We start from the raw sequence: 143,849 nt of genomic DNA, 5'->3' as shown, positions 1-143,849 counted from the left end.
GGGGCAGAGGGGGTGGGTGGAAGGGGGAAGGGCAGCAGTGAGTACTTTCAAGTGGAGAGAGACTTTTATGGAGCCAAGTGAATACAATCTGGTCATGCACGTTACCTTACCTGGAAAGGCTGTTCATCTCATCTTTATTTATACAGATTTTACTGGGCCTAACACAAGCTCAGCTCTGGGCTTGCTTCATTCAAGAAGACTCCAGTCAACATTGACACTCCCTTCTCTGGGCTCCTGTGTTCCTTACAGTCAGCATTATACACTAACACTTATTTCTTTACTAGTTATTTTGGGAATGTTCATTGTGCTCCCCACACTTGAAGATAAGCTACTTAAGATAAAATACTTTTTCCCGTATCCCCCACAGCATGGAACATAATGATAGGCACAAAAATTAAATGAAAAACAATTGGGGCAAAATGTTGATAATTGTCCAAGCAGCATGATGGTTATATGTGGGTTTGTTCTATTCATTTTACTTCTGTGTGTTTGAGAATTCCCTTGATAGCCGTGTTGGCAGATTTAGCAAATAAAAATGCAGGACGCTCAGTTAAATTTGCATTTCAGATGAACACTGAATAATTTCTTATTCATAATTTATATTTTATCATAATATCCTATATTATTCCACACCATTTAATTTAATCATATAACCTATTATTCATATATACTATTTATTATAACATTATATTGATATTACATTTTTATATTATTTTATATGTTATCATGACACATATTTACATTAAGAAGTTATTCCTTATCTGAAATGCAAATTTAACCAGGTGTCCTATATTGTACCTGGCAATCTGACTTACTAGAAACTTAAAAATGTAATTGGTGATTAATCAATGGGCTGAAAGGGAGTGGATGGTAGAAGCAGTACAGTGTCTCTTAAAGTGTGATCTAGTGTCACTTGCACTGGAATCCCAATGAAGCCCATTAAAAAGGCAGCTCCCCACGGTCCCCTACCCTCACCCTAGAGATGCCAAATCAGCATTTCTGCTGGTAGGATTCTGCATTTACAATGAGAAGAACCCCAGGTGATTCTAGTACTATCACTAGCTGACATGATGTCAAGACGTCTAGGATGTTTGTAGTTTTTCTGATACGATCTTTTATTTCTTCAGAGTGGCCTTATTTGAGCAACTTCTATTCTGTTTTTCTATCAGGGACCTAACATAACAGAGGTTAATATTCCTGTTCCATGACTTGCCCCCTGAAGATTATAAGTCAAATACTATCACAAATACTCTAGCACCCTTTTATAGTTAAGCTACCCTTTGAATATTCATCCAATGGCCCAGCATCTTAACTACTGATGTCTATTCTACAGATACACATTTATTGTTATAGAGAAAACTGTAGTGGGTAAATTTGCAACTCCTATTAGTATTTTAAGGCCAGGGCTTGTAGGGCAACCAAATGTCCTAGCTTGCTTGGGACTGGTCCAGTTTTGGCACTGCTAGTCCCTTGTTCTGGGCTCTCTCTTACTCCTGGTTGACCCTGGTCATCTTATCTGTAGTAGATGTCATGGCGCACCCCCAGATCTCTATTTCAGAACCAAGACACTCATTTCACCAGCTGTTGGTAGCATCGGCTCACCCTTGAGACCCTACTCAGGAAGCTGCCTCACTCAAAATATGCCCTGTCCTCAGGAGCAATAACTCACTGACACAGCCTCAATCCTCAATTCAGGACATCTCCGCTTGGCCATCCCAGCTCCAGAGCTCCCTGTGGCCCAGAGGCCCAGAGGCCTCTGCTCCAACTGCCCTGAAACTCAACTTCTCCATCTACCCAGTCCTGCTTCCTTCACTCCCTCAGAGAAGCAGGTCCTGAAAGCACTCCCTAATACACCCTTACAAGCAAATCTCAGAGTCTGAGAGTGGATAAGACCCTGACTTCCAATAGGTGGTATGGAAGTGGGGTGGTCCTAGGAAGCAGATTCTTTTTTAAAAAATTTTATTGTTATGTTAATCACCATACATTACATCATTAGTTTTTGATGTACTGTTCCATGATTCATTGTTTGAGTATAACACCCAGTGCTCCACGCAGAACGTACCCTCCTTAATACCCATCACCTGGATAAACCATCCCCCCACCCTCTCCCCTCAGAAACAAACCCTCAGTTTGTTTCTCAGAGTCCATAGTCTCTCATGGTTCGTCTCCCCCTCCAATTCCCCCCTTATTTTTTTCCTTCCTGCTATCTTCTTCTTCTTCTTCTTCTTTTTTTTTAACATATAATGGATTATTTGTTTCAGAGGTACAGGTCTGTGATTCAACAGTCTTGCACCATTCACAGCGCTCACCGTAGCACATACCCTCCCCAATGTCTATCACCCAGCCACCCCATCCCTCCCACTATCCACTACTCCAGCAACCCTCAGTTTGTTTCCTGAGATTAAGAATTCCTCGTATCAGTGAGGTCATATGATACATGTCTTTCTCTGATTGACTTATTTCGCTCAGCATAATACCATCCAGTTCCATCCACGTCGTTGCAAATGGCAAGATCTCATTCCTTTTGATGGCTGCATAATATTCCATTGTGCATATATACCACATCTTCTTTATCCATTCATCTGTTGATGGACATCTTGGCCCTTTCCACAGTTTGGCTATTGTGGACATTGGTGCTATAAACATTGGGGTGCACGTACCCCTTTGGATCACTATATTTGAATCTTTGGGGCAAATAGCCAGTAGTGCAATTGCTCTATTGCATATGGTAGCTGTATTTTCAACTGTTTGAGGAACCTCCATACTGTTTTCCAGAGGGGTTGCACCAGCTTGCATTCCCACCAACAGTGTAGGAGTGTTCCCCTTTCTCCGCATCCCCGCCAACATCTGTCATTTCCTGACTTATTAATTTTAGCCATTCTGACTGGTGTGAGGTGGTATCTCATTGAGGTTTTGATTTGGATTTCCCTGATGCGGAGTGATGTTGAGCACTTTTTCATGTGTCTGTTGACCATTTGGATGTTTTCTTTGGAAAAATGTCTGTTCATGTCTTCTGCCCATTCCTTGATTGGATTATTTGTTCTTTGGGTGTTGAGTTTGATAAGTTCTTTATAGATTTTGGATACTAGCCCTTTGTCTGGTATGTCATTTGCAAATATCTTCTCCCATTCTGTCAGTTGTCTTTTGGTTTTGTGGACTGTTTCTTTTGCTGTGCAAAAGCTTTTTATTTTGATGAAGTCCCAATAGTTCTTTTTTGCTCTTGCTTCCCTTGCCTTTGGCGATGTTTCTAGAAGAAGTTGCTGCGGCTGAGGTGGAAGAAGTTGCTGCCTGCGTTCTCCTCTAGGATTTTGATGGATTCCTGTCTCACATTTAGTTAGGTCTTTCATCCATTTTGAGTCTATTTTTGTGTGTGGTGTAAGGAAATGGTCCAGTTTCATTCTTCTGCATGTGGCTGTCCAATTTTCCCAACACCATTTGTTGAAGAGACTGTCTTTTTTTCCATTGGAAGCAGATTCCAAAATAAGATTTTGGAGTTGGGTCACCTACAGACTGGAGGGTAGTAAGAGGCCCTCACTGGTGGCAGGCGGGGTCCCTGATAAGGTAGAGGTACCACTGTAAAACTTTCAGCAGTGGTGAGCTGAGCTGGAATGCCAGCAGAAGGCAATGCCCTGGAGGGTGCTGCATCTGAGGCATCTGGAGGTTCAGGGAAGGTAATGATTGAAGGACAGTGGGATGGGGTGGCTGTTACTGGCCACTATCAATACATCGAAGGAAGACAAGGAAGGCTGGGAGGGATTAATCACCAACTGAAGAGGCCAGACCTTGTGAGGCTGAGGCCCAGAACTTAATGTATAAGGTAGCTGAGCTGCCGTGAAGACAGAATTCTCAATCCTAGCAAGTCAGCTATGCCAAAGTCATTGCCTTAATTAAGAAGGAATGAGATCCTGAGATATGGGATAAAGACATATGGGTCAATGTTTTTGCCAATCTTGACCCCCCCATATTTCCTCCAAATCCTCTGGGCTACAGAAGGGACCCACTCTCCAGGTTAAAAGTCAGCGCTCCTCACTTTTGAAGTTGGTACAGAGATTTTTGCCTTATGGGAAAACACCATTTTCCCTCAGAGGATCTTAACCTGCTGCACAACCCCTGTCCCACACCCCCAAACTGATAACAAGGGTTCAGTCACAACATTAAACAATGGGCCTGCTAAAGGAGAAACAAGACAATGCCTCAAACGAGCAAAAGTGGAAGAGTGTGTGTAGATCCTAAGTGTGCACGGTTAAGGAGGGGTCGGAGGAGGTGAAGTTGAATAAGGAAGATCTCTTTTTTTTTTTTAAGATTTTATTTATTCATTTTGAGAGAGAGAGAGAGACAGAGAGAGCACAAGCAGAGGGAGAGGGAGAAGCAGACTCTCCGCTGAGCAGGGAGCCCGACGCAGGGCTCGATCTCAGGACCCTGAGATCAACTACCTGAGCCGAAGACAGACGCTTAACCATCTGAGCCACCCAGGTGCCCCGAAAAAGGAAGATTTCATTGGGAAGAGCATTCTCCTATGATACAGGAGTTCACCCTGGCAAGGACCCCAGGAGATGGTGTCACCACACTACTGGCATGACTCTTAGAAGCTTGAAGCAAACATCCCTTCAAATTGGTCTGCTCTACCAATAATACCATGTTAATGCCCCTAGGTGAGCCAGAAGAGTCTGTAAGTTGAAGGCCTTCGGTAAGATACTTGAGCTTCAGGGGGTGGAGATCCAGGGCTCTGCTACATCCGTGAAATGTTTAGGGGCCTAGAGGCTGGCCTGTACTGAGACGTTCCCCCAGAGTAAAGGACAAATTGTTGCATTTCTTCCCTTCCATTACTGAGAAAGAAGCACAGAGACTGGTAAGCAGTTAGGGTTCTGCGGGCAGCATTTTCCACACTCACAAACACTGCTTCAGCCCCTTTGCTGCTGAGACGATTTCTAGCTCAGAAGCAAGTCCAGGATGTGGTGACAGCAGCCCCGCCACTTGGGCCTTTCTAACCAGCAGATCCGTGCATCTGAAGTTGTTTGCGTTACCATGGAACCACCCCCCCCCATCACTTCTCTGAAGACTTAAGTGAAGACGTGGCAGGGTTTCATGTCCAGGTTCCTGCGCAACAAAATAGAGTTCTAATTATGGAAGTGTAAAGCTCCAGGCCATGGAGAACCTAAATACCCTGAAAACTTTCAGAAAACCAGGGAAATGGAGGCAAAGATGATATGAGCAGGGAGGCCCCAGCTGACGCCTGGGCTGCACATCTAATTCATCATTATACAAGTTGAGAAGGTGGAAAGGGGTTGTTGAAAATGAGCCAAATGAGTTATAAAAGGCACCAAAATATTAATGCTTTTCACTGTTGTCCTCGAACAATGTGCCTAGAAAATGTAAAGGTGCTGCTGAAGCTTTAACCCGCGTTTCCTGGCTCACCCAGAAAGAGGTAAAGTTGGGATCCCCCTCTGAAATCCCATTTCTCTGGCTCTTCCCCCAGATACCAGGTGGTGCCACCATTTCCCTCCTCTGGCTCAGGTCCAGCTCCCTGGGATTCCTGTCGATGTCTCAGGCAGCCAATGCCCGGGCCAAAAGGGCCCAATTTATCCTGCAGGTGCCCTTGCTGCCCCAAAGGCAGGGAAGAAGCCACTGTGGAGGCCACCCCTGCAGCTGCTGCCCTGTGGGCTCTTAGCACCCCGGCCAAACCGCCTTCACGGACTTGACCTCCCTCCCTCACAGACTTTCCCCAGGACAGGAGCTGGGCTGGGGGACAACCTGAGGACTCACACTCACTTGATCCCAGCAGTAGCATATCTAGTGATGTCTAGTGGGTATGAACCCAGAGGGGATAATTTCTAAATATCCTTCTGTATGACAAAATTATTTTCAATAATAATCATGAAACAAAATGAAAAGTGACAATGGCCAGAAGTGAAAATTTTCTTTTTTTCAAATTTTTTTTGAAATTTTTCTTTCGAACTTTTATAATCATGCGGTAAATAAATAAGGGGAAAAGGACAGATTACAGTACGAAAAGAAAAAAATTAATAATATTGCTTTTAATTACATAAGCCTATTTCCCCCAATATTTTGTAATGAATTTTTTCAAACATACAGCAAAGTTAGTGAATACTTATATGTGCAGCACCTAGATCTTATCAATAATATTTTACTATATTTGCCTTGTCACGCAATTACTGATCTATCCATTCCTCTAGCCATCAACCAATCTTATTTTTTATATTTAAATAAACTCTTAATTTGAAAACAGTGTTAGATTTACAGAAAAGTTGCAAAGATAGTACATAGTGTTCCCACATCCACTGCACCCAGTTTCCTCTATTATTAACATCTTAGGTTAGCAATTAAATACAAATAGATTAGTAATCTATTAACATTAGATTAGTAATTAAATATAAATTTAAAATCCCTAAAGAGTATAAAATACTCATCCTAGCTACAGGGGGAAAAAAGGACAAGTGACACTGAGCACAGCAATATGAAAGGTGGCCAATATCCTGATGGAAAGATCATTCTAATTGGTTTATCTTTGGACTCTGCTCTCTTCAAGGGCAAGAATAAAATAGGAGTTCAATAAGTATTTCTTAAATGAATCTCAATGCAGTATCTGGAATTGACTCTTGAAAGAAGAGGTTCTTAGAGCCAGTTCTGGCCAATTCACAATGTGTTAGCTCTGCAACCTGGACAGATGGTTCCATCTTTCTTCATTTTCCTCCTTTGAAAAAATTCAAAAAATGTAAACATGAAGAATATGAAGAATAATACAATTAACATCTATCTACCACCAAGTTTCATGAAATTTTAATATTTTGTGAAATGTGACAGAGAGAATGCCATGTGTTTATCAAATCCTATTGCGTTTTCCTCTTCTCAGGCACGCAAAGGACTGCACCTCCCAGCCTCCTTTGCAGTCAGATGGGTACCGTGAGACTAGATCTACCAATGGGCTATAAGCAGATGTGATGTGTTTTACTTCCAAAGTAAGCAAAGAAGAGGAATGACAATTTTTTGTGCTGTCTTCCCCAGCTGCAGGGGCCATGGAAGCCATGTTTTAAAATGGCAGTATCAGGAGACTGGAGTTTCCATCAACTAACACCCCCCCCCCCCCCCCCGTTATGCTATGGATCAGTGTTTGAGGATCTCCCTTGCTCTACATCCTAGTTAACACTGAGTCTGCTAGTCTGATGGTGTGGAATCACTGTTTTAGTTTGTATTGTGCTGCTGATGAGTGATATTGAGCATCTTTTTCATCTTTTCAAATGCTTGTTTGTCATTGGTTTCTTCTTTTGTGAGTCCCGGTTCTTACCCTTTGCCCATGGTGGTAGAGGGACTTGTTATCCTAGTGTTTCATAGAAATACTTTATACATTTTGGAAACTAATCAGTTACACTCCCTGCAATACTTTTCCCAGACCTGTAGCTTATCGCTTTTCTTTGTTTAAATTACCTTTGTTATAATGGAAGTTTAAATGGATGAGTTTTGTTCTGCTTTGTGTAAGAATTCTTTCCTACCTCAAGGTCATAATGACATTTTTTCTATATTTCATTTTGAAAGTTTCAAAGACTTGTTTTTTATTTTTTTAAGTGTTTACTCCACCTGTAATAATGTGTGTGTGTGATGTAATGTAAGAACATTTTTTTTTTCCATAAAAATAGCTGATTCCCCAACACCATTTATTGAGTGGTTCATCTTTTCTGTTCTATTCATGGTGATACAACTTTGCCATGTATCAAGTATCCGTTTACGCAGGGATCTGTTTAATAGGCTCTTTAGTTTATTTCCTTGGTTTATTTGTCTGTCTCTGGCCATGCTGTGTTAATTACTATAATGTTACAAGCCTTGATATCTGATTGTGTGAGTATCCCTCCATGTTGATCTTCATTATTATCTTATCTAGTGTTGTCCCTTTGTATTTCAATATGAACTTTAGGTTGATCTTGTCAAATTCCACAAATAACATAACTGGGATTCTGGTTGAAATTGCATTTGCATACTTTTGTTATTGTGGTTGACAATGAGTTTTTTTATTATTACATTTTCTGGTTAGTATCAATGATGCAGAGAAATAGTATTGATTTTCCTTTTTTTTTAAAAGATTATTTATTTATTTGTCAGAGAGAGAGAGAGCACAAGCAGGGGGAACGGCAGGCAGAGGGAGAAGCAGGCTCCCCACTGAGCAAGGAGCCTGATGCGGGGCTCGATCCCAGGACCCTGGGATCATGACCTGAGCCGAAGGCGGACACTTAACCGACTGACCCACCCAGGCACCCTAGGCATATGACAGTATTATGAAAGAGAAATTCAGGAATCGAAGGTTTCTCATTTCCAAAGGTAAATATCCACAGGAGGGCTGTATAACCAACAGCACATGGAAAGATCATTCTAATTGGTTTATCTTTTTGTGCATTTCCACAAAAGGTGAAAACACAATCATATCTGCTAAGTAAAAAGCTACATCAGATTTATACAAATTTTTCTTCTTTATTAGTAAATGCTTTGTTTATAAATTTATCTTTATTATTATAGTGCTAGCTGGAAATGAGAACTGTGAGCACAATTTTCATAATTGGATTAAAAGACTTAATCTTAAAAAATCCTTCCAGCAAAGCATGCTGAATCTTTTATTTCTGATGGATAGAAATTGAGATGAGTCATAATCAGTCATCCTCTCACAAACAAGAGCAAATGAGCGCGAGACTTACAAAGTAATTGTAAAGTACTTAATTTTTTTTAAAGATTTTATTTATTTATTTGACAGAGAGAGACAGTGAGGGAGGGAACACAAGCAGGGGGAGTGGGAGCGGGAGAAGCAGGCTTCCTGTGGAGCAGGGAGCCCAACGTGGGGCTCGATCCCAGGACTCCGGGATCATGACCTGAGCCAAAGGCAGACACTTAATGAGAGCCACGCAGGCGCCCCTGTAAAGTACTTAATTTTATTTTGTACACTTATATTACTTCTCATATTACATTTCCTATGTTCACATCTTCTCCTGTTATTAATCTATGATTTCATGTAAAAAGGGACCTTGCTGAGTTTTTCTTAGCAAACATTTCCGCGGGCTACTTCCTCCCACTTACCACAAATCTCTGCCAATTTTTGCCCTAGAATATACAAACTTCAGATATTAAAGATGGAAATGTAAGGCACATGGCATTGGACACGTTCATTTACTGAGAACTAGATGATCAACGAAACTTAATACCTTGTATCAAAAAACAAACATCCTATACCCTGGAAAGATTTTGGGTTTCACTGTGGTCCTTGATGATGGCTGTCACTTCCTACTCTTTGACTCTTCAGAGGAATGGACATTCTCCAACTTTGTACTCCCACTGCTGGGCTTTTAGGAAATGTGTCATAACATTCGAGAAAGTCAGATGCTATTTTCTCCACCAACCAACTTTGCCAAAATCGAGCCTTGAGACTCTTATAAAAGATGAAGATTTCACAGCTAGTGCTTTGCAGTGAAAGGCATACATCATTATTTTCCTCTGATCTGCAACCACCTGACAGACTCAAGAAGCAATCATGGCCAGGAACCCAAATCTCAAATATTGTAAATCATTGTTTCTTTTCAATTTTGATTTAGCCCATTCAAAAGCTATCAAGTAAGGGTATTTGCATGATATAAAATTATTTCAAAAAAGGGAGTTCACAATACTATGATATGTGTATATATTCATGTATGTATATGTATACATTAGGCAAGTTAGCAAACACCTCTAAACCTCAATTTCTTCTTCTGTAAAATGGAAATAATGATAGTATCTATCTCACACAATTGTGGTGAATGTGAAATGAGGTAATCTATGCAAAGTACATAGCACAGTGCCTGGTAAGAAAGTGTACAATTATATACAGTTTATGTAGACCATATATCATTATCAATATTTTGGAACAAAGTCTGGGTGGATATATACCTAAATCCTAACAATGCTTATTTTGGGGGTGGTGAGATTATGGGTGATTGCTATTTTCTTTCCTTTGCTTTGATAAGATTTCTAAATGTTCTTCCATGAGCCTGTATTACTTTTTTCTTTAATAAGAAAAACACAGAAGTTAGTCCTCCTTGACTAAAAATACTCAGGGGGTTCTCACTTCCTAGAATAATGGGGGGTATAAATGGGATGAGCAACATTAATGAAGTGTATAGAGCTGCCTGAGGGAGGTCATTATCACGGCCCCTGGAGGAATCTCACCTCCTAATGTCCATGGCCCCTTGCCATGTGACTTAGCTGCTCTTACCATCAATAAATGGAGTCTAATTTTCCACCACTTGAAACTGGTCTGGCTTTGTGACTTGTTGACTAACAGAATGTGACAGAAGCGATGCTGTGTGAATTTCAGAACAGAGACCTTGCAGCTTCTGCCTTTACTGTCTTGAAATCCTGAGACACTCTGTGCTGTACAGAAGCCTGGTTTAACGTCAGTGAAGGAGAGCCATTGAACCCCAACAGCTAGCCAGCACCAACTGCCAGACACGTAAGTGAGACCATCTTGGACCCTCCAGCTCCAGGCAGGGGGTCAGATGACTACAGCCGCATAAGTGACTCCAGCTGAGCCTGAAATACAGGAGCCCAGATTCTCAACACATAGGATTGTGAGACATAACATAATATCAATATTTTAAGTTACCGTGTCTTGGGATGGTTTGTTGTTTGTTATGAAGGAATAGATGTCTGAAATGCTGTTCTCCATGATGCTGATGACATGCATACAACTTATAGTTCATAGGGGATGCAGAAAGAAGGGATTTCTCTCCAAACATATTAATTTACCATGTGGTTAGTAGAGAGTAAAAAAGTACTTCCTTTTATTTTTGCTTTGTGACCTAAATTTAACCTCATGCTACAATAAATCTATACGGTTGTCACTTGGTAGCTATGGAATTGAGGATTTCCTCATCTGCCTGCCCCGGCAGCATGAGTATTCATTTCTAGGAGTCTGGTGTTTGAAACTTTTGAGAAACGTCTCATTCTCACTTCTTGTTGTATGACCCCCAAATTCTGGGGGTATGTTGGCTAGGATACCCAGGGATCAAACATTTATTTGTTAATCCATTCCTTACATGTTTATTGAGCACATACTATGTATGAGACTGAGCTAAGCAATGAAGGAAAAAAATAAAGACTTTAAGACCTAGTCACTGCTCTTTACAACGGGAAGATATACAGATAATGTGGATAGAAAGTAATCCAGTTTAAAGTATTAAGTGAATTTATAGGCAACTCACAAACCAGTTGAGTTGAGAGGAAGGAGGTTTTCCAACTAGGAGGGCCAGGATTGGATTTGTAGGAAACATGCCATTTTATTTTAGTCCTAAAGATTGAATTAAGAATTTGGTGGAGGTGAGATGGTGAGAAGCCATCTGGACAAGGGAATCTTCATGGGCGAAGGGCAGGAAAGAGACACAAGACACATTTGAGAGGTGTCCAGGAGACAAATTTAACTGAAAAGGAGGGTTCATTTACTGATTTATTTATTGATCTAACAAATATTAACTGAATGTCTGTTAGGTGTCAGACCCTCTGCTAGTCTCTGAAAATACTGAGATAAATGACAGAGGGACTGTCTCTAAGCAATAAGTAATCTAATATGCAGGAAGCAAACAAACCATCATAGTGAATAGGATAAGTTTGTAGCTCTCAAGGAAGATAAGTCTGGAAAAGCATATTAAGACCAAACTATGGAAGACCTTGAAAGCCAGGATTTCCCTCCAGCCCCATGGCTCAGAGTAGGTTTCACTTAAAAAAAAAAAAGAAAAAGGAAATTCTTTTTCATATTAAGTTTTATTTGGAACCACAGTATAAAAGACTGATAAAAGTAGAACTATTCTGACTGAAGAGAAGGGTCTAGAAGCCTTACTGGCCTATCTCTCTCATAGTCCTTTTCCCTGTGGCAGCCCCCGGGCACCTCTATATTTCCAAGGAAGAGTTTCAAAAATAACATTATTGTGCTGGCAAGAGGGAATCATTGAAGTTCTTTAGTTAAATCAGGAGAGTCACATAATGTACGTACAACACACAGTCAACATAGCTCACAATCACTGAGCACTTACTAGATAGCGGGTGCCGTATTAAGCATTTTTCATATACTATGTCATTTAATCTTTACCACAACCTCATCAGGGAGGTAGTACTATTGTTAGCCCCATTTTAGAGGGAAGGAGACTAAGTTTCTGAGAGGTGAAGTAAATTATCCAAGCTGCCCAGTTTGTAAGAGGCAGACAGCAGAGGCAGATTAGACACAGCTAGTGAGGGTGTGGGGCCTCTAAGCTATATACTCTCCTCATCTGCTCACCATATACTAGGCACTGGATTAATGATATCTATTATTATGATCATTATTTCTAGTGCTCTTAAAAGAGAGCAAGTAACTAGGAATTACTTCATGCATTTGGATATATAATTTTAGTTGAGGTGGATGAGCTAATGGCCTGGAATGACGAAAGGTAAACACGACTTGTTTTCATACAGTACTTCAAATACCAAATGATATTATCATTTACTATTCATCTGTGCTATTGTGGTATTACTCAGATTCATGAAAATATTGCCTTGATGGGTTTTCAGCTACTCAGAACAACTCTCCATAAAGATAAAATGAAAAACAAATGGCCAATAAAAATACTGAGGGTTGTATGGATCAGACACATAGTTAAAGAAATGCAATTTCAAACATTATGTTTCCAGCACTGCATGCATAGTTGTTTAGTTTGAGCACTGTGCAAAGGCGACTGGTCAAGGAGGGGAGTGGGGTGAAAATGAAGCTCTCAATGCCAAATTCCATGTTCTGGCCTGGCTTCTGTCTACCTGAAAGGTTGCAGGACTGGGGGCAAGGAATTTTTAAAATTCATTCACCCAAGGGAACACCTTTTTAAAATTCACACAGAGGCACCCCGTGGGTTTGCAGGGGACTTGTGAAGTAATATTTCCCACCTCTTGTTATCGGCAAAAATTAAAATGTTTTGTTATGCCCATAGCTGATGAGGGTGTGAGGAAAGAGGCATTCTCTTGCATTGATTTGGGGAATTTTCAGAATTTAAATTGGGGCTGCTTTTTAGGGAAGCAATGTGGCAGTGTCTTAAAATTTTTTTTTTAATTCTCACAGCATTGGATCTAGGAATTCTAACATTTATGCTATAGATATACCACAGAAATGGGGAAAGATAACATTCAGGAATGTTTCTTGCAATATTATTTGTGAAAGAGGAAACCAAAAACTACCTACCTATTCATGCAGAAAAGTATGGTGAAAAAAATTATGGTTTATCTATATAATGATTTAATATGGAACCACTCTGAAGAAACCTGTAATGATATGAAAAGATACACAGAATATATTTAAATGAAGTCAGTCGGGTTGCACAACGCTTACATAGTATACTCTCATTTGTAAAAAAAGAAAAGTGACATATATTGTGTATGTGGTTGTAGACTTAGAGGGCATTTCTGGAAGGATATATAAGCAATAGTTAAAAGTGGTTCCTTCTGGGAAACTAGGGGAGTGGGGGGTGTGGGATTTTAGTCGCCATTTTTTGTTTAACTATATCCCATTTTGTTGTTTTACTATATTTTGAAAATAAGATGAAAATAAATAAAAGAGTTTTTGGCTCCCCTGTTCACTGCAGCATTATTCACAATAGCCGAGATATGGAAACAACCTAAGTGTCTGTCAGTGAATAAATGGATAAAGAAGATGTGGCATGTTGGAATATTGCAATATTGATGATGGAATATTATTCAGCTGTGAGAAAGAAAAACATTCGGCATTTGCAACAACATGGATGGAACTTAAGGACTAAGTGAAACGAGTCAGACAGAGAAAGACAAATACTGTAGGATATCACTTATATGTGGAATCTAAAAGAGCTGAACCCATACGAACAGAGACTAGAAGGATGGCTACCAGGGGCTGCAGTGTGGGAAAGAAAGGGAGAAGTTGGTCAAAGAATACAAGCTTCCAGGTGAATATGTTCTGGGGATCTAATGTACAGAATTATGATTATAGTTAATAATACTGCATTATGTACTTGAAAGTTGCTAAGAGGGTAGATCTTAAATGTTCTCACCACAAAAAAGAGATGGTAATTATGTGAAGTGATGGAGGTGTTAGCTAAAGGCTATGATGGCAGTCATTTTGCAATATATGTGTATCAAGTCAATACATTGTACACCTCAAAGTTACACAATATTACATGTCAATTATGTCTCAACAAAGCTGGGGAAAAAAATGGAGTTGTGGGGAAGCCAGCTCAAAGAGATAGGTGTGCTGAAAGTTTATTACTTGGCAAGCCCTCTTGGGTTCAACATCCATGGAAGAGAAGGAAAGGGAAGGAAGCAGGATCAGCTGGGGAAGAAGGTACACTGTGAAATAGTCTCAACGAAAGCCTCAGCTAAACCCATTGTGATCTCTGGGGCTGGGATAGCCCTTCAGAGCTGTCCTGTCTCCAGGGGGAAGGGCCAGGCCTGATGAATGCTGGCAGCAACCAGGCAAAGGCGGAGGCCATCTCAAGAAGACCACATGACCTGGGGAGAGGAAACTTTTGAGCGGAGCCATTTCTGGAGAGAACTGACTCCCATCACCTAAGGAAATAAGCCCTTCAGTACTGAAAAGGGAAATGGGTGACATGTTCAGCACCATTTCTGTAGCAAAGCCTATTTTCTGCGGGTCTGATGACACTTCAGATTTGTCAGTAAAACCCCACACAGTTAGCTCTTCCAAAGACAGCTGATACAGCTAAGGACAGCACTGGCTTTGGGCTCTTGGTCCTCAACTCTGTCTTCTCATATTAAAATATCAACCAACATCATTTTTTTTAAAAGTTATATTTATTTTGCAAGAGAGAGAGATTGGGGGAGGGGCAGAGGAAGAGGGAGAGAGAGAATCTCAAGCAGATTCCCTGATGAGCATGGAGACTGACACGGGGCTTGATCTCAAGACCCATGAGATCATGACCTGAGCCAAAATCACGAGTCAGACACTTAACCCACTGAGCAACCCAGGCGCCCCTCAACTAACATCATTTAATTGTCAGTCTTCTTGGCTCTTAACTCTCGTGTTAAATTGTAAATGATGAGATGTCTTCTATATCAGAAACATCACTTTCCTTTCTCCCTCCCTCCCTCCCTCCCTCCCTTCCTCCCTTCCTTCCTTCCTTCCTTCCTTTCTTCCTTCCTTTCCTTCTTTCCAAACCCTACTTCCACCGGCTCATTGTTTGAGACTGCTACTGAAACAGTTTTAAACCTCTAGTTAACTTGCTACCTGCTCTTCATTAAGAGAAGACTGAATTTTTGCTTCTGCGTAGCACACAAAAAGTAATACTCTGACTACACAGAAACTCTTGTTCTTTAATAAAAATGATGTTTTATTGAAGCCAAAGAAGCACATCACCTTACAGTGCTTTTACATTAATAATCCAGCTAGCTTGTTTTGTCAGCTCAATAAAGGGGTAATTTGAAAATAATTCAGTTGGCCTGGTTTACAGGAGTGTACCACATTGTAAATGAGTTTATCTGGAGAATCTGGATGCTATCAAAACATAATGGAACATAACCTCCCTTTGGGGAAGTAAATCATGGGACTTGAGAGGAAGACAAGGAAAGCTCTCTGAAAGAGAGCTAGTGCTTCTGATTTTGTGGGTTTAGCAAGATCGGTTGGTCTGCAGTTGGATGGCAGTAATACTTGGCTTCAAAGCAGTCTTTATCCTTTAATAATTTCCTAATCCTCGTTGTCATGTGAACCAGGAAACATTTGAAAGGCAAAGCTGTACAATGGAATTAGGATGGTCTCCTGAGTGAGGCAGGAAGTTTCAATGGGAGCAAAGAGCTTGCAGGGTTCCACTCGAAGCCTATGTTTTGAGAAACAAAGTGAATACTGCTTGGAAGCAAAATGTTCTACGAATCTCAGCATAATTATTGGTGCTAATCACAGGTATAAAAACCACCCAAGTGTCTTCCGTATTATAGGAAGGGTAACAAAAAGGGGAAGTCTCTCCAACTGGTGACCCAGGATTGTATGTGGGGATGAAAAGCTTTTGGATAGCTTATTGATTTGGAACTGGAGGTCGGAGGTCTTACCTCCAGGTTTTATTTACATAGCATTTTGTGTAACGTTGAGAAAAACTACATCTATAATATTTGTCCATTTCAAAGAATGGAGGGCATGGTTGCCAGTAGGGATAGTGGGGCTACCAAAGCCCACTCAGGTCACCCCTCCATGCTACCATTTGTCTTTTCTATGAAAATGGATTTTCAATTTTCAATTACCAGTGAAGGATCACCTCTTAATGTTTTGCTTAGGGGCCCTGAGTGTAAACGTTTGTTAGGTGCACATCTGTAATGTAAACCTGGGTTTATTATTATTATTAAGGCAAACCTATGAGTTGATTTTGAATAAGTCAATTGAGCCAGGAGGATCAGAAAGAACTAAAGAGTCTGTTCAGCTGTAGCAGGGGTAGGTGACAGCCTCTTAGGTAGAGATGGGGCACCAAGTCCATAAGAAAAGGAGAGATAGCAAGAACAGCATATAGAATCATAGAACTTGAGAGCACAGACCTATTATATAGGTCCCAATAATTATGAATTGATTATAATAATTATGCCTTGATTAGATGATAATTATTATTTGATTAGAAAACATGATTAAAATGTGGTTTTCAGTTTTTCTTTTTAAGATTTTATTTATTTATTTAAGAGAGAGAGAGAAATTGAGAGAATGTGTGGGAGGAGGGGCAGAGGGAGAAGCAGACTCCCTGCGGAGCAGGGAGCCCAACGCGGGACTCGATCCCAAGACCCCAGGATCATGACCTGAGCCAAAGGCAGACGCTTAACTGACTGAGCCCCCCAGGCGCCCAGGTTTTCAGTTTCATCAAGGTATACCTGGTACAATAAATTGCACATTTAAAATGTACAATTTGGTAGGTTTTGACATATATATTCACCCGTGAATCCATCACCATAATCAAACTAAGGTACATATTTACTGTCCCCCTCAAGTTCCCATGTGCCTCTGTGTAACTGCTCCCTCCCCCACCCCCAGACAACCACTGATGTGTTTTCTATCACTATAGTTGAGTTTGCATTTTAGTTTCCATTTACTGTATAGATGGAATGTACTCTTTTTTGTCCACCTTCTTTCACTCAGTGCAATTCTTGATCAATGTATGCATCTAATGGTACATTCCTTTCATTGCCAAGTAGCGTTATGTGGTATGGTGTGATGCTTAACTTTATGTATCAAGTTGACTGGGCTAAGCAATGCCCAGGTAGCTGGTAAAGCCTTATTTCTGGGTGTGTCTGTGAGGGTGTTGTGGAAAAGATCAGCATCTGAATTGGTACAGTGAGTAAAGGAGACCCACCGTCAGCAAGGCAGGTGGACAACATCTATGTGCTGAGAGCCTATATAGAACCAAAAGGCAGAGGAAGAGCACTCTAGCTCTCTGAGCTGGGACATCCATCTTCCCCTGTCCTTGGTAAGGTATGCACAACACGTTACAATTATTTTAGATTTTCTGAGGAAAAAAAAGGACCTCATTAAAAAGTGATCATAGGGGGTGCCTGGGTGGCTCAGTTGTTAAGCATCTGCCTTTGGCTCAGGTCCCCTGCATCGGGCTCCCTGCTCTGCGGGGAGCCTGCTTCTCCCTCTCCCACTCCCCCTGCTTGTGTTCCCTCTCTTGCTGTGTCTCTCTCTGTCAAATAAATAAATAAATAAATAAATAAATAAATAAATAAATAAATAAATAAATCTTTTAAAAAAGTGATCATATGGGAGCCTGGGTGGCTCAGTTGGTTAAGCGACTGCCTTTGGCTCACGTCATGATCCTGGGGTCCCAGAGTTGAGTCCCGCATCGGGCTCCCTGCTCAGCAAGGGAGTCTGCTCCTCCCTCTGACTACCCCCTCTCGTGCTCTCTCTCTCTATCTCATTCTCTCTCTCAAGTAAATAAATAACATCTTTAAAAAAAAAGTGATCATAGTTTTCAACTATTTTAAAAGTTGTAATAGAGGTCAATAGGACTTACCTTTAAATTTTAGTTGGGTGTTTGGACATCTCTCTAAGTGAGAATGTTGTAAAAGGGGATGATGTCCAGGAGGATCAGAAAGAACTAAAGAGTCTGTTCAGCTGTAGCAGGGGTAGGTGACAGCCTCTTAGGTAGAGAGATGGGGCACCAAGTCCATAAGAAGAGGCGAGATAGCAAGAACAGCATATAGCATCATAGAACTTGAGAGCACAGACTGTTTTAGAAGTCACTCAGTCAAATTCTCATATTTAAAGGACATGTCTGAAATACTATAGAATGGGACAGAACCTAAGGTAACAGAAAAGATAGGGAAGAGAATATCTTGGATGTTCAGATGACATCCCAGAGGCCTATGGTAGAAGCCAGTGCAAACACTACTTTATAAATCACCTTGTTAAATCCAGAAAAAGTTGTCCCTTTGGGTTAACAGACTCCCAGGCACTCAGCCTTGTTAATGAAACGTCGCCTGGATTTCAGCGTTCTCCTGCCCTTTTGGTGGTGTGGTTCTGTGTGGTACACAAAAGCCAAACAAACGGTCTTTCCACAAGCCAAAGAGAAATCTAGAAACCGGAATTCCTAAGTCAGTTGGTTTGGGCGTGCGGTGATTATTGTCCGCGCCGTTTGAAGATGAAGGTTCACCCAGACCATGACTTTTCCAGCAATCAGGCGCAGAGAAGCGTGGCTAAGACTTGGTAGTAAGGCTTTGGGATGGAGCGCAAAGCACTGCAGATCCAGGGTGAGCATGGACTTAGGAAGACTGACTGGAGAACTCTACCTTCAGAGGTCAGCTTCCAGCAAAGGGTCTGAGAGGCTGAAGGGCAATGATGGAAAGGGGCTCCCGGGAAACTGCTCAGTGTACTAGCCTTCATAATGCTACACTTTAACACTGTGTTTTTATTCCAAAGTTCCCTCATGCTGAAAGGAAATGTCTGAGCTGAGACACGGGAGAACTGGGGATTGTTGGTCTTCGACAAGAAAACCAAAACAAAACCTCCATTTGATTTTGGGTGATGACCATGAAGAATAAACTTGAGTTCCACCAGACATGAGACAGGATAGATTTTCTCAATTTATCCACTTTAGTCCAATGTTGCTTTTAAGGCCTAGACAAATAAATAGCCAACTTTGTATCAGGTTGTATAGTTCAACCTAATACCAAGTGAGAATTTAAGGAAACATGGAAAGCACTTTATAACATTCAACATCTCAATCAGAGTATACATTGCTACTATTGTTTTCCAAGTAAAACAGAATTTGGTGTGTGTTTTTTTAAATTTATGTAGCCATTGATTATGACCTCAGGGACTTTGAAATAACTACTGGTATGTCATCTAACCTTTTTAACTACCATTAAAACTTTTCAAATAATTAAAAAATATTTCATTAGGCAAATTTAAGGTATTTCACCTTATCAGAATTAACTGTATTACATATGAGTTCAGTTAAAACTATGCTGATATTAACTCTGAATTACTGAAAGGGTAGTGTGGTTTTCTTAAAGTCTGGGCCATGGAGCCCCAATCCTGCAAGATGATGCCTTAAAATACAGATTCTGGGGTTTAAAATGTTTGAGAAACACTGGCTATTCTTGTGGCAAAAACACAAAGCACATTAGCCTATTAAAAGAAAACCTTTACAACTTTATTTAACCAAGAAGTTCCCAAAATTATGTGGCTATAGTCCTACATTTTAAAGTAAAATTTTGATTTACTTACCACTGTTCCATTACAGACTGTTGCTTGACAAACTTCCCTAAAATTTAGGGACTTAAATTAACAACACTTACTCAGTTCATGAATCTGCAATCTGGGCAGAGCTCAGTGGTAAAGGCTTGGCTTTTCTTCACTTGATTTCAGCTGGGGTAGTTTGATTAGAGGCTGGAAGACAAATGTCAGGATGGTTTACTCACATTGCTGGCAGGTTGATGCTGGCTGTCAGGGGAGGTCAATCAGTTCTGAGGGCCTGGGGCCTCTGTTTGTTCCTTTCCACACAGGTATCTCCACAAGGGCCTCTCCACCAGTTGTTCAGCCTTCTTAGGATCATGGTGGTTGGGTTCCAAGAGTAGATGTCCCATGTGACAGCAAGTGGAAGCTGCTGATTTCTTAACGTTTGGGTCTGGAAGCAGGCACAATCTTACTTCAGCTACATTACGTTGGTCAAGCAGTCACAGATGAAAAGATTCAAGGGCAGGGGACATAGACACTTCATGTCTTGATAGAAGGAGTCTCAAAGTATGTAGTGGCTATATATGTTAAATTATACCTACAGAAAAACACAAATCATAAGAGCAGAGTTTAGTGGATTTTTGCATAATAAATTCACTCATGTAATCAGCATCCAGAAGCCTCCCCCACCTTATGCCCTCTTCCAATTACCACGCCCTCGGAGGTAACCAACATTCTGACTTCTAACACTAAAGATTAGTACAGAGGTTCTCAATCTCAGCTGGATAGCTTTTTGTTGGGGGTGGGGTGGGGGCTGTTCTTTGCAGCCTGTGAAGGATGTTTAGCAGTATCCCTGGCCTCTACCCATCAGATGCCAATAGCATCCAACTCCCCAGTTGTGACAACCAAAACTGTCTGCAGAAATTGCTAAATGTCTTGGGGGCGTAGGGGACAGGCAAAATCACCCCTAATTGAGAATCACTGGGCTAGAAGATAATATCTCTCTTTTATTATTTGTCTAAATCCCACTTACCCATCTAGAATATAAATTCCAAGAAATACAGATTTTTGTTTGTTTGTTTGTTTTTGTTTTATTTCGTCTGTTTTGGTCCGATTTCCCCAGTCCCTAGGAGACTGCCTGGCATATAGCAGAAAATCAACACTGTCTGTTGAGTGAGGGGAGTGAGGGAGTGAATAAAAGGTAGCAATTTTTTTTTTTAATATAGGCCCCATGTCCAGCCTGGAGCCCAACGTGGGGCTTAAACTCACGACTCTGAGATCAAGAGCTAAGCTGAGGGGCACCTGGGTGGCTCAGTCAGTTAAGCATCTGCCTTCAGCTCAGGTAATGATCCCAGGGTCCTGGAATCGAGCCCCACATCAGGCTCCCTGCTCAGCAGGGAGCAGAGTCTGCTTCTCTCTCTCCCTCTGCCCCCCCCATCATGCGTGCACTCTCTCTCTCTCTCTCTCAAATAAATAAAATCTTAAAATAAATAAAGACCTAAGCTGAAATCAAGAGTCAGACACTCAACTGACTGAGCCACCTGATTGTCCCTAGTTCTAAATAGTTATTAGAAGAGTCAACCTTGGAATACATATTTTGTATTCAGCTGAACACTTGATCACAAATAATCTGTCCATTTTTGTTAGAAATAAAGTTCACATGGATATATATTGAGAATAAATATACTTCTAATAGGAATCTATATTGGTTAATTTCTTCCTGCAGCAATATGAAAAACGAACCATGGAAATAGAGTGGATTGTGATTTTCCAGACAAATGGACAGTGTCTCAAGCTTGTGTTAATAATTTACTGTAATAAGCTATAAACAGTGGTTTGTAATTGCTGTGATAGCTTTGTGAAACAGGAACTTGCAGTAACAAAGTTTTCATTAAAAACCTGGGTGAGGTGCCACATTCTGAAAGATTAGAAGAGGAAATGAGGAAGAGTACAAGATGGTACTAATGACTTGGGAAGTTATTTCTTTAGAGCAAAAACCTGAACATTTCTTCTAGAAGACAGGCATTGACTTTACTCTGAAAACATCCCTCCCTCCCTGGACAATGCGTGTAGTGGGCTTTCCCATCTCACTTGGTAAATTTCTTTTTTTTCTTTAAATATTTTATTTATTTATTTGAGAGAGAGAGAGAGAGCACGTGCCCATGAGTGGGGGGGGTGAAGAGGGAGAAGCAGGCTCCCCACTGAGCAGGGAGACTGACTCAGGGCTTCATCCCAGGACCCTGAGATCATGACCTGAGCCGAAGGCAGATGCTAAACCGACTGAGCCACCCAGGCGTCCCTCACTTGGTAAATTTATTAAGGGTCATCTCACAAAAAATTTTCAGGAACGCCTAGGTGGCTCAGTTGGTTAAGCATCTGACTCTTGATTTCAGCTCAGGTCATGATCTCAGGGTCCTGAGATTGGACTCTGCACTGGGTGTGGAGCCTGCTTAAGATTCTCTCCCTCTGCTCCTCCCTCTGCCTATCTCTCTCTCTCTCAAAAACAATTTTTTTTCAGGGCAAATAGGATTCTCAAAGATTTTTGACAGACATGCCCTGCTTTCTTAAATTCCAGCTGCATTTATTTACTCTTCAGTCACAATTATATCAGAAAAATGGACACAAGTACTAATACATAAGGCAACTAAAGTTAGGGGCACAATGAAAACAGAATTTTATAGTTGCAAGGGCTCTTAGAGATCATATGATCATTTTGAAGAGGCAAACTACTACAAAAATCTTACCTGGGCAGTTTTCCTATTTTCTGAGTGATTCTGAGTGGTTTCATTTCCCTGAAGCCACCTCTGTTAAAAACTGACGCTCATGTGAGAGACTCAGTGTTGAGTAGTGACTTGCCCATAGAGCCAGCTAATGACAGGACAAACAATTTTGAGCCAGTTCCCTAACGTTCACATCCAACATATGCAACAAAGACAGAAGAAATATAATACATAAGAGTATGGAGCGATAGATTAGCACAAAGGCTTTTATCAACCCCAGAGAATTGGCCGCTTGAATGCTGCAGCGAGTTAATGTCTGAATGAAATAAATTCAATATTGACCATTCAAGTCCTTATAGTTCAAAAGATGTTAGCGTCTGGATTTTTTTAAACTGGAATTTGAATATCACTTGGAAAAGAAGTATGTCTATACAGTTTTCATTTTTTAATTTCTCAAGATTTGAACATGTTAAGACTTGTCATTACACTTGCCAAATGCTTATGATTCATTTCAGCAGAAGTAGCGAGGAATGAGGAGAGGGTGGGGGTGTGAGTGTACCAATTCTGTATGACGCAAAAAGGGAGATGAAGTAGAAACGAGGATATTTTTAGATTCCCCTTTTGAAACAAAAACAGCTTAAATCAGGTGATTTGTTTACTTTAAAGTTTTTTTTTTTTTTTTTGACAGAGAGAGACACCGTGAGAGAACACAAGCAGGGGGAGTGGGAGAGGGAGAAGCAGGCTTCCCGCTGAGCTGGGAGCCCGATGCGGGGCTCGATTCCAGGACCCTGAGATCATGACCTGAGCTGAAGGCAGACACTTAATGACTGTGCTACCGAAACGAAGCCTCCTAGGCACCCCATGATTTGTTTACTTTAAAATAGGAAAAAAATAACCAAGAATCAGATTTGGAATTTCTGAATGACACACAATCCTATTTTAGGAGAATAATTGCTATAATTGCAGGTTACTTTCTTTAAAATACCTGAAAAAAATGCTTCCTAAAAATATAACTCCACAAGGACAGAAAAATGTATTTACACCACAGGGCACTTGTACACCAAAGGAATTTGTTACTTCCATGTAATCTATGCAGCAGCATTTAAAGAACGTACCAGTAAATTTACTGCCTAAATCAGAAATAAGGAAGGGGAAAGAAATTGAGATGTAATTTACTTTCGGTAGGTATAAAGTTCTTACAGTTTCCTTCATTATTCAACAAGAATTTATGGGATTGGAAGACATAGAGTTTTATGCAGGGGATGTATGGATGAGCAAGAACCAGTCCCTGCCCTCAAAGTGCCCTAGCCTAGAGAGAGAAACATACACACATCCTCACAGACATCTCACATATACACATTTCACACACAAAAGTCCCCACACATAACCATGTACACATATATTCACATATGTATACACACATTCACACAATATATGCATGCATGCTCATACACAAATATACATACATGCATACTCACATACATATTCACATATAAACACATATACACCCACAAATACACACTCCCATCCATATGTGTTTGGGAGCTAAAAACGTGGAGGCAGTGAGAAAAAAATCTCAGTGTTACAATCCTGTGAGATAGCTATTACAGAGACTCAGTAAGTCTAAGGAAACAGTCTTAGAGGAGTTGCTACATGCTAGGGAGTATGGTTTACCAAGACCCAGATTTAAGTTCCAATCTGCCATTATTATCTTTGAGGCAATGACCATGTTATTTAACTCTGCCTCAATTTTCCTTGCTTTTACATCAGAGCTACAATAACACCCGCCTCACTGCGTTGATAGGAGGTTGAAATGAGATGATGGGTCAAAACCACTTAGCCCTTAGCCTGGCCTGTAGTAACCACTCGATACATATTCAATTTAATGATATCCTTATTGTTTTTTTTTAAGATTTTATTTATTTATTTGACAGATAGAGGGAGAGAGAGCACAAGTAGGCAGAGTGGCAGGCAGAGGGAGAGGGAGAAGCAGGCTCTCCGCTGAGCAGGGAGCCGGACGTAGGGATCGATCCCAGGACCCCAGGATCATGACCCGAGCCAAAGTCAGCCACTTAACCGACTGAGCCACCCAGGTGCCCCTGATGATATCCTTATTGTTTTTTTTTTTTAGGATTTTATTTATTTTTTCATGAGAGACAGAGAGAGAGAGAGAGAGAGAGAGAGAGAGAAGCAGGCTCCCAAGGAGCAGGGAGCCCGATGCGGAACTCGATCCCAGGACCCTGGGATCATGACCTGAGCCGAAGGCAGACATTTAACCATCTGAGCCACCCAGGTACCCGATATCCTTATTGTTATCTGTGAAGTTTATCGTGTAAATTGTGAAGACAGGTCTTCCTTCACCAGGGTGTTAGTGAGAATGCTTTAAACTATTTTTAAGGTGGGTTGAGCCCAAAAATTGTGTACTAAATGAATACATATGGCCACTGGTTAAACTTCATTTTTAATGGTTGAAAAATTCAAGGAAGCCAAATTACAGTTTACAAATAACACAAACATCTCAATATCATGGTCAATACTGGGAAAATCTGAATCTGTCGAAATGACATCTTCTCTGTATTATTAAATAATTTCTGTGGCTATAACTTCATGGAAAAAATGTATAAGCTATTATTAACTCCATGATCATCTCACCAAAATATGTTAGGCTTCAGCACCTCATTGATACAATACTAACATCATTTGATATTATTGATTGATATGATGAGTAAGAAATAAAAGTGGCCAATGTACATATGGAAAGGTGTTACACCATAATACTCAGATAATTGCATATTAGAGGTTATTTTGGGTTATCAGCTTGGCAAAGATTAAGAATATGGGACAATACATTGGTGCTATTGAGGGTCTGGTGAAATTGGTACTCTCATATATGGTTGGTAGGAGTATACATTAGCACAACCTTTTAGAGGCCAATTTGGGGAAAAAATGTTCTAATATTAATACAGTCTTTTTTTTTTTTAAAGATTTTATTTATTTATTTGACAGAGAGAGAGACAGCGAGAGCAGGAACACAAGCAGGGGGAGTGGGAGAGGGAGAAGCAGGCTTCCCGCAGAGCAGGGAGCCCGATGTGGGACTCGATCCCAGGACCCTGGGATCATGACCTGAGCCGAAGGCAGACACTTAACGACTGAGCCACCCAGGCGCCCTTAATACAGTCTTCAACCCAGCAATTTCACTTGAATTTTGTTGTAAGGAAATGTAATCTGAAAAATACAAAGATGTTTGCATTTGCGTGCTCACTGCAGTGTTGTTTATGATGACAAAAATTGGAAACTACCTATATGCCTAACAGTAAAGAAATTCTTAAATAAATTATGGTAGAGCTGTACACTGGGATTCTATGCCCCCATTAAAAAGGATTAGATAGGGGTGCCTGGGTGGCTCAGTCAGCTAAGCGTCTGCCTTAGGCTCAGGTCATGATCCCAGTGTCCTGGGATCAGGTCCCACATCAGGCCCCTTGCTCAGCAGGGAGTCTGCTTCTCCCTCTCCCTCTGCCTGCCTGTCTGCCTACTTGTGACCTCTCTGTCAAAATAAGTAAATTAAATCTTAAAAAAAAAAGGATTAGATAGATCTATTTGTCATGGAAAGATGTCCATGATCCATACTGGATACCATTTTTATATTTAAAAAGTGTATGCATAGAAAAAATATGGTTATATATATCTGTATAAGTCTAACTTTTTAAAAGCAGCTTTATTATGTTTTAATTTATGCACCATAAAATTCCCCATTGTAAGTGTACAATCCAATGATTTTTAGTAAATGTATACAGTTGTGCAATAATCACCACAATCCAGGGGCACCGGGAGGGCGCAGTCGGTTGTTAAGCATCCAACTCTTGGTTTCAGCTCAGGTCATGATCTCATTGTCGTGGGATCTGGTGGCCTGTGGGCTCCCCTCTCCACACTCTGCACTCAGTGAGGACTCCGCTTGGGATTCTCTCCCTCTCCTTCTGCCCCTCTCCACGCTCGTGTGCATTCGCACACGCTTCTCTCAAGTAAATAAATCTTTAAAAAAATCACCACCATCCAGTTTTAGAACTTTTTGGTGACACACCCACCCCCAAAGTTCCCTCATGCTCATAGGCTTAACTTTTTCACTGTGTCTAGGATGGGGGTGAAGTTGGGGAGGGGAAAGCGGGAGGAGAGAATGACAGCCAGCTTTGTAGTTTATCATTTTTGTATTATTTGAATTAATTTACAACAAGGATATGCTTGCTGTCTTTTAATTTGAGAAAATAGTAAAGGTTTTTCTATTTTGAAAAGAACAACAAAAAAGGAAACGGATTTAAACCTTTTGACCCCAATCTACTTCTGATAATTTATTCCAAGGAAATAATCAAATATGTGGAAAAGCATTTGTGAACAAAAGTATTTATCAGTGTTTTATCTAAAACAGAGAAAAGTTCTAAGTAATCTAAATATCTCATGATGGAAGAAAATAATTACTAATAATACTGGGATATGAAAAGTACAGGATGTAAACCTTTATATGCAGTACAATTTTATCCCTGTAAAAAGTTAATGCACAGCCAAAAAATTCTATTTGGAAATACTGTATGTATAATAAAATCTTACCCATGGTTATCTCTGGATGGTAGACTTATAGTACTTTTTATTCCTTGTGCATTTCTTAATTTTCCATAACGAGTATGTTACCTTAATATCTAGTGCCACCTACATAAATGACAGTAATTAGAATGGGTTATGGTATTGTTTTCACAGGTGTATATATTTTTCCAAACATTAATGTTTATTTAAAATATGTGCAACTTATTGCATGCCAGTTATACCTCAATAAAACTATTTAAAAGACAAGGGGATCATCAACAAAATCATCTAAACTTCTTACTGGAAGAGGGGTTTGTTATGCCATTTTGGGGCTGGAAGACAAATTGGTTAGGGAGGGGTATGTGGGTACTATATAGATAGCAACACGACCTTTGCTCCAGGTAACTTTCCTTTTTCCTTTCCTTTCCTTTCCCCTTCCTTCCTTCCTTCCTTCCTTCCTTCCTTCCTTCCTTCCTTCCTTCCTTCCTTCCTTCCTTCCTTCCTGGGATCTGCCTTCGCATTATATGTCAGGAATGTTGCCAGGTTCTTGGATGCCAAGATGAGCAACAAATCACGGTCCTGAAAGCGCTGTCTTCTCCTGGAGGAGGGGAACGCAGGTCACCAGCGGCAGATTCCAGCCAACGCCCACATCGCCACACTAGGCAGTCTTCCACTACTGCTGCCCAAGGGGGCCAGAGCCAGGTCAAGAAGTGAAATTCTTAGTAAATGGTTCAGATGGAGTCACAAAGGGTGGCACCAGGGTTATGACTGTGGAAGTGGATAGGAGAAGGTAGACGACCCTCAAGAGAGTGTCGCTGTCATCACTTGAGAAGTGGGCTTAAGCAATATTTATGTATTTCTGCCTCTCTTACCTGCACACTTACACCAACAGCAAGAACTAAAACTGAGCGTTTACTTGTGCAGGCACCATGTTAAGGGCTAACATCTATTGCCTCATTTATTCTTCGCCACAACTCCCCCAGTTCTGCATTTCACCATGAAGAAACTAAAGCTCGGAGTGGTTACCCGCCCAAGGTCACAGAGCTGTCAAGCTCTGGCTCCAAAGTTCCCAGCCACAAAACATACTCCTTTCTCACAATACTCTGGGATTGCTTAGAGAGAAAAGTTCCACTTTCGGGCTCCAAACGTCAGCTCAGTTTTCACTCTTTACAAATTTTCCAGATCCAGAACGGAGGCAACATCAGCTAGCACTACCAACAGGGTCGTGCCCATCCGGCAAACGCCACCAGAGCGGTGGGCCAAGGATTTGGGGCTTGGAGGGCAAACCGGGAGCGACGAGCTCTGGCGCCCACATCGCACGCCCCTCCAGGCTGCCTGCAAGCCCCTCCGGGCCACCAGCAAGCAGAGCTCAACGCGCGTGCGCAGGGCCAGAGGGGACGCCCCTGCGCGAGCGCGCGGTGAGCGGGGCGCGCGGCCGAGGGAGCGCGGGCGCGTTGCGGCGTCGGCGTCTGCGCGCGCTCCCGGACGAGGCTGTGTGGGCTGGGGAGCGAGCGAGGCGGCAGCGGCGCCTCGGAGCCGAGGGGACGCGCGGGCCTCGAGCCGCGGGAGCAGACGGCTGCGGGGAGACCCTGGGCTCGCGGCCCGAGGCGAGAGAGCTCGGCCTGTCGACTGCCCGCTTCAGGGGCCGCCGCCGCGTCCCTCGCCCGGAGTGGCCGCCGCCCCAGGAGACTCGCCGTGACACGGGCCTAAGCCGCGGCGGCTGCGGACGTCCGGACCGCTCAGACCCGTCGGGCCGGGCCGGGTGGGGACTAGCGTCCGGGCAGGTGCCGCCCTCGGAGGGCCGGCCGGGCGCCCGGCGCCCATCGGCGCGGCCCGCGGCCCGGGCTCAGCCGAGCGGCAGCCCGTGCAACCCGCAACCGCACCCCCCCCCCTCGTCCCGAGGGCCGGAGCCCGAGTCGCGCCCCGCCCTCCCCGGGCACGGCCCGGCTGGAGCGGCGGGAGCCGGGAAAGCCCGCGCCCGTCGTCGCCGCCCGCCCGCCAGGCTCGCGCGGAGAAGAGGGAGGAGAAACTTTGCCTTTTTTTGTTGCTTTTAGTCCTTAAGTGCAAGGAACTCTTCCGGGAGGAAACATGTCCTTCTTCAATTTCCGTAAGATCTTCAAGTTGGGGATTGAGAAGAAGAAGAAGCAATACGAACATGTGAAGAGGGATCTGAACCCCGAGGAGTTTTGGGAAATTATAGGAGAATTGGGAGACGGAGCCTTTGGGAAAGTGTACAAGGTAAGAAGGAGAACACGGGAAGTTGCACTTGTAAGAAAACAGGCACTGGTCTGCAGTGGCACGAGGATTTCTCGCTCCCCTTGTTCCTTTCCAGTCTCTTGCCCCTCTTTTGACTTCGTAAAGGTACATTAGAACTTTATTTAGGTTATCATCCAAGGAGTAGCTAAGACCACGAGTGTAAGGTTGAACAAAATGGGGCCTGCATGTAGTTTAGACAGATAGCTAAAGGGAAGCAGGTTTATAGAGTCTCCTCTGTCAAACTTTAAAGGAAATGAGGGTGTTCGTTAATTTAAAGGAGGGGTCTGGTTTTAAAATTAGAAACTCAGTATGCTTTCCAGTGGATTTATATTTGTCTACTAGCTGTTTGCATTCATTTATGCATGCTTGTACTAAAGCAGTTCCCTTTTTAGGGTCCAGGGCATGTATTTGGTTTTATCTATGGCTGATACATAACCAGTCTTCTGGGATGAGAGCAAAGTGATTGCTACTTGAGGCTCTTCTTCAGTTCGTTGCTTGACAACATACTATAAAACGGAATGGAATTTCTGATAGAAATTTTCCAGAAGAAAACGTGCATCTGGTACTAGTTTCTAAATATAATTACAGCAAGCACTGACTAGAAGTCGATACTAGTGCTTAAGAAATTAAAAAAACCCGTGTATGCAGACATATTTTTATATATATTTCAATAGGGTTTTGATGTCTCAACGTGAAGGATTAATGTTAACTGTTTATATTTCATAAGCGGTATATGAATGATGTCACTGGAATATTTTCATCCTGAAGGGTGAGGTTTTTATGAGACACAGTTCAGGGGGAAGGACCCACAAGGTTGCCTAGAAGTGAAAACATAAATAACTTATGTTTATACAGGATTTTGCAGTTTTTAAGTCACTTTCACATAATCCCCTCCCCGCCCCCCAAAAAAGCCTGTGAGGTAGGCAGGTCAGTAATATCTGCATTTCACAGATGAGGACACTGAGACTCAGCAAATTTTCAAAGTCACTTAAGTCACAGTCTAGATTTCCGACCCTGTATTTGCTATCATTTTTCACTTAATGTCTTTTGGTGGAAATGATAGCATTTTTCTCCTAAGTATCATCACACTTCTGCCTTTTCCCTGCCTCAGATGCATGTCACAGCTCCTAGTCCTCATTTTTTCACTCAGGTTGGAATAGCCCTCTCTGCATTCTTTCAAAACACATTGTCACATGGCTACCATAGCACTTGTTACATATTGTAGTTAATGATAAAACTAGGGCCCTGGGTTGTGATATATGTTTGCGTTCATCTATTGCCCGAGCACATAGTGCATCTCTCTGTTGAATTGAAAGAATGCTTGTTACCTGCAGGTGAATGCTATTGAAGCTATTGTATGCTGTCAAACTTGGCAAAATAAACTTCACTGTTTGTGTGGAGGGTAGAGTATGGGTTGCAGCAAGAATTTACAGTACAATGTAAGGTAGGAAGAGCTTTTAGTGCTGTGGGAAGAGCACTTTTGGAAGTCAAGAATTGTCTTTTAGTGCTGGCTGTCACAAACCAGCTTTGTGGTCTTGAACAGAACACTTCACTTCTCTGGATCTTCGTTTTCTTAGCTGAAAAATTCTGCATTTCCCTGAACATTTGTTTAGATTCTTTCACTCATTATCGTACTATGAGTATGCAGTTATTTAAGAAGGGCAAAAATAAATCCATAAATCCTCAGGGCATCTGGAATCCAGTAGTTAGAAGGCAGTAGGTGATTATGGACACTTTTCATGGTATACATGTTTTATCAAATGGAAACTGTAGTATTAAGACACTGGCTCTGGAGTTGGACTGTATCTGGGCTCTCTCAATAGCAGCCTGTGACCTTGGACAGGTTACTTAACTGTTCCTGTCTCACTTTTCTCATCAGTAAGACTTGGTCCTCAGTGTGTGAGAATTAAAGGAATAAATGTAAGGCATGTGGAAAGGGCTCGGCGAGTGGTAGAGATTACTGTTATTCCATTTAGAGCGCAGAAGCAAAATATGGGATGGGACAGGAAAAGGGGCCTACGAAGATAGTAAACCGTTTTCTTGTTTTCCCATGGCACAGGCAGATTGTGGGGATTTCACTTTTTAATGACACTTTCTACAAAATGTAACATATACTTCCTATAGTGAAACATAAATTGAAAATTTTCTGAAAAATAAGAGACTTACTCCATGTAGTTGAGCACTATAAAATTGTGTCAAAGGTAATATTTGTGAGCTTGATGATTATTTTAGGGTAGTATTTGAAAGTATGAGTTCTTTGCATTTTACTTTTTCATTTCACTATTCTGTGCTTCCAAGGAATGGGATCTGAGTTTTTTTTTTTTTTTTTAAGAAAATTTAAGGGGCTCCTGGGTGGTTCAGTCGTTAAGCGTTTGCCTTCAGCTCAGGTCATGATCCCATGGTCCTGGGATGGAGCCCCTGCCCGTGTCGGGCTCCCTGCTCGGTGGGGAGCCTGCTTCTCCCTCTGCTTGCTGCTCCCCCTGCTTGTGCTCTCTCTCTGTCAAATAAATAAATAAAATCTTAAAAAGAAAAAAAAAAGAAAATTTAAAATTTAAGCTTACCTGGCCTGTTTTGCCTTTTTCCTAAAAGTTTTTTTGTTTCCCAAGATCTCTAGAAATTTTAAATATATAAACTTCCTCTTTGTAAGCTAGCAAACCTTAATATTGTATGTATGCAGTAGAAAACTGTCTCTAAAATTGACTCTAATTTGTTTGTGAAAATTAGTAATTGTTACAAAGATTAAATGGTAAATGGGCAATCATCTCATGTACATATTTAGTTTATTTGAAACATTTTTCTGTCATACAGTTATATTCCTTCCACTTGGTTCAGCACTATACAACTCTGTAATAGTTACTTTCTTGCCTGAAAATTCTTCACTATTTTATTTTCTCTAGTATTATTTGACTTATGAACGAAGATAGGTAATATCTCTCACAGTTTTTTATGTTGGGGTTTTTGTTGCTTTTAACAAAAAAAGAATGATGTAAAATCATGTATTGAATAGAAACTGAATTCCTGACTGTGTGCTTAGGATGAAAGTGATTCTTTCTATGGCCCTGATGGGCATGTGCCTTTTTAAAAAAAATAGTGAAATGTATGTATGTGAGGTTCATGTTTATCACCTAGAGCTGTAGTTTATTTCCATTGTTGCATGGAATTCCATTTTATGATTATATCACCATTATTTACCATTGTACTATTAATGGATATATCATTCATTTCCAGTTTTGGGCTGTTATACCCAGTTCTGGTATTTATGCATAAGTTTTGCTGAGACTTAACTTAGGAGTAGAATTGCTGGGTTATAGAGTAGTGTAACTTTAATTTCACTAATGATACCAAACTATCAACGTTCCCACAAGGAGTGTATAAGAATTTCCTTGCTCTGCATCTTCTTTTCAACAGACATTTGATATTGTCAAAATTTTTAATTTTTGACAATCTGATGTTACGTTTTTCATTATGGTTTTAATTCATCTTTCTCTGACTGCTAAGTAATTCTTTTTTTTGTTTTGTTTTTTGTTTTTACTTTTTTATCGTTATGTTAATCACATACATTACATCATTAGTTTTTAACGTAGTGTTCCATGATTCATTGTTTGCGCATAACACCCAATGCTCCACGCAGAACATGCGCTCTTTAATACCCATCACCAGGCTAACCCATCCCCCCACCCCCCTCCCCTTTAGAACCCTCAGTTTGTTTTTCAGAGTCCATCATCTCTCATGGTTCATCTCCCCCTCCGATTTACCCCCCTTCCTTCTTCCCCTCCTGCTATCTTCTTTTTTTTTTCCCTAACATATATTGCATTATTTGTTTCAGAGGTACAGATCTGTGATTCAACAGTCTTGCACAATTCACAGTGCTCACCATAGCACATACCCTCCCCAATGTCTATCACCCAGCCACCCCTTCCCTCCCACCCCCCACCACTCCAGCAACCCTCAGTTTGTTTCCTGAGATTAAGAATTCCTCATATCAGTGAGGTCATATGATACATGTCTTTCTCTGATTGACTTATTTCACTCAGCATAACACCCTCCAGTTCCATCCACGTCGTTGCAAATGGCAAGATCTCATGCCTTTTGATGGCTGCATAATATTCCATTGTGTATATATACCACTTCTTCTTTATCCATTCATCTGTCGATGGACATCTTGGCTCTTTCCACAGTTTGGCTATTGTGGACATTGCTGCTATAAACATTGGGGTGCACGTACCCCTTCGGATCCCTACATTTGTAGCTTTGTGGTAAATACCCAGTAGTGCAATTGCTGGATCGTATGGTATCTCTATTTTCAACTTTTTGAAAGTTGAAACCTCCATACTGTTTTCCAGAGTGGTTGCACCAGCTTGCATTCCCACCAACAGTGTAGGAGGGTTCCCCTTTCTTCACATCCCCGCCAACATCTGTCATTTCCTGACTTGTTAATTTTAGCCATTCTGACTGGTGTGATGTGGTATCTCATTGAGGTTTTGATTTGGATTTCCCTGGTGCCGAGCGATGTTGAGCACTTTTTCATGTGTTTGTTGGCCATTTGGATGTCTTCTTTGGAAAAATGTCTGCTCATGTCTTCTGTCCATTTCTTGATTGGATTATTTGTTCTTTGGGTGTTGAGTTTGATAAGTTCTTTATAGATTTTGGATACTAGCCCTTTATCTGATATGTCATTTGCAAATATTTTCTCCCATTCTGTCGGTTGTCTTTTGGTTTTGTTGACTCTTTTGCTGTGCGAAAGCTTTTTATCTTGATGAAATCCCAATAGTTCATTTTTGCCGTTGCTTCCCTTGCCTTTGGTGATGTTTCTTAAGTAATTCTTTTTATAAGTTTTTTGGTAATATGGATTTCCTCTTTTGTGTTCACATTTTTTATTCATGTTCCTATTGGATGTCCTTTTCTTTTTTATTTTTAGTGTATTCTGGATTTTAATCATTTACTAAATATATTCTCATTCTGTGACTTGTCTTTTCATTTTCTTTATGGTGTCTTTCTATGAACAGGAAGTTCTTGATTTTAATGTGGTACAATTTGTCAGTTTCTTCCTTTCAGTTAATACTTTTTGTATTGTGTTTAAGAAATTATTTACTAACCTGAGATCATGAAGATAACCCCTTGTACTGTCTTCTAAAATCTTTCTGATTTTGCCTTTAAGTTAGGTTTCCAATCCACCTAGAATAGATTTTTGTAAATGGTTTGAGGTAGGGGTCTAATTTCATTTTTTTCCTCATCCGAATGCCTAATTATCCCAGAACCCATCATCCGGGGTAAACTTTTTTCTCACTGCTTTACAGGGCCCTGTCTATTATATAGCATACCTGTTTTTGTGATCTTGATTTCTTTTTTCCATTGATGTGTTTCTGTTCCTGTACCATTTTTTCACTATCTTAATTAGGAAAGCATTAAAATAAATCTCTGCTAGAGTACAACTTCCCCATGTTCTTCATTAACAGTATCTAGTCGATCCTTGGCTCATAGTGCTTGCATGTACATTGTAGATTTAGCTTAAGTTCCACAAAACCCTACTGTGCTTTTTTGGAGAGATTTTATTAAATTTATAAATCAGTTTTGAAAAAATTAACATCTCTGATATTGAGTCTTCCTATTTATGCATATGTTTTACCTCTAGGCCTTTTTTAGTATTTCTCAATAACGGGTTATAATTTTTCTCCCTAGAAGTCTTGGGAGTTCAAACTGCTTCCAGAGTGTCTTTTTTTCTTTTCTTTTTAAGATTTATTTATTTGGGGGGACAGAGAGAGAGAAAGAGAGAGGACAAGAGACAGCATGAGTGCGGGGAGGGGCAGAGGGAGAGGGAGAGAATCTCAAGTAGACTTCCCACTGAGCACAGAGCCTGACATAGCCCCAACTCACAACACTGAGATATGACCTGAGCTGAAATCAAGAGTCAGACGCTTAACCGACCGAGCCACCCAGGCACTTCAAGAGTGTCTTAAATGCTTTGTATTTCCTGTTGGAGTTTCCAGCTTGTTTTGGTTGTATACAGTTTTCAGTATGTCTTCTGAGAAAGGATCCATGGAAGGTACATTGCCTGTCTGAATAGATCTTTATTATAATGTCATATTTGATGTATAGTTTGGTTATAGAATTCTAGTTCAAAGATAAGTTTTTCTGGGGCACCTGGGTGGCTCAGTCGGTTAAGCGTCTGCCTTTGGCTCAGGTCATGATCTCAGGGTCCTGGAGTCGAGCCCCACATCGGGCTTCCTGCTCAGTGGAGAGTCGGCTTCTCCCTCTCCCTCTGACCCTCCTCCCTGCTTGTACATTCACTCTCTCTGTCTGTCTCAAATAAATAAAATATTTAAAAAATAATTTTTTTGTGAATTTTGTAGACTTTTCCCATTCATTGCCTTTTATCTTCAAGTGTTGCTATTAAGAGTCCCATGCTGGGAGCCTGGGTGGCTGTCAGTTAAGCGTCTGCCTTCAGCTCAGGTCATGATCCTGGGGTCCTGGGATTGAGTCCCACATCAGGCTCCCTGCTCAGTGGGGACCTGCTTCTCCCTCATCCTCTGTCCCTCCCCCTGCTTGTGCTCTCTCTCTCTCTCTCTCTCTCTGACAAAGAAATAAAATGGTAAGTAAAAAAAAGTCCCATGCCATTTTGTTTTGTGATTCTTTGTGATCTTTTTCTTTTCATAGCTTTTAAGATTTCTTTTAATCCCCTCTCTTTTCATGGTGATGAACTTTGATATAAGTTTTCCCTGTGCTTTTCATTTTGCTGGCCTATTGGTTAGTCCTTTCAATCCAAAAACCGGTATCCTTTGGTTCTGTGACATTTTTATGTATTATTTATTTGGACCAACCCCCTAGGCAATGGTTCTTGCTGTGGTCTCAGGATTTCCCATGTTTCTAAATTCAGTGGATACTTATACCATACTTGTCTTCTCAGGAGCATTTGAGACATTTGACCAATCCTTTTCTTTGAGAAGCTCATCTTTTAGTTTTTAGATCACCACACTCTTGATATTTTTCCCATTTCTGTGTCCACTCCTCACACTTTTGCTGGCTTTTCTTCCTTTTTTAAGTGTTGGGATTCCACAGGACTTGGGTGTAGGCTGGGTTTTCTTTTTCTTTTCCAGTGAGAGTCCATCTTCTCTCATGGCTTCAATTACCGTCTAAATGCAATTTATGTCTCTACTCCAAGCCCTCCCTTTTGAATTCCGGACACACGCATCTAAGTATCTATTAGAGATTTCCACTTGGATATCTCACAGTTTTCTTAAACAACAAGTCCAAAACATGAACTGATTGATCTCTTGATGTCAGCCTCATATTTGCTTCTCTTACGTTCTCCATTCAGTAATTGACATCTCTGTCTACCAGTTACATAGGCCAGAGACCTGGAGGTCATTCTTAACACCTTCTGCTTCTTTACCCGCAAAACCCAGTGTAATTACCAAGGCCTGTTAATTCTACCTATTAAATATTTCTTGAATTACCTTCTTTCTTCACTGTTTCAGTACTAGTCAAAATTGCCATTACCTCTTACCTAGACTACTGCAAGTTATTGGTGCGTTTTGAGCTTCATATAAATGTAATCATGTATGTGTTCTTTTGTGTCTAGCTTCTTTTGCTCAATAGTTTCATTTCTTCTGTATAGATACCCAGTTATCCTGGCACCATTTACTGAAAAGACCATCCTTACTGCTTTTGCAGTGCCTCCATCATATATCAAATGTCCATATACATGTATATATTATTTCTTTAGGACAGATTCCTAGAAGTAGAGTTGTTAGGACAAAATAAAGATCATTTATTAATGCTTACTGTGAAATTACCCTAGAAAGATTGTGCAAATTTATTTTTCAATTAATTTTTAATTATACAAATAATTAAAGAATATCTATTTATTGTAAAAATTAACTTACCAGAAATAAAGTTAGTCTTGTTGACCATTAGTCCAATTACTCTTCCTCCTTTAATATCCATAGTTGTACCTATTATTATCAGTTTCATATATATGTTTCCAGATTATTTTTATATGTACTTTTATATCAGTACATGAGTTCTACCTGTTAAGACAACCGAACAGTGGTCTATTTCTGTGCCTTTGTTCTTTAACCTGAATTCGGTGTTAGTTCTTATCCTTTAAAAAAAGGTATTTGCTTTTTCATGGGCAAAAGTATCAGTTTATTTCATTTTACATTTCTTTGATTTCTAGAGATATTACACATTTAAAAAAATAATCTATCCATATTCTAATAGAGTGTTTTCTTGTTGATTTGAGTATACTTTATTATTATGTTTTTAAAGATTTCATTTATTTGAGAGAGGGAGGAGCACTTGTGGGGGGGAGAGGCAGAGGGAGAGGGACAAGCAGACTTCCCACTGAGCAGGGAGCCTGACTTGGGGGGCTCGATCCCAGGGCTCTGGGATCATGACTTGAGCTGAAAGCAGACACTTAACAGACTGAGCCACCCAGGCACCCCTGAAAGTACTTTTTATGTACTATGGAAATGAACACTTTATCATAGATGCTGCAGTTAGTTTATAGTTACCTTATTAGTTTATGTTTTTTTTTTGATATAAAGACATACAGTATTCTTTATTCTGCAAAATCTGTCAATGTGTTACTTTGTTGTTGTTTTTTCTTTGCTTTCATGCTTAGAGAAACCTTCCCTACCCAGAAAATAGTTAAATATTCATACATTCTTCTTGACTTTTTAATAGTTCAGTTATAAGGAATTTTAATTCATCTGGAATTTAATTTTCTCTTTGGATTGATATGAGGCTCTATTTCTACCCAAAAAACCAAAATGTATATTTTATCATTTCCAGAAATTTAAATGCTATTGTTTTGAAAATATAGCAAAGTATAAAGAATATATAAAAATAATTTTACCATGTAGCTAACTTTGTTAGCAGTTTTTTATTTTTTATTTTATTTTTTAAAAGATTTTATTTATTGATTTGACAGAGAGCACAAGCAGGGGGAGCTGCAGGCAGAGGGAGAGAGAGAACCAGGCTCCCCGCGGAGCAGAGAGCCCAGCGCGGGGCTCAATCTCAGGACTCTAGGATCTGACCTGAGCCGAAGGCAGCCACTTAACTGACTGAGCCACCCAGGCGCCCTTGTTAGCAGTTTTTTAAAAAAACTCAAGGGGATATTAATATGGTTAGATATTTGAGCAGTACAAAAATGATAAGATTAAAAAATGAAAGTCTTCCCCACCCGTTCTTTTTCCCAAATGGGAAAGAATTCTTGTTAAATAGGTTTGTTACTAGCAGTTATATTAATATAATTCTGAAACTACCTTTGTGTATGTTATAGGACGGAGCAAATGAGATGATATATTGATGTTTTAGAAACTGGGGTTGAAGTTCTGGGAGAAAGGAGTTAGAAACTTGGAATAGGGAAAAGATGAGAAAGAATTCTGTGATGTTGATTTTTGAATTAGCAGTTTCAGTTGTTCAGATAGTAAATACACACACACACACATTTCCATTCTCCCTGAAGTGGCCTACAAATAATTATACTATAACTAGTGTTCCCAGTTCTTGGCTTCTAAATCCCATTCCCCACTAAAAAGAACCAGAGCTCATTGAAATGGCTCATCCAGGTCTAGGGTAGGAAAGTACAGAAGGGATAAAATTGAAAAGTGAAAGCCTTTTCACTAGTCCTTTTTTCCCCAAAAGAGCCTGGAATATGCCAGAAAGCAAGGACATGCTCAAAAACTAATGGGGACAGGCCAAAGATTAAGGATAGTTTGAACCAAAAATATCAGTGACAAAATAGTAACTTAATAGAAGAATGGTCGTTAATACATATAGATTGATAAAATTAGAAAAACCACTATTTTGCAACCATACGATAATAATTCAGGCAAAGATTGTTGATAAATGCTAAGATCATTGTGAGAAAAGTTTTGGAGGAACAGGATTTATATACATGGTTTGAAAGTATCACCCTATAAGGGTACTTTTTACAGTAGAGAGGTCTGGTGGGTACTGTCTTAAGTGATCAAATAAGGTTAATCACCAGTAATAGGACAAACTGTCATTATGTGTTTTCTGATGTAATTTGATGGGAAATATATAATCACCTAATGTAATATTCTTGTCAAAAATAGTTAACTTGAATCTAATATAAAGACAAATCCAGATAATGGGACATTCTACAGATAAATGGTTTGGGCTTTTAAATAAACAATAGGGGTGCCTGGGTGGATCAGTTGGTTAAGTGCCTGCCTTCGGCTGAGGTCACAATCCCAGAGTCCTGGGATCTAGCCCTCTCGGGCTCCCTGCTCAGCAGTGGAGTCTGCTTCTCCCTCTGCCCCGTTCGTGCTCTCCCTCTTGCTCACTCAAATAATCTCTCTCAAATCTATCACAGTCTCTCTCAAATAAATAAAATCTTTTTAAAAATGTAAACAATAAAGGATTTTTTTAAAGACATTTGAGGAGGGACACTTGGGTTTCTCAGTCAGTGGAGCATCCGACTCTTGGTTTCGGCTCTGGTCCTAATCTCATGGGTCGTGGGGTCAAGCCCCCTGTCATTGGTCTACCTGCTCAGTAGGGAGTCTGTTTGAAAGATTCTCTCTCTCTGCCGCACCCCTCATGCATGCTCTCACTTTTTCTCTCTCTCTTTAAAATAAATAAGTCTTAAAAAAAAAATACATTTGAAGACATTTGAATGTGGACTACATATTAGATATATCAGTGTTAAATTCTTTGGGCATGATAACTGTGGTTTGTTGGAGAGGATCTTTGTTCTTGGTGGACACATGCTGAAGTTTTGGGAATTGAAGTGCAGTTTACTTTCCAAATGGTATAATAAAAAAGAAATGCCCGTATGTGTGTGTCTGTGTGTACATATCTATATGTAAAATGTACGTGTATGTATACTTGTGTGTGTATATGAGAGCAAGAGTATGAGATGTGACGAAATGTTAATAATTGGCGACAGGTGAGGGGTATAGGTATATGAGTGTTCACTGTTCAGTTCATTCATTTTCTCTGTAGGTTTGAATATTTCAAAATAAAGTAAGGGGTCATACTTGTAATAAAAATTTTAAATTGAGGTGTATTGACATATAACATTATATTAGTTTCAGGTGTACAACACAATTATTCCATATGTGTATATATTGTAAAGTGATCACAGTAAGTCACGTTAACATTTGTTACCTTACATGTTACAAAAAATTTTTTTTCTTGTGCTGAGAACTTTTAAGATCTAGTCTCTTAGCAACTTTTTTTTTTTTAAGATTTATTTATTTATTTATTTGACACAGAGACAGCTAGAGAGGGAACACAAGCAGGGGGAGCAGGAGAGGGAGAAGCAGGCTCCTGGCTGAGCAGGAAGCCCGACACGGGGCTCCATCCCAGGACCCTGGGATCATGACCTGAGCCGAAGGCAGACGCTTAACGACCGAGCCACCCAGGCGCCCCTCTTAGCAACTTTTAAATACGCAGTACAGGGGCGCCTGGGTGGCTCAGTCAGTTAAGCGTCTGCCTTCGGTTCTGGTCCTCCTAGGATCAGGCCCTGCGTCGGGCTCCCTACTCGGCAGGGAGCTTGCTTCTTCCTCTCCGTCTGCTGTTCCCTGTGCTTGTGCTCTCTCTCTCTCTGTCAAATAAGTAAATAAAATCTTTAAAATAAATAAATATGCAGTACAGCGTTGTTAACTGTAGTCACCATGCAGTATATTCCATCACCATGGCTGACTTTATAACTGGTAGTTTGGTACTTTTGACCTCCTTCACCCATTTTTCCCACCCCTTACACCCCTCTGGCAATCACCAGTCTATTGTCTGTATCTATGAGCTTGGTTTTTTGTTTTTGTTTTTAGATTCCACATATAAGTGAGATCATACGGTATTTGTCTTTATCTGTCTGACTTATTTCACTTAGCATAATGCCTTCAGGGTCCATCTATGTTGTCACAAATGGACCCCCATATTCTGGGTCATACTTTTAACTACTCTGCACTATTATTTCACTTAACAATTCTCCTTTTCACATTTTTTTTCCCTCCATATAGTCATTCATTTTTTTTCTCTCTTTTTCTATGAAAGGAGAGAGTCTCCTTTCAGGCAGGTGACTATTTCTATATTATACTGTTAAAGTTATTTGGCATTTATTAAATATTATGCTTTATATTCGATACCACATGAAGTCCAAATTCCTAGCACATACACCTTTATGTTTTAAAGAGGTAGCTGAAACTTTGGACTGTAAAAATAACTTTAACGTGCTGGCTTTCTTTTTTCTTTCCTTGTAAAATTCATGGTGAGTTTCTTGCCTTAACAGTCATGCATTTTGGTCCTTTATAATTTTAGTGTTGAGAATATTTGTGTGGAAATGATCTTTACCATCTAAACACCTTTATTTTTCTTGAATGAATCTTCAGAAGTAGTACATCTTTGTCTTTTAAATATTTTTTTGTAATTGTCTTTTTGTGTTCTCAGTTTTCCATCTTTTCAACTATGGGATCTGTGCAAATTCCATCAGCTTAGCTATCACACAGTTGTCAATTACATTTTGGTTTATTCATACTCATCAGAGTCAGCAAGTCCTTGAAGTAAGTGGGAAGTCTGTGTGATCTGAGAATTCGTAAAACATTTTGGAAAGTGCAGATTTATTCAATGTTAACTTATTGTTGACATAATTTTGTTGGTGGTTGACCAATGACTAAGTTTTGAATAAGTAACCAGAACACTATAAATAAAATAGTGTTTTGGAATATAAAGATAATATAAAGTATATTCCTTTTACTTCTGCAGAATTGAGAAAATGATATGAAAATGATTTTTTAAGAAAGGATTTCTGTAATATTTTGTAGAAATTTTAGAAAGAGCATGTACAGTCAGTCCTCATTATTTGCAGATTCTGTATTTGTGAATTTGTCTACTTGTTAAAATTTATTTGTAGCTCCAAAGTCTGTACTCAATGCTTTCATTCATTTGCATATGTGTGCAGAGTTGGGGAAATTGAGTCCCTAGACCTGCACATTCCCAGCTGAGATGGAACAAACTGACGCTCTGCCTTCTTTCAGCCCTCACACAGACTTGACTGGAAGATGGCAGACAGTAGAGGGCAGTGCAGTGTAGTGTTAAGAAGTCTGGCTTTTGTACCGGTTGGATAGGATTTGAATCCCAAACTCTGGCACCTACTTTGGGGCAGCCTCAAGCAAGGCACGTAATACGTCTGAACCTCATTTTCTCTTTTGTATAATAAAAAGGATAGAATCTACCAGAATGAATTGTGTTTAGGATATGGGATTATAATCTATATGAGATATATGTGTTTGTGTACATATTTCTCTAGGGGCAGTGGGTCAGTATTTGCTAATTCAATGTTTGCAGTGACTTTATAGGACATAACTACCACAAATAATGAAAATCAACTGCATATCTTTACTAAGTCATGTTTAGTAATTTTACTCTAATTCTGACACTTGTTCCTACCAAAATCTTATTAGGACTCTGAAGAGATCACGGAAACAGGTAACAGCAGTAGCAATAGTCTAAAAGTATATGCTTCCTTCAGTGCTGTTTCCTTTCTTTTCACTTGACAGCTCTTTGGAACTCTGGGTATTTTTTCCCCGAATACTTCATACTACTCTGTTCCTTCCTTCTCTCATCTGTTATCCTCATCAGTTTTAGAAGGATTATGCTAACAACTATTAAGTTATTGTCTTTCAGCTCCAAACACACCCTTCTCTGCTCTGCTTTATAATCCTGTTCTAAGATTTTGCAAACCACATTTCTGCCTTGTCAGCTGCTCACTCATGTACAGGGCACTAGAGGGAGGCTGCAGGGAGGAGGAGGAAGAAGGGGCTTGCACGGACTTTCTCTTTGTCTCCTGTGGGCTCCTTGTCTCTCTGCTTTTGTGTTAGTGTGACCACCATCCTAGCGGAGTTCTTCACCCCAGCAACAGTGGTTTCTCTCTGTAGCAGCAGTTGAATCCAGTTTGTAGTTTTCCAGTACTCAAGAGCTGGCCTCATCAGTGCCTTTCATAACACCGGCTGTATTTGGCTAGTCCGCTCTTCCTTTAAAGACACCCGAGTTCAGCAGGACCCCCTCTTCCAAAATCAGAGATGTTGGCACCAGCCAAGTAGCACTCTTTCCTCAGGGATCTGAGTTTCAGTGGTGTAGAACCTTTCCTGAAAGCCTTGAGGTTTTAATAATTCCAGTCTTTTACCTTGGTTCCTCTGGTCCTATGGGTGGTAGTTTCTCCCTGCACTTGATACCTCCCTTGTCTCTCATGTTCTTTCTTTATCTTTTTAGTTACCTACATACCAACATAGTTAATAATGATATTGAATTCTGTTAAAATACATTGATTTCTTTCTGTGGCTGGGCCTTTTCTGGTACAAAGATTAAATAATTTAATAAATGGAGAGTGCAGAGAACAGTGTTTGGTGCAAGGTAATTGCTCAATGAATAACATCTAATAGCTTAGTGGATATTATTATATAGACTAGCATATTTGAAAGAACTTGAGATTTTTATGGCCTTTTCTTTGCAAAATACTAAAATTTCCAGTTTACATAGCTCAAAAAACATAATCACTGGATGTTATTAATATCGATATGCTCAAATATCACCTTCTCAGTGAGGTCTAACTTAACTACCCTATTTAAATTGTAACCTCTTTCCTGTGTACCTACCCACTTGACTATCTCTTCATCTTATTACCTTATTTTTTCCATAGTACTAAATACTAATATACTCTTTATTTGCCTATTGACTGTCCTCTCCCCACAATTTTAAGTGCCATGAGGGCAGAGAGATTTTGTATATTCTTTATATTGTCAGCATCTGGAACAGTGTCTGACATAAAAGGCACTCAATAAGTATTGAAAGAATGAATTAATTTTAGCAGATCAGCTCTTGAGCACATTTTAATAGATTTGTATACTGCGTTTCTTTCCTACAACAGATTTTTGTGGAGTGTTGTGTTTGTGTTTCTACAGCTCTGACCAATGTCTGCAGGTAGTTGATTAACTGTGATTTGGATTGTTTAGTTTTTATATTTTGTTATGGTTGCATGTCCTTATACACTGGACAGTTAGGGTCTTACCTCTTGTCTTGGTGGGAGGAGGAGTATTTTTGAGTTCTCAACCTTTTCGTTCAAACCATCCAAATCAGTAGAATCAATCTCAGTGATTATCAAAGTGATTGAATTCTTCTCTTTCTCTTTTTATTCTTTGTCTTTTAGGTTTCTTCTGTCTTTATCCTTTTTTTTTTTCCTTTGGCCTTCCCATTTTGATTAACTAACACCTCTCTGGTACTAAGAAGTCATCTATATTTTCTGTGCTGGTGTTTCAGTTTCCAGCTGACAATTTTATTAAAATATATTTCTCATTATGGAAATATTAAATAGTCTTAGAAAATATAGAAATGTAGGAAGAAAATAAACAAAGATTTAAAAATTACTCATATTCTCACCACCCAGGAAATAAACTGTTAAAACAAGAGTAATATAAGAGGATATAGTTTTTCTTTTGGAACATGAAACCAGTTCAGGAAACTCAGCTAAGTTATCTTTCCTTGTAGTAATGTGGCCACACTCTATTCATGATTCCTGAAAATAAAAACATTGAAGGGTGCCTGGGTGGCTCGTCAGTTAAGTGTCTGCCTTTGGCTTTGGTCGTGATCCCAGGGTCCTGGGATCCAGCCCCACATTGGGCTCTCTGCTTGGCAGGGAGCCTGCTTCTCCCTTTCCCTCTGCCACTCCCTCTGCTTGTGCTCTCTCTCTGTCAAATAAATAAATGAAATAGTTAAAAAAAAAACAAATAAACATTGATTTTTAGGTGATCATGGTTGATCTTTGAAAAGTTTATCAATAGAAGTTATATCTTCTTTAAATCAATATTCATTATTCCATTATCGTTTTTATTCACATTTGTTTAGTTATTAAATCTTTATGTGAAGAATTTTCGTGCTTTTAGGTAGTAGATAGATGAAGCTATTTCTTTTTTAACATTTTATATTTGGGGGCGCCTGGGTGGCTCAGTTGGTTAAGCGACTGCCTTCGGCTCAGGTCATGATCCTGGAGTCCCGGGATCGAGTCCCGCATCGGGCTCCCTGCTCAGCAGGGAGTCTGCTTCTCCCTCTGACCCTCTTCCCTCTCGTGCTCTCATCTCTCATTCTCTCTCAAATAAATAAATAAAATCTTAAAAAAAAAAAAGGAAAAAAAAACATTTTATATTTGCTCAAAGGATATTTTCACACATTTGCCAATATTTATTTCAGTTTTGATTTTCAGAGTTCTCTAGAACCAGATCCTGAAGAGTAATCAAGTCATTTTCAAGCAATAATATAAAAGGCACTATATATATTTTAAGATTTATTTATTTATTTATTTGACACAGAGAGACACACAGGGAGAGAGGGAACACAAGCAGGGGGAGTGGGAGAGGGAGAAGCCGGCTTCCCGCTGAGCAGAAAGCCCCATGTGGGGCTCAATCCCAGGACCCTTATATCATGACCTGAGCCGAAGGCACATGCTTAACGACTGAGCCATCCAGGTGCCCCGGCATTATGTTTTCTAATGTAACTTTTATTTATTACTTAGAGTAACCAAATGGTACCGTTGTTGGTTTAATCATTATATCCAGAGGACTGGAATAATGGAGTTTGTCACTATAAAGTACTTTAGAGATTATCTAGTTTAATTATTTTTTCCCCTTTATGTCATCCATTTACATGACATATCTTAAAAATCTCCGAGGACATCAGTAGAAGCATGCAGAAGCAGGATGACTTTTAACCCCACTTGGTCTCTTACCAAGGCTCATATTTTATAGTGTTCCTCTTCAAGGACAGTTCCTCTGGTCTTTTTCCTCCCAAAGTGTTACATTAAAATGGTGAGAGAATAGCTTATCTTTCACTGGCTTATTTCCTCTGACTCAGGGGAGGGTGAGTTCTAATTATTGTTGGCTCAACTGTAGTCTCTTTCTTTGAGAGACAGACTTGATACCATGTTTCACTATTTGTGACAGTTTTTACTTTTTTAACATCTCTGAAATTGGGATATGTCTTTTATCCATAGATGTTTTAGTATTGTTGGCCAAGTGGCAGTTGTGATATATCTGTCATTGCCTGTGCATTGTGAACTTAGTTGTATCCTTAGTGTCATATAGTTGCAGCCCCTTGATGTGTCAATCAATAAACTATTTAAGTACCTTTTGAAGAAAGAATGTGAGACCTGGTTGTTACCTATAAATCTTTTAGCACTTTGGTTAAGATCAAGAAAATATGTTTCAAAGAAAATCTTGGTGACAGTAGTAGAGAAGCAGTCTTTTACCAAAGCTTTTAATGGCCAGAGAATGATATCCTGTGGAAAAACACAGACATTAGGTAACTCTGAGTGAAAAAGTGATTCAGAAGAGTCAAACTTTTAAGTATTTAACCTCTTATTTGTGTACAAGGAGAATAGATATACAGTAACAATCCTTGTCTAAATGTGGCCAACAATCCTTGTCTAAACAATCCTTTTCTAAATGTGTCTAAATGTGTCCAAATGAGCTCTTTAAAAAGGTATAACATGGGGCACCTGAGTGGCTCAGTCTGTTAAGTGTCTGCCTTTGGCCCAGGTCATGATCCTTGGGTCCTGGGATGGAGCCGTGCGTCAGGCTCCCTGCTCAGCGCGGAATCTGCTTCTCCCTCTCCTTTTTCCTCTCCCCCCTCCCCAGCTTGTGCTCTCGCTCATTCTCTTTCAAATAAATAAATAAAGTCTTTAAAAAAATAAATAAAAAGGTATAACAAGAATTCAAAATGATAAAATCTTGTAGTTTAATTGGCATTTTTCCTTCCTGAGTGGAACATAAAATGATGCATTTTTTAAAAAAAGATTCTATTTATTTGACACAGAGAGAGAGAGCGCACAAGCAGGGGGAGCAGCAGGTAGAGGGAGAGGGAGAAACAGGCTCCCCACTGAGCAGATACCTGCCGTGGGTCTCCATCCCAGGAATCATGACCGAAGCCAGAGGCAGACTTTTAACCAACTGAACCACCCAGGTGCCCCAGTAGTAGTGCATCCTAGAGTTGACAAAATGTGGTAGATCAGAATATTCTTCTGGAGTGGTAGCAATGACGAGTATAAAGTTATCTTTTTATCCAAACATATTTTCTGAACCATAAATGTGAGAGTTACTTAATTACTTAATTAGTAATTAGTATTACTTTTTACTTTTGTTTTTTCTTAAGGAAGTAAAACATAACAGTCTACTTAGGAAAATTCTGTATACAGGCTGATACCTGCTTTGTTTATTCTTTTCATCATCATTTTCAAGGTTAGATAATAGATCCTTAAGAAATCTCCCATACGCTGATATTTTTTAGTACTTTACTGCTTCTGTAAAAATAAGTTCATTTAAAAAATTCAAACAATACGAAAAATACCTGAAAGTCAAAAAAGTACCTGAAATTCCACTATTCTCAGGGGTGATGTCTTTCCAGATACTTCTTATGCAGCTTTTCATGTCTGAAAGTAGATGTGTGGTTTTTGTAAAATTACATACCTCTTGTGTTTAGTAAGTTGCCTTTTATTCCATTCAGTGTTGTGTTACAGTTACTGTTCCATCTTAAATATTGATTAGTTATTGATTTTAATGGCTGCATCATTTTCCATTGTAGAAATGTGCTGAATTATTTAAGCAGGTTCCTGCTAATGGATATTTAGGTTCATTCAGTTTTCCTTATTATAAATAATGCTTTGATGAATAATTTTATGTATGCATATTTTTAATTTTGTATAATTATCTCCTTATGATAAATTCTTTTTTTAAAAGATTTTATTTATTTGTTTTAGAGAGAGAGAGAGAGAGAGAGTGAGCACAAGCAGGAGGAGGGGCAAAGGGAGAGGGAGAATCTCAAGTAGACTCCTTATGGTGCATGGAGCTGATGCAGGGCTTAAATCTCACAACCCTGAGATCATGACCTGAACTGAAACCAAGAATCAGAGGCTTAACCGACTGCACCGCCTAGGTGCCTCTTCTTATGATAAATTCTTAAAAGTGGGATTTGGACATTAATTTATTTATTGAAACTTTTACTAGGTTTTAAGAGTTTGGTATTTTTTCTTTTTTTAAGGTATTAGATGCAGTTTTGCTGAAACGATGATAACATAAAATATTGAAATGTCTTTTAAAAACCTAATTAGTATTTTAAGATCTGATTCTTAACTTTTTAACAAATGGTCTTGGCTCCTACAGTGTATTTGGAAGCCTTTCATTTATAATAAATGGAAATGAGAAGTTATTCACCAAAGAAAGAAAATGGAAAAGTTAAAGTACTAAGTGCAAAGAAAAAAAATTGATGGAAGTATAGGAAAACTGGATAGGGTAATGAATCAGATAAAAAAAGGGCTTTGGAAACAAACCTGGATTTGAATCCTGAATCTGTCTCTTACTACATGACCTTGGGGAAGCTTTTTAACCTCTTAAAGTTTGTATATCCTCTTTTAAGGATAATATATCACTCAGTTGTTGTGAGGATTAAATAATAATAATAATTATACCTAACATCACTTAATCCTTACTGTCTATGGCAAGCATTTTATTAAATATTTATATGTATTTTTTTCACTTGGCTAATATCTTAATTCTCACAAACTTGTGAGATGTTAACATGTCTTATTATGAGGAAATGAAAAGATTTTGTAAGTTGCCCCAGGCAACACAGTTATTAAGTGGTAGAACTAGAGTTTGAACCTTAATAGTCTGACCCGGTAGAGCCTGCAATTTGAAACACTATTTTATGTGCATATAAAGCACTTACCACAGTGCATAGCATTTATTAGTTAATATATATATGTTTAGGCTATCCTTTACGAATAAGTATGTCAAGGGAATGAGAAGAGAAGCCAATGATTGGGAGAAAATATTTGCCAAAACATATCTGATAAAGGACAGTTACTCAAAATATATGAAGAATTCCTAAAACATAGCAATTAGAAAATCAACAATTTCATTAAAAAATGAGCTAAATATCTGGATAGATACCAAAGAAGATATATAGGTGTCCAGTAAGCACATGAAAAGATGCTTGACATCATATGTTATTAGAAAATTGCAAATTAAAAAAGGAGATACCACTTTACACCTATTAGAATGACAAAAAAATTCATACTGACAATAGGAAATGCATGTGGGGCTGTGGAACAACGGGAACTCTAGTTCATTGCTGGTGGGAATACAAAATGACATAGCAGTTTGGAAGACAGTTTGGCAGTTTCTTACAAAACTAAACATACTTTTACCATATGATCTAGTAATTGTGTTCCTTGGTATTTACCCAGAGAATTTGAAAACTTAAATCTATACAAAAACGCACACATGGATGTTTATAGCAGCTTTATTCAGAATTTCTAAAACTTGGAAATAACCAAGATGCCTTCAGTAGATGAATGGATAAACTGTGGCACATCTATATGTGATGGACACTTCAGTCCCAAAAAGAAATGAACTATCAAACCATGATAAGACATGGAGGAAGCTTAAATGCATGTTACTAAGTGCAAGAAGCCAATCTCGAAAGGCTACATACTGTGTGATTCTAATTATATGAATTCTGGAAAAGCTAAACTATGGATGCAGTAACAAGATCAGTGGTTGCTAGGGCTTAGGAAAAAGGGAGAGATGAATAGGCTGAGCATAGAGAATATTTAGGGCAGTGAAACTATTCTGTATGATATAATGGTAGATAAATGTCATACATTTGTCAAAACCCATAGAGTAAACTCCAAGAGTAAATCCTAATGAAAACTGTGGTCTTTGGGGATGATGTGTTGTTATAGGTTCATCAGTTGTAGCAAGCATACTACTAAGGTACAGAATGTTGATAGTGGGAGAGGCTGTGCATGTGCAGAAGCTGGGACCATATGAGAACACTGTACTTTCTGCTCAACTCTGTTGTGAACCTGAAACTACTCTAAAAAAATAAGTTTATTTAAAAAAATGGAAAATAAAATTTTAAAAATCAAGTATGCATTATGTGACACTTGTGATGCTTTCATTTTTAGGCCCAGAATAAAGAGACCAATGTTTTAGCTGCTGCAAAGGTGATTGACACGAAATCTGAAGAAGAACTTGAAGATTACATGGTTGAGATTGATATATTAGCATCTTGTGATCACCCAAATATAGTCAAACTTCTGGATGCCTTCTATTATGAGAACAATCTTTGGGTAACTATTTTCTGTTGATCTGTAAGAGCCAAAATGAGTTAATTGTCTGAAAGAGGTTTATTAAGTTGTGAAAACCTGTTACTACTTCTGTTTAATTACTTGTTACTTGAATTTATCTGATGAGAGGGTCATTAACAACATAATTATCCTTAGCTTCAACAGATGTTCAGATGTGTATTTCCAGTTGTACAATATTTCATGATTGACATTGGACCCAAATGGAAGAACTTGGTTAAGAATATTAAATTTCCCAAATTATGAAATTAAATGGTCTTGTTTGTAATTTAGGTTTAGGTATTTACTTAAAAATTTTTTTGGAAATTTCTTTTGTTTTCTTAGAAATTGTTTATAATTTCTTACGCTAAACTCTTTGTAAATCATGTAATAAATTATAGAATACTTACTAGAAATTAAATATTTATCTTCTATATTATCAGACTCACCTTTGGTGCATGATACGGTGGCTAAGGCTGCATGTATAAATTTTGTTCATTTGTAGAAAATATTAGGCACAAATACATATAGAGATAAAATTATATTTATTATAATAACTGGTCAGTCATTTGCTCTCTGCTGACACTAATTTAACCAAGACGCCTTCCTGAAATGGGAGTTTTTGTTTTACTCCTTGAAGAAAAGTGTTATGATGGAAGTATTAGAGAAGAGTAGGTAGTGTAGTGCAAGTAATACTTTGGAAATTGAAAGCCCTGTATTTTTTGATCCTGGTGCTGCTAGGTAGGAGCTTGAATAAGTCAGTTAACCTCTGAGTCTGTTTACTTATCTATAAGATGAGTGATCTACCTTCCAAATTATTTTTCAAATGATATAATGAATTTGAAAATAATTTGTAATTGGCAAGCACCTATAAAAAATAGAGTATATACAAAGGGGAAAAAAGCAGCAAGCTATATAATTTGACAAGATAAGTAATTTTTAATAATTATTTTTGTGTGGTGTCCTGTAATATAGTTGTTCAGGGCTCTAGTAGAGTGTTCTCAGAGATTATAATGAAAGTGAACTCCTGGACAGTAAACAGGTAAGATCTTTACTTGAAATTGTTGCAAAATAAAAAGTTGGACATCTGTGAGGGACAGGCTAGTGAGAGATGTAGAATTAATTATCTATAATTAATACTTCAAGGAATTATATATATAAAATTACAGCTGTGATGGGGTAAGATGGAAAAGTACATGGTGGTTTGTCCCAGGGATCCGGGAAGGCATCCATCAGAATGTGATAATTGAGCTAGGATCTGAAGCTTTTGTGTGTGTGTGTGTATGTGTGTGTGTTTTAACTAAAAGAAGTCTAAGTATTTTGAGGATTTATTCCTATTAGTAAAGTTAAAAAATAGATTTGGTCACTTAAATCATAGTAGTTACATTAAAAATGAGTGTAATAAAATCTTTCGGTGGTGATGAAATGGTTATATGATACTGTCCTCAATAAAAATTGTGTACCTAGTAATTTTAGAGAAGCAGGGACACTAAAAATGGTGATTAAAAAATGCACATATGTCTACAATGTGTTCTCTTTGTGCTTTCTCAAAATGTGTATCATTAAGACTCTTAACTCTTTTGACAGAAAATCTTTATGGCATAAGGATATCAGCATAATATTGTTTCCATAGCCTAGTTATTCCTTTAGCTTTTTTGCTAAATTGAAGAAAAAGTACTCAAACTCAGTGTCATGTTAGACACATGCTTTTTTTGTTTGCTTGCAGATCCTCATTGAATTTTGTGCAGGTGGAGCAGTGGATGCTGTGATGCTTGGTAAACATGTTTTTGTTCTTTATGTTTGTATCTTAAATTATACTTAAAGGATTTCAAACATTTAGCCCTATATATATATATATATATATATATATATATCTTGAATAGATATCTTGGGTGAAGCTCAATAAATTAAGAAATCATCCTAATTACATTTTATATTCTTAGATAATTGTAACAAAATCCTGAAATGAAATGTTGAATATAATATGTGAAGAAAGTAATCTTTGTCGAATATTTAGTTCTTCTAAAATAATTTACTAAATATGATCTTTGACATTGATGGTAAAGGTATACATCTTGCTGATGTGTTTTCACTGTATAACAATGCAGATTTGTTTACTCTTTTCTTTATAGAACTCGAGAGACCATTAACTGAGTCCCAAATACAAGTAGTTTGTAAACAGACTCTGGAGGCCTTGAACTACTTGCATGATAATAAAATAATCCACAGAGATCTAAAGGCTGGCAACATTCTTTTTACCTTAGATGGAGATATTAAGTTGGGTAAGTTTCTTCCCTTAAATAAAACATTTGAATTTGTGCTGAGATTTTCCCCTGTATGTACGTGACTTAATATTGTTTTGTTATGACTCAGATGTGTAAAACATGGAGAAATTACTCCATGTTAATTTTTTAAATACTGCCTTGGATAAATAATTCATTAACTCCCAGAATTCCTAAGTATAGGCAACTAATATAAAGACACTTTAAAAAGAAGGTAAGAAAGGATGGATTTCATTTTCAAAAAGACAAGCTTTAGAAAGACCAGTTAATTCTTTTTACTCCTAAGTTTTTGTTTGTAGACTTAATACATTTAGAATGAGATAATACATAAAAGAGCTAACTTAGTTTTATCTTCATTTCCAAAACTCATGTCTAGTGCTTTTCTTTTCCCATGTTTAGTTTTATACTCCAGGATATATGGTATCCTGGCTAAACTAACAAAGTAAGCCTGGAAAGAATGTCTAAAGTAAGTATAAAGGACTAGAATTTTTAATTTTGTTTTTTACACTGAGGAAATAAATGATAACTTCATAAGGAGTAAATATAGATTTTAGATGGAAAACTGATTAATTTCCAATGTACACATACAAATGGAAGATACAGTCCTCTTTAAGTGTATCCAAGACAAGAATTTTTTAAAAAAATCTTGTGATGAAGTCTAAATTTGTTGGGACGGCTGGGTGGCTCAGTCGGTTAAGCGTCTGCCTTCAACTCAGGTCATGATCTCCAGATCCTGAGATTGAGTCCCACATCGGGCTCCTTGCTCATCGGGGAGCCTGCTTCTCCCTCTGCCTGCTGCTTCCTCTGCTTGTGCTCTCTCTCTGACAAATAAATAAATAAAATCTTTAAAAAAAATAAATTTGTGTAATTTGGGAGGATGAAAAGATAAAATATATTCACAGGCCATCTTGTGATACCATTGATCATAATCATTTCACTTTTTTCATGACATCTAAACAGGTATAATTGGGATGCCTGGGTGGCTCAGTCAGTTAAGTGTCTGCCTTCAGCTTAGGTCATGATCCCAGGGTCCTGGGATAGAGTCCCTCATTGGGCTCCTTACTCAGCAGGGAGCCTGCTTCTCTCTCTGCCTGCCACTCCCCCTGCTTGTGCTCTCTCTCTCTGACAAATAAATAAATAAAACCTTTAAAAAAATAAACAGGTATAATTTGATATACTAAATTTTAACCTTTTTGTTGTGAAATAATACAGATATAGAAAACCAGACAAGTACTTGTGTAGCTTAGTGATTTCGTAACTTTGTAGATGATAGCTTTGTAACTACCACCTAGGTCAAGAAATAGAACTAGCGGCTCTTCCATGTGTCCCATCGTAATCACTGTCCCTCTCTTCTCCACAGGTAACCTTTATCCTGACCTTTATAGTGATCACTTCTTTGAGGTTTTTTTTTTTTTCCATGCGTTTCTTTATGGCTCTATCATCCAGTGTTCATCTCTTGACTTTAGAGTTTAGACTTTCCCATATTTAAAACCTGATTTTTCTTCTAAGTCTCTTAATTTATAGGTTCCCCCCCATCTCTTTCTTTTCTTTACATTTTATTTATGGCATGCATTTTCAGGGGGGCCAAAATTGGTTCTTAGGGGGCAAAAAAGATCTTAGATATTACAGTGTTTAATAATCCTCCAAAGGCCCACAGTACACAAACAGATAGTATATCTGTGGTGTTAAAATTTCATGGGGGACGGGAGGATTAGAAAAAAGTGTCTAAAAAGGCTCCATAGGAGAATGATGATGAAAAAAAGGTTGAGAAGCACTGAACTATGAGACCTGGGTGTTGCACCTGTAGAGTTTCCCTCAACCTGCATTTTGCTAATTACATACTCATGATCATTTTTAGTAAGTTTCTCTCTATATTTCCTTCAGGTTTTCAGATAAATGCGAAGGCCTCATCAGTCTCAAATTTGATTCTTTGGCCAGACTGTATTTAGGTGGTTTTGTGTCCTTTCACTGGGGAGGCATATGTCTGCCTTTTGCTTTTTTTTTTTTTTTTTGGATTGCAGCTGTTGATGCTTAATGCCTAGATCTGTTCTTTGGTTTGAGTTGCAAAATGAATTCTATCACTTTGTTTTCATTTATTTTTTTTGATTATAATTTTGATATAATTATTTGCCAATTATTTCATTATTTTTATTTATCATTGTAAAATTAGGGATAATTATATAAGATGACACCTCCCTTCAACTATTTGGTTACTCAGGAGTATAGTTCATATGGACAAGAGAGGAAAAATGCTTGATTCCTTCTTTTTATTTATGTAGCTTTAAAGACCATGAATTGGTTCTCTCTCATCCTCAATTGGTAACCGGTATTTTTAAAAATATTATTAATTCATGAATTTAATTTTATAGATTTGAAATCTATAATTTTTATCCTTATTAAAGCTCACATTATACCATCTTTGATCAATGGTAGCCTCTTCAAGTTGGTATGTTAATCCTTTTGACATGACTTTAGTAACCTTTGATAGCTTCTTTGTTACTATATATTAGGTTGAGGTGTTTCAGGCTTATCTTATGTATTTCCTGCCTCCAACCTGTAATTTAGCCATTTCTTTAAGAAGCCCTAGTTTCTTTTAGTAGGATATGGTATTTCAAGACTACTTCTGAATTTAGAAGTGATTAACAGTTTCTAGATTGGCCATCATTCTAGGCCTTTCCAGAGGACAGAGCTAGGCTCTCATGAGTGCCTATGTATTTCCTAATCAAATTCAGGATGTTTGTTTTTGTTTTTAACCTAACCTCTTCGGTATTACATGTGTATCTCCCTCTATCTTGAGACTCCTGGTTCTGAAGGACATTGATGATAGGTTTAGAGCATCCCATAATTACTTATTTTAGTTCCCTTTTCTATATTTAATGCTCACCACTAGTCCTTATGTTGCTATCTCTGGTCATGTTGGTTGTCTGAAGTTTATTCTCTGGTAGATAACTCTGGAGGGACTCTCTGAGTTCTTATCTAATGACAACAGTACTACCTACCCATATTTATACTTTGAAGGTCAGTTTTGCTGGATAGAAAATCCTTGGCTTACATTTCTTTCCTTGAGTATCTGAAATACGTTACTCTGTTTTCTTCTGTTATAAAGTGTTGTTGTTGAAAAGTCTGATGATAATCTGATTTTCTTTCTCTTTCAAGTCATGTGCTCATTTGCCTAGATGCCAAAGAATTTTTTTTCTTCAAGGACCAATAGTTTGACTAGACTTTTCTCTAATATGTTCTTATAATATAGAAGCCTTTTTTTTTTTTCCAGGAAAGTTTTCTGGAATTACAGGTTTGAGTATTTGTTCTGTTTCCTTGCATTGACTATCATTTTTAGGGACTTTTTTTATTTGTTTGTTGGCTTTTCCAGTCATCAATATTTAAAAACTTTCTCCCAGATTCTTTTATCTTTCTTCATTTAAAAAAAATTGTGGTGAAATATAAAGTTTACTGTTTCAACTATTTTTAAGTGTACAGTTCTGTAGCATTAAGTATATTCCCATCATTATGCAACCATCACCACTATCCATCTCTAGAACTTTTTTCATCTTTCCCAATTGACACTCTGTACCCATTAAACACTAACTTCCAATTCCTCCCTCCCCCCAGCTCCTGGCAACTACCATTCTACTTTCTGTCTCTATGAATTTGACTACTCTAGGTACCTCATGTAAGTGGAATCATACAATATTTGTCTTTTTATGACCGGCTTATTTTACTTAGCATAATGTCTTCAAGGTTCAACCATGTTGTAGCATGTCAATTTCCTTTTAAAGTCTGAACAGTGTTCTGTTTCTTACATGTACCACATTTTGTTTATCCATTCATCCATTGACAGACACTTTACCTTCTACCTTTTGGATCTTGTGAATAATGCTGCTATGAACGTGGGTATACAAATATCTGTCTGACTCCCTGCTTTCAATTCTTTGGGGTATTCTAGAAATGGAATTGCTGGATCATGTGGTAATTCTGTATTTAATTTTTTGAGGAACTACCATTTTCCATAGTAGTTGTACCATTTTACATTCCCATCAGCAATGCACAAGGGTTCCAATTTCTCCACATCCTTGTCAACACTTGTCATTTTCTGTATTTTTGATGATAGCTATCCTAATGAATGTAAAGTGGTAATGGGTGTGAATTTGTTGTTTATTTGCTCTTGCATTTCTCCTAGTTTAATCTTTGTTTCTAAAATGATTTTTCTATTTTTTCTTGAGTTCTGTTACCTCATAATTGAGGTTTTTTAATTCTGATGTATGTTACTCTTTTATGTTTTATATCATTTTTTAAACTCTGGTAGCTCATTTAAAAATAGTACATTATCATTTTGATCCATTCTGGTGCACATTTTTCTCTAAATGTATTTAGAATCTTCAATATAGGAACATACTTTTGTGTAAAATAGTGCATACCTTTAAAAGTAAGTAAATTATTGACGATTTAGGAATGCCAAAATAGTCTTGACTTGGTTGACATTTGAAACAGTTGCAATTTTATTAATTTGTAAATACTTAGAGAATCTTCTATTTCTGTGATACCCTGTTACATGTACACAGATGTAAAGCACCATACTATCCTCAAGAACTATTTAATACACTACAGTAACAAAATTTTTATGATGATTTTGTCAGGTCATATTGTTCCAAATGGAAATAAATGTGTAAAATGCTATTTAAACAGACCAACATATACATGCTGCATCATTATATGGAGAACTACAAAGCACATAGCAACTTTAATTTTCCCCTTTGCACAGCAGTTAAGGTGCCTTTTTGTCCATCTTTAGTTTACCTCAGGTGCTTAGAGAGATAAGAATGTTGACAAGGGACAGTTGTTTAGGCCTATTTCTGGACCTCCTTCCCCAGTCATATTCTGAGGGGAGAGAGTTGAAAAGAGCATTAATAGGCTCTAGAAAAACACTAGAATAAGTACCGAGCTGAATTTACCTGAGTACAGAACCTCTTCTGGCAGGAATTTAAATTGTCTCAAGTCCTTCCTCCCAAAAACATAAGAGAAGTTGTAAGTTGAGGAGGTTGGGGGTCGGGGGGGAGGGATAGTGGTGAAGAGTCCTGAATAAATCTATTTACATTGTATCTTCCACAAATATATCTTCCAACTTTAATATGTTTTATTTGCTTACTCATTTATGAATTTCATTATAAAACATTAATGAAATAACTAATGTAATAAAGGACTTTGTACACCACATTAGGAAGCTTAAAATTCATTCCACAGGCAATAGGTAGCTACCACTGTCTTTTAAGTGGGAGCATTATGTGGTCCAAAAAGAACGCCCACCATATAATAGACACAAATAATTAGAATACAGTCAGGATTTTATGAGCTTTAAGAGTTCTACCAACAAAAGAGCACAAAGGTTAAAATTATAGATACGGCTACTAATAGTAGCTACCATTTATTGAGTATATATTCTGTGCCACTTCTTGTGGTTTGAGCATCAAATATTGGATTTTTGATATTCATTTTGAGAATTATGGCATGTCAAACCTGAAACTTAAAAGTTATGTATAAATGGTATGAGGTAATTATGCAGCAAGAGCAAATTTGTGTTGCTATTAATTGTTCTCTAAGCTGAAAAGGTGGGGTTGACAACTGATAAAGCTATAATGTTGTTCTCTATAATTTAAATCGGAAAATATGGTTTTTTTCTTTGTAATACAATTTCATGAAGAAATTAGCAAGACATATGCTGTCAAGGCTACTTTGTAATTTCTGCTTTTCACACTAGAGAAAAAAATGTTTATGTCTATCAATTTAATTATAGCATGTACCACTAGTTGGCATTTGTTTTGAAGTGGGTAGACTGGTCTGTTTTAAAGTTACTACTTTTTTTATCAATTCTGAAGAATTCATGATCTGAAGATGTATAAAGATGGTAGTATTAAGTGTATTAATGATAGGATATTTTCTTTGGCAGTTTTTTTGGAGGGGGGTTGTGGTAGAAAGAGTGTGTTCAAAATTAGGATGGTAGAGAAATTACTCTTTCTGTTTTGTTTACCCTTCAATAAGAATGGCCTTGTTAAAGATTTGAAATGCTTTCCCTATGTTAAATACAGTGAACTTTGCTAAAAAACTATTAATATTTTGTATGATTGCTTATTTCAAGCGGATTTTGGAGTATCAGCTAAAAACACAAGGACAATTCAAAGAAGAGATTCCTTTATTGGCACACCATATTGGTATGTATTCAGCTTTATGGATTTATAGTATTATGTCAGAAGCTCTTATCACCTATTACGCATTAATTTTGTCCACATAATCGATTATACTGTCTCTCTTTTATGTGGCTTGCAATCGTTATTCTTAAGTTAAACATCTTAACTTTTAATTCTCTGTCTTCATAGGATGGCTCCTGAAGTAGTCATGTGTGAAACATCTAAGGACAGACCCTATGACTACAAAGCTGATGTTTGGTCCCTGGGTATCACTTTAATAGAAATGGCTGAGATAGAACCACCTCATCATGAATTAAATCCAATGCGAGTGCTGCTAAAAATAGCAAAATCAGAGCCCCCTACATTAGCACAACCATCAAAATGGTAAAATATTCTAAATGAAGCCTTTTACGAAGCAAAACTTGATGTTTTATTCTCCCAGCTTTTCAAGGGTATTTAAATTTAGTTACTGGTACAAAGACTATGAGTAGAAAACTGATTTTTGGTAATTTTTTTTTAAGACGTAAGGACCATACAAACTCTTATAACTAACTTTTCCCATAAATTTGAAAGTATCAGTGATTTGAGGTCTACATGAAACAACTGTATATAATACAGTATTTTCTGTACTGTAAGAAAGTGAGATATATGTGGTTGATGTATATTTGTGGAATTTAATAGAGTTTCTGTGATTTTTCGCATACTTGTGAATATATGACTATGTCTCAATGTCTAAAACTATGACTCTACATACATATATATTTAATTTTGTGTTTACAGATGATATCTTAATATTCATCTTATTATTATGAAATCTTAGTCTCATTAACTAGTTTTCTTATGTTGAATAGTATTAACATACATAATAAAACAACCATAACTTATCAGTTTTGTTTGATTTTTAATAACAGAGAATAAAATAGAAATATCATTGTTAAAATTTTATTTTGCAGGTCTTCAAATTTTAAGGACTTTCTAAAGAAATGCTTGGAAAAGAATGTGGATTCCAGGTGGACTACATCTCAGCTACTGCAGGTAAGAGAAGAGTGATATGACGACCGTGACCATGTAATTAACATCTCTTTAAGAAGAATACACTTTCAGATTCATTCAGCATATTGTCTTTTCACTTGAGTTTCCCTGTGGAAACTCAGAATACATTGTAGTAGTAAACATTTGCTTTATAAACATATGTGCTGCCATTACCAAAAGGCATTTAGCTTATAAGTCATTCCTTTTGTGCTTTTTTGATTCCATTTAATTGTATTCTTTTTATTCTTTTAGTTATTTCCACTTAATTATTTCCAGTTTGTCTCTCCAGTTACTAGATAGCAAGCCCCTTGGGGGCAGGGTTCATGAGCTAATTAATTTTTTTTATATCTCTTACAGTAAGGATAAATATTCAGTAAATACTGCTGACTTTTTTTTTTTTGAAAAATGGTGTTAAAGTGATTGGAAAATTTTGTTTTATAGCAGGACCTATTTGTAATATCTGAAAGAGAAATTTGTTATATAATATTACAGGTAGACAAACAGAATGACAAATCTTGAGGTAGTTACCTATTAGATTGGGTTACTTTGTAACTCCTGCATTCTAGTATTTTAGGTTGATCTGTTTATCTCAGGAGAAAAAAGAAGAAGTTGCCTTGCTCTTTGCAAGAGGTACATCCCTAGAACACACTTTCTCTTATTATTTTATTACCCCCCCTTAAGAAGATCTTAGTCTGTGACAGGCACTATTAAGTGCTGCTGAGTGTACAAAAATGAATAAAATGGCTTCTTACTTTTAAGAATTTTAGAACCTTGTCAAAAAAGCAGGTATTTGCAGACACTTTTTAAAAGATTTTATTTATTTGAGAGAGAGCATGAGCAGGGGGGAGAGGGAGAAGCAGGCCCCCCAGCTTAGCGCGGAGCCCGATGCAGAACTCGATCTCAGGACCCTGGGATCATGACGAGCCGAAGGCAGATGCTTAACTACTGAGCCACGTGGGTGCCCTTATTTGCAGACACTTTTAACAGAACTTTAAAGCTTTTTATAATTTTTTTATTGAGGCTTTATCCAGGACTTATATATATTGTTGTTACTTTTTAAGAACTAAAACTGTACAATTTGAAACTTGCTTTAAAATTTAATTTAGATTATGAAATTTCAAACATACAGAAAAGTACATGTACCTACTACCCAGAAATGTGTTACCCTTTTTGACATATTTCCTTCAGATTTTTAAAAAGTACATAGTTGCAGGCAGCCCTATTCCTGCTCAGTCCCCTTCTCCTCCTTCCTTGCCCAGATGTAACATTATTTGAAGTTGTTTATATTTTTGTTACCTACGGGTTTATATTTTTACCACATAATGACATGTGTAATATGTGTTTGAAATTTTATAAGCAAGCATTTCAGCTGTTATTAAGTATGCTCTTCTTAATGATCAAACAGCATCCCTTTGTTACCGTTGATTCCAACAAACCAATTCGAGAGCTGATTGCAGAGGCAAAGGCTGAAGTAACAGAAGAAGTTGAAGATGGCAAAGAGGAAGATGATGATGAAGAAACAGAAAATTCTTTGGTCAGTATTTAGAAAGGAAATGTTATTTAGGTAATATTTAGAGTCAGGTTTTGAGGTGGAATTGCACCTGTGTCTAAAGATGAATTGGGGGGTAGCAGTATAAAATCTTTAATTTTAAGGGTGAAGATTAACAAGTTTCCCCTTTGCTATCCATTTTTGTCATATTTATTTGAAGATTTGTCAGTTCTTTAAATTATTTTTATAACCTCATCAAATTTTAATTAAGATACTAAATCATTATATATTATTTAAATCATTTATTTATCTAGATACAAAATATATATTGTTTTGATCCCCATCTTCAAGTTATGTTTTAACACTAAAATTGTATAAAATCTTTTTTAGCCAATACCTGCAAGTAAGCGTGCCTCATCTGACCTCAGTATTGCCAGCTCTGAAGAAGATAAACTTTCACAAAATGCTTGTATTTTGGAATCTGTCTCAGAAAAAACAGAACGTAATGCTTCTGAAGATAAATTTAACAGCAAAGTTCTTAATGAAAAACTCCCCACTGATGAACCTGAAAAAGCTGCAGAGGGTATTAATGAACATAGTAATGATGTTCACTTAGAAGCTGTGGCTGAACTTCATAATAGAACGACAGTAATTGAGGAAAATGGGAGAGAGGAGAAGAGACCCAAGCTTGAAAATTTGCCTGACACAGAAGACCAAGAAACAGTGGACATTAATTCAGTCAATGAAGGAAAAGAGAATAACATAATGATAACTTTAGAAACAGATACTGAACAGATTCTGAAACCTGTGGAAGAAAGGGATCAGGAAAAGAAACAGATATTTGAAAATAAGATTATGAAATCTGAAGAAATTAAAGACACCATTCAAACAGTGGATTTAGTTTCTCAAGAGACTGGAGAAAAAGAGGCACACATTCAGCCAGTTGAAAATGAAGTTGTGCTTACAAAGGAAGTCACCCAAGAGAAATTGGGAAAAGATGACAAAATTCTAGAAGATGTGATCAGCGATACAAGCCATTTGATAGGAACAAATGAGGCAGGAGATGTTGCTCAGAAGGCAGTTGAAAACAATGCTGAGGATGCTCAGAGTAATGATGGGAAAGAAGTGGTTGAAGTAGACCAGGAATTAGTAAGTAAGCCCACAGAGGGTCCTAAGGCTGGTGGTACTGAGGAAGTTCCTATTAAAGACGTAGTAGAAACTAATGAGATAGATCAGAAATCCGTGGAAGGTAAAGATGAGGAACAATTAATCAACAGTTTGGAGAACATGGTGAAGACCAATGAGGAATCTGGGACAAATGAAGGTGAGGAAATTACTGAGTCCAGTAGCACTGAAGAAAGAGAGGTCAGACGTGTAGTAACTTACACTGACCAGAAGGCTTTAGGAAGTGAAACTCAGAATGCTCAAGAAGCCACTGCTCAGATAGATACAGAGCAAAAAGCAATTCCATGTGAAGTGCCAATTAAAACAGAACCTCAAGTGACTCCCTCTTCACAGCCCAGTGAACCTCAGCCTGTCCCAGTACCCAGTATTAATATCAACTCTGAAGATGCAGAAAATAAAGGGGAAATAGGTGTTTTATCAAAAACTGAAACCATGCTGCTTCCAGAATCCGAGAATCAAAAGGAAAATGATACTGATTCAGGCACTGGTTCCACTGCTGATAATAGCAGCATTGACTTGAATTTATCCATCTCTAGCTTCCTAAGCAAAACTAAAGATAGTGGATCAATATCTTTACAAGTAAGTATATGTGGGCCCTTGTTTGGGTTTTTCGTCGTTTTGGCAATTTACAGTATATGTGAAACAGATATTTTGAAAATAAAACAGCACTAAATCAGTGTAGTACTAACCCTATAAAATTCTTAAGGCCTATGAAGGCAATCAACTATAAAGAATCAAGGAGAGAGGTGCTGGATATAATCTTTTAATTTTTTGGTAATACCTATCTATTTTTGCCAACTTGATGTAAACAGTGGAAGTTACTTGGTTTGTTTGCGTTCTCTTATTGCACATATTTAGTTATATTTTAGGAAGAATCCATTATATATGAAAGAATTGAGGAATTGAAAGAATGATCTCTTTTTAAGCACATTTAGGGTATAAATGTCCTTGATTTACCAGTGGCCCATACATTGTTGCCTCCTCAGCCATAGTTAATACTGCCATGAGAACCACTGTGGGAGAACAAACAAAAAATCAAAAACTAAAACAGAGAACACTTGGGGCCTTTAGAGCCATTCTCAAATCTTAATGTGCTTAAGAGTTACCAGGGGTATACATGATTAGGGATATTAACTAGACTTAATGGTGCTAAAGGTGATCATTTACCAGCACATGCAAATGTTGAATCTTTACGTTGTACACCTGAAACTAGTATACTATTATATGTCAAGTATACTCAGCATGAATAAATTATTTTATTTATTTTTTAAGATTTTATTTATTTATTTGACAGAGAGAGACAGTGAGAGAGGGACCACAAGCAGGAGGAGTGGGAGAGGGAGAAGCAGGCTTCCCACTGAGCAGGGAGCCCGGTGTGCGGCTCAATCCCAGGACCCTGGGATCACGACCCGAGCTGAAGGCAGACGCTTAACGACTGAGCCACCCAGGCGCCCCGAATAAATTATTATTATTATTAATTAATTAATTTATTTATTTAAAAGATTTTATTTATTTAATTGACAGAGAGTGAGAGAGGGAACACAAGCAGGGGGAGTGGGAGAGGGAGAAGCAGGCTTCCCGCCGAGCAGGGAGCCGGATGTGGGGCTCAATCCCAGGACCCTGGGATCATGACCTGCGCCGAAGGCAGTCGCTTAACCAACTGAGCCACCCAGGTGCCCCCCGAATAAATTATTTTAAAAAGGAGTTTCAGGGAGAGCTATGTGGAGATCTGGGGTAGGGGCCCAAGAATCATTATTTGTAACAGAAGATCCCATGGAATTCTGATACAGGTGAGCCATAGACTACTTAGATACTCTGGATTGACAGCAGAAGAGAAGACTGTACAAAGCAGGAACAACTTAGGAAACTGACCTTAGGCACAAGACTCCACGGCATGACTGATGAGTCTGCCTGTGTGTACCAAATTATTACACATATTGCCTAGATTGTCTTCAGTTAAATTCCGTTAATTTGAACTGACTTAATGCCTTTTAAAAAAAATCCAAATACTTTTTTTGAGGATTAAGGTGATATTAATTGTAGATACTTGAGTAGGAACTGAAGAAATAGAAAGTTTGGATTTACAGGGTGGCATGCCCACTTTAGATTTTAGGGGAAGCCTGGCTAGATAGGGTGCCATAGTCCAGGCTTAGGAAGAGGAGCATGAGTATACTGGCAGCCTGGAGAGTCGAACACTGAGAGGTTGCAGAAAGGTGATTGGAAAGTGCCAGAGATAAACTAAAATCCTAATGCATTTTGAATTTAGTATTTTCATATTCCACTTTTGCTCCCTCTGCTTTCAAACCCTTCCCCCCAGATCAAAACCAAGTAATTATTTGTTCTCAATACTTAGGTATTCCAACTGTATTTTTTGGAATGTTATATTTCTGTTATTTCTATTTGGATTTAAAAAGCATTTGGATACCAGCTGAGGAATGGAATTTGGTCTTGATAGAGAATGGTAGACAATAGCTATCAGGCAGTAGAAGTGTTATCTTTCTTATAACTCTAAAATCACAAGTCCATCTCTTTCTCTGAAATGGAGGGGGGCTGTTGATATTATTGTTGCTGATGAAATGGAATTTGATTCCCAGTCCTGGCAGTGTGTAAAAATTACCTGGGGAGCCTTTCTGGAATGCAAATTCTCAGCCACCCTGTTAATTTAGATTCTTTAAGGGATGAGCCCCAGGCATTTATTAAGTGTTTTCTTAGTGGTTCTAAAACTGAAAAGCAGAGGTATCTGAGAACTTAAGATCAGAAGAGGAAGAAAAACGATTAATATGTAAAAGTTATACTAATGAGACATTTATGTGAATTGTTTTTTACCACTTGTGCCTAATTATGATGTGGTGTCATAAAAATTATACATGCACAGTTCTGTGTTGTGTTTTGTTAAGAAGAAAATGTTTTCCGTCTCCAGTATTTTCCATATAAAGCCTAACTAAAATAAAATCTCACTCAGGAAACAAGAAGACAAAAGAAGACATTGAAGAAAACACGCAAATTTGTTGTTGATGGTGTAGAAGTGAGTGTAACAACGTCAAAGATAGTTACAGATAGTGATTCCAAAACTGAAGAGTTGAGGTTTCTTAGGTGAGTAGAGAACATAATTAAAACTGGTTTTGTGACTTCCTTTCAGTCTCTGCAAAGTATGAAGAATAGAGAAACAAGAGTAAAGTCTTGGCTAATTTTGGATTATTTTTATTACTTTAACATTTGAAAATATTGTTAAAGTTTTTTTTTTCTTAAAAAGCATTACTTCAAAGGTGTAATTTTTGCTGTCTTCCCCTATTATTGCTGTTAAATTTTGTCAGACGTCAGGAGCTTCGGGAGTTAAGATTCCTTCAAAAAGAAGAGCAGAGAGCTCAACAGCAGCTCAATAGCAAGCTGCAACAACAGCGAGAACAAATTTTCCGGCGCTTTGAGCAAGAAATGATGGTAAAGTCTTAGATTTTGTACGATTTTGTTAATACTGAAATTTAGTGCTTTAAAAAAACCCACCTTTAGAATTTGTTCTTTGATTACGAGATTTTCTCTGGCTTTGTTAGTATTTCTGGCCTTTATCTCTTTGGTGTTCTAGTATGTCTTTTTTCCTTTTGCATGAAAGGATCTTCTATCTCAGTCTTCCTGTCACTGACTTACAGTGTGATGGGTGTCTTCCAGTTTTCTTTGATTAAAATTTATCATGAAGACCTGGATCATGAAGCCAGTAGATGGTCTATAAAGTTCTTAGGTGTGCCTATTTCTGGATAATTTTTCAGTGTTACAATTTGACCTTTCAGATTTAGGATCCAGGATTTTAAGGCAGTCTAGAATAGTTGTCTTCAAGCCTGTCTGAATATTAGAACTACTTGGGGCCTGTTCAAAACATGCTTACTTCTCTGGCTCCTATAGTTAAGCTTCCACATCCTTATTCACAGCTGCTAGAGAAATTGGTGCCAACTAGCCAAGGGTAATTGTCATGGAGTCTTTCAATTTTTACCTTGTGTCCGAAGTTGGAAAAGGAATAAGTAATGTGTTATAAAATTTCAGTAATTTATTGAAACATCTAGCTTAATGAAGGTTAGAAAAAAGATCATTTCAGAGGTTACAGTATTCATGTTTTGACTATAGTTCTGCGGTTCTTATAATTGTAAGTAGTAAGGATTGTTTTCTGTGAAGTGTGGCATTGTTGATTACATTTGTTGGATCATAACTGAGAATTCCTTTTTTTTTTTTTGAAGATTTTATTTATTTATTTGACGAAGAGGGACACAGCGAGAGAGGGAACACCAGCAGGGGGAGTGGGAGAGGGAGAAGCAGGCTTCCCACGGAGCAGAGAGCCCCATGTGGGGCTCCATCCCAGGACCCTGGGATCATGACCTGAGCCAAAGGCAGATGCTTAATGACTGAGCCACCCAGGCATCCCCATAACTGAGAATTCTTAAGAAAATACTGAACTTTTGTTCTCATTGACTATTTTTATAGTACTCAACATTCTGTTTTCAAGAACTTCATAAAAATTGCATCTCTTTTCCCCCAAAATATTTTCTGAAATGTTTTTCCTTTTTTTTTTTTTTTTTAAATTTTTAGTTTTTAGAGCTGAAGGGAGGGGTGGGGGGAGAGGGAGAGAGAATCTTAAGCAGGCTCCATGCCTAGCACAGAGCCCAATGTGGAGCTTGATCTCACAACCCTGAGATTGTGACCTGTGCTGAAATCAAGAGTCGGATGATTAAACAACTGAGCCTCCCAGGTGCCCCTTTACTTATGTTTTTAAAATACCCTTTATAAATATTTAACTTTACCTATATCCAAAATTATATAATACTCAGGTATTAAATAGGTAGGAATCTTTTGTTGAAAGCAAGCAGATTTATAATTTCAAACGATTTGTCTCAGTGAAATAGGAAGTTTAAGAATCTTAATGTGAGGAGATGGGGCACCTGGGTAGCTCCATTGGTTAAGCGTCTGCCTTCAGTTCAGGTCATGATCTCAGGGTCTTGGGACTGAGCCCCGTGTTGGGCTCCCTGCTCAGTGGGGAGTCTGCTTCTCCCTCTCTGTCTGCCTACCCCGCTTGGTGCTCTTGCTCACTCTCTCTGTCTCTCTTTCTCGCAAATAAATAAAATCTTTAAAAAAGAATCTTAATGAGGAAGAGTAAATCTGAATATGATAAATAATGGTACATTATTAAAATAGACTTTGGATAAGACCTTTGATTTATCAAACATTTATTGGATAAATACTGAAATTTTTCTAACTTTAGTATTTCATAGCAACTGGGTATTGTCTTGATGGTTTAAAAATTTTGAACATTCTACTCCTTGTATAATAGAAGTATTTTCTGTGTTAGAAAAAAATGAAATGCTCATTTTTTAAAGATTTTATTTGAGAGAGAGAAAGAGAATGCCTGAGTGGGGGAAGGGGCAGAGGGAGAGGGAGAAGCAGACTCCCCGCTGAGCAGGGACCCTGATGCATGGCTTAATCCCAGGACCGTGGGATCATGACCTGAGCTGAAGGCAGATGCTTAACCGACTGAGCTACCTAGGCCCAAAATGCTCACCTTTTAAAAAAGTTCCTTAATGTATTTTAGTGCATTCAACTTTTTCAGTATTGCAGATGTTGTGTGTCACATCACTAAATTTAAATGCTGGTTATGTACTCTTAGTAAACATTATCATTATAATGAGTTAATATGAATGATAGAAAAGTTAAATGATATTGAGCAACATTGTTTTACAGAGCAAAAAGCGACAATATGATCAAGAAATTGAGAATCTAGAAAAACAGCAGAAACAGACTATTGAACGTCTAGAACAAGAACACACAAATCGCTTACGAGATGAAGCCAAACGCATTAAAGGAGAACAAGAGAAAGAGTTGTCCAAATTCCAGAATATGTTAAAGAACCGGAAGAAGGAGGTAAGTGTAACTACTGCTTTTAATTACGAAAGCTGTTTTTTTAATGTACACTTAAAACTACAGAATTAGGAATAATACATGAGAGTTAAATAGTGCTCATTTATTCTTTATTTCGGTCTTCCCAGCAGTTATGTAGGGTAGTAGTAAGGTCAGGTGTTATCCCATTTTACTGTCAAGAAGACTGGAATAGAAGAGGTTTTTAATGGTCTGTTCAAGTTCACAAACTACCATTAAATGTCCAGCTAAACCTTGAACCAAGTCTTCAAATTAAGTCTAATTCATTTTCCTTCCAGTCTACCATTTTTCCTTTATTAATGCAATAGTTAAGGCCTCTGTAGAAATTGCTTCTTTCAAGAAAACTTACTATGTTGTGTTTGCAGGTGGCAACAATAATTCATCTTATTATTTGTAATATTTAATTCATACTTAAAATTTTTTTCTTGGTTAGCTTGCTTTTCTTGAACATTGTGCCAAAACAAAAGCTGAGTACCCTGAAATTTGAAATTATATCTGTAAATCCATCAAATTGAGAGGTACTTAAAGAATCACGTGTGGAAAATATCTGCGTAAAGTGGTTTCTTTACAATGAATTTTTAAATTTTTCCTGAAACTGTTCCATTTTTTTATAGAATCTGTGCTGTTATTTACTATGAAAGATTGTCATTGATTCAGAAAGAGGATTTATATATTAATGTTTTTCTCTCCCAAATTAAAAGTTTTACATATTAGCAAATATGATTTTATGTTTTATACTAATACACTAAAGGTGTGGGGGAAGAATTTACCTTTTCATGATATAAAAGACCCCAGGGACAATAAGTATGATTAATTCTATTAGAATTGGAATAAAAATCTCAACCAAACCTGCAAATGCATTTTCACTTTTGTTGTACATCTAAAATACCCAGGTTCGTGTTGGCTTTAACATTTAATTATGCATAAAACTGAAATGATATTGCTGAACTTGAGGATCTACTTTAAAAGCATAGGATCTAACATTAATAAATACAATGCGTTCTATAAATTCTTTAGGTAAATAATGAAATGGTATATAATTTTATTTGATGTAGCTACCATTTCTAAAAATTAGTTTTCTTACTGTTTAATATTTTATTTAGGGATGCTCTGTATACCATGATGTATGACTTGACTGAGGCTCCATCAGTTCTCTTGAAACTATGGATAGTTTTTACTGAGAGGTTATTTTTTAATAGGAGATTAAATTTTTAAAAATTTATAGGTAAATATATGATTTAATCCTAAATATATAAAAGTCTGTAGTTATTTTTACTGTTTTGGGCTCGGAGATTTTTAGCTGGTGAACATGTTTGAGTCGTGATATGCATATTTTAAATAATTATATTAATGTATTTTCTTCTTTATCGCTAAATTTCTTGCATTTGGGGAGTCTCTTCCTTTTAATGGTGATTTGGTTTCATGAGGGATTACTGATGGGGAATTTTAAATACACCCTCTTCAATCAAAATCAGTCTCTTTCACAGACCATCAGTAGCATGTGGTGATTTGGAATCTGATTGCTTTTGGTGCTTCTACTTGTAAACACATGATTGTTTTTCATAGTTGGACTATAGATCTGCTTAGGTGGAATACATATCTAGGATTTTGAAATGATTAAAAGAAGGAGCTTTAAATTATACTTCATCTTACATACTTTATCTGGTGTAATAAATCCTAGCATAGTGAACTGTTACTTTGTGAGTGCTTATAATACTGACATTGACAATTAAGTTTGGCTTAAATTGTCAGCAAAGGAGAGTGTTATTCTGATCCCACACAAAATCATCAAATGTGTTCATTTTTATCACACCATGTATAAAATGGTGTGTTTTATGAGAAAAGAAAACATAGTGTCCATTTATTTCTCTCTCTTTTTTTTTTTTGTCTCATTAAATGAATGTAGAGTGATTTCTTTGGTCTTATGAAGCCAATTATGAAATTTTGCACTTTTATAAATGGCATTAACCTTCCTTATTTTCAACATTTCAAACAGTGTCAATAGATATGTTTATAGTTTTGTGATCTTTCAAGAAGGGCAGTTGAGTTTATCATCTTTAGTTCATAATCAGTGCTGCTAATAATCCTTTAGTGATTGTTTTGGATCTTTAAGAGAATAATATGTAGGGATAATTAGGCATCTAATTAACCTTTATATGGTGTGATGTCCCTTTCTGCACTGAGATTAAGCATGTTCTGTCCATTCATTCTTTTTCACCGAACTAACACCTATGCTCTTGCATGTTGAAAGGAACTTTTTAACAGCTTTAATCTTTGACTTGTAGTGTGTCTGCTCACATAAGTGCTTGCTGTGGAGAAAGTATTATTTCCCCACCTCCTGCATGCTTATACACTGTAGGTTATAAATGAAGTGGAGAAAGCACCCAAAGAGCTGAGAAAAGAGCTCATGAAACGCAGGAAAGAGGAGCTTGCACAAAGCCAGCATGCTCAGGTAACAGCAGCAGCTTAATGCTACTAAAAACAGATAGCAGCATTATTCTCACAGCTCAGTAAACCATGGTTGTAAGGGCAAACTCCTGCTGTACTTATTATATGATGTTGACTTCTGCTTATACAAAGGTTCCCAGGGCATTCTTTATATAGAACTAAAATCACACTAATGGTGACATTTAAGTTGCTAATATGAAATTAAGTGGAATGTTTGGAAAGCTGACTCCAGATGAAATGAACAAGTGTGTTAATGTATAATCCACTGTATTCTTACTATAATAATGATGGAAGCTTATATTTTTAAGTAGTCAGTGGTAGAAGATGTCAGTGTTTGATAGAAGACTTTATGACAAAATATAGAAGATGAGTGTATAGGCTTTGTGCATATGACAAGAATGCCTATTTAAAAGACCATTATTTTTACATAGTTGGAAGTTAAAAGAGCAGTGGTAAATGGTAATGTTAAATGGAGATCTAATGTTTATTACAATATTAACAACGTAAGTAACTTAAAACCAGATTTTGAATATTAAGTATGTTGTTTTTTCTTTTTGATTCGGAATCCGGCAGTTAAAAAATACTGCCTGTATAAACTTGATTCTAGGTTATGATAAGGCTGGACCTATTAAGATGGGTGAATTCTTTATGAAACTAGACAAGATAGTATTTTAAGCAGATTTTTCTAGAATTATCTGATATGACTCTACAAGGTCATTTATACTAGGAGTCATTTTTCTTTTAAGTTTGCACTCAGTTTGGAAGCAAAGAGAAGTGAGCACAATTTGTAGTTACATATGTCAAAGGAAGAAGACACATGGATTATATGTTAATGACTGTTTTCCATTATCATTTTAATGTGGTTTTATGTGATTAAAAAGTGCTTCCCAAACTTTTACGGACCCGTGAAAAAAGATAGAAGAAACAAAAACCACTGGGGACCATGACAAATGGAGTAACATTTTAAAAATTTTTTCTTTTTGTCCAGAAGGATATTTTATTTTTAGAAGGATATTTTAAAGTGCTGTTTACTTGTCACCATCATTTTAAAGGGGAGAATATTTTAATACCATGAAAAATAAGGAAAATATTTTGGAATTTAAAATTTTAACACAACTAGCTTATTTTAATAAATTGGGTTTTGTTTTGTTTTTTTTTTTTTTGGTTTGAGCCAGTGAAAAATTTTGTCTTGGCCTGGTTTGGAGATTACTAGTTAAAGTAAGCAGTGCCTGGGTGGCTCAGTTGGTTAAGCGTCTGCCTTCGGCTCAGGTCATGATCCCAGGGTCCTAGGATCAAGCCCTGTGTTGGGTTCTCTGCTCAGGGGGAAGTCTGCTTTTCCCTCTCCCGCACGCTCTCTCTCTCTCTCTGTCAAATAAATAAAATCTTTTCAAAAAATAAAGTGATAATAGCAAATAGGATTTACCATATGTCAAGCACTATTCTAAGTACTTCACCTGCATGAACTCATTTAGCTTCACAACATATGAGGGTAGTTACTCTTACTACTTCTGTTCTTCAGGGGAGGAAATGAGAGCACACATGAACCACCACACCGTACTGCCTCTCATGTCTAAACTGTTATTTCTGTGTCTAATTTAAACTCCTGTCAGCTTAGTCCAGTGGTTGTTGGTCATGTTGTGAGTAGTTGAAGAGGAAGTCCTTACTTGCCACGCATCTAATTTTGGATAATTTGGATTTCAAACAAGAACAATATGAGTTTTCCTCCTATAGAAATACAGACTTTTTAAATTCCAAAAGGTAAATGTTTCAGATGCTAGAGTTGAAATTGAGAATTTAGTGTTGAAGGAGTTAGGTGATCCTATGCTTTAATAAAACTTTGTTGATGGGACGCCTGGGTGGCTCAGTTGGTTAAGCGTCTGCCTTCGGCTCAGGTCACAATCCTCGGGTCTTGGGATCGAGCCCCACGTAGGGCTCCCTGCTCGGTGGGTGGCCTGCTTCTCCCTCTCCCACTCCCCCTGCTTGTGTTCCCTCTCTCACGGTGTCTCTCTCTCTGTTTCAAAAAATAAAAATCTTCAAAAAAAAAAACCTTTGTTGGTGACTTTTCATAAAATTTTGGGGACTAGCCTATATTTTCAACTAAAGCTGAAAGCAATAGTAAATTTCTTTTTGTAAATTTAATGAAGAATTTAGTAATCTAACAAATTAAAAAGTATTTCTCTTGCTACTGCTTTTCGTGAAGGTGCTAAAACAGTAACTTTGCAGAGTCTATTTTTAACTTTTTGAGAATTTATGAATAATAGTTATATAGTCATGGGGCCAGAATGTATTTGATCAACTAGTTCAGTGGTTTTTAAACTGTACTCCCAGGAGCTCTTGAGTTTGGAAGAAGGACCTCGAGAATCCTTCAAAAAGAGAGGACTGTAGGGGCTTGAGGGCCCTGCTTCCGCTTCATGTCACACAGCACGACATTTCATCTGTTTCATAAATATTGTACATTTTTTAAAAGAGGATTTGACTGGTTTAAAAAACAACAATACAAACTAGAGTTCAAAAACCACTGATCTAATTCAAAACCTTCCTTTTACAGATGAGAAAGAGACCTTTCTGTTAAGTAACTTGTTCTACACCTCCTGAAACTCAACATTTGTATAATTATTCTTTCCATTTATAAAAAGTCATCAGCTATATTCTCACCTGGGAGGTGCATTGTATTCTAATCCACAGGGTGTTGCTCAGGTCATGATTCAGTCTTTTCAGTTGTCATCTTGTGCAGTCTTCAAGGCCCCGTTGCAGGACGTAAGTCCCACGTGTCTGTGGGAGGATGCCTTCTCTTGTTTTATCTGCTTTTTCTTCAGCTCACATGTGCCTTTTCATTGTTCGCTTCATTTGTTAAAATCTAGAAGATTGATAGATGATAATGTCAGTATTGACAATATAGTAATAACCTGAAACGAACTTTTTATAGTATAGTATTCTTCAAAGAGTTTTCACATTTGATTCGCACTGCCACCACCCTAATACAGGGATGGAGTGTATCCATTTTACACGTAAGGAAATCAAGGCACAGAAGACTAAGTGGTCTACTTAAAGTCAAAAAAGACATTAATGGTAGAGCTGGAATTAGAACATTTATAATAGTGTTCTTTTTTCTGTCTACCCTCACCACAAATTTTGAGATTTTCATTTTTCAAGAAAAACCTTCCCAGTAGTATTTTATAAGCTTTGCACATGTGAGAAATTGAATGCTGTGATTAGATTTTTATCTTTGTGTGAAGTGACATTTTGATTGCATTTATGTTTTACATACATGTTTTAATTATGGATATGGTCAGAAAAGCCATATTAAAAGTAGTGATTGTAGTTCCATTTAACTCTCGTTTTCACTATTCAGATTGTCCATAATGAATAGTGAGTTGCTCTTCTCCTTGCTGTAGTTTTAAATTAAGTCTGGAATTCCAGGCTGTATTCTTTCTCACAGTTTCTATAGGGAAGTGACTAGCTTATTTAACTGTAATTTTTGTTTGTGATGTTTGATATACACAACTGGAGTAGATAGAATACAGCTTGATTTCAACCCCTCCCTTCCCCTCTCCTAGAATTAGACTTACTTTTTTTTTTTATTATTGGCAGCTGCTGGGCTCTATAGTTTTCTAAAGAGTAGGCAAAACATTAATTTTTTTTTTAATGAGAGGGAGAAATTATGAATTATCACTTTTCTGATCATTACCATTTTTAGCTTTTCTTTTGAGTTAGAATCAGATTTTGTACAAATAGCCCAGTATATCATAAACCTTTCCTATAGTTTTCTAGAACCCAAAGTTGTATTTTTAATGTTTATAGTTATCTGATTAATATGATAAAATTTCTTATCAGCATTTAAACTTGTACTTTGAAAGGGTGCTCATTTTACAGTTTATGTGTTCATTTAAAATTATTTGTTGCTTTTGGTGATCAGCTACATCTTTTTTTTTTTTAGGGTAAATGTAATTTGTTCAATCTTTTTGGAATGTAAGATCACTTTCCTTTTAGATCCTAAGAGTAATTTCTAATGAAAAATTCCAATGTGAATATATTATACTTGGCTTTTGTTAGGAAACTTAATGGAATTTAGGAAATTTAATGAAAGCTCAATAATATTAAAATTTCATTTCTTTTGAGGTAATAAAATATATGAGTTAGTATGTGAGGGACCTGGACCTTTCAGGTAAATTTTAGCTTTAATAAAATTATTTGAGGTGCCTGGCTGGCTCAGTTGGAAGAGTGTGCAACTCTTGATCTTGGGGTCGTGAATTTGAGCCATATTAGGTGTAGAGATTACTTAAATAAATGAATAAGTGAAGGAAGGAAGGAAAGAGAGAAAGAAAGACAATTATTTGCACAGTATTTTTGACTACGTAATTATCCAGACTGCTTAATTATTTAAGTCTGTGACTCTGTAAGACAACTGCTGTCTTCGTTAACGCTCACTGTTGGAAGCACTTGCAGTATAGAAGCCTACCTTGACTCTTACCTATTAAACCTTATTTTACTTTCTGGACCAGCACATGCTAATTCTGCCTCCTTCTATATAATAGTCTCAGCTCTTCTTTTCCCCATATGTATTAGCTGCTGCATACTTCTGTAGTTTTTTCCGTTGCTCATTGTGTAGCATGGTTTCTAGACCCTGTAATCCAGCTTTTGGTTTTCTGTGGTTTACTTTTGAACTTTTGAAAATGTGATACTAAGGGAAGGGGCCCACTGCTCTCTATATGGACAGACAAAACCAATTTGGAACCACTAGAAGCTCCTTAAAGGCAATACTGTCTTTTTTTAATTTTAGTAACCTCATAACTAGTACAGTGTCCAACATTTACTAAGCACTTAGTAAAGGTTTTCTTTGAACCCAGCTCTTATCTTGCTTAATGTAGACATACATGTATTATAGTAATATAACCAAGAATTGAATTGACAGGAAATTGCATTCACTTTTTTAGTGGCACTGGCTTATATTTGCCCTTTTTAATTTTCACATAAATATTTATTCACCCCCATCTTACACTTTTGCATTTGATTTGAGTCTAAATGTAATATTTATATTTAGAGTAATTAAATATTGGGCCCATTGTTTCTGTCTACACAGATATTTTTTAAAAGTCCTTTATGCAAATTAATAGTACAAATGTTGAACAAAAGAAAACCCTTTGATATAGCTGCAGACTATATTGTTTATTATACAAGTTTGCATATAGAAATTTTACAATGAAATTAGAGAAACAATGTAATTTTTATTATAGGTGATATTTACTGTAGGAAAATATAAAGCTTAAGCAACTTTCTTTGTTATAGTTGCTTAAAAGATAGGCATGGAGATTTTGCATCTCTTTAAAACTCAAAAGGCCTTGGGTGCCTGGGTGGCTCAGTTGGTTAAGCGACTGCCTTCGGCTCAGGTTATGATCCTGGAGTCCCGGGATCGAGTCCCACATCGGGTTCCCTGCTCAGCAGGGAGTCTGCTTCTCCCTCTGACCCTCTTCCCTCTCGTGCTCTCCATCTCTCATTCTCTCTCTCTCTCAAATAAATAAATAAAATCTTAAAAAAAAAAAACTCAAAAGGCCTTATTCTAAATAGTTGAAATTAAATATTCATTGTGGGTTTTTTTTTCTGTGATAAAGTTATGTAGGTGACTGTAGTCAATTCACAGTTGTATTTTATGGAGGCAATTCATTAGTTTTTCTGCTAATGTATATTTGTATTTATGCTAAAGTACAAACTTTGACACAGATGAAGCAGTAGTATTTATAGCTCCGGATTACTTTAACAGGCCATCACGAATGGTAAAACATGATACTCGCCTCCAGAGACATAGTAGTAAGGCAAGCACCTTGAGGAACACTGCTAGACTCACTCTTCATGTATTGAAGACCAGGCTGGTAGTGATCCAGATCCTGTCAGACTCTGTCCAAGGCATAAAGAATAGATCCAAATGGATCTTGGGCTTTTATCTTCTCTAGGATGTGCAAGAGGAAGGGTTATAGGTGGAGTGCTGCTTCAATCCTAAATTTCTAAATCCACACTCAAATTGATCAGAATATCCCTTTTGCTAATCACAGACTGCTCTAACTGCCAAGAGGGATGGAGAGCCAAATGTTTACTGGCAAAACTTATTTTTCCATATTATTTCAACATATTTCTTCAATTTGGATAGTATTTCTTCCTTCTGTAAATGTGTGATCTAGCACAAAGACCATAAGTCACTTTAACATTTCCTTTTCTTACACAGTTACTGAGGGATTTTTTTTTTTTAAAGCATAAATTTGGCACTTGGGCAAATAGTATGTATTCAATAAATATTTGTTGAATGAACGAGTGAATCCCAAACATGTTGGTAGAATTCTCTGATCATAGGGAATTTTATATATATACTTATAAAACGTAACTCACTTTTCTTAGTTCACATTTCTCTAGCAATGTACTATTTCTCATTGTCTACAAACTATTGTTATTTTTAGGCAGATACTATAGATATAGAAACTATCTTTCTCTGTTAGTGTAGCCATGGTATTTCTTCCTGACTCTTTATTTCTTGGAAAAATAGAGATATTTAAAATTCTGATATGTGTTTTACTTATTTGCTCTTTATTCTCTTTTTCCTAAAAGGCATTTCTTGTTTATTATTGTTTTATCCACACCACAGTGTAATGAATTGTCAGTTTTTGAAGCTCTAAATTTGTTATTTTCCTAAAGCTGTTCGTGTAATAGGGCATTTTAATTAGTGAATTGTAGTCTTGTGTGTGTATTTTTTTTTCTCTGGTGGGCAGCAAAGCAAAGTTTATTGAGAACTTAGTAAGGTTTACTGAGTGATAGTACAGAGCTCCTGAAGAGGGAGGGGACCTGAGAGGGTTACCTCTGTGTGTTATTTTTAATAGTGAGTTTAGAATATTATGTATTCTAGTACTTTTTTTTCTGGGCTTGAATTGAGTTACTAATACATTTATATTATATATGCTATATAATTGGTGATTTTTTTTTTTTAGAAACTTGGCTTAGAAATCTTGTTAACCACTAATATAGTCATATAGATAAATGGATGTTTCACTCAGTAGATGCTTATTAACTGATGGTTAACTGTGTCTAATAGGAACAGGAATTTGTTCAGAAGCAACAACAAGAATTAGATGGCTCTCTGAAAAAGATCATCCAACAGCAGAAGGCAGAGCTAGCCAATATTGAAAGAGAGTGCCTGAATAACAAACAGCAACTCATGAGAGGTATATGAAATTACGAGCATATGTGTGTATATAAAATGATACCTGAAGAACATTGGCTGAGACATATGGATATGTCTGATATCCGTAATATCAAATAATTGGAAATTATTTGAATGCTCTCCTTTGCTAGAGTGGTAGAAAGATAAAGTTGAGGTTAATAAGAGGAAAAACTATGTTAAATTTTAAGAATTTAAAATTTTTAAATTCTTTATAAAGTTAAATACTGTAAGACATTGAATAAATGCCTTTATGAGAGGAAAAGTAAACAATAAGCATATAATTCTTAAAACATCTTTTTGTTCAGATGATGCTAGAACTTTACCTGAATAGTTTTGGTATACTCATTATGCCTTATAATTGTTGGTATACTTAATGGCTACACAGTGGAATGGGATTTTAAGCACTTATTTCCCTTAATAAAAAGTTAAGATTTTTTTCTTTATCATTAAGATAATTAAAAGGAATTTTGGTGTTGGGTGTGGGACACTCTGTTTATAGGACATTAGAACAGAATGGTAAGTGGTGATGAATATTACCTGTGCACTGGCAATATTTCATTTATACTTCAGAATGTCATTGCGTGGGGGCACCTGGGTGGCTCAGACGGTTAAGCATCTGCCTTCAGCTCAGGTCATGATCCCAGGGTCCTGGGATCGAGCCCCGCATCGGGCTCCCTGCTCCGCGGGAAGCCTGCTTCTCCCTCTCCCACTCCCCCTGCTTGTGTTCCCTCTCTCGCTGTGTCTCTGTCAAATAAATAAATAAAGATCTTAAAAAAAAAAAAAAAAAGAATGTCATTGTGTGTATAAGTTAGTGTATATAGAACACTTTTAATGTAAATATTAAAATGAAGACCAAAGTACATGTGTAAAAAGAACAAAGTGACGTTTTTAAAATTGCTTTCTTCTTCTAGCTCGAGAAGCTGCAGTTTGGGAGCTTGAAGAACGACACTTACAAGAAAAACACCAGCTGCTCAAACAGCAACTTAAAGATCAGTATTTCATGCAAAGACATCAGCTACTTAAGCGTCATGAGAAGGTTAATGAAAGGAAGATTGGTTTACTTTTTGTTCATTTCAAATTTATAGAGTTATTTCTGAAACTTCTATTTCTTAGAGAATGAATTTTATATTTTCTTTTTTTTAATCCTAAAATTTATTTGGTGAAGTTTGGAGTAATTAAGTGTGTCTTATGACTGCAAACTTCTTTCTATGAATTTCATGGAAGGTGACTAGTACAGTGCTTTAAGTTCTCTTCTATGTTATAATTTTCATCTTGTCTCTCAAAGGTAGCTATTGTGACTCCATTTATGGTTCAAATATCTTAAAAATGTGGACTCCCTGACTTAGTAAAAGAATTTTAATATAAGACTCATTCTGGGCACCTGGGTGGCGCAGTCGGTTGGGTTTCCGATCGTGACCTCAGGTCTGCGGGTCGTGATCTCGGTGTTGTGGGATCAAGCCCCATGTCGGGCTCCTGTACTCACCGTGGAGTCTGCTTGAGATTCTCTCTCCCTCTCCCTCTGCCCCTCCCACTTGTGCTCTCTTTCTCTAATATAGATAGATAAATCTTAAAAAAAAAAAAAGATCCTCATTACTAAAAGCTTTATTTTTATTATAAATTATATTTTGAGTAAAAGTTTGCTGGTTGATAATGCAACAAGGGAAAGAGCAATTTTGAGAAACAACAACAAAATGACATGTTTGCACATATATGTGAGTACTGAGTATTAAATTATATCTACATCGGGGCGCCTGGGTGGCTCAGTTGGTTAAGCGACTGCCTTCAGCTCAAGTCATGATCCCGGCGTCCTGGGATCGAGTCCCACATCGGGCTCCCTGCTCAGCAGGCAGTCTGCTTCTCCATCTGACCCTCCTCCCTCTCATGCTCTCTGTTTCTCATTCTTTCTCTCTCAAATAAATAAATAAAATCTTTAAAAAAATAATAAAAATAAAATAAATTATATCTACATCACTGGACTCTGTTTGATACTTTCTTAGGAAACAGAACAAATGCAGCGTTACAATCAACGACTTATTGAGGAATTAAAAAACAGACAAACTCAAGAAAGAGCAAGACTGCCTAAGATTCAGCGCAGTGAAGCCAAGACTCGAATGGCCATGTTTAAGAAAAGCTTGAGAATTAACTCAACGGCCACACCAGATCAGGACCGTGACAAAATTAAACAGGTAAATAAGCCAGTTAGTTTCTTCTTTTTTAGATTTAAAAAATGTGAAAGTCCTTTAGAAGTCTCACATAATTATGTTGTAAACATTTCAAGCCACCTTGGGCCTGTTGATGTTCTCTTTGGCTTTATGGGCTAGGGCTAGATATGTGGCATATACCAACTTAGTGTTCCTAGGTTGGTGGCCACAGAGGGCAAAGCCCTCTGCCCCATGCCCTACACAAGATCTTGGGCTAGACTGGTCCTAAGACCAGTCCTGGGAATTAGGTGACTTGGACAACTTTTGAAAAACATAGGGCTTCACTTTGCTTCTATAGTCTTAGGTCCCACACACAAATGAACTGAAGTCACTAAGCAGATGGGAGGAATAAGGTTTTAATGAGAAGCACCCTCTCTCCCCACCAAAGCCATAATGTAGACTCCAGGTCAAGTCACAGTATATTATTACTTGCAACTTCAGTTTTTTATTGTACTTTAAGTCTTGCTAAATTCCTTAATTACTCCTTTGGAAGATGCAGAAATTACATTGCTTGTTAACCATATTTTCTTTTATTTATAGTTTGCTGCTCAAGAAGAAAAGAGGCAGAAAAATGAGAGAATGGCTCAGCATCAGAAACACGAAAATCAAATGCGGGATCTTCAGTTGCAATGTGAAGCCAACGTCCGCGAGTTGCATCAGCTGCAGGTCAGATACAGGATCATGAAAACTGAGCTGGTGGCAACGGGGCAGCACGAGTGGCTGGTTTGGAGAGAACAGTAGCTAACCAAAATAAACTGTACTTTACTCATGAAAATGCTGGGATTGAGAGGTTTTGTTTTCTGTATAGACCCAAATAAAGATCAGGTTAGTATCATAGGCACTTATGTAGCTTTTATATAACCAGAGTTAATAGAAACATGAGGCTAAATTATAGCCTAAGAAGTTGAGTCTTTCAAAAGCAGTATTGAGTATTTTTAGTCTATTTCGCAAAGAAAATGAACAGAGTTTTCAAAATGAGGTAGATGGTTTTGTTATCAGATTCTGAATTTAAAATTTTATTTAGGGAGAAATAGTTCATTTTCTTCTAGGTGTTTGAAAAAAGTGATAAATATATGAGAATTTTTTTCCCAAGAAATTTAAAGGTTACTTTAGGGGGACTGCTTTGGGGCCTTACCTAGAGTATGCAGCCCATCTATTATACAGCGTAAAATGTTTAAAATTTCAGAATAGTGTAAACATTATTATCCATTACTATGGATAGTGTAAACATTATGGATACTCTACATATTTGCTTAATTTACTAGAGTAGAATAGTTCCTAATCCCACATTCTAGTACCAGTGGGTAAAATCCATATAAGGTGCCCTTTGAAGTGTCAATTTTATGAGCAAACCTTCTTAGAAAGGAAAAACAGGATCAAACTAATTCTAAATATGGTAAGTAACAGATCTAGCTTCTAAACCTGCAGAAATGAAGCTATAACTCATTTGAGCCCTTGGTTTTCAGAGGAGAGCCTGAACCTCAGTAATAGTTTGATGTTTAGGGACGCCTGGGTGGCATAGTCGTTAAACGTCTGCCTTCGGCTCAGGTCATGATCCCAGGGTCCTGGCATCGAGCCCCACATCGAGCCCCACACCAGGCTCCCTGCTCCGCGGGAAGCCTGCTTCTCCCTCTCCCACTCCCCCTGCTTGTGTTCCCTCTCTCGCTATCTCTCTCTGTCAAAAAATAAATAAAATCTAAAAAAAAAAAAAAATAGTTTGATGTTTAATGAATGCTTTATTATTTGAAGATAATTACATTTGTGAAAAATTGCTTAGTTGATCTGAAAATTTTTAATCCAAATTTTATTTTCAGAATGAAAAATGCCACCTATTGGTTGAGCATGAGACTCAGAAACTGAAGGAGTTAGATGAGGAACACAGCCAAGAATTAAAGGAATGGAGAGAGAAATTGAGACCCAGAAAAAAGGTAATTTTAAAAGCTTTAGATAAAATATGTTTGTGTTCATCCATTTATCCACCCAGTTATTGGCTGTTTAGTATGGGTCAGGTACAGTGTCAGAGACAGGAAATAAGGGATGAAGAGACAAAGTCCCTCTCCCCCAAAGGTTCAGAATGTAGTGACAAGCAGTTACAGTTCAATAGGAACACTGCTGTGAGGGAGGTAAGGACAGGAGACAGGAGCACAGTGTTGAGGCCAAGGAACTATTCTAGAAGCTGACATATACCAGTGAACTGAGAGATAACGCTCCTGATTTCAAGGAGCATACATTCTTGTGAGAAAAGACAGACAATAAACAACTGTGTCCGGTGGTGAAGAATGTTATGAAGGAAAACAAAGGTGATGGGATAGGGAATGTCTGAAGTGGACATGGAAGCTATTTTATATACATACATATATATATATATATATATATATAAAATCATCAGAAAAAGGAACCTGCGGTGAGATGACGTTGGAACAGAGGCCCGAATGAAATAAGAAGGAATGGAACATCCAGGTGGGAAATGGGTGCTTAGAGCATGAACCAATAATAACAAAACAAGAAACAGTAATAGCAGTGGCAATACTCATCGAACCCTGACTACAGCACTTACTATATACCATCTGTATTGTGGGGGTGTAAAGCTGAGTCTGGTTTAGGGCTTACCTTCAAACGGCTTATAGTTCAGTGTGGAAGAAAAGACATGCACATCAAAAATGAAAATAAAAAACAGAAAATGCCATGTGGGAGGGAAGGGTAGTAGTTAATAATAGGTGCCATCTATTGAGTGCCTGGTAGGTGTTTAGTACATCATGATTTAATCTTCACCTAGCAACCCAGTGAGGTAGGTGATACTCTACCTAATTTATAACAGAAGAATGAGATGATTCTGTAATAGAAGTTAAGTCATTGACCCAAGTTACACATTCGTATGGCTGAGCCACAGGCTGCAATCTAGGGCTGTGCACAGCCTAATCTAACTGTTGAGCACTCTGGTCTTCCTTAGGATAACATAACAGAGAGAGCATTTTGAACAAATAGTTTTATTCTTGGCTGTCAGTAAATTCTGTTTGTAATACTAACACATAATTTCTTTTTCCCTTCCTTTTTAAGACACTGGAAGAAGAGTTTGCCAGGAAACTGCAGGAACAGGAGGTGTTCTTTAAAATGACCGGGGAGTCTGAATGCCTTAACCCATCAACACAGAGCCGGATTTCCAAGTTCTACCCTATTCCTAGCTTGCATTCCACTGGGTCATAACAATAGGAAACGTTCTGTGATTGGGTTTGGCTTTTTAAATATGTCATTCTGTTCTCTTCATCTTCTGCCACAATCTATATCAGAGAGCTTATGAAGACAATCACCTGCCTCACCTTCTAGGTGTTTTGTTTGTTTGTTTATTTTGTTTGTTTGTTTAGCAAAGATGAAGGGAAAGGAACCAAGACAGATGCTGGGCCATGTTGGCAAAGTGGCATCTTGCAGTAATTCCCTAAGGTGATTTTGTATATTAATCTTAAAAATTGTGTTCTTTAGATACTGTTACCTGAAAAACTGTTAGTATGGTGTTTGAAGTTATTTTTTTTTTTTTTTTAAAAGCTGTTAGGCCTTTGAGTATTAGTGAATATCTTTTTACCTGGCCTAACTTCTCAGTGATGCCTAAATTCTAGAGCTGCAACTCTGCTATAGAGAGTTGGAATAATTTCCCTTTTACCAAAGGGAAATTGAATCAGCTCTCAAGACAAAGCTATGAGTTGCTCAAAATACCATATTGATTGAATAAATAAATCTATTTTGTCTTTAAATAGCAACAGACTTTTGAAAAAGAAATATTATTGAAATAATTTGTCTAATCACCTGTTTAGTCATGAGCTAATAATTAAGGGTGCTAATTTTATTAAAATAGTGCCTAAAACACTAAATTTCAATTGAGTCTAAAGTAGAATTTCCTTTTTTGATTCAACAGGGACAAACATCCTTAGCATTAAGCATTATTGTGTTTTAAATCTTGCTCCTATTACCATTTGATAGAAATTTTCATCCTAAAATATATGTTGTACAAAGTTGGAAAGATTTAAAAAATGGTAGTTTTTAGATATTGAAATTGGAAATACAACACTCACCAAGCTGAAAGAAGTATAGACTTAGGCTCCTAGCTTATTGCCTAAAATAATCCGTGATCTGGTTAAGTGACCTCTCCCATCCTAGCACATTTTGTTCATTGAAAACTCTGCCTCAGGCCTGCAGGCTCTGTTATACTTATAAATGTATTTTCTGATATTAATCTTAAAAGAGGCATTTGTTCAGAATACTTTTTAAAAAAGCATTCAAATAAAATATTTAGGCAATGTCAGAAATGATTTCGTTGTTGTTGAAAGTCATTTGTATTTTGGTTTTATTTAGTCCCATGTTTAAATTATTTACTTTGATTTGAGTGGGAAAAGCCTGAAACCTTTATCATGTGGTTGCTGATACATGTAATTATTAATGAAATGTTCACTCTTGGTCCCTCTTGTGACTTGGAATTCCAAGTTCTAGTCAGGTCAAATAGTATTATGCAATGTACTCTGGTGGCTGAGTAGATGGCCCATTTGTAAATGATGCTTTGCTGTTTGCCATTTTCAACCTATTCTCTTTTAAGAGTACTAAGTACCAAATTGTAGACGTTTCAGTTTTTAGTTATTTGACATTTGAGGCTGGTGAAAAACTTAAGTGTAATTTTGTGGGAACACTGATTCATATTAAGAAAATGTAAATATCTGTAGCACTTTCTTGCAGTTAATTTGAAAATTTTGAATGCGAACCTTATTTTGTCAGTGATTTAGATGATTTGAAAATGCATGTGATTTTAATTTTGTAATTGTTTTGACCAGCATAATTTCTTGGACAACTCTGTAGGTAGCCTTAACTTCTGGCCAAGTTTGTTTTTTATATACATATATATACATATATATATAAAATATATGGTTGTAAATTCATACACTTATCACATTGAATGTGTTACTGTATACAAAACTCTTTTAATGCTTTATTCTCAAATGCTGGGTTGAAATGTTTTGAAAGCCTTTTAAAGTATATATCTTTATAAAGTAATATTCAGGATGATGATGGAAATTGTTTATATTGTTATAAAAATGACAGTATAATGTTACCCAATGTATTTAATGATTTATTTACAGAGGGAGAGAGGAGGAAGGTTCTCATACCAATCTCTCCTTTGAAATTTTCAGTTCATTGGCTTTATAAAAAATTAATATTTCAGGTAGTGTACACTTTTTCAGTATCTTTTAAAGGATAATCCTGTGTCTTAAATAGTTTGTGGCACATAATTAATTTGGTCTGAATATTTGATTCTTTTTATTCCTTTCAACTTGACATGAGAGTATTGAATAAAGAAAAGAGGCTCAGAGTAGAACGGTTGACACTCTGGTAAGTTTATTAGCAAATCTTGGAAAACCCTTAAAACTGCCTTTTGGACTCAGTGTTCATGCTGGAGTTCTCTTTCAAATATGACCATATTCATGTGGGGGCAGGACTGCAAAATGATACAGGTGTAGAGGTGAAACATTCATTTTAATGCTCAAAGTTACATAAATCTTTTCAAAAAGTGTTTTGTTATAGAATATGCTGTTTTTACCCATCCGTGCTCACGTCTTTTGGGCCCTATATTCAAATAGATAACAGTGATCATTTGTTCTTTTTTTTTTTTTCCCCCTAATTGTTCTTGCGTGAAGTGTAGTTGGGGAGTTGGGGAGGGGCACAGACTTCTTTGAAAGAGTACAATCAGATCCATTGCTGATGTGGTGGTTTTGTTGCTGTGGCAGAATGTGCTATGAAACGCATAAAAGAAATTCTCCATGTGCGCCCTGACGACAGCCTCCCTGTTCTCCCTGCGTGCGGTGAACACACCACACACTGCACTTCTGCAGGCCTAGCCCGCAGAGCTGGTCGCACCAGGTTGCCTTTCCTTGTCCTTCAGTCGTAGTTGGGTGTGAATTGCTGAATTAGCTGCTATTCTTTATGGAGTCACAATTAAGCTTTTTCCTACCCTTTTCAATGGGGAGCTGTGGGGGGTGGGATGAAGAGGAAATTGAGAGTGCTTATACTTCGTTGAAAATATTAGAACTTTCCTGTGACAGGATACAGCAAATTGTAATTAAATATAAACCAGAACCAGAGCTACCTCTAAGTAATGTTTCCTCAAGCACAAAGCTCTCAGGCATATGAGACCCTCTTTAATGGAGGGGCTCTGATTTCTTGAGCATCAGCGAATTCAGAAGTGACTGTCTTTTGTACTCTGTTAGTTCCCTGGTAACTACACACTTCTCCCACACTGTGCTTACATGACAAAGACTCTTCTGAGAAGCCAAATTCTGTCCAAGATGAGTCCTAGATATTGTTGATTAAAGGAAAGCCTAGAACTGGGGTGGAGGAAGGAGAGTTACTTACCAGTTCTGAGAGGCTGCCGATGAAATAAATCACTCTTTTTGGGGAGGTGATCTTTTATAGGAAATGGGATATTTTAAACGCTTTTCTTGAAGGCACAACAGTTAATGCCTCCATTGTTGCTAGTCTGTGGCTGACATGGTTTTGATATGGCTTTAAAATTTCTGCTAAGCTTGAGTAGAATGTTACACCAGTTTTAAATGTTGGCTGCAGCTTTTGGTGATTCTTTGCTGATTTTTGCAATGTAATAACTTCATGAGCTAAATTTTCAGGAAGAATTTTGTTTCTGATTATGCCTCTTGTCTATTTGGGAGCAACATGTCTTTTCAATCATGGGATTGACAAAAGAAAAATAAAGTTATTTCTTAATCTATTCTGGGAAGCAGTCTTTTATTAAGAATCTTTGATACTGGGTTGTCCTTCATGAGAACATTTTGCAGCGTTTTTTTGGTCCTAGTTTCATTTTTAACCCTCACAGTCCTCCAGGCCTTCGGACCCTTCCAGACTTGCCTGTGTTCCTACCTGACTCGTCACCACACACAAGAATGTAGTTTTTACTGGTAACTCGGAGGGCGGTGTCTTTCAGCATACAAATCCCTCCTTTGGGTGGTGCTTAAAATAAATTATATATTAAAAAATATATATATTACATATATGTATTATATATGTAATATATATTAAAAATAGACATACTTTCAATTTTTCTTCCCTTGGGATGGATTATTTTTCTCACCAAACATTTCACTTACCCATATGACCTCACTTCTGCTAAAAATAACCTCTTTTCATCATTGATATGTTCATGAAAGATTCAGTAGACACTAGGCACCGTCATTTGGCAAGTGTTCAGCTTGGCTGGAGGGAGGCATAGTGTATCCTTTTCTAACCCAGGAACATCACATACTATCAAGCTCATTCTTGACTTTTTTTTTTTTAAGTGAAACAAGAGGCTCAGATCCATTGCATCCAGCTGAGGTTATGTCTCATGTCTGCCCATCCCCTTTCTGATTCTGTCCAGAGAAGGTAGCAGGTTTGGACTTTTATCCTAATTCAGTTGTGCGTAGGACTCTGAAGACTCCGGATAGCTTGGAAAGGTAAATGTAGTAACTAAGGAACCCTCGGATCAAGTCTGATTAATAAAGGTAAGAACCATTAAAGGGGATCTAATTAATACTTGAGCCCCTAAAGCTACTATTACAAAAATAACTTGATTCAGCTTTTAGGTTAAACAATTTAAAAGGTGTGATGTAGTCACTCGTTTTACCCAAGAAGTTTTCATTACGTAGTGAAAAGTTTGAAATTCTGAAGGCCTTATGAACTCCTTTTTCAGAATTCCCGTGATGAGTCATAGCAGGTGGTTGTCAGGGTGTGAAACAGGAGGCCAGCGGACCACACAGAATGTTTGGTGCTTCACTGGGTGTTGCTGCTAGCAGTTCAGTGCACACTAAATGGTGTGTTTTTTCCCGGGATCATATGTGAGGTACTCGGGAGAGACCCCCTGGAAAGTAAACTGTCCAGACTTGTAGAAGGTAGACTGTAGATTCAACTCCCAACTTGAGAGGAGATCCTATTTGCGTTCCAGATGTTTGTCCCTTCTGGGCCGGTAGCTTCTTCCAGCCCACAGTACTCCTTTCCACTTCACGGGCCGGCACCACGGTGCTGTGCTAATGGGTGGTGTGGGGGGTGGACGTGAGGGTAGGGGTGCTTGGGAAAATACTGCGTCCTCATCACAGAGCTGAATGATGTCCGTAGTCTGTCTGTCTGTCTGGTGGTGGTGGTGTAAAGAGTTCATAGGATGTGGCTGACCCCGGCCTTTCCCCCCGCCCTTTATCTTTCCCGTTTTTGCCCTTTTCCTCTTTTTCATTCTTACTCCTTCTTTGTCTCCATTTTTCATTCTCTACTTGTCTCCCTCTCCCTGTCTTTTCCCACCTCTGTGTCTCTGTTCCTCTTCGTTTTTCTTTTATCTTTCCTTTTCATTTTTTTCATTCCCTTGTTTCCTTCTTGTCTTTCCTTCTGTACTATTTCCCTCTGCATCCCCCATTTCTCTTTCCTGCTTTGCTTCCCTCCCCGTTCCTCCCTTTTTTTCATTCTGTCTTTCTCCCACTTTGGTTAGATGGATCACACTACGCATAATATTACGAAAAAACTTTAATTCTAAATTTTGCAACTGAAATGACTTCATCTAACATACATTTGAGATACTGAAAAATGCTTAAAAACCGACTGTGCCCAGTCCCCGTGCCATTTCCCAGCATCAGGCTTTCTATTTCCCCTCCTTCCCCACCGCCCTTCCCCCCCTGCTGTGGTCCGGTTCGGTAGGACACCTCTCTGGACCCTAGCACGCCCCGGGGGAGGAGACCCCAGCTACCGTCAGGCGGACCCACTGAGCAAGTGAGAGCAGGACACGTGCTGAGGAACGACGATGAGAAACCCTGTCACCAGCTTCAGGGCAAGTGAATTTCTTAATTTCTTCAGTTGCAAGAGTTGCTTCTTAGCCCAGTCCTTTCTATGACTAGAGAATGCAGAACCGACAGGGAGGAAGGGGCAGACAGCACATCCTTGCAGTGATGACCAGAGCACACCCCAGCCCCGTCTTCCCTCCTCTGGCTCATTTTTAGGCAAAGCTCAAGGATTCCCAAGCCAGCCTCCGCGTAACGGGCTGTGCTGGGCTGCGGCCAGAACCGAGAGCTGAAGCGGCCAAGGGCTCAGGGCGAGCCAGCCGAGCGGCCGGTCCTGCTCCACGGCCACGGCTGCCGTAATGCCGCCCCGTGCGGTGGTTCAGGCTGTGTGCCTTCGACTGGATGATACACCTATAGAGAGGTTGTTCCAGACTAAAACAGGCGTTCTAGTTAACTGTTTGGTTGTGCTGCGTCAGGAGGAAGTGAGCCGCCAGTTTCCGCCCCCTGGAGAGATTTTGACGGGAGCACCATAAGCCACTGCAAGAACAGCCAGGCTGTCCCTCCAAGCTCACGGCTTGACAGCGATGCTTCTCTTTCTCCGCCCCGCGTAGATTTGGTCGCCTGGAAGTTAGCAGAGGAGGAGGAAGTTAAATATCTTGTGGCCTGTGGCCTTCAGCTTGGGCAATTATATTGCAACCGTGACAACTGCAAAACGGGCTTGAAAGATGAACTCTTTTGTAAGACTATCAATTTATTTAAATTGTTTACCCTATTTCATCACCGAGTGGTTCTCTTTTCCTGCACCCATTGGCAGTCTCTTTCCTTTTTCCCTAGCTGGTCGTTTCATTGTTTTGCAAATTATGTCAGTGGCAGCATCTGCCTTAGTAATTGGCATTTCCCTTAATTTTTCAGGCTTGCTCTGGAGCAAATTGCCTACTACCCTGAGCATCAGCCTGCCAGCACTGCAGAAACTGGCAGCCAAGGCTTACCTGTGTCTCCTTTTTCTCCTTTGTGCCCTCGAGGGCCGGGTGGCCCAGGCTGACCTGGTGGTCCTGCGGGGCCCCTTTCACCTGGGAGTACAGAGAGGGCTATGCTCAGTCAAGTGGGAGCTTGGGGCCTGGAGGGGACACACACACCCCCCCCCACCCCCTAGACAGCACTGGCAAGGGGGCGGCTTCCCAGCAAGAGGGCGTGGTTATATAGGATCCCGCTGGCTAGTTCCCTGCCACCACTTACCTCTGGGTCCTGGGGTGCCCACCTCTCCTTTCTGCCCAGGGGGGCCTGGAATGGCTCCGTAAGCTGCAGGGGGAGAAGACTGGCCTCAGACAAGAGGTTACTCTGGAGCTTGGGAGGCAAAGGGATTTGTTCAGAGAAGCACAGAAAGGGAGAGGTAGAGTTGGGACCCAAAACAGAGTTCAGAATTTATCAGCTTTTCAGCCTCTCAAGTGTTAATAACCCAAGGTTTCTCGGGAGACTGGTTTCTCCCATGTGAGACTGTGCAGCAAAGTAAGTGTCGGGAAAGTGACCAGGGAGCTGCCCTTACTTCGGAAAAAGTCCATGAGGTCCTCAGTCACGTTGCTGTAGGCAGAGAAGACCTTGCTGATGCCGGGGGGGCCCCGGGGCCCTGGGCGGCCCGGTGGGCCCTGGACAGTGTAGGCCATCCCTTGCAGCAGGCCCTGACCTGTGAAGCACCAGGGTGTGGGCACAGGCAGCAGAGTGCCCCAGCCCCCTCTTCACAGAACAGAGCCCTTGGATTGCCAAACATCCCACTAGATGGGGTGGCAGCAAGGGAGAAGCCCTGCCGGCTCCTTTTGTCGGCCTGCCCCCGACCCCCACACCGCTGACTGGCCCGTGCCTCTGCTGCCATGGCCTTTCATCAGAAGCTTGCTGACGGCAAAGCCGTGCTGAGATGCTACAGGGAGAGAGGATTTCTTAACCAACAGCCCTCCCTCAGCCCCATGAGAAACCATCATTGTCATAAAGACCTCTCAGACCCACAGCTAGTTAGCTGGGGAAGCAAAGTCCAAAGACCCCCACATGCCCTTTCCCTGCAAAAGAGGCCCTGTCCTGACTGGGGCTCCTGAACTAGGCTGGCTGTGAATTGGGTCTGGGCCTCTTGCCTTCAGTCCCCGCCCATCTGATTCTAGAAGTGCTGTCCTCACAGCCTACGCATTCTGAAAACGAGAGGATGAATTCCTGGAGTCTATAATTTGAGCTGCTCACGGACTCCCCACCTCCAACCTCCCCACAGCACCAAGGCCCAAGGGTTAGGACTTACGCTGCAAGCTCTCAGACACCCGAACAGCCAGCTCGTTGTAGTCCAGACCTCCGGCGAAGCCAGCCCCGAACGGTCCACCTCCACCACCGTACATGCCGCCTTCTACTGCTCCCCCGTAGCCTCGGCCCAGGCCCATGTCTAGGCCAAAGGCCCCGCCTTCACCGAGGGAGCCTCCACTGGACCCTCCGATGCCTGTGGAAGAGCTGTAGGAGGAGCTCCGACTGGCCGACTCGCTGTGAGAGGACCTGCTGCCCCGGCTGTAGGAGCCGTCCATAGACACGAGGCGGCTGTCCCCGGGTGGCCCCTGGGGCCCTGGAGGGCCCGGGGGGCCCACGATGAAGCTCCGCACATCCGGGCCTGCAGGAAGGAGACCGCGTTAGGTGGGGCAGGGTGCGAACCTCAGGACACTTGCACTGGAGTAGGAGTGCCGGCAAGGAGGAACCTGGGTTCTCCCCGATAGCGGGGCTCATGCATTTGGCCGCCCAGTTTCCTTCAAGCACCAGCTGCCCTCTCGGAGGAGCAAGGTCTGGGAAGGGGGCACCTACTTGTGAGGTAGCTGATCAGTTCACTCCGAAAGCTGTCGCTGTTTTCGGCTGCATAGGTGGCCAGAGCTCCCGAGACCCCGGGAGGCCCTCGAGGGCCTGGAGGACCAGGAGGGCCTGGAGGGCCGGGGATGGAGGACACACCGGCAGCTGAATGGGAGGCCAGAGAAAGGGAAAGGTTAGGGATGGCACCGCTGGGAAAGCGGAGTTCCCAGCCTACACTCGGGTGCAGCTCCTCTTTGCAAGAAGGGGAAGAGGGAATGCCGGGGGCCCCGCTCCTGGCATCACCCTGGAGCCACTCCTCGGGCCTGCCCTCCCGCTCCCCGTCCGGAGCCTCACTCAGCCCGAATCCCATCCCCTTCCCCCGTTCTCCTGCCACAGGATCACACCCTGCTCGGGACTTCTCTAGGGGCTGCACCTGGGAGCACTGTCTCTCCCAACCAGTCCCCCTGTCATAGCTGAAAGCACCTCAAAAGCAAGGGTGTTCCTCTCCAGGGCCCAGCCCTGTATGTGCTTCAGGGGGACTGGGGGACTGGTCCAATAGTAACTCTCCATGGCTGCCCTCTTCCCCGTGCCTTACTGTGCAGGTAAGAAGAGAGGTCCTCCACGCTGATGCTGGACCACGCGTTGCCTGGGATCCCTGGGGGCCCAGGGGGACCTGGGGGCCCAATGATGCCTCTGTATTCAGACCCTGAGACACCCAAAGAAGAGCAAGGAGTCAGTGGGGGGCCTGGGTCAAGGGCCTCCTCCTTCCACCCCAAGCCACATGGGCAGATGACCCCTGACCAGCCTTACCCTGAAGCAAGGAGAGGAGCTCCTCATAGGATGTTCCTGGCAAGCCGGGGGGTCCCGGGGGGCCAGGAAGCCCAATGCTGATTCCAGAGCCTGAGGAACAAAACCCCAAGTTGTGACAGATTGATACTGCATACATGTATGCAAGTTGTGTGTGACCTCCATACAGGACAGTGCCCCAGACTCTCCTGGCCTCCTGGGCCAGGCTCAGCCACCTGCTCTGGGGCCGTCGATGTGAATGGCTCTGAACACAGCTCACTCCCTCTGGGCTTGGTGCCACCTGGCAGGGGAGCATCGGGGGCCGGTGCAGGCAAGTTCAGCCCCCACCCCGTCCTCCGGGGCCCTACCGACCCCCTGCCTGCAGTGGGCAGGCCAGGAGGGCAGACACTCACTGGACATGTAGCTGAGAAGGCGGCTGCTCAGCTCGGCGTAGTCCAAAGACTGGAGGGTCCAATCTCCAATCAGATGCTGGCGCAGATACTGTCTCACGTCGCCCCCTGCAAGGACAGAATGTGCTGGAGCGGGCCCACCCAGGCCCCAGGGGCCCGCAGCACCATAGCTGGCCACAGTTAGGTCTGCCCCCACAGGCTGCGCCCGCCCCTCCGGGGTCTGGGTTCTCAGTCCACAGGGGGAATCAGCAAGCTTCCAGGTACCTGACAAGGCACCTGCCCGGTTACCTGGCCCTGGGGACGGGGAGATCTGCTGCCCCCTTTCCAGTGAGTCCGGACTCACAAGTGGCCGGGAACGAGAAGGGGCGCCCCCTCCCTGCAGCCCTCACCGGGCTCAAATGGGGGATGAGCTGGGCCTCCAGAGCTCCCACCCTCCAGCCCACCGCGGACACTCACGCTTCAGCACAGCCAGGATGTCCTCAGAAGAGATGGAGGTGGAGGAGCTGATGCTGTACCCCGAGGCTGTGGGGAAGGAAACCTTGTGTGACCTGCTTAGCAAGACCGAAGCAAGAGCCTCCCCACGGCCGCACCACCAGGACCCGGCTGGCCATTCCTTTGCCCAAATGAATGAACGGGGGTGTGAGGAGCTATTCTGAAGGCGTGAAAAAAATCAAAGGTGGTTTTGTGTTTGTTTTGTTTGGCAAGAAATGCAGTTTGTTTTCCAGAGTATGCTTTAGCCTAACTCCTTCCAGATCCCACCCATCTCGCTCCCTTTCCACACCCTTAGGACACATCTGTCAATGGCAAGAAGGCTCGGCCAGTGTGGCTCTGCAGTGTGGCCTCTGTTCTTAATCTGAGCAACCCCTTCTAGAAGGCAGATCCCAGCGGCTGGAGAGCCATCAATCCAGAACTGAACTCCACATCCAGAAGGGCAAAGTGAGGATGCTCTGGAACAAAGTGACGGTGGGAGGAAGGGGTCATTACAGGGGTGGGGCGAGGCTTACTCTGTAAGTAGCTCCCGACGCGGCTTGCCAGCTCTGAGTAGTCGAAAGTCTCCCCCGCGATGGTGGTGACAGGCCCTGGGGGACCAGGTGGTCCAGGGGGACCCTGAACTCCAGAGAGATAGGACCGAATGCTGTCACCTGCCAACAAAGAAAGCAAAGTCAAGCCTGTCCCCGAGACGGCATGTCCTCCCCACAGAGATGCCTTGAAGCACTTGATGAGATGCCTTCTCCATCACCTCCATGGCCCAAGACAGGGCCAGCAGGGAGCCTAGACTCCTGGTTACAAACAGAAACTGAGGCCAAGGCCTGTGCCAGGCCAGGGGCTACTTGAAGACCGAGGACCAACGAGGCTCTAGTCAGCCACCCATTTGACAAAGCTCTGTGCCCACATTCTTGCAAATCACACCCTCACATGTACGGGAAGTACAGGGAGGAGGTCGAGGGTGCACACGTGTGTGACAGTGTGCATGTGTGTGGCTGTGTGCGCACGTGGACAAGCGTGTGGGTGTGTGGGTGAGGACCAACCTGTGTGGGGAGCCGTGAGAAGGTGGCTGTGAGGAGCGTGCATGGACACGCATCCTGGCTCCAAGGGTGGATTTCTGATCTAGGCCTGGCCTACAGACCGCTGTCCCCTGCACACACGCACTCACGCACACACAAGTACGCCCCTCTGGCCCTGCCCGCCGCCTCCAGCTCCCACCCACTCCCAGAGCCTCCCCTGCTGGTACAGGCAACGGGATCTGTAGCGTTTATTTACATGAGGAGGAGGAGACTGGAGGCTTCCTGAAATAGCTGAGCTTCAGAAAGCACTGGAGATGCCCCAGCCAGAGCAGATGCGCGGGCATGGGCGCACGCGCGCGCGCGCGCGTGCACACACACACACACACACACACACACACACACTCACTCAGACCCCAGCACTCACTCTGCATGTACTCAGAGATGTACTGCTGGATCTCCCGGCCAGAGCTGCTGATGGAGCCTGGAGGCCCTGGGGGGCCTGGGGGGCCTGGGGGGCCTGGCATGAACATGGTGCTCGACGACGATCCCCCTGCAGGAAGGAAAGCCTTCTGAGTCTACTAGGAAAAGAAGGGGCCCCGACACTGCTTCCACAGCCCGAGGAAGGGGGGACCTTTCTTAGTGGGAGAAAGAAGATGGTGACAGAGAGGAGGGTCCCTCCAAGAGGAGAGGAAGGGAGTGCCTGTAGCAGCCACTGTCTGAAAGGGGCTCAGAGCTGAGCTTGCCCAGGCCAGACCCTCCCTCCTCAACCTGCTCACCCCCCCAGAGGCTCTCTCACCTCCCCGTGCCCCTGGCCCCCAGGTCTGTTCTGTTCTCCATCATTTTGCATCGTGAGCCACCTTTGCTGTGCAGGGTCCTTCCCTCCCACCCCCACCAACTTAGGACCACCGTGAAGGCAGCCCTGAGGCCTAGCACACGGAGAAGCGACCTGATCAACACGGGATTGTGCGTGGGTGGACTGATGAGTGAATCGGTGTCCTTGCTTGAATTGGGGGAGAAGGACTTTGGTCACCTTTGGTTCTTACCTTGAGAGAGACCACCAGGAATGCCAGGAGTCCCTGGGACCCCAGGATCACCTGGAATCCAAAACGAGAAGCCATGTTTGCATCATCTCCTCCAGGAACCCTTCCCTGGTCAGACCCAGCCATGTTTATCCGCAGGTGACTCAACAGCTGTCCCCAGTCCCTCCGTTTCCGCAGTGCTACCACGAGCTCCCTTCCGGCAGAGGCTGTCCTCACGCCCTCCCCGCTCTCCCTCCAGCCCCTCCTTCCTCCCCAGCCTTAGCACAAGCACTCCCTGCCTTCTAGTCAGACTCTGGGAGCCATTCCTGCTCTCAGGCCTGTCTTCTTGGCTGCTCCCCTCACTGACCTTTGTCCCCCTTGGGTCCCCGGGGGCCAGGTGGTCCCTGCAGGTTGAGTCCACCTGGAAGCCAACCACACACACAGCCGTCAGCCAGGGCTGCGGGGCTCTGGCCAGAGCCAGCAGTGGGGGCGGGGGCTTAGCACTTACCCGAGGCTGAGAACCCTGGGAGGCCTTGCTCGCCTGAGGGACACACCCGAGAGGGGTCAGTCAGCGGCGCACCCCTCCTCCTCTTCCTCCCCAGGCCCAGCCCTCACCCCACCTTCCCTCCCAAGGCCCCCCAACCTCGAGCTGCCACACGCACGTGCACACATGCGGTCCCAACCATTCAGACACCCACACTGATCCACCCGCGCTCGTTTGGACAAAATGCATTTACAGGAAGCTCAAGGCTCTAGGAAGGTCAGCTTCTGCCACCCCACCCCACCCCCACCCCACATTTTGTTTGACGCCAGCTCTACTGTACCTTGGTGTCCTCGGGGGCCTGGGGGGCCTGAGGGAAGGAGACAGTTGTGAGATGCGTACCTACTAGGTGCCGTGGCTTCAAGGGGCCCCTGGGGAAGGGATGGGCTCCTGTGCTGGAGCAGACCCAGGGCGCGGGGTTCCTCATGCCTCCCCTCCTAGTAGGCCAGTGCAGAGGCGGGGATTCCTTGTGGAGCTTCTAGCCCCTGTGCCCCCCGCCCCCCCCACAGACTGCCAAGCCCCAATGGGCTAGGGCAGAAGGACACACAGATGCCGCAGGTCATCCAGCCTCGTCCTGCCTCCCGGCCCCCTCGAGCAAACAGGGACGCACAGCCTTCTGTGCCCTAAAACGTTACTCACCTTGGTCTCCCTTGGGGCCAGGGGGGCCAGGGGGGCCTGGGGGACCAGAGAAGAAGGTCTCTGCGGAGAAAAAAGTTTTGAGTGCGGACATGGTATTTGTGAGGGAGCAGCACCATCTGTGAGAGGCTGGCCCACGGCAGATGCTCTATCCACACTCGTCAGTTGGGTGGATAAGTGGATGGATCGATAGTTGGAAGGTTGGGCAGAAATATAAATGAGAGAAAAAACTAACAAATGGATGGACAAATAGATGGGTGGGTGGATTTTCCACAAGGGACAAGTTCGGGGCTAACGTTTGCTCTGAAGTTATTTCCGTATGTTTCCGTGTCATACGGTCAACATTTATCTTCTTTCATGTGGGTGTGTCCCGCCTACTTATCAGACCTGGGCTTCCCAAGGATGGAAACCAGGTCCCCAGTCACAAACCAGTCAGTCCAGAAGCTCCCCAAGTGCAGAACCGCCTCCCTCCCTCCGACTAGGTTAGTAGGGGCTATCAGGGTGCTTGGGCTGGGATGGTCTCCTGTTCTACCTGCAGAACTCCCGTTCTGCGTTCTACGGAGTTTATGCACACACACTGTGGTGGAGGGTCCCAAGGAGGAAGCATGGTGAGCAGGTCAGGAAGACCACATGCCTGTGACCACAGCACGTCCTGGAGCTAGGGCTGAGATGGAAAACAGGTGGGACTTGACTGTATAACATTACCTGAGTTGGTCAGGAAAGATCCTGGCGGGCCTGGCAGGCCTTCTCCTAGATAAAAGAACCACCAAGACTTTGTAAGGCCAAGCTATGGGCCAAGACCCCTCGGCCCGGGAGAAGTGGCAGGGAAGCGCTTTCCTGAGAGCCAGGCCTGGGCTCTGGGTGCCGTAGTCTTGTGTCTCTCACCGGGGAGCTCAGCTCTCACCTGCTGGGCCTCGGGGTCCTGGCGGGCCTGGAACGGAAGGTCCTACAGAAGAGAGCAAGCAAGAGGCCATGCTGAACCAGCAGAGAACCCGACCTCCCCGAGATCAGGATCTCGGCTTCCTCACTAAGTGCCCTGTCTCCCACAATTCCCCACCTTCCAGTGATTCCTGAGATGCTCACCTGGAGGCCCAGGTGGTCCAGGTGGGCCTGGGGGACCTCGTAAATCAAGACCTTCTGTGGAGGGAAAAAACGCAGAAATGAGCAGAAACTCTCGTGAGGCTGTTCTCTGCCAGCATTACCCCTCATTAGGATCATCAGTGCCAGGGCCCCGGGCTACACTCCCACCCCAGAGGCCAGCTGTGGGTCATGGCCCAAGGCCCTCTGGGACCCCCTCTGCTAGGGGTGCTCTTCGCTCACAAGCAAGGCAGGGCAGGGCTGCCCGCAAACTCCCCGACAGCTAAGGACGTGGCTTTGCTGTCAGCCTGAGTTCAAACTCCTGCTCTGCTCCTTCCAGCTGGCAACTCTGGGCAAGTTCTTGATCTCTTTTGGCCTCTGTTGGCTCCTCTCTAAACCAGAGGCATAAGACCTATGTCACAGGAGCACTGTGTAGACCCAGGGAGGTCCCACGACACATGTCTAGCACACGGTGACTGTTGGACCAGGCTTGGCTGTGGTCTTTGCCATTCAGGTGTCTACGCAGGAGGCCCAGCAGCATGTCTGCGTGGGCTCTTTAAAGGACCCTAGGAACAGAAGAACCCAGAACTCACCTTCCCAGGCCGGGCCTATGGCCCAGAACCCACGGACCCCTGGTCCCTGCTCCGAGTGGGGGATGCAGGACTCCTGCCAGCCATTCTCCTGGCGCCCAGCTCACTTCAGAGGCCCCACCTGACCCCAGCCCCCCTAGAATCCCAAGAACCTCTGACAGCTGCCCCATCCCAGTGACTCACCCCCTAGAGCAACAAAAGCCCTGCTGTTGCTTCGAGGCTAGCATCGCCTTTCAGAGCAACTTGTCATCCCTGCTCACATCGGGACCCAGGATGACGCGCTGGGACAGCTGCCGCGGGGCCCCAGTGCATTGCCGTCCGCCCCGCTCCCGCCCCGGCGTCACCTCTCCCCAGAGAACACGGGGGCACTCACGGGTGGAGAGGACCTCGGAGATGGAGCTGTGGCTACCCAAGAACGACTCGCCAGCAAGTCCTCGCTCCCCGCGTGGGCCTGTGAGAAGGACACAGGGTCAGGTGGGCACCATGTGCAGCGACCCCGACCTGCTTTCTGTCCAGAGGGCCTGGAGGCCCGCAGGGGTGTGGGCCGGGGCCGGAGAGCTGGCTGTGAACATTCCTGTTTGCAGCCCCAACAGCCCGGGAGCAACTGGACCAACTTTTCCTAAGCCCGTTTTTTGGTGTTTGGATAAATCGCAGGACAGTGGCACAATGATCAGGGTCTGTTCACAAGAGGCATGACACCTATGAAACAGTCAAGCTTGACCCTGGCCAGGGGGCCACAGAGCCTCGACCCCCTGTCTGGAGGACCCCTATGTTCTCAGAAACATGGGAAGGAGGAGAGGTGTTTCCCCTTGCAGCTGAGGCCTTGTGAGGCCCTTGGTGAAGCACCAGGTCACCCCCTCAGCTCCCTTCCCCAAATGCAGGTCTGTCACCTCACTTAAAGATGGGGTCCCAAGTCCAGCCTGGGAAGGAAGCCTTCCCCGCTGAGCCCACAGTCCTACGCTCCTGTAGGACTGACATACCTTGCTGTCCAGGCAGACCAGCTGGGCCCACAGGACCTGGAGATGGAGTCAAGAAGAAAAGGCTTTACCACACCTCTAGGGTCACAGTTCTAGAAAGAACTGAAGGAAGGGCAGGTGACCGGGGAGACACGTAGCTACCTCCCAAGGCATGGAACAGTGGCCCAAAAAGGTCAGCTTGCTCACTTGAGAGCAATAAGCAGTTTGAGACCAGCCCTGTGGTCCATCCCGTGAGAGTTCCTCTCCTGAACCCCAGGGCTCCGGGATGGGCAGGGCCGCCCTCTCTGCCCACCCCCGTGGTTAGGGACTTCTCAGCACCCTCAGCATCCCCTTCTTGCTGGAGTGTATCAGGACAGAAGGCTGATCCCATATTTGCATTGGTTGTATTAAATCACCTACTCCACTTACATGTAAAATTTTTTAAATTAAAAAATAGGGGCGCCTGGCTGGCTCAGTCGGAAGAGCATGTGACCCTGGATCTCGGGGTCGTGAGTTCCAGCCCCACGTTGGGTGTAGAGATTATTTAATTAAAAAAAAAAAAGATATAACAAAATCACAGGTTTTTAGAAAAATAGAAAAAGTATCACCTATAATCCTTTAATTTGTAAGCATTTCATTTTCTTACAGCATGTTTTTTCTCATCTTGTAAAAATACAAGTGCAGCTTCGGAGGACACGCACTTCTCAATAACGGCTCGCAGTCTTTGTGATTTTGTAGCCATCTCATTGTGGTTGGACAATGTGGAGATGGTTTCTCCAAACAGATTCCTAGCATTTTTGTTATGCTTAATGCATTTTATCAAATTGTTTTCCAAAAGGCAACAAACTGAAGTCACACACAGGCTCCAGAGGGGAAAGGACCTGGGCCAAATTCTGCCCCTGCTGCCACTCAGCCGAGTGACCACAGGGGAGTCATGCACCTGCCTGAGGCTCCCCGGGGGGCTGTGGGGGCCTGGTGAGGCGATGCCTGCCAGGTGCTTGGGGTACCTGCTGGGGTGTGATGGGCGCTCACTAGGCTGGGCCAGAGGGGGCTCCTTACTCTTCCTGGGGTTCAGGATTTGAGCAAACACTGCTGTCCTTAAATGCAACCTCAGAGTAAAGAAAACGACTGACCTGGGGCACCTGGAGGTCCCGGTGGTCCCATGGCTCCAGGAGGCCCTGGGGGGCCCGGGACAGTGATCGTTGATGATCCCTCTGAAAACAAAGCACACGGAACAGGGACCCTCACTCTTCTTGCTCAGAGGTGCTGGGAACCCAGGCCAGGCATGTGTGCCCCCATGACCTCTGACCCAAGAGCCCTCCCCCCTGCTGCCAGAAGCCCTGAATAGCACTGCCCGAGGGTGCCAAGGCAGAGCTGGGGGCAGATGTCCACCCTCCCGGGCCTGCCTACCTGCAGTCATGATCCGGCCTGGAGCTCCAGGTTCACCTGGGAGGGGAGGTGAAAGAGAACAGTTACTCCCAAGGTCAATTAGTGGCTCCATCAATCATCTCCAAGGCTTCCGATGGAGTCTGAGAGCCACTCCTGTGCCTCCAACCCTTGGGCTAAAGGCACTTTAATGAACCGCAGGGGAGCACGCAGGATGCACGAAGCACCAATCTCTCGGCCAGAGACCCTGAGGCCACCTCCGGCTTCCTGGCCCACGTTAGCTCTTGGAAGCAGCCAGCACTCTGAGGAGGGCCTTCCTCTGAGGAGGTGGGAGAGTCTCCCTTTCCAGGCTGGCCGGGAGTCATCCCCACTCCCACGCTGAGCCTCTCAGGCTTCTGCTGGGAACTGCCTCAGTTGGAAGAGTCCCAAGAGGCCAAAGGACAGAGGCGGAGAGCCTGGGAGGTAGAGCCTGGTCCCCGGAGTGCCCCTCAGGATGCTAATTCCTGGGACAGTAGTAGAGGCTAAGCAGAGTAGAAAGGGGGGCCGTGGCTGGTAAGTGTGGGAGAGCCTGAGTTACATAGAGGTTGACAGACTTCTTTCCTGCCTCTGTCTGAGAGAGTCGAAAATGCAAATGTGGGTGGAGAACTTACAACCAGGGGATCCGGGTTCACACTTTCCCAAACTTAAGGACCACTGGACACTGCCTCCATGAGGCATCTCTCAGGACTGGAAATGCACTGACTCCAGAGAACTGAGTGAACAGAGTGGAGGACAGAAAAGCCCTCCCCTGGGGGCTCCTCGGGGGCCTCTTCTGTCATTTCCCATGATCTGTGGGCAAGTCCATCACCCACACCACGACAGAGAGGATGATTCCCCCTTGGAGGAAGTAGAGGGTGGTTCTCTGCTTGCTATCTGCCATTCCCTTTGGGTCAAGGTCAAGAGGAGAAAGCACTGGTGTTTGTTTTCTTGGAACACAACATGGTGTTAGGTGAAATGTCCACCTCCTGCACACACTCCCCAGGAAGGGCCTGAAACCCCCCTTGGACAGGAAGTCACAGGCCCTGGAGAAAGAGAAGTTGTCTGGTATCCTCAGGGATCCCCAAACCTAGGAGTCTCTTCCTAAAGGTGCTTATCAATCCATGAACAGATCTATAGCCCCAGAGGTTAATCTGCCTGGGATAGAGGAACTCAGTTATTATTTTGGAATTACACTTATTTGTCCCAAAAGAACTCCCTGGCCCAACTAGTCATTGGGAATAGTTTCTGGAAAGTAGTAATTCCATTCCTAGGGTCTCCCCAAGATGATAGTGACTGCTCACGACAGCATAGCTCCATGGAATGTCAGGATTCGGGAATGCGGAGTCACTGGAACAGGAGAAAAACTGTCCCTGAGCACCGCTGACCCCTGGACTGGCCCAGGGTTGCAGAACGGGACAATGGCAAAGGACCGGAGCAGGATGAGAGTGTCCCCTGTGTGCAGGGGTACCAGAGTGGCCTTGGCCAGACCCCTGCAGAGGCCCTCCCCTCTTGCAACTTAGACTTTGCGCTCTGAGGGGCACTGAGGTGCTCCTCCCCACCTGTCAGAGCCCCTGCCAGAGAAGGTTGTGGGGTGCACAGGCACACGGAGGCCTGCGTGAGTGAACAGGACAAAGGTGGTCCCTGTCCGACGGAAGGGTCACGCTGGGGGGGACCAAGCCTAAGCCAGGGAGACAGAGCATGAACAGGGATGTTTTAGAGGCAAGCCAGGATATGGACAGGCTCTGAGAGGCAGCACCCCCTTCCAGCTCCTCCTCCAACAATGGCCTGGAGACATCTGGTACCAGGCCAGGCTCAGGACCGAGGGGGCAGGTGTGGGGGCGGGGCGGGGCGCGAGGATTCAGGGCTTCAGTGGATCAGAACGAATCTGGCTCCCCAGCTTCACTGCCTTCTGCTGAAGCCACTAGATGCCACTGTTGATCCAGACTCTGGCCATAGAGGGGCTCCCTCCTGCTAGCCTCTCCCCTCCCGCAAAAATGGCTAGTAAAAAGAAGGAATATCTGAACTGGAAAATCACTTACCTTTAGCTCCTGGTCGGCCAGGGGTACCAGGAAGTCCTGATGAGATTAAAACAAGTCAGTGGGGATGACTGAGGGCCAGCAATTCCAGACCCCTGTGGCAGTAACTGTGCTCCGTCACTGGGCACAGCCCCCAGTGCCCAGCGACACCTGCAGAGCCACCTGGCTTTGCCTCCTGCTTTAGCCTGGGGGCCCCTCGAGGAGCTCTTGCTCTGAGCCCTTCTCCCTCTCTAGGAAATGGGGCAACTGCTGGGCTTGAGGGAGGCAGAGGCCCATGGACGCAGCTTTGGGGGATCCCAGTCGGTCTGGGTTATGAGCCCTCCCCGCCCCCCCACCGTATGCCCGCCAGCAGTGGAGGGGAGTAGGGGCTGGGCTGCTGCTTCCCACCTGGGCTTTGCGGCTGAGTTCCACCAGGGCGCATGAGAAGGAGGCCCCGTGTACTCAACTTCTGGGGGGAGACCTGTGGCTTGACTTCATTTCACATCTTTACCCAATTTCCTTTAGGAGTTGGGGGTGGGCATGGTAACAGCTCAAAAACAAATGGGTAAACGCTAGTGCAACTGTAGGACAGACTCTGCTGCTGAAGTTGTCCCAGGGAGACTGGGCCCTTGCATGAGGGGAGCCCCCTCTCCTACCCTGGGGGCCTCTGTGGGGCCAGTGCAGCTCCTGGGCCTGGAGCTTCCTCTTGGGGCTCCTACGCCCTGGGCCAGGCAGACTGAATCGGCACATGGTTTAACTTCGGGTCTCCACAATGGCTTTCTGGATTTTGTATTTTTCCTTCCTTAGATGTTTCTTAAGACTCACAGTGAAAGGACCTGAACCAATCTGCGTGTGGGGTTGCGGGGGGGGGGGGGGGCGGTAGTGCAGGGAGGAGAGGAAACCCCAAGGTGACTGGTGAGGCATTTGCCGGAAGGAGGCGGCTGGGCAGGTGTCGTCTGGAGGTGGGAGGGGCCCCATGACTCACCCTGAGGTCCTTGGGGTCCTGTGAGACCTACAGAAAACAATATGAGAGAGAGAGAGACATGGATGAAGGGCTGAGGAGCCACACCCTCAGCCGAGTGCTGTGGGTGACCACTGCTCCATCAGGCGATGGTTCTTAGCCTGCTTGGGGTCACACCCTTCGGCATCTGAGAGCCAGGAACCCAGCAAGCTCATACACTCACGGACCCCCAGTGCTGTCCCCCAAGACTCCCTCCCTCGGTGCTCCCTATCTGAGCACACACTGAAGGGACCGGGGCCCCCAGTGCTGTCCCCCAAGACTCCCTCCCTCGGTGCCCCCTATCTGAGCACACACTGAAGGGACCGGGGCCCCCAGTGCTGTCCCCCAAGACTCCCTCCCTCGGTGCTCCCTATCTGAGCACACACTGAAGGGACCGGGGCCCCCCGTTCCCAGCAGGCCCCTTGACGATGGCCACCTTGCCCTTGCAGCTCTCCCAGCTTGCTCTGGTCTCAGCCCCTGTGGCCCTGTGGCCTGGCTCCCACTGGGCCTTGAGAGGAAACCCCAACAGTGGCCCCTCTTATCAGACGGGGGGGCATTCGGTGAGGGCCCAGGGATGGCCAGAGGGGAGATGGATGGGGCAAGGTATGGAAATCGCCTTAAACTTTGCAGTTTTTAAGACATTCCTTGCTCCTTGCTAAAACTCGTTCTCTGTTAATCTGTTAATTGTCATTCTCTGCCACCAGATCGCCAGAGGTGGTGACTCAGAGGTGTCAGGACCCGTGGTCACTATACACAGCGCAAGCCATCCCTTGCAGCAGCTGAGATGCTGGAGGAAGACGGGATAAGGCACATGCACGGGCGTGTAAACATGCACACACACACACACACAGCCGTGGTCCCCTTTTCCCAGTCTGTTACCTGGCTTTCCTTGGTCTCCAGAAGGCCCTTGTGGGCCACGGGTTCCAGGCATCCCCATTAGACCTTGCTCACCTAGAGAGCACCAGCAACACAGAAAGGTTTTCCTTTTAGGAAAGCTGAACCAGCCAGCACCTCTGAGCCTCTGCTTTCTTGGGGTTTTCCTGAGTAACTTGTGGGCAGGTGGAAAGGAGAAGGGAAGTCAGACCTGGGCCTCGCAGGGTCCACGTGACGTGTGCCCTGCTGGCGTTAGGATTCAGGGGATGGGGCCCTGCCTGCTAGGACATGGGCAGGGCAAGCCCGGCCTGGCAGTGAGTATGAGGAGAGCAGGGCAATGACCCACCTCTTGGGCCCTGGTGTCCATCGGGGCCAGCAGGTCCTAGGAAAACCAAACCGTGGCTCAGCAGTTACCCCAGGAGTGACTTCGGGCCTGCCCCCCTCAAATGCCCTGCAGCCTCTCGGCAGGTTGTCTCCGAGGTGGGAGCCCGTGCGGCCCCTCCCACAGCCACCAATCACAGAAGCAGCCCCGTCGTTGGGACCCCCTCTGGATGGCACTTTCTCCCTGGCCTCTTCCCCTCAACCAGTAATTGTATTTTCCTGCAGAGAATTAACAGGTCAGCGACTCCCCACTGCATCCCCAGGGCCTATGGGGGGGCTCCACACACACCAGATGCTCAGTATGTGTCCGTCTTGTTCACTCAAGGTCCTAGGAGTCAAGGTCCTCCAAGCTCTCATCGCCTCTGCTCTGGGCATTACGCTAACCTCTGTCCTAAGGGGTGTCCTCCTGGGACCATGTCTCGCTTTCTCTGCTCCCCCCACTTTGTCTTTCCTCACTCATTTTGTCTCTGTGTGGAATTTTCCAACCTGACCATGATGCAGTCTTCCTTACTTTCTAAGGCCGGATGAAATGCCCCCTCCTTCATCCCTCTAGTTGGAAGGACTCTCTCTCTGCTGTGCCCTCACAGCACTCTGGACCTTTCGGGGCACCTATCACCTTTACGAGCTTTATCTCCCCTTTCGAAGGTAAAGCATCTGACTTGCCCCACATGGCATCCTATGTACATCCAGAGCTTCCTTGCTCTGTTAAATGAATGAGAAAGTGAACCTACCATATCCCCACTGATGGAACTTAGACCCTTTTAGGAATTGGTGCTAAATGCTCGACCCTCAGAGGGTCCGTGGCCAGCTTCCATGTCCTGCTGGGCAAGCACCACGCTAAGCATCAGCAAAATACTTAAACCCTGGATCTGGCTGGGACGTCAGCTCTGGAGTACCAGGCCTAGGCCTGCAACACTGCAGGTCCCAAAGGACCTCAATACTCATCTGTCCTCCCCATGGGCCCAAGTGGCTCAGAGGGAGGGACCAGCATGGATGGGTCACCAACCTCCCCCCCGCCCCCAAGCAGTGAGAAACCCAGACGACTGTCCAGGCCCAGCCACGTACACGGGCCAGGGGCCGGCAGACTGGAGAACAGGAGAGGCAGCTCTAGAAGCAGGCTCTCAGCTCTCCGGCCATGACGATTGGCAGGGGCAGACCTACTGCATCCATTCCTTCGCAACACTCACCTACTGCTCCTTTAGCTCCGGGCTCACCCACAGCACCAGGCAAGCCTCTCATGCCTGGCTCACCTGCAAAGGAAATGGGCTAGCTGCCTGGAGGCCTCCAAGATATGGGTGTTTGACACCTATGAGGACGCTCCTCCCTCCCCACCCACCCCCAAGACTGCCGCCTGCCCAACCAGAGAGCTTGAGGTGACAAACAGAGGTTGGGGACACAGCCTCTGCTTAGTGGCTACTGGTCAGCGTCCCTGAGCAATGGGCACGGACGGGCCCAGAGCCACACCAGGGCTGAAGGGACGCGGGCCTGATTCTTACTCCCTGGCCCCACATGGCTGCCCCTTGTAGCCAACGCCCTGTTGCTCCGGATTCCATTTTCAGTCCTTCAAGTTGGCAGGAGGTTAAGTGGATGAGAGGCTCACAAGGAGCGTGGACGCTCTATTACTTTGGGAAGAGCTTCATTTTCCCAGTTGGATTCCCCCCAAATAATCCAAGACAATCAGAAACTCCCTTTTCTGTTCCAAACATTTACTGTCTGGACTATACATACATTTTGATGCTGGTTTCCACTCCCTTCACTGTTTTATCTTGTGCTTTTGTTTTTGTTGTTTTGCTTTGTTTTTTTTAGATTATAAGTTCTCTAGAGGTTTTTAGACAGAGGGTTTGTCTCACACGTCTGTATTTCTTTCCACCTCCAGGACCCGGTGGATTTACAAGATAGTCTTTAAGGGATCGCTGCAGATGCTTGTGCAGGACTGACCTGTGAGGCCCCGGGGTCCTTTCTCTCCCTGGTCACCTGCAACAAACATGGGGCAGGGTCGGGGGGCAGGAAGCGTCAGTCGGGAGCCAGGAAAACCCCCTCACTCAGCGGGAGGGACCCCTGGCTGCGAGTAGTTGTCACTGTGCCCGCAAGCTGCGGTCAGGAGGTTGGCGAGAACCGGACAAGGACTGGTGGACCAAGGACCACGCCTGCCCTCCCCCAGGGTCACCCACAGACCGACCCCAGTCCCTTGCTGTCACTCAAGTGGGCGCCACGGGTTCAAGGAGAACCAGACTAGAGGGGACACGCCTCAACACCGTGTCCCGGACCCCTTGCAGACCACCCAACCACAGCACTGTGACGCGGCTGCTGTTTCCCCGCTTCCTGCCCGTGTGTCCCCAGGCGGGAGGCCGGGCTAGAATGAGCTCTCACATTCACCCCCAGACTGAGGCAGGGGTCCTAGCTGGGTTCCTAGGACTCAGGCAATGATGGGGATGTCTGAGGAGCAGCAACATACCTTTGGGTCCTGGTGACCCCAGAGGTCCTTTGTCCCCTGAAAAGGTAATAGACAACTCTGTAAAGAGCCTTGGTGGTGGGGGAGGGGGGAACGACAACCAAGCAAGGGCAGGGTCTGTGTGTACAGAGAGGCTCTCCCACCATCCTGACCTCCCCTCTGCTCCCGTACCTGTCAGCCTGCACTGGCCGCTGGTCACACCTGTCAGACCCTCCCTGCCCCCCAGACCTCCTCCTTGAGCAAGGGGCATCCAGAGGGTGACATCCCCTTCCCCCAAGCCCTCTCCCAAGCTTACCTTTAATACCAGGGAGTCCAACGTCCCCTCGGAGCCCCTGGGGACCTATAGGGCCTGCAAGTGAAGGAAATCACGCGGGCAGATGAGTGGCCCCAGCCCTGGGGCTGAGGGGCATGTACACGCGTTCACGTGCACACACACACACACACACACCCTGGGGCAAAGTCAAGGGCTGCGCTCCACAGACGCCTCCCCATGTCCCTGGCTCCCTTGTCCTGGGCCAGCTCTTTGCCCGTGTTACCAGGCCCGGGGGTGGGGACGCCATGTGGGCCGCGAGCAGAGACAATAGCCTGAGGCCCGGCGTGGCCTGCAGCTCCAGGACCGCTGCGGCAGAGGGGCTCTGGCCCCTGGGGGGAGATGGCGCAGAGACTCTGCTCAGGTGCAGTGGGATGGGGGCCGCCTGCTGCTGAAGCTTCCAGAGCCAGGTCGCAAGGGATCTCACTAGACCCACTGGGAACCTGACCTCGGCTTCAGGGGACCTGGGGACGGACGGGAGTTTGGGGTCTCTCAAAGGCTCACTTTATAACTACTTCTTTTGCTTTAAAAATGTTCTTCCCTTAGGCATCCCTTTCCTTTCCCCAGAAATAGCACGTATTGATGTAGGCAGCACACTGACCTGGGAGACCCCGTGGGCCAGGGGAGCCACTGGAACCTGAGAAGGAAGAGCAGACAACCACCATCAGGGGCAAGGCACAGGCCGGGGACGTCCGACCCCACGGGGAAAGGCGGGGGGGCGGGGCTCACTCCCAGCTGACCCCAAGTCAGTGGATCTGAGGATGACCCCAATGCAAAGTTCTCCTTCGGGAGGCAGCTGCAGCTGGTGGGATTGAGAGGCCCCTGCTCCTCCCCGGTCAGAGTAAAACATCTGGGCCCGGGCGGCGGTATGGAGGAGAGTTGGCCAGATGGGCGTCAAACTGAGAAGGCCCTATTTGCCCCGAGCTGTCCAGACATGTTGCTCTTGAACGAGCGCTTCTGGGCACAGGTCAGGTGAGGAACTTGTCTGACTGTGGACTTCCTTACCCATCCACCCACTTAGGGGCCATATAATGGGACCACTGAAGAGAGATGCAAACATGGTCCCAAATTTCCATGAAGCCAAAAATAGAGCCCCAGTCCTGACCCCGCCCCGGGACTCCTTTGTGGGGGGACACTCTCTGGGCCCACTGTCCCTGCACAGGTCTGGGGCAATAGGTCAGCCTTGCCGGGATTCCCAGTGCCCGGACCTCTGTGATCCATCCTGGTCCTGGACATGGCAAATTTGGGTACCGTCCTGGCACCTGACTTACCTTTGGGACCCACAGAACCTGGGACACCAGGTGGGCCCTGAACACCGGGTTCACCAGCAACCCCTGGGGAGAAAGGGGAGGCCCCTCAGTTTGGTTGCCCACCCAGTCAGGCAGTGTCATTTGGGGGACACTGCCCAGGCTGCTGGAGGTCTCTGATCCATCTGATACCTCCTTGAGGCCACGAATCTGCAAAACACCTTCAGTTTCTGCCCCCAGAGCCTTTATTTATAGTCCATGAGCTCTGGTACCTGGTAGGTACACAATATTTATTGCCTGGTTAAACAATATATTTAAGGGAAAGTGAAGCTAAAAATAAACTTCTTGCTCATGATCTTTTGGCATTTTGAGCATTTCTGGTGTCTGTGCTTGGTTTACCCTGATAAAAGCAGACTCATGGTTAAGAATCTAATGTAAAATCTTCCCCATCTCCTCCAGGGTCGGGCCTGTGTCTCCCCCGGGAAGACCCTTTCTCCCCGTTGCCAAGTTCTTTGTGGATTCCAAGGACTGGGGGGTTCTTAGCTTCACACCTGAACCGTCAGCCCAGCCCACATCCCCTCATTAGAGCGTGGTCTTTGCAGGGCCCGGCACAGAGCCCGGCTTGAGGTAGGTACTCAGCAAAGGGGAGTAAAAGGAAGGAGGAAGAGCCTCTTACCTCTGTCCCCTTTCTCTCCAAACCCAGGAGGCCCTGGCTCACCACGAGGTCCCATGGGGCCTTCTCGTCCCCTCTGGCCCATGGGTCCCTCCAGGCCCGGCTCTCCTAAAGAAACGCACAGCCAACACCGAGTGAGGACCCAGTGCCATGGCTCAGGGCTCCAGCGGCAGCATCTCGCCGGCAGAATACCTGCCTGGAGCCTCCACACTAGTCTCCCGCTTCCCTCCTTACCCTTAGAGCCCAGGCCCAACCCAGAAGCTAGAGTGACCCTTAGGAAATGCAAGGGGATCACAACCCGCTTCTGCCCCAAACCTGCAAATGGCTTCTTAACTCACTGGCAGTAAAAGATGAAGTGTTACCACAGCCTCCAAGGCCCCACATGATCAAGAGGCCACCTCAGTCTTCTGATGGGCTCCAGCCAGGCCTCCCCTCCTCCCCCTCCCTGCTCCTTGACCATGGCACACCCTTGCCCCAGGGCCCAGGGCTGCTCCCTCTGGCTGGAGTGTTCCCCACCCCCCGCCCCCGCCCATCTCCCCAAGGCTGGCTCCCTCACCCCCTTTGAGTCTATTCAAGGCTGTTCAAATGGCACCTTCCCAGTGAGGCTTTCCCTGACAGCCATATTTAAATTTACCCCCTCACGCTCCCAGGGCCCTGCCTGGCTCTGTCTTTCTCGTTTCATGATCCACCTCCAACCCTGCTCTGGACTTTACTTATTTGTCATGTCTGTGGTCTTTCTCCCCAACCCAAAGATGAGCAGGGGTTTCTGGTCTGTTCACCAATGTCCCCCCAGCTCCTAAAACAGAGCCTGGCACACAGCAGGCACTTACCTACGCTGCCTTTTTGACCCTTCGGTCCTTCTGGACCTGGGCGGCCCAAGAGCCCAGGGATGCCTGTGGAGACACAAGAACACCTCAGCCCTGTTTTCCCCCTAGAACCGGGAGCCGGGGCCAAGCCGCCCGTGACACTAGCCACGCCGTCAGAGGTTACACACCTGGAGTCCCAGGGAGCCCTCGGTCGCCTGTGAGGACAGAGAGAAAAGCGAGAAGTCAGCAGACTCATGCCCATTACCTCAAAGAGCCCCTGTAGAACTCAAGTAAGATTGCCAAATTTAGCAAATATACAGGATGCAGATAAACACTGAGTACATCTGTAGTCTAAATACGTTTAACGCAATTATTTGCGACATAGTGAAAAATGATTTAACTGCAATTCAAATTTAACGTCTTGTATTTTATGGCAGCCAGAGAGAGACTCCAGGACCAACCGTCCTCACGTCTAGCATGGTCAGAAGGGGTGTGTGGCCTGCCAGCTGGAGCCTTCATGAAGGGGGCTCATGCAGTGACCCAGGCTGGGGGTGGGGGTAGGGAGTCCGGAAGAGAAGTGGAAGGCCATCAGGTGGAGGAACCCCCATTCCTGCACTGGGCTCTCTTGGGAAGGGAGGTAAAGCTGGGGATGGAGGGCCAGCCCTGTCATCTTGAACAGTGGTTCTCAGAGTGGTCCGCGCACCCCTGGCCTCAGAACTACCCAGGTGAGCAAGACCCTAACTCCGGGCGCCATCCACACCTGCCAAATCAGAGGTTCTGGGAGGAGGGCTCAGCATCTTCTGGCAATTCTCCTACACACTGAAGTTTGCAAACCCCACTCAGCTAGGTCAAGGGGTGCTGCTGTGGTCAACTGGGATCGGAAAACTCTTCTGCCCATGAGCCTGTCCCACTGATTGTCAAACCACTTCTCTGAGGAAATATATTTCCTATGGCACATGAAGGTGTCACACAAGATAGCACACGATTGTTCCCCAACTAACACTGTGGGGCCCCTTTTCCTGTGAATATGTCCCGCCTCCCTGCTACACTGCCCTCTCCCTGAAGGCAGGTGGTGTTGTCCCTACTGGATTCCCCCACAGGAGCCCCGTTTCTGACTGCTGGGGGTCACCTCCAGCCTCCCCCAACTTAGACCCCTGGGAGCAGACTGCTCACCTGCAGTGGTGTTCCTGACCTGGGTCATCAGAATTAACCTGGGGGAAGGAGGGATCCAGTCCCAGAGGATCTGATTCCTGGCAGGGCCCAGGAATCTGTATTTCTAGAAATCTCCCTAAGGATTGTGTAGAGTAGCAGGCCCCTGGGCTGCCCTTTGGAGCGGAGGGAGATGCAGGCCTCTGATGCAATCAGAGTCCTTGTTGGGGAAGTCCTGAGAACCGTGAGGAGGGACGAGGGACAGTGTTGCCCCAGAGACACAGAGCCCTGCTCTGTCACTAAGCGCCCTGACCCCAAAAGCCCAACGGTCTGCAGGCCTTAGACGAGGAGAGCTGGCCAGGAAGACGGGGTGTGTGGGAATCAGACCCTGGCCAATTGCCTTAAACCAACCCTTACTAATATTCCAGGTCAAAATCACCATGCTTAATTTACCTTTAGGGCCTTGACTTCCCATGTCACCTAAAATCAGAAAAATATGAAAACTATGAGATGGAGTGAGAACCCCAGGACCATTCTCAACCCTCCCGACAGATACCGTAAGATCTTTCCACTGCTCATCCTTCAGTTGGAAAATTTCCAACCAGAAACCCCAGTCCAAGGGCAGGAAAAGAGAGCAGGGTCAGGGCTCAGTCTACCCAGTACCTTTTGGGCCGGGGCTTCCTCGGAGATTTCCTACAAAGGAAGGTACACATGGAGTGAGCGGCATAACTTGTGTGTCACACACACACGCACACAGAAGAACACGAGGTGGGGATCGCCGCGGTATGGGGAAAGAAACGGAGGCGGGGACTGGCACCCAGACTCTAAGCTGTGTGACCTGGGGCAGTTCTCCTCGCCGGGCCTCAGTGTTCCCAGCAGTCAGATGGGATGGCAATGCCGGCCCCCCTCCCGGCCCCTGGGCAGGGGCAAACGGAGAGTATGGGAGGCGGGGCTCTTCGCCACGCTCACCGCTTTCCTGTTCAGCCATCAGCTTGTCCCTCACGAACAGCCAGAGCACCTCCTGACTATGGCCATCGAGCCCCAGTCTCCCCGCGCCTGCTCCCACGCCGGGCCCGGCGCCCTGCAGCCAGTCCTTGTTGGCGCGCTCCGCCTTCTCCTCGAAAAGCAGCCCGGCGTCCCGGCTCTGCTCCAGCGCAGCCACCCGGGCCTTCAGCGCCCTCACCTCCTCCGCTGCAGGGAAGGGGGGGGGGTGGAAATGGGCCTCTCAGCTGGGCGGCCACGCCTCAGCGTGGGCCCCACCTGGGGCTCTAGGGACATCTTGCTGCAATCCGCACGCGGGGGCGGTGACGCAACCCAGCCCTGGGAGCCAGCCTTCTGGTGCGCGGTGGTGACAGTGCGGGGGTGGGCGGGCGGGGGGGGGGGGGCTTCTCCCTGGGCGCGGGTGTGGGGGCCACACAGAGACCCATACGGGGCGTGGGAGAGGGGAAAGGCCACGGGGCTATGGAGAGGCCTGGCCTGCCCAGTAAGGGCAACAAAAAGCTTGCTTAGTAGGCTGTTCCAGGGACAGAGGGCCCTGAGGCTGGAAGCCACATGGGCACCCCTGCTCGGCCGCCTCCAGAGCCTCAGCGTGCTCATCTGCAGTGATGAGGGGTCTGCACCCACCCGCTCTGGCCCCTCCATCCTTGGGCCGGGCGGACTCCTGCCGTCTGCACGGGCAGTGGGGCCTGTCGCCGGGCCCCTTGCTGTCACATACCCAGAGCAATGAGGCCAAAGAGTAGCCCCAGCAGCAGTAGCCAGGTGAGCAGCAGGCCCAGCAGCCACTTCCACCAGCTGCAGCAGGAGCCGCAGGGGCCCCAAGCCGGCGCCGCCCCCCACGGGCCGCCGGCGCCACCGCCGCCGCCGCCCCCGCCACTGCCGCCCCGGTGGCTGTAGTCGTGGATTTCTACGGAAGACAGAGGAAGGGTAAGGTGCACGCAGCAGGCTTGCGCCCTCTTCCCTCCGAATTCTCCGGGTTTGGGGGCCTCACTCGGGGCCTGAGTGAATGCTGGTGGGGGCTGGCTCCTGGACAGAACACAGGGCCCCGGGCGGGTGAAGGGCCTGAGCATCCCGGGTGTGCGGCCCGCAGGGGGTCCCTTCCCCTCCGTTCCCTTTCTTACAGAATGGGGTTAAAAGCTTGCCTCCTTCTTAGGATGGCTGCCGAATGAGGGAGATAAGGCACGCAAGGCGGTGAGCTCAGGACGCAGGGCGTGGCACGGAGTTTAAAAATCTCCATGACCACTGATTTTGCTACAAGCTCCCGCATTTGATTATGGCCAAACCCAATGCGTCCCCAGCTCCCCGTCTCGGTTCCCGCTCCTCCTTCTTTGTAACCCCTGCGGCGCCCGGAATTACACTCAGCACCTATGGGGGTGGCCGGGGGCCTTTTTCTTTTTAAAGTGAAAAGGGTTTTTCTGACTAAAATGGGCTGATAACCCTTGACCTGCTTCTCTCACAAGACTGCGGAAGCAAGGGAGCTCAGTGTAAAGGGCTGGAGATGTGCATGTGGTCTCAGGGGCGCTCTGAAGCCCAGGCAGGGGGTTCCTGAGGCTGGGGGACCCTGGACGGCCTGTGAGCCCCACCCTGAGCTAAGCTCCTGCTGCGGCCCTGCTCCAGCCCCCAGCCTGCACCCCCTGCTGCCCTCCACCCTGCTGCCTTTGGGCCTTCAGGGAAACACTCCTGTGTGCCCCAGCTGCAGGCGGGGGGGGGGGGTGGGGGGGGGTGGGGTCATCCGTTCCATCCATCACCACCAGCCCCATCAGCTCCCGTCCCCGTCCCCGCAGGACCTGCTGTTGTCACTCACCTGCGGAGGCGGCCTTGCCCTTGGTGGACACGGTCTTCACGTCTCCTGGAAGGCAAACACCAAGGATGCAGGTTTGGACCCGAGCTTTTCAACAACAGGAGCCCACAGGACAGCCCGTGAGTGGACTGTGGGCAGAACTTGAGGGAAACATGCCAACTGAGCACGTGGAGGAGCCAGCGGGCGGGGACCCTCCCTCACACAGTCCTCGCTGATGGGGTACTTGCAACAATTCCATCGAGAGAGACGTGGCTTGACAAGCACTTGTCAAGGGAAAAAGCAGGGTCTTGACCTTCTTGTGACCTTAAATCTTTCAAGCTCAGGACATTTTTGGAGTTCCGTGTTAGGGGTGACATTCACATTCAAACGATAAATGTGCTTATGAGAAAGGACTCTTGATTTCTTGGTTCAGCGACTCCGAACACGTTCCTCACCTGGGGCGGAGGGACGGAGGGGCGGAGGGCTAGCACATGAGTCCCTCCTACTATTCAACCACTGAGTGTGGGCACGTGTGAAGTTTTCTGGGAACACTGTTTACAGCTTTCATCAGATCTGGCAATCTTTGTCTCCATAGCCCCATTTCCATCCCTAAAATGTATGTCTTCAAAGTAAGCATTTCTTTAGAGTCAGGCCTGCTGAAGACTGTAACGGATTGCATTTGCATTTTGAAAAGATGTTCTGGGACCCAACTTTTCCTTTACTGACCTCCCTGAAATCAGTGATCTGGGGAGAGTCTACAGGTCCCAGAGCATGCGGAGAAAGGCAGTTATCCGGGACAGAATCCAAATATTTGAGAAGAAAAAAAAATAAACGTAGCAAGTGCTTTGCAAAGCATTTTCTAGTAGTTCTGAAACTTATGGGACAAGGAGTAAGCGGAGAAAAACAATCCCACCGTAGACGTCAGATGCGCCCCGGGAAGGCATCCGCTGCAGTCACACACACACACACACGCACACGCACACACGAGACCGCTGCGGAGCTGTGGGGCCAGGGCCTGACACTCTGCATTTCTAACAGGCTCCTGGGTGGCGCCCGCACCGCTGGGCCGGATGCCGCACTCTTGAGTAGCGAGGTCTCAGAAGATAAATAAATGAGATGCAGATAGACCGAAGTCAGAGGGACAGTCTCAGATTTCCTCTCACCATTAGCTTCTGAAACCAGGCAGGTGTCCGCAGTGTAGGCAGCTTGCTTTTCTTTCTTGAGGGTGTCGTCTGAAAAAGATGCTGTGCGCACAACCCATGATCATCCGGGGTGTTCTGTCCTCACTCCCTGCCTGCCCCAGGGCCGCTCCTGCGTGGACACCGGGTAGGAAGAGGGCCCGGCTTTCCTGAGTTAATCTCCCATATCTGTGTTTGTGCTTAGACTTCCTATTGCCCAAAGACCCCTCTGGGAGCCTTTTGCCAGGATTTTCCTGAATGTTTATCTACATTCAAGGCAGACCCTGGAACACCCTATTCAGGCAGGCATTTTTCATTTGAATGGGATGACTGTGGTTTTCTTATTAAAATGTCTCAAACCACCTTGCTGGGACATTCTGTCTCCTACAGGGTCTGCCTTTCTTCTGAAACCTGCATAGCCCGGGGCCCCCCCTCGTACTTGAACCGATGCTGGCCGGGGAGGCAGTGAAGACCTTCCCGCTGTCCTTGGTCATGATCAGCAGCTCCATCTCCTTCTTGGCTGGCGTGTTGTCTTTCTCCAGGATCAGGAATTTACAGTCCTTGTGCAGGAGATCATCACTCTGGACATTTGTGGTGCAGGCTGGGGAGGAGAGGAGTCGGCCAAGGGAGAGGGAAGAAAGCAAAAGAGGAAGGAGGAGGAAGAGAAGAGCGGGAGGGAAAAGGAGAGATCAGCGGGTATGTCTGCGGGCCTCCTGCTCTCACCAACAGTGGTTACTAAGAAGCCTCCTGGGGACCAAAGGCACCCTCCCCCACCCAGCTGGGCCTGGCCATCAGAGGTCAACGCCAGAAGCGCCGGGCAGCTGACCTTTGAAGCTGCCTCCCCACCTGGACGTTATAGGATCTTTAGTGAAAGGGCCACAGTCCCCTTGTCAGGCAGGCACTTCTTTAGTTAACATGGTGGGTTCATTTCTAACCTTCAGCCTCATGGGTTCCCGTCCTGGGTTGGGGGGAGCCCTTCCGGACCACCCGATCTAAGGCGCACACACTCCTGTCTCTAGCGAGCCACCTATTTCTTCCAGTGGGTGTTCTTCTCGGTCATCCCGTCCTGTACTTGGTCTCCCTGTCTATCTGCCTCCTCCACTGCAGGGGTCAGCCTGCTGAGGTGGGAATCTAGTCCGCCTTGTTCACGCCTCTGCTCGGGCCCTGAGAACAGCGTCTCATACAAAGCAGGTGCTCAGTAAATCTTTTTTGAATCAACAAATTGTTGAATGGAAGAAAGCAACAGGATCTGAGCAATGGAGGAAAGAACCCACCAGCTGCGGTGAGCCCAAGTTGATAAAGACCCTATTGGAAGTGTGTGTGGTGGGGTGGTAGCTTCTGAGGGACTCCCTGGTTCTTACACTGGGGAACACATAACAGGAGCAGGCCGGGGGCTTCCAGACACTGCTGGGGACTGGGGTGCAAATGTCTGACCCTAGGCAGCTGTGGAGGGTGGAACTCCCTGCCCCACCCCTTGAACAGGTAGGCCAAGGTAGGGTCAGGGGCACACCCATCTCTGCTCTGTCATGGCAACTGAGGTTTGCAGACCTCAGACCAGCAATGGGTTCCATATCTTCGCATAGAGCAGGTGTCACTGCAGAGCCCTGCACAAGCCTGCCTTCGGCAGCCGGGGATAGTGCTCACCAGCAGAGGTGGACGTGCCAGTGCTCGCGACGGCGGGGCTCTGCGGCAGGTTCTTCTTCACACCATACGCTGCAAGAAAGGAACCGCTGAGTGAGCGGGGCCAGTGTGAGAGGGCGGCTCCACGAAGCTCAGAAGCAGCCTGACCAGCCCCCCAGGTGAGAAGAGGACAGTAAGAATAAATAAAGTGAACAGTAATAACAAAGGCAACTCTCTCCAGCCACAAGGGCAGTAATGAGTATAGATGAACCTTTCTTTGGTCTAATCCTCATCCTTTTAGGACTGTTCCAAAATTCCTCCTCCTCCATGAGCTCCTCCTAGGATTCCTTCCCTTCGGAACTCCCATAACCCAAACACCTGCTCTGCATAGCTGGATTCATGTTGTCTTATAGGATGCCCCGTTGTTTCACGTGTATTAGACTCTCTACTCCAAGTAAACAGTAAGCAAGTTGAGGGCTAAGGCTAAGGGTCACACCTCTTCTGCTCCCCCTCCCCAGGCTTGTACAGGGGCTGCACCAGAAAATCAGCCAGGTGATCAACGTGCAGTGACGGGACTATCAGGAACAGCAGTGAGACAGGGCTCTACAGGTGACACACCACAGCACAGGCTCCCCCGTGGTTCCCCTCATGTCTGAGCCAGCACATGACAGAGGTTGGCATCTCTAGGTTGGGAGGTGGGGGGGCTGTTAGTTTGGTGGGAAAGGTTGACAGATTTTGAGAGACATTTTGGTGCCTCCGATTCAGTTGCTGAAAAGGGATATTGTGAGTTACAGCTGCCAAGAAGTGTCACTGCCCGAGGCCTGGGGGCGTCACACCTGGGATACAGACCTGTGGAGGCGGTGGCCGTGCTGTGGGACAGGGCGGATGAGCTGGGCGCCAGGTTGTTCTGCATGCCAAACACTGTGAAAGCAAGGGGTGGGGCAGGTGAGCGCAGGTGGGGGGGGCCCTTAGCTTGAGGCAGCCCCTGGACCCCCCAAATCACTTCCACGATGAAGGCCTTGGCACAGGACACCTTGGCCCCACATTCTCAGTTCTCACACTGTGAGTGACACAGGGGTCCCCCCACCGCAAGCCAAAAGCTACCAGCAGTTCCAAGCACTGGGTAGTGAGCACACACAACTGAAGAGTGGTCATTTGCACAGGGTCTGACAGATGTCGCCGTATCCCGGCACATTTAAAAACATCCCAGGGGTCAGGGCACCTGGGTGGCTCCCCCGGTTAAGTGTCTGACTCTTGGTCTCAGCTCACAGGTCTTGATCTCAGGGTCGTGAGTTCAAGCCCCTCGCTGGGCTCTGCACTGGATGTGGAGCCTACTTAAAAATATCCCAGGGTCCCTGTTTGCTGGGGCACCCTGGTGCACAGTGTGGAACTGTGGGCATGGAACGCAGACGCAGCGGGGCTGGAAGGGCTGGCCTGGCATACCCCTGCTTTTCCCTTGAACACTTCCTCCTTGAGACTTAAACACATGAAACTCCCCTAGCCCCCGTTATGATTTCAGAGGCTCATTCTAAATAACGTGCAGAAGCTCATTCCTCCCCAGTTAACAGCTTCCCTTATTCCATTGTCTCTAGTGTTTGGGGCACAGGTCCTGGGTCCAAGATCAGCCCACCTTCCTCAGAAGGTTAAAGGCAGAAGGAACGAAACCTGAACCCACTGTCTTCTGGGTTTGGTGGGGCTCTAGTCAAATGGAGGTGTTGAAACGAAAATGCTACATACACACTTGTGGATATACCAGGCAAGTAAATAAAGAAGGCCCACATCATTTACTAATCACAGTGAGAGAGAGAGAAAAGGCAGAGTCCTTAGGAAAAAAAAATATGCGGGCTGGTAACATTTACATAACAGGCAGTTATGTGGAAATAGAGTGAATGCATGTTTCTTTAAAATGGTCATGTTTGCAATGGGAACTAAACAGTAATCCTGGTTGAGCCCCCAATGAACTACAGTATTTATAAAAAGATCTAAAGTCAGATCCTGGGGCACCTGGGTGGCTCAGTCGGCTGGGTGCCTGCCTTCGGCTCGGGTCACGATCCCAGAGTCCTGGGATTGAGCCCCGCATCGGGCTCCCTGCTCGGCTTCTCCCTCTCCCTCTGCCTGTCTGCTTGTGATCTCTCTCTCTCTTTCTCTGTCAGATAAATAAATAAAATCTTTAAAAAAAAATTTCTGAAGTCAGATCCTTCTAACAACACTTTCTACCTGAAAATGGCCAGAGCGCTGACTCAGCCCCTCTGGCTCCATTTCTCTACCACTCACAGAAGAGAAAGGGACCAACACAGGACAAGCAGGTAGGTGAGTGAAGCCTCTGGCCCCTCCAACTTAGGCCTTGGCCCTGGGGGCCGAGCTCTACCTACGACCGCAGGCAGGCACCCCCTGGGCCCTGCACCTGCATCCCTGTGTGCGCTGACGGTGAAGTCCTCAGGCTTGGGGGCGGAAAGGACGTTTCTGCAGAAACCACTGTTCTCAGCAGGAGGGAGCATCCCTAACTTTTTAAGCAGACATTCCAAGAACAGACAATGCAAGCTGGCGAGCACTGACCTGAGGAGCAGGTGCTGACCCCTGGGTGCAGCGTGGGAGAGCAGGGCGCCATGTTATTTGGAACTCCGAAGACTGCAGGCGAGGAGGAAGGCCGGTGAGAGGGATGTTGGGCCTAGGAGGGGCGGGCGTACGCAAGCCCCGGGGGGTGGGCAGAGCTGCACTTTTAGGTTTTGTTACATTGCTGGTTTTAGGAAAATCTTGGGCTCTTGCCTTGCACCAGAGAACCCAATCGTCTGTGGTGTGCCTTGGGTCCTAGCCAAGGGATGGTCCTTGGGTGGTCGAGTGGACATGGGGTCTAGCCAAAGCCCCTCTTGTGAGTCACCACTTCGCCGAGAAGGCGTCTGAAGCCCAGAGAAGTTAACTGATGTACTCAAGGGCACAGTTTATCCACGTGGAGTGAAACTAGGCTCTTTAGATCTGTTTTCATGTTCTTTCTCATGACATTTTTTTCTGATACACTGTGCTACAGTCCTTCTCAGGGGAGACCCACCAAAAGAAGCACCTGGAGACTGACCTGAGCTGGGAAAATCGTGGGACACGGGGCTGCAGAAAACCCCTCAGGGAACCCGAGGTGAAAGTCAATACCAGAGGGGTCCCTCAGCTCCACTAAAGGTGCAAGGGGCCCAGGGGTTAGAAGGGAAGTGCCCTGTACCACGTACCCGATCCCGCAGAATAGGCGTTGGTGTTGAGGAGGGATGAGCTCTGGGTTGTCACGTTGTTGTGATAGGTCCCCATGGAGGAACCCGCCGGCAAGGTGGAAGACCACATGTGGGCTGGAAGGTTGGCGTCCAAGATGGTGGCATCATAGGTGCCGGACACTGGAATCAGACAGGCACGCCCACCCCCCAGTGAGAGACAAATTGGCACTCCATGCTGGGGTGCCCCATTCAGGTCGGTGTAGCCCAGTTGGGTTTAGCCCTGAAGGTTCCATGTCTGGGAACTCCCTCAGTCCAGGGAAGTTGGTCACCCCACTTCCATCCAAAACCCTGGAGCTGGTGAAAACTTGATCTCTTGTGTTAGAAATTCTTGCTGGCTCTTGGTGAAATCTCAAGTAGGTCAGTTTTGCTCTGGGGTCTGCCCATTTTTCCAAGATCCCCTCCCCACCTCTTGGTGTGCTGGTGTGGTGGGGACCAATGGTGTCTCCACCCCTTGCTGATTCCACCTTCTGTTCCCACAGATGCCCGGGAACAGCAAATCCCATGCCGACTTCCAGGCATGCGGCAGGCACGGGCAGCAAAGGCCTGGGTCTGCGACCATACTGCGCCGAGGGTAGTCTTCCCTGGTAAGCGCCCCGTAAACATTCCTACGTGCCCACCAGAACCAAGGGCCACTCTGCCCCTGGGAGGGGGCTTTGGTGTTCCTTCAGATTTGAAGCCAATTCTGCTTCGTCACCACACTGGGGGGAGCTGGCCATGCAGGTCATAAAAACTGCCCCGAGGTTTAGTGTTATATTTATAAAACAAGAGACAGGTCATGGTCTGGTCACGATCTCAAGGGTTTTTTTTTTTTTTCCCTTCACAGTACAACTGGCTTCTTTCCTCCTCTCCCTCTGAGGATCTGCTTATTCATTGTTCTGACCCCCCTCCCCCCCCCGCCCAACCCACTTGGTAAGCATGTGATCTCTGAGGGTTCCACAACACTCATCCTACTTGGCTACAAGCTCCTGATTATCCGTCTGGCTTCCCCCAGAGGCCCTCCGCTCCACGAGGTGCTGGGTCTCCTCTGTCTGTTGCTTCTCCTCAGTGCCTGGTACTTGGCATAGAGGAGCCACAGAATATGCACTGAATAAATGAAGGACAATCCTACAAGCATCCCCAGTAGTCTTCATTTGGGGAACCTGGCCAACACATTTCCGAGAGAGGTCAAGAATGTCCTGGCAGAGAATCTCTAGGATCTGGAGCCCAGCCACATGCTCACGGGATGGTGGAGCCGACAGGGTGCAGCCCATGTGGTCACAGAGCACGCAGCGCGGACGCTCAGCGCCTTGTCAGGTCTCTGCCACCACCTGGAAGGCCTGCTGGGGCACGGCTGAGACCCTGGGCTGGGGTAACTCTGCCCCCTCGTTTCCTTTCCTCCATGGCAGCCGGGGCCCTGGGACTGACCTGACTGGGAGCTCGCTGTCACCATCTTGGTCTCCACCGTGCCTTTCTTGGGGATGGGGAGGGTGTTGGAGGAGTTCCGGGTAGGGCTCACGCTTGCTGATCGGCTCCCCTTGAGCAAACGCTTAACATCATCCAATTCTGTCCCTGTAAGGTAATCCCCGCATTTTCCATTGGGCCCAGGATTCTTTCCTGAGTCCAACTGCAGTGGGAGGAACATTAATGGTATCCAGAATATGAGGGGGGGATGGCATCTGCTTCACACGCTGGGATATTTTTGGTCAGCCTTTTAATTTTTGCATTTTGTCAATATATAGCACTTATCAAATGGGCATTTTGCAATATTAATGGCCTCATAAATATAGCGCCTCCATGGGGAGGTCCTCAGTATAGATTTCCTCATCAGGCACCACAGGGAGAATTCTGTGGCCAGAAGGCCCTGTCATCCTAGATTGGGGGACTCCGGGATTTATACCCAAAGCAGTGAGAACCAGATCCCCTGAAACAAATGGCTCAACAGTGGTCTCATCCCCTGCCAGGACACCTTGAATGCTGGGTCCCTGACCTTGTATGCTCTGGAGTGTCACAAGGAATTTGTGACCCATAACTTCTTAACAGTATGCTGCTTATGTGTGAGTTCAAGTTCATTTGGCTGCTATTACCTGTAGCAAGGTCACCGAGGGATGCAAGCTCCCTGTGCCTCCCGACGGGGCAAATTAGGAGAGGAAGGAGGTATCATGCAAGGGCAGCGCGTAAGAGACAGGTTTGCACACAACACGTGCTGGAGGATTGCCCAGGCACCCCCTTCCCTGAAAGCTCGAACCTTGGCTCAGCCCTGCCCAGCCTGGAAGGACTCTGGGGAGACAGCATCAGACCCCAGGGCCCGGAGCTTTCTGGGCCAGCCCCAGTCTCTGATTCCTAGGTCAACAACCTCTTTTTCCTTCTACTCTTTGTACTTGGCTCCCGTCCTATCAGTTGGGTTCATTTCAAAATGTCCAGTCACCTCTAACAAGAGCAGGAGTCTAACAGAGTTAATGGACAGGGAGTGGGGCATCCCGGACATGCAAAATAAACTTGAAACTCTCACACTCCACTTACTTCTGACTCTCCTCCAACCTTAAGTACTCTATCAGGTCCCCTCCTCCTCCTTTTCCTTTGGCCACACTGAACATTCCTCCAATGTCTGAGCTTATGTTCCTCAAGTGTCTCATACCAGCTCATCCCATGGAGCCTTCAGTCTCCTTTCAAGGGACGCTGACCCAGGAGGGTTTCTTTGGCTCCCTGCTCCTTCAGCTCCCTGAGAGGTCATGGTGGGATGGTTTTCTGTCTCCCTATCAGTAGCAGGGAACAGGAGTTTCTCAGCTCCTGACCCCCGGCACCTCAACCAGAGTCACTCTCACAGAAGGCCCTTCAACACATTTTATGATCAAGTGACTGACCACACACGTACACGCACGCACGCACACATGCACGCACGCCATGGTGACCCTGGATTCCTGGATCCTTTGTTTTCAGACAGTGACCACTTACATCGGGTAGATGGGGACGCGCTCTGCAGTCGGACTCGGATTTCACTCTCTGTACAAGGGAAGAGATGGAGAAGGTATAAATGAAGGAGTCCGACCCTGAGCTCTGGGCAGCAGAAAGAAATGTGGGCTACTCTGAGATCTGTCCTGGGAAGAGGAAACCTAAGTGTGCCCAGAACGAGTGCTCCTTAAAAGGAGGGATCCTCTCCCCACACCCCAACTGGCCCACTGCACACCCCCCAGTGCCTGGACATGCTCTGATGAGATCGCAGGCTGAGCAGGAGCCTGGATCACCTTCAACAATGACTGACCCCCTTCCTGGTGCCCGTCTCCTAGCCACTCAAACCAAGCTGCTCTCCTGCCTCCTGGGTTTCTGACGCAGGAAGATGGAATTCTAAAACCCATAACTTTTACTTAGCCACTTGAGCCACCTCTGGGTTTGACATTATCAGTTAGCTTCAGGTGGGCCATTGACATCTTTCAACTATTAGCCTAAAGTTATGGGTGGTTGGTGTGTTCCTAACTTTCAGTTGTGATCACGGAGAGCTACTGGAGCCTGTGAAAATTCTGCCTTCAGCACAGCCCGGACATACGTCCCCCCCGCCCCAACCGTCACCAGATGCATCCGGGCCAGCTCTCCCCAGGAGCCCATTTCCCTCCTAGAGCCTTATCCATGGGCAGACTTGCAGAATGCAAAACTGTCACGGAACCCTCTGTCCCCTGGAATAACTTGAAAAAGAAGAGCTTTTGTTCATTTCTCGCTACATAAAGGCAATTACAGTGCATCTCGTTAAAGTCAACCAGGAGACTCCAAGAGAAACCAGATGTGGCACCAGCATCTTCATAATCCACAGCAGAACAAACTAGTCCCCAGGTGGTTACCAGGTGTTTGTACCCTTACTTCCACTTCCATATTAGATCAGTGCCCCAAACTACCCTTTGCATCCTGATGGGGCCAGCAGAAGAGTCCCAGGACACTGTAGGCTCCTTGAAAGCAGGAACCACGCCTTATTTAGACTTCTCTACTCCTCCCATTTTCTGGCTCAAATCTGAGCACACACATTAGATGCTCAGAAAAAACTTGCTGAATGAACTGAACTGAACCCAGCCACAGAGCTCACCTCGTGTTTGGCTCCTTCCTCTGGTTGAAGAAGATGCTGAGGAACAAAGAAAAGTAATCTTAGGCATAGAAGAGGGGGCACACTAGATATTTTTGACCTGGAAGGAGATCTGTTTGAGTGGGGAGGGGGAAGAGATTTTTTCCATTGTGACTTTATATCCAGATGGGAGCCATCCTCTATGTCTCTACTAACACTGTGCAAAGTCTTTGTAAAGGAGTCCAAACTGAGTATCTTGCCCTGCCTTCTTCCCGGAGCTCAAGCCCTGTGCATCCCACTTCCTCCCTGGGAGCCCTGCCCAGACAGCTCTGCCTCAGGATGAGGTGATGGAATGTGTCCACGTGGAGACCTCCACCTGGCTTCCCTAGTTCAATCATTGGCCCCACAGTGAACCCAAACCACCTGAGTTTGATGGTGGACGCTTAATAACGATTACGTCATAGCCCAAGGGCAGAGTGAGTTCTGCAAGGCTCCGTCCGATGCATTTAGGGCGTTAAATTGGCTCACACTGAGTTAACTAAGGTAACCATGTGGAAGCCTAGTCATTGGGGCTGGCTCTCTACACTGACCAAATGTATTAAAAAAAAAAAACAGCCAGATCTTCTCTTTAGCTTTTTGTTAGAGACTGCCTTGGTCTTCCTGCTGTAAGCAAAGCAGTAAAATTATAATCACTGTACAATGATCATATCAATTCATATGCACGGTGAGAATCCAAGAACATGGACCACAAACTTAAGGCCAAGTGAAGACACAGCCTGGGGTTTCACTTGGCATATAAATGTGCCCCTTTGCCGCCCGCTGTGGTGGAGGTGCTGGGATGTTTGGCATGTGTGCATTCGAACCCCTGCTGTCTTTGCTGGGAGGTCTCTGTGCACCCTGTGGAAGGACACACCCTACAGTTGTTGCCTGGCCTTAGGGGCTTCTCTGTCCAAGTCTGAGCCTTGTGTGACCAACTTGCCATTTCGGTAGTGTCAGGAGCAATGGCTAATGGCAGCAAGTTAACGTGGCTGACCGTGGCCTGAAGATGCTTCAGGATAAAGAGCAAGGGAAAAACTGATCAGCAAGGGTCAAAGTCCTTTAGAAGAATCCACTGAACTCAGTGTCCCCCCACCCCCCACCCCTGACCCCAGGCATTTCCCTAGCACATCCGACCGTGCCTTCAGAAAATAAGGAAAGGACCTACCGAATTCCTTCCGAGGGTACTCCGGAGAAGAGTTGCCACTGGAGCTCCCTGCAGGACGAGAAAACACTTAGTACCCATGGCCACGCGAGCCGGGGGCTTCGGAGCGGGGAAGGTGTGCCGGGTGTCCCCTTCTGAGCCTCGGCAGCCCCGGGTCAGGAGGATGTAGGCGCTCGGCAGCGGGCTCGCTCTTGAAATAGGACACGCCTGCTGGACCCAGCTGCCGAGATTCATCCTGGTCACTGATCTACTTCAGATGGCGAAGGGTTGGAACACAGAAAAGCAGGTTGGCTTTTCTCTTTTTGTTTTTAAGCCCTTCACTGGGTTTTCCCTGTACCAGTGTTGGTCAAGTAAATGCGCTGTCAGCATGGGAGTGTCACTGACCTTGTGAAGCTCGTCCCAAACGCGGACCCCGTTACAGTGAAGGCACCAACCCCCAGGGAGGCCTCACATCACGCAGCGCTGTGGTGACACAACCCTGGATTTCGCGCCCCCCCCCCCCCCCAGACCCCCTGGCAGCTCTGGGTCTTAAACCACGTACTGGCGAACCCATCCCTCAGTCCTGCTTCTCCACCACCAGACACATCTCCGGTGCCGGTCAGACCCCCTGCTGCCTGGCTCGTCCGTTTCCCACCAAACCGGCTTCTGCAGTCACCAGGCACTGCGGGGACTTTAGGAGCCAAACCCAGATGTCCTCCGCCCGCCTTCTGCTTCTTGACCCTGAGTGCGTTCCTGCACTGACTTCCATGTCTCTGTCAGGGTCCTGCTCTCCCCACCCCCCCAGACTCCCCTTCCTCCTGTGTCCGTTTCATCCCCACCTTTATTTTTCTGTGCTCCCTTCTGCTTTCCTGTTCCCTTCCTTGGCTGATTCCTTAGTTTTCCATCTTCTACTAACATCTCTTTGTAAATGGCTCCAAACTGGGTATCCTGCCTGACTTCTTCCACGAGCTCACGTGCTGGGCGCCCCACTCACACTCCCTGCTTGGGAGCCCCACCTGGGAGCTTTACTGAGCTCGTCCACGCGGGGGCCTGCCTCCAGCACCCCTCTCTCAGTTGCTGGCACCGCCGTGGACCCAGCCACCTGTGCTTGAATCTCAGTGGCCTGGACTCCCTTCTCCTCCCTCTCCCCTCATATTTAATCAATTGTCAAACATCAATTCCATCTCCCGCTCCTTGTTTCCTCTCCCATTGCCACCACCCTAATCCCAGCCAAGTTAGCCCTTGACTATAAGCATCTTCTAACTTGTCACCATGTTCAGCCTCTTTCCTCCCTGTTCTTCCTGTGCATGGCTTCCGGAGTTCTAGTCCTGGACCTCGAAGAGGATCGACTCTCTACTGAAAAATCCCAGTGGCTTCTCAATGTTGCAGAATAGAGTCCAGACATCACAGGCCAGCCCTGAATCTGAGCCCCTCCAGCTCTCTTCACATCAGGATCTCACGGCCTGCTGCCCAGCCCTGACTTCTGCCCGTCTGTGCTGAGTGCGCCCCCTGCAGGCTGGAGCGCCCCCCCACCAGGCCTGAAACGTCAGGCATCCTGAAGGCCCAGCTCAGAGGCAACCTCTCCATAGAGTCTTCCCTGAGCACTCAGCTGGAAATGCTCATCCCCTTCAACTTTACATCATAGTTTTTACCTGTCATCTTAGCTAATTTATTAGACCAGAAGCAACTTGAAGACAAGATCCATGTCTAATTCATTTCTCCTTTTTAAAAGACTTGTTTATTTATTTTATATATAGAGAGAGAGAGCATGCGAGAATGAGTGCATCCGGAGAGGGACAGGGGGAGAGGGAGAGAAACTTTAGCAGACTCTACACTGAGCACAGCGCTGGGTGGGGGGCTCAATCTCACGACTCTGAGATCATGACCTGAGCGGAAACCAAGAGTCAGACACTTAACCGACTGTGCCACCCAGACGGCCCTCACGTCTAATTCATTTAAGTGTTGGAGAGGAAGGGTAGGTATCCTCTACCCTTCAAGATCTTTATAGTGGGACTAAGAATCAAACTGACATAAGACAGGCTAACAGGAGAAAGGAGAAATTCAAATTTAGTTTTGTACATACAGGGAATGCACACAGACATGGAAATTCCAGAGACAGGCAACATGATGCTTGTGTGAGCTGAGGAGAGGGGTAGGGGTCTGAGGATACAAAGGGCAGACAGACCATTAGCAGGAAGGTGAGAGGAGATGGTTGGAAAACAAAGATTGCCTTATGTAGGTAAGTGTCTTAGGTAGGGGAATCTCTGGTAATAGCTCTCTTCTTATAAGCAGGCAGTTGAGGGGGAGGTAAAGAGCTTTTCCTGAATCTGCTGGGCTTTGATTGCTTTTAACCCAAAATAAGGTTCGTGCCAGAGTGGCCTGTCTTGGGGCAGCTAGCCCTTGGCCCTTACGGTGTCCACTAAGGCTTTCCACACGGTGTTAAACACATGGTAGATATGTGATAAAATACTGAATGGATGAATGAATAAGGGGGTGGGTAAGTCAATGAAATCTCCAACTTGAGTCCATAAAGGAAATGAAACTGATGTGGGAAACAAAGGCAGAAGGAAATGTAGATGAAATTAAATGTCCTTATAACCTGCAGCCCATTAACAAATACTTGAGGCAGGCAGAGTATAACATTCTTCCAGGAAGCTCCCAACTGTCTTACTGTCAGCACTGTGCTAGAGGGAAAAACAACCTTAGCTTGGGGTGTCTGGGTGGCTCAGTCGTCAAACGTCTGCCTTCAGCTCAGGTCATGATCCCAGGGTCCTGGGATGGAACCCCGCATCGGGCTCCCTGCTCAGCGGGGAGCCTGCTTCTCCCTCTGCTTGTGCACACTCTCCCTCTCTCTCTCTGTCAAATAAATAAATAAATTCTTAAAAAAAAAAAGGAAAGAAAGAAAAACAACCTTAGCTTGACAATAGCCAGAACTCAAGTATCCAGTGAGTCTTCTTTAGCATTATGAAAATCCTTTTGGAACTTCCCTTTGTCTTTACTCCCTCGAACTCCAAAGTATATAATCAGTTGCTCCTCACAATCCCAGGGCAGCAGCTCTTTCTTGCCATGGGTCGTCCCTGGGCTATCATAAAACCACCTTTTTGCACTAAAGACATCTCAAGAATTCTTTCTTGGCTGTTGGCTCCAGACCCCACACTCCAAACCACATCAAAACACGAGTAAAGAGAAAGTTGAGGGCAGAAACAGCTAAACACGGTGGCCAATAATTCCAACCTCAAAGGATGAGTGAAGTTCTTTTGGGGGAGAGAGTAGTTCTAAAATCTGTGGGACTGAGGGGCTCCCAGGCGGCTCGGTTGGTTAAGCATCGGACCCTTGATTTCAGCTCAGGTCATGATCTCAGGGTCATTAGATGGAGCCCTGCATTGGGCTCCACACTGGGCATGGAACCTGCTTAAGATTCTGTCTCTCCGTCTCCTTCTGCCCCTCTCCCCCCTCATTCTCACTCTCTAAAATGAAAGGAAATATATGGGACTGATACCTTCATATGTTCCGTGGCGGGTGATGTGAGTTTTCCTTTCAAAGGTGGAGCCTGGTGAGTTGGGCAGAGTGGAGGCAGGGGAGTGAGCCCTCCTGTAACTGGATGTGGAGGCATTGCCCCGTGTGCTCCCACCTGCAAGTGGGGAAAAGCATCAAGTCTCACAGCACTTCAGACTGGCCTGCAGTTATACTGACCACACTCAGGCTGCTCAAGATAAAAGAGGGCCGTCGGGTAGGCCCTGAGGACCTTCTGAGAATGCTGCTGACGGGGTCCACCTGGGCACTTCTGCAGCTGCTCAGAAATGGGAGGTGGGATCATCACCAGGGTCCTTCCCCAGCTAACCATGGAAGGAAGGCGGGGGGCCCTTTGTGGACGTGGCTGCACATGGCAATGGAGAGGCTCTGGCAGGATTTTTCTTGAGGACCTGGCATTTAATTGTAGCTCACTGCTGGATGGACCAGAATACAATCCGACGAGGTATTCCTTGACAGCTCACGGCAACCACGCCTCTTGGTCAGCCTGGCTATTTGTGTGTCTTGGGTCTTCTTTTTCAGTGTCAATCCAAGATGGTTTAAACAGCCTCAGGGGTTATATGTGTGCTTGTTTTTTGTTTTGTTTGCCTTGCTCGCTGTCTTGTTTCGGTTTGAAAGCTACCACCGTGAAAGAGTGTTTCATTGGGAACAATGGGCCTGTGTTGGATGCTTGCCCAGTGGAAACTCAGTGTGGGATTGTGTGTCACTAGACTCCCTGAGCAGAGTAACCCAGTCGTTAAGTTTCTTTTGTTTTTGTTGTTAATTCAAATTGTAAACCCTCTTGGGTACACACCCTTCCCTAAAAGAAATGGCTGCAAGAGAGTGATTCAGTGGGAAAAGGGTGACCTCCCCACAAAGCATTCTTGAGGATTCTTATTTATACTGGGGCCTTAATGAAAATTGATCCCATTGTAAGGAGGCTTCAAATGCGGCTGATTTAAAAGTATCACCTTGGCTGGGATCTTGTGTCAGTTACACAACTGGGGGCATTTGGAAAGGATGACAAGCAGTTGTGACCATCCCTCTCCTTGTAGGACTCCCTCTGCCCCTGTCCATCTGTTTTCCCCCAGTCCCTCCACCAGCAGCCACTTACTTGAGTTTATGTAGCCACTGCTGCCATGGGTCAGGCTGTGCTTCTCCAGCCGGCTCCCTCCACCCAGAGAGCCCATTTTAGCATAGCCGTTGCTGGTTCCCCCTTCTGCACAAACAAAAAGCAGGTGATAATTTATGGGTGGAGTCAGGCCAGGGGGTCCTGTCCTCCACCCCTGGCTTATCACCCATGACCCTGCTGGTTTGGGGTCCCTTTGCAAGTGCAAGCTGCCATACTCTCATTTGTTTGTTTGTGGTAGAAATGTCAAAAGCAAATATTCTACCCCATTTATAAGGAAAGTCTTCTGGATGGAGCATAGCAAGTTGCTCATCAGGAAAACTGAAGTATTAGAAAAGGCAACTGAGTGATGAAAGGCTCTGTAAGGCCAGGACGTGGGCTGGGCTTGACTTTTGGAAATTGCCTGGTCAGTGCCACAGACAATGGCTGCCACTAAACTTGTTGAAGGGGTGAGTGACAGCTCTGTGTCGTTGGTGTTCATGGCACATGGCGACCCGTCATGCTCTGACCTCTCGTCCCCATCGTCTGTAAGTCAGGCTGCCTGGCAGGTGCAGGGGTAGCTTTAGGGCTCAGTTCTCTAATACAGAATCCACTCAACCTAAGAACCCCCTCAGAAAACGAGTCAACTCAGACGGAAGCCCGACTGGTTCTCTTCTCCCACCCTATGCTCAGGCTGGATAAGGTTTTTGATACGAGTGTCCGATCAGGTAAACCTATAGAGACAGAGAATAGATTCATGGTTCTTGGGGGCTGAGGAGAGGGGTGGTAATGGGGAGTGACAGCTAATAGCTGTGAAGTTTCCTTTTGGGGTGATGGAATGTTCTAAAATCAGATTGTTGCAATGGCTGCACAACTCCGTAAATATACTGTGAAAATTAATAAAAGGAAACCTCGCTAAAGTGAATTGATGCTAGAGGGGGAGGTTGGAAGGGGAGCCATGCCACTTAATGTCAATTACAGACATAATGGAAGAATCCTCAACAGGAAAGAGTCATCAATTACAGGTCCCAATGTACAGGGAAAGCGAACATTGCATCTCCTACAGGAAATCTACACCTGCAACTTGGCCAGTGAGGAACCATACAACAGCCTGAACTCTTGCTTTTCTCCAATGGTCTCTCATTTAAACAACACCTCTCAGCTTCCTCTTTCTTCTCCATAAAATAATGTCCCTCTCCTTTGTTTGTTGGACTTGCCTATGGTTCTGTCTTAGCTTGCTTGTTCCAGGTGGTGATTCTTTGCTATTCCCAAATAAACCCATATTTTGCTGGTAAAATAACGGGCAGTTTTATTTTTAAGGTTAACAAAACTAACAACCATTGAATTATATATACTTCAAACTGGTGAATTTTGTGGTATATAAATTAATGTCTATATAGCTGTTAAACAAGATATTTCAGATATTTTGGATTTGCTCAACTGAAGAGTAAGAGCCTATGGGAAAGGTTACATGTGGAGTCCTTCACACATGCTTGCTGAGAAGAAAGCTCTCGATAGTCACTTACTTGGTGGCAAGGATGTAAGTCTTGTAGTTACTGTTTCCGTGATAACTAGAAAAAGACAATAAAAAGGTAAAACACACCAAATTCCCTATATTTTGGCAAGGTCTAACATCTATCATGGGCTCAGCGTTTTAAATTAGGTTCAACATGGATTTTTGTATACTTGTGCTTTAAGGTATATGCTCTGACCCTCTGTACATGAACCTATGTGCAATAACAATGGGGTTTAATGTACCTGGAAAATACGTTTATATCCTTTTGGAACCAAATGTAATTACCCACTGATTAGAAGGATGACTTACCTTGGCATTCATGTCTCTCATTTAACAATTAGATCCAGTCCAGGCCTGATTCACCTTTGAAGGAGGACCAGGGCCTCAAGTCACCCTCAAGTGTGTGGAGCCACACTCTGTCTGCACTGCCCCTTCCAAGTAGTCACCCAGTCTGGCTGGGCCAGTGCATCATCCTGGCTGATCTCACTGTGAAGTGTATAAGTACTTTGTACTTCTTTTTCAACTCGGGGTGTCTGAAGGACATAATTCATTCTAAAATCTTCAGGGCCATCCCTGAGTATCGGGCGGTGGAGGAAGGCCGGGGGTTTAGTAAGTCACATTTGGTGCTTGGTGAAATCAGGGATAGAGGAACATCGAAGACAGACTTGAAGAACCAGTGCCTTTGCCTCCCCAGATTGAGTTTCTCTAGACTCCCAAGTGACGGTGAGTCTATGGAGGTAATAAAAGCTTCCAGGATGTTTTAAATACCGGTTAGAAGAAAGACGGGTTGCCTTCCTGAACCGCTTTCTCCCCTGCAGCAACATGGGGAGGTGGGCAGATTCCTAAAACCACAGTGGGGCCAACGGTGTTCTCTGACAGTGACCATCAGCACCACCTCCCTCTGTGTGGGACATAAAGGAGCAACAATTTAGATCGGGTCATGGATCTTTAATAGCACACTCCTGCGGTGTGCCCACGTGTTCACATGCCCGGGTATATGTGTATGTGCGTATGCCCAGGCATATGTGTACGTATGCTGTGTATGTGCGCATGCCCAGGCGTATCTACGTCTGGTGCGTATGTGCACGTTCCCGGTTATATATGTATATGTGCATGCCCCAGTGTGTGTGTGTGTGTGTGTGTGTGTGTGTGTGTGTGTGTGTGTGTGTGTGTGTGTGTGTGTGTGTGTGTGTGTATGTGCGCATGCCCAGATGTATATGTATGTGTGGTGTGTATGTGCACATGCCCGGGTATATGTGCATGTGTGTGCTTGTGTGTTGGTAGGGGTGGTGAAAGGAGAAAAGGTGCAGGATCGTTTGTGCCAATTTAAGCCGTCCTGCACAACACTGCTCCATCCCGCACCAGTCTTGCTGTCCCCACCCTTTTTCCTTCGTCAGGGGTATTTCCTAATTGATTTCCTTGTCCTGGCAGGAACCTGGGGTGACGACTGTGGCAGAAACTGCGTTCCATGCATAACAGGAAATGGTTTTTCAGACTAAAATGGCAGCTTAATTTGAATAACAATCCTTCAGCTTTCACTAAGTCTCTCATTGTGTGGACCTTTGGGATTCTTGGACACATAAAAATAAATAATTTCTTAACCTAACGTTCCAAGTCTGTGAAGCCAGGATTTTTTTTATTAGAGATATATGAAAGTCACAGGATAAATGAAAGAGAACTGTTTCGGGGATAGTTTAAATGTCTCTGAATTTATCATTTGGGCAGTTTCACAAAAGAAATGTGTCTGTTTTCAGTTTCAGTGTAGATTGCAACTGTGACACCAGTGTTATTCTAACTTTGTCCCTGCAGTAAGTAGGATATTATTCTTTCGGATTTCTGTTGCCCTGTCTTCTAAATAGAGAAATGGTTAAACACCTTTGGCAGATTCATTCCACAGAACATTATGCAGCTATTAAAAGTGCTAATTATGAAAACTATATGTGAAAATGGTAATTTTCACTTTTGAAGAAGAAGTAGAACACATTTTGATTACAAGTATGTTAAAATAAAAATCAACAAAAGCTATCTTATGGGAAGGATTAAAGTCTACTTAGGAAAATATTTTAAATAATACAGTGAAAAAAAGCAAAAAAAAAAAGCTCCAAGAAAAACTATAAATAATTTAGAAATGATACAGTAGTTGTGATGGAATCAGGCATGAATTATTTACTCTTTTCAATTTTTTTATTACTTTTATAATGATATGTCTCATGATCTTACTTCTTTCAGTGACTTCGGTGCCATCTCGCTTGTTTTTCTTGGTTACATCCATACCATAGCCACCTGAAGAAAATCCAGAAACCATGATCAGCCATGACTCTGACCATCACTTTTAGGAAGCATGGGTCCCTACTAGGCAAGCTGAGAACCAAAAACATTTGACTCCCAGAATTCAAGGCATAATTCTTTCTCGTGCATATTTTTTACAGGGTCCTTCCCACTTCTTGATTCAGTTATGAGGGAGTCATCTAATAGTTCCACTTTGGATTCTATTCTGTATGGAGAGCTCATTTTTCAGGATCTCATTGACCAGGCTGCCCCCTGCTGAGCATTAACAGGATTACATGGAAGATGTGGTGCCCTGACCTTTGTAAAACTTCATTCTTTGCCAAAGTAACAGCTGAAGGGTATCTGTCAAGGCACTTGGTGCTTTTAACGAACTCAGTTTGTTGTATCCCGTAATGTTCAGTGTTCTATAGGGAACTGGATAAATAGAAGACATTCATGCTTCATCATTTAGAGTTTAGATGGGAGAATGACATTTGATGGACTTAACTTGGGGAAAAACATTATTGTATTGTTGGTACTTGTATGGCACTTAACACTTCTCACCATATGGAACTTTCCCTTCATAGCAAGCTAGCCCCACTATGCTTATTTTCAGACACAAGTAGGAAAAATATATGAAGAAAATGTGTAAAATCTACAGAAATATATAGGAAAGGCATATTTGTATGTTATCTATGTTCTCCCTTCACTCACTGCTTCCGGAAGGGAAAACCATTAAGATCTTGCGCACTGTGTCCTGAAGTGTAGATGGACTGAGGCCATGTGACAGCAAGAGGCTGGGGTGGGGGGTGAGGCTTAAACACACAGAAGAGCACAACAGGCATCCTCATCCCAACTGGGTTCTTGCTGGGCTTCCCAGTTCCATGTCTGGGAGGACTTGAAATCTGGCTTTTCCTGTGGTTCTCCCTCCTCCCCCTAACCTTCCCTTCCTCTTTTGGATGCAGTTCAAATTGGATTCTAGAATTCTGGGCAAGCCACTTCTGCCCAGGATGCCCCTTGCTTGAAGATTTCTCCTTTCAGACGTTTTTACCTGCTTGGTGACTTCAGGGTCAACTTCTCCAATAGGCACAATGCCTAATCCTATCATACTTTTGGGGGCCCACGAAAGTGTTTTAATTTCTTTTTACAATCAGAAGGAGAGGGGCGCCTGGGTGGCTCAGTCAGTTAAGCATCTGCCTTCAGCTCAGGACATGATCTCTGTGTCCTGAATCGAGCCCCGCATCTGGCTCTACTCTGAGTGGGAAGTCTGCTTCTCTCTCTGCCCTTCCCTCCTGCTAATGCTCTTTCTCTCTCAAATAAATAAATAAAAATATAAAAAAATTAAAATCAGAAGGAGAAATGGGGCACCTGGTTAAGCGTCCAACTCTTGATCTTGCCTCCCGTCACGATCTCGGGGTCTTGGAATCTAGCCCTGCGTCGGGCTCTGTGCTGAGTGGGGAATCTGCTTGAGGATTCTCTCTCTCTGCCCCTCTCCCCACTCATGAATGCTCTCTCTCTCAAATAAATAAATAAATCTTAAAAAGAAAATCTTTACAATCAGAAGGAGAAATGAACACAATCCAACCTGGTTTGTATTATTTCAATGCAGTTACAAAATATAATTTTTTAAGGTTTTTTCTTTTAAATGAAGGAAGGGGTCCACAAAAGCAAAAGCATCTAGAGCCCACGAAAGTCATAATGCGGCCCTGGGTGACTTTCCTGCTGAAAACCAAGACTACAGGAGACTGGCTGCTCTGAGATCGGCACAGTTAGCTTCCGGGCCTGGTCGAATGTGCCAACTTCTTGCTCATTGGAGTTTCTTAAATGCAGCTTTAGGCAAGGAATGAGGCATCATGGAAAAACTCGTGACTGGATCTGAGAAGCCACAGAAGGTGGCTCTGGCTCTGGTATGTTTCCCAGAGCCAAAGAAGAGGGACTCCATAAACAATTTCACGAGGGAGTCCAGCCTCTTTAGAAGGCCAAACCTGGCCTGTGTCTGTGTCTGCATTTGGGCTCTAACCTGTGTGACTACTGGCAAGCAAACCTACATGCCACCAGACACCCTCTTTGAAATCTTTTGTTTAAGCAGTAATTGCCTCTGGTACCTCTGAAGCCCCTCTGCTTTTTTTTTTTTTTTTTAATTGGTCATTAGCTGTGGACCAGGAGGCATTTTGGAAACTAAACACTCAAATGCACCTGGCTGCTGGTGAGGAGCCACCTAGGGTGGTACCTGAACTGATGTGAAACACTATCCTGAAAGGAACTGTTGATAACAGGCAATGGAGGCTTTTACTTCCCGCAAGTTATTGTGTGTTTTGATCCTTTAAAGAAAGCTGCAGCCAGAAACCATACATTTGGGTTCAGTTGGGTTTCTTTTACTTGCAGCCATCAAGGCAGGCTGATGCTAGCTCCCACTGATAAGGGTCTCCGTGTCCTGACAGCAAACCTAGTGAGTGTTTTCTTGTTCTTTCTGGACCCAGAAAAATAACCCACTGTTCTAGGTACTCCCAATCTTTTTCTCAAGTCCTAATGATGGAGCTTTGAGGTGTATAGCAAAATGCCAAGGGTTCCCCAACTTCCAGTGGGCACAAGGAGAGGGACCACCTGCTAAGAAATCAGATAGCCTCCTCCAGGGCCTGGGGGCTCCTTACTGGAAGGTGCTCAGGTAGAGAATGGGCCTGAGCCTGGGGCAGGTAGATGGGCCCCTGCCTCTCTTTCAGCCTGAGGGCCCTGAAATGGCTGAGTCCCAGGCTGTGCAGAATGATTTCCTGGGCCTAAAATACCCAGCCCAGAGTTCTGTTGACTTTGCCACTGATAGTCTGATAAGCAGGGTTGTGCTGGGAGGGGATTCCTTTAAACCAAACATTAAGACTGAGTCATCGAAAGGAAAATGATGGGTCGAGGCACAAACCTAGACTGGAATCATCCCATAGGACCTACGGTATTCCTGCAGGACTTCCTTTTTAAACATTCTCAGTGCGGATGGTTTTAAGAAGTGTAACATTAGGGAAAGGAAAGTTACAAGCCCGGGCACATGCCCGAGCCTGCCTCTCCCCGCCAAGCTCACCCGCGTGCTCTCCTCCCAAAACACTACTTAATGGAAGCACTGTCAAGTAACATAATGTTTAACTTTTTAAATTTTAACTTCTTCGATGTTTAGGCCACTTCTCTGGAACCAAGGAAGAGAAGGTTTCTAGGTTCTCAATTCCAAAATAATGCTAATTTCCATCCATAGTGCTAAGGGGCTGCTTCGTGGTTATTTATAGTTAATGTGCTTTAGAAGATGTAGAAAAAAACGATCCCATGATATTTTTTTATGCAGGAAGACGCAATTCAAAATCATTTTTCTACTCTTTTGAATTTTCTTTTCTTTCCACTGCATTTAAATGATGTCACATTCACCTAAAACTATTCCGATGATGGCACACACACAAACAAGGACAAACCGCTCTTAGGGATAGTCAGCTCTCACACTGACCTTATCTAATGTCCCATGAGGGACACCTGGGTGGTTCAGCTCAGGTCGTGCTCCCCGGGTCCTGAAATCTAACCCTGCTCCGAGGGGAGCCTGCCTCTCCCTATCCTCCCCTCTTGTGTGCTCGCTCACCATCTATGTTGCTATCTCTCTCCCTCTCTCAAATAAATAAATAAAATAAAATAAAAAACTTTATGAAAAAAATAAAGACCCATGAAACACTTGGTCTTCAGTAAGGAAGGGGATGGAGAAGCTAAGTGTTTTCTAGTTCCTATTTTAAGAATTAAATCTCCCTAGCCTCTGCTAAGGAACCGCAAGTATTTTTACAGCTTCTATTACTCCCATCTCTGAATGCTTCAAATTTTAAAACAAAACAACAAAATGGTCATAGTGCGAGAAAACCACGCACTACTCTATGGGGCAAGCAGTTTGAAGGCCAGGAAAACCAGCGCCCTAGGGTGGATTGTCTCAGAGGCTTTTGTCTCTACAAACCTCGACAGTGGGTGTGCCCCTAGCTACATTTGGCATCCTTGATTTCCATAATTTAGGGTTGGGGGAGTTTGGGCACCAGTTTTGTGATTCTGCCTCTTGTTCACAGCCCTGTTTTGTGAAGTCCTCCTGCCGTTAATAATAGCAAATGAGCCCAACCGCACAGACCTAGTCTTCTTTTGGTCAAGCATAATCTGAGAATGAGGTTGGTTCTTAGGTGGGGTCAGTTTCACGAATCTGAGTTTTTAACCAAGCCTGAAGCAAGACTCTGTTTACTGTCCCCAGGTAAACTCTGGTCAGATGTGTGTGGGTGTTTTGAAGGGGCTCAGAGTAAAGCTGGTGCCTCTGATTCTCTGAAGGGCAGCCATCAGGAGCTGACTTAGACCTGTGCCTTACGTCTAAGACATAGCAGACAGGGGTGAGGAGAAACGGTTCTGCTTTTCAAATGACTATCTTTTAAAAACCTCATTATATTTTATGGACATTAACAAATCCAACCATTAGCTACTGATTAACTGCTACTCACATGAAGCGATGTGCCAGACCCTTTGCCTACACTTCAAAAAGCAATGTGTGGTCATTTGTCATGGAGCAGTTAAGGCTGTCCAGTGAGATACTGAAGTTGGTCATTCTCACCCCAAAATGATTTGGGGAGAGGGGGCAAAATTCGCCAGTAAATGTGTGTACACAGACAGAACATCCCCCCTTTTTTCTTGCTCTAAATTTGACTCCAGGAAATTCCTGGATTAGTTATATCATTTCAGATATTACACTTTAGATGAGAGGCAGTATTTTGAGTATGATAAACAACAATGTCCATCCATCCTCTCGAGCTTAATCAGGACCTGCTGGCGCAGAGCCCAGGTGGCAACTCAGCTCTTGGTGCTCAGGGGCTGATTTCTACTAAGCCCCCACTTACCCACACTGTAACTTCACCTCTGAACTAGTCTCTGCCTTCGAGGGAGGGGGGAGAGCGGGAGCAAGAGACTGAGATTTAAGGAATCATAATTCTATCTTATTCTAAATAAAACAATTTAACATAAGCCATTTCACAATACTGAAAATAATACCAAAAAAGAAAAACCCAACTGGTCACTAGAACCCAATTTATCTTAACCAGCCTTTTTCTTCTCCTTCCCACAGATGAATCTTTCTTACTGTTCCTTTAAAAGACCTGCCCTAAGCAAAATACAGAAAGCAACCTTTCACAATCAATTAACTGCCCCTACTACCGCAAGGCTTGAACCATAACAATTTCATCTTATTTTCTCCAACAAACACTTAAATTCCAACTAGCAAATGCCAAGTCAAAATCCCAGACGAAGGGAGAAAAAGGGCAAAAGCTTCCTGTAACTTACCTTCTTTGAGATTTGGAAGGGACTGGAAACAACTTTGAATATACCCCCCTCTCTCTTTCTCTCTCCTCCTGATGTTTTCTCCAAGATGTTTGCAGGCACCACTTTTTTTATCCAGACCCAGCCCAGGTGTGTTAGAGCTGAGTGATCTTCCAAAAATGTTCACTTCTCCTGCTCTCCCCCTTGTTTCTCTCAGTTCTTTGCTCCCTAACAAGTCCTGACAAAGGTGTGTCAGGTTTACAGTTACTCCACCCTTCCAATTATTGGACACTTGCAGCCTTTAAAAAAGATCTGCCTCCAGGAATCAAACTTCACAGGAGGCAGAACCAGGATAGGCCCATTAACCATTTATGGGTTTGTGGGGAAAAATGAACAAAGGTAAAGGAAATGCCCTTTAGGACTTTTCCTTATCTTTCATAATCACAGAGCTGCCACAACTTGGTATTCCCCTTCCTTGTGGCCAGAGGTTAGTAAAAATCCTAAGGTGCATGACTCATGGTGTGGCCAGGCTTGTGGGGGGCCTGTGGTCAGAGCGTTTGATTCCTAGAAAAACTGTGAAGTTGGCAGGATTTACATTCAAGACCTGTTTCTCCTACACATGCCTTTGCTCTCTTTCCTTCATTCTGACCAGGCCAGGTCAAGCCCGCCTGGAGGAAAGGGGTAAACTCGTTCAGAATAAGATGTTAGTGACTGAAAATGTGGGACAATTGATGGCACAGTGATTCATTTTTTTTTTTAAGATTTTATTTATTTATTTGACAGAGGGATAGCATAAGCAGAGGGAGAGGGAGAAGCAGGCTCTCCGCTGAGCAGGGAGTCTGACACGGGGCTCCATCCCAGGACCCTGGGATCATGACCTGAGCTGAAGGCAGCTGCTCAACCGACTGAGCCACCCAGGTGCCCCAGGGATTCATTTTTTTTAAAAGGGGCAGCCAGATATAGTGATGTTGACTCCAAAGAGGGATGTGTTAGTGACAAGATATTAGGCACTTAGCCACCATATAACAGAGAGATACTGCTGAGGAGGGTTAAGGGCCTTTTTGCCGTTCAAATCAGGCAAACACAATCTCCATACACCCAAAGGCATGTGTGGACTCCCAGAAACTCTCTAGTCTCAGCTCATTCCCTGGAGCCATTGGTCTTCCCTAAAGGGTCAATTTACACCAATGAATACCTGCTTAGGATCTGGCTTTCTAGGACCCCTAGAGACTAGCTTGAGACCCTTGGTATGGATAATATGGGGAGTCTGACCCTGGAACTCACTTTGGTGGTATTCCCAGTCCAGAGGGGAGCTGTAGGATTCCTGCAGTGTAGCACTAATGCGTGTCTGCACCCTGCTCCTGTGGGCACTCGCTCCACGTGGAAGGGTAGCGGACCACCGAGGACCACCTGTAGGAGGCTCACTCCTAAGCCCCCAACATTCTGCATTGAAGTCACGCATTTCAGAAGCCTTTTGATGACCTAGAATGTGACAGTACTGGGTTCTTGCTTTCTGGGATGTTCCTGCCCACCCCAAGTAAATACTTACTCAACATGTCTGCTGTCAATCTCCTAGAAGAAGAGCACTGGGAATCTAGAAGAGGGGGAGCTTTCAGCATAAAATTGACATAAGCCTGCATCATTCATTCATTTACTCACTAATTCATGAATTACACAAAAACATGTTGGCTCCTGCTCGGAGCCAGGCGTTAAACTGTATGTTGAGAGTTCAGTGGTGAAATGTAGACATATTCTCTGTCCTTATGGAGTTCACAGTCTAGCGGAAGAAGGTAGGTCTTAAACAATATATTATTCTGTTAAGGCTGCCTGGACAAAATTCTGGTGGCTTACACAACAGAAATTAGTTTTCCCACAGTTCTGGAAGGCGGAAGTCCAAGACCAACATGTCAGCAGCTAAGTTTATCCCGAAGCCTCTCCCTCCTTGGCTTGCAGAGGGCTGTCTTCCTGCTGCATTCTCATATGGCCTTTTCTGTGTGTGTGTCTGTGCATCCCCGCTGTCTCACTCTGTGTCCTAATCTCTTATAGGGACACCAGTCAGATTGGATCAGAGCCCATCCTAACAGCCTCATATTAACTACTTCATTAAAGCTGTTATCTCCAGATTGTGGTCACATTTTAAGATACTGAGGGTTAGGCTTCACCATCTGAATTTTAGGAGGGGGACACAATTTACAACAAATGATGTTCATGACAAACAATTATGCATTGATATACAATTAAAAATGTGATGACTATTATAAAGAAGGAATTCTGGATTCTATCAGAGAGGAGGAGAGGTCATCCGGAGGAGGGATGGAAGGGCAAGTCCGGCTAAGAAGGTAACATTTAGACTAATAGAGGAAGGTTGAGCAGAGGTCATACAGGTGAAAGGAAGGATTGAGATTGCTTTAGAATCTAGACAGGGAGAAAAATTTTGAGAAGGCTCTGAAGTAGAAGAAGCCAAGTAAGTTTGATGAAAAGTGATGCCAGTCTATTTAAGTGTCCCAAAGCAAGGGAGGGTAGCAGTAGGAGAGAAGCTAGAGAGAGAGAGAGAGCAGGGGCTAGATCACAGAAGGCCTCATTAGCCACGGGAGGGAGGGTTTTTAGGTGTTAGGAAAATGTTCTTAAATTGACATTAGAAAGCAACTCCGTACTGGCACCTGTGAGTGTTTGGATCATTAAGAAAGAAGAGAGACTGAAATTAACGTTTTCTCAGGTCTATTGTGCACCAGATATTCTATATACATTTTATTTATTCCCTGTATCAACTCTAAGAGGTGTATACTATTATTTTTCTTATTATTTTATAGCCGAGAAAAGTGAAATTCAGGGAAGTTGAGTAACCAGGCCAAAGATTTTATATCTAATAAGTGGCTCCAGAAAGGGCGGAGGGCCTCTAAATGGAGTTAATGACTGATCATATCTACATGATGAAGGCTCCTTACAAAACCAATGGTACAGTGTTCAGAGAGCTTGCAGGTAGATGAACACATCCACATACCAGGAGGGTGAGACATCACAGCTGCAGGGGGTCAGAAGCTCCTGTGCTCACGACCTTCTTAGACCTTGCCCTATGTCTCTCTTCACCTGGCTGTTCATCTGTATCCTTTATCATGTCCTTTAATAAACTGGCAAACATAAATGTTTCCCTGAGTTCTGCGAGCCCCTCTAGCAAATAATTGAATCCAAGAGAGAGGAGGTCATGGGAACCTCTGATTTATTGCCACGTTGGACAGAAGTTGTGGGTAACCTGGGGACCTATTACTTGTAATTGGCATCTGCAGTGGGGGGCAGTCTTGCGGGACTGAGCCCCTACCCTGGGGGATCTGACACTGTCTCCCAGCAGACAGTGTCAGAATTGAGATAAATTGTGGGACACGCAGCTGTTGTTGTGGACTTGCCTGATGTGGGAACCCTTCCCCCTGCCCCCTGGCCCCCATTTGGTGACCAGAGTGTCCACAGTGCTGTGGGCTTGGCAGTGACGTGAGAGTAAAGGAAGACACAAGAGGAGGACTCAGTTGGGGTTTTGTTTGTTTGTTTGTTTACACACAGTGGCAGAGCCTATATTCCATTCAGCTCTTGAACTCTCATTTTCCACTACCTGGTGTATCATTAAAATTTAAATATGCCCATAGCTTTGAACTGAAAGAAAATAGGCATTATCAAAATAGATCAGGCCAAGAACAAATGACAACTTAAATCAGAATGAAAACCATCTGAGTAGTGGGGATATTTGCTGCCAACAGCATTATGGTGTTGGTATAATTTATTGATGCATTTAGTTAAAAATCTATCTATTAGGACTTGGCAACCATAGAGCAATTATTTAACTATAATGACTGTATAAACCTAAACATGCTAACCAACCATTGGAATCAGCATGGCTTTTTTTTCCCCTTGGGGTCCTGTAATAACATAATTCTCCAGGGACAATGGAAAAAATCAGACCCAAAATAGATAAACCCCAAAGTAATTCATCAAGATCCCCTAAGCTAACTCAATAGCTAATACGCCTATGTGTATGTGTGCATGTGTATGCTGTTTCCAGAGTCCTGTACTAAGCACTTTGGGATAGAAGGAAATTAAAAGAATTTAAGTGTTTATATTCCAGGTACTCAACATTCATCATTTATTGTGCTTGGCAAAATCATTTATAAGAAGAAATTATCTTGGTACATGGAGTGAAAGAAATCTTATGTTCATTCAGCATTCATATATCGAGTTCCTACCATATGCCTGGTACTAAGGGAGTTGTCTTTTAACAGAAAAAAGCGAAATTCTTGCTGAAACGAAGGACCAGAGTCAGATTTAGGACATAGCAGTGACTAAGACACCGGAAAGGTGTTTCTTGTTCCTTGCTCCATTCAGAGCTGTGTTAATGAGTCACATTTAATC

General features: G+C 43.6%; 2 protein-coding genes across 6 annotated transcripts; one reads left to right on the top strand and one right to left on the bottom strand.

The window, feature by feature from the left end:
• Positions 1–28,779: 28,779 nt before the first annotated feature.
• Positions 28,780–87,061, top strand: SLK (STE20 like kinase). Of its 2 annotated transcripts, XM_028098606.2 has the most exons (19): positions 28,780–29,211; positions 50,210–50,374; positions 52,095–52,143; positions 52,501–52,650; positions 58,781–58,853; positions 59,019–59,213; positions 59,783–59,864; positions 61,267–61,395; positions 61,741–63,114; positions 65,498–65,628; positions 65,850–65,973; positions 68,254–68,433; positions 70,808–70,900; positions 77,972–78,101; positions 79,012–79,136; positions 80,098–80,286; positions 80,842–80,967; positions 82,116–82,229; positions 83,359–87,061. In XM_028098606.2, exons 1-19 carry the CDS (start codon positions 29,062–29,064, stop codon positions 83,503–83,505), a joined length of 3,726 nt encoding a protein of 1,241 aa, XP_027954407.1. In that variant the 5' UTR covers positions 28,780–29,061; the 3' UTR covers positions 83,506–87,061. The 2 variants fall into 2 exon arrangements, with proteins under 2 accessions (XP_027954407.1, XP_027954406.1); XM_028098605.2 differs by lacking the exon at positions 70,808–70,900 and having other exon boundaries at positions 28,783–29,211.
• A 2,501-nt stretch (positions 87,062–89,562) lies between these two features.
• Positions 89,563–134,160, bottom strand: COL17A1 (collagen type XVII alpha 1 chain). 4 transcript variants are annotated; one of them, XM_028098903.2, is made up of 56 exons: positions 134,109–134,160; positions 131,899–131,943; positions 130,379–130,483; positions 129,254–129,385; positions 125,779–125,826; positions 124,599–124,634; positions 123,482–123,529; positions 121,955–122,098; positions 120,512–120,670; positions 119,853–119,924; positions 118,146–118,217; positions 117,321–117,389; positions 116,116–116,277; positions 115,662–115,742; positions 114,523–114,567; positions 113,437–113,625; positions 112,692–112,913; positions 112,386–112,415; positions 112,176–112,202; positions 110,762–110,788; positions 110,598–110,660; positions 109,771–109,875; positions 109,119–109,181; positions 108,449–108,484; positions 107,833–107,886; positions 107,541–107,576; positions 107,024–107,059; positions 106,273–106,335; positions 105,051–105,086; positions 104,711–104,782; positions 103,817–103,843; positions 102,856–102,891; positions 100,823–100,858; positions 100,546–100,626; positions 99,437–99,472; positions 98,830–98,907; positions 97,873–97,926; positions 97,694–97,735; positions 97,495–97,539; positions 96,793–96,852; positions 96,437–96,463; positions 96,121–96,153; positions 95,980–96,033; positions 95,637–95,687; positions 95,018–95,143; positions 94,093–94,230; positions 93,545–93,610; positions 93,092–93,196; positions 92,703–92,792; positions 92,488–92,598; positions 91,911–92,057; positions 91,366–91,722; positions 90,631–90,768; positions 90,324–90,386; positions 90,077–90,157; positions 89,563–89,708 (listed from the first exon to the last, which is right to left on the bottom strand). In XM_028098903.2, the coding sequence occupies exons 1-56, from the start codon at positions 134,158–134,160 to the stop codon at positions 89,656–89,658; spliced, it is 4,464 nt and encodes a 1,487-aa protein (XP_027954704.1). In that variant the 3' UTR covers positions 89,563–89,655. The 4 variants fall into 4 exon arrangements, with proteins under 4 accessions (XP_027954704.1, XP_087875927.1, XP_087875928.1 ...); XM_088019801.1 differs by having other exon boundaries at positions 95,637–95,669; XM_088019802.1 differs by lacking the exon at positions 97,694–97,735.
• Positions 134,161–143,849: the final 9,689 nt, after the last annotated feature.

This window comes from Eumetopias jubatus, unplaced genomic scaffold, assembly GCF_037043125.1.
Source record: "Eumetopias jubatus isolate StellerSeaLion01/CBP00866 unplaced genomic scaffold, mEumJub1_p1.0 scaffold_17, whole genome shotgun sequence".
Lineage (NCBI taxonomy): Eukaryota > Metazoa > Chordata > Mammalia > Carnivora > Otariidae > Eumetopias > Eumetopias jubatus.
Note: the sequence above shows the minus strand (reverse complement) of the source record. Positions and strands in the feature narration are given on the sequence as shown.

Bases quoted from the DNA above. Each gene is read 5' to 3' on its own strand.
- COL17A1 (XM_028098903.2), bottom strand. From the start codon at position 134,160: ATGGATGTAACCAAGAAAAACAAGCGAGATGGCACCGAAGTCACTGAA. The intron at 113,626-114,522 runs GTGAGTGACAAC...TGTCTTCCGTAG, and splicing joins GGGCAAGGCCGCCTCCGCAG to AAATCCACGACTACAGCCAC. The intron at 107,577-107,832 runs GTAAGCTTGGGA...TTACCTTTTCAG, and splicing joins TGGACTCCCTGGTATTAAAG to GGGACAAAGGACCTCTGGGG.
- SLK (XM_028098606.2), top strand. From the start codon at position 29,062: ATGTCCTTCTTCAATTTCCGTAAGATCTTCAAGTTGGGGATTGAGAAG. The intron at 50,375-52,094 runs GTAACTATTTTC...GTTTGCTTGCAG, and splicing joins ATTATGAGAACAATCTTTGG to ATCCTCATTGAATTTTGTGC. The intron at 80,968-82,115 runs GTCAGATACAGG...TTTTATTTTCAG, and splicing joins GCGAGTTGCATCAGCTGCAG to AATGAAAAATGCCACCTATT.